At 39.4% G+C, this 141,878-nt stretch overlaps 2 protein-coding genes across 2 annotated transcripts; one reads left to right on the top strand and one right to left on the bottom strand.

Annotated features, from left to right (window-relative positions):
- The first annotated feature begins 20,476 nt into the window (after positions 1 to 20,476).
- Positions 20,477 to 92,114, top strand: KIAA1549L (KIAA1549 like). Its single transcript, XM_074148764.1, has 22 exons — positions 20,477 to 20,510; positions 24,012 to 24,359; positions 27,219 to 27,833; positions 29,278 to 29,390; positions 30,908 to 31,127; positions 32,174 to 32,307; positions 34,558 to 34,720; positions 37,894 to 37,953; positions 39,557 to 39,708; positions 41,188 to 41,359; positions 45,046 to 45,209; positions 51,018 to 51,208; positions 55,075 to 55,202; positions 57,359 to 57,382; positions 67,098 to 67,276; positions 68,892 to 69,109; positions 73,847 to 73,976; positions 77,130 to 77,477; positions 84,050 to 84,147; positions 85,344 to 85,489; positions 88,443 to 88,594; positions 91,833 to 92,114. Exons 1-22 carry the CDS (start codon positions 20,477 to 20,479, stop codon positions 92,112 to 92,114), a joined length of 4,071 nt encoding a protein of 1,356 aa, XP_074004865.1.
- A 13,509-nt stretch (positions 92,115 to 105,623) lies between these two features.
- On the bottom strand, positions 105,624 to 107,148 carry C6H11orf91 (chromosome 6 C11orf91 homolog). Its single transcript, XM_074150043.1, has 2 exons — positions 106,797 to 107,148; positions 105,624 to 105,694 (listed from the first exon to the last, which is right to left on the bottom strand). Exons 1-2 carry the CDS (start codon positions 107,146 to 107,148, stop codon positions 105,624 to 105,626), a joined length of 423 nt encoding a protein of 140 aa, XP_074006144.1.
- Between the last annotated feature and the right edge of the window lie 34,730 nt (positions 107,149 to 141,878).

Here is a 141,878-nt window from a genome sequence, read left to right as displayed (position 1 = left end):
AACGGGGAATCACTGAGCTCTTCATCGAGGGCTAATTGCAGAAAAGATGAAGAGCAGGGCTGGAACCCATGGAGAGACAGAAATCTTAGCCCAGCATCAGCTCCAACAAGCACACCCAAATCCAGCAGTGGGTTGCAAGCCTGAGAAGACGCTGGGGGCATGATGGGGCTTTTCCCCAGCATTACTGTGAGGAGTCTGGTCCATCACTGTGGCCACAGTGATGTTCCTTGGTGCTCTGCAGCGTGCCTGGGCATGCTTGTCTCGGTGCCCGAGGGGGTGAGTGAGTGAAATCGGTTTTGCTTTTAAAATAAAACCATCTTAAAATCACCCCACCCTGAAGCCTCAGGTTGAGCTATGTTAAACTGTGGCTGCAGCATGGCAAATGTATTTGCTGTGCTGTGACCTTGCAGTGTCCCTATGGGGACAGCGTAGCACGGCCGATAAAGCACAGCATTTTTCACATTTGGGACTGTGCCCTGTAGAAGTAGCTGTCTGAAAAGAATTAATGGGAGTGGGTCAGATATGTGAGGGGAGAGGGAGTACTTAAAACCTTCTTGGCAGGAGACCAGGGGTGGGCATGAGTCACATTTCCGGCATGGAATGTATTTTTAGCATTTACTCCTTATGCTATATATTTTCTCATTTTATGAAAAATAAATACGAACCCTGTGTGTACCTTGGTAGCACTGGTCTTTAAGCTGTTGTGGAGAGTTGGTGGTCTTGGGGATGGGACCTGCCTGGTCTCTGTATGGTGGAGAAGGGCAGTGACCATTTATTAGCCCCACAGATCTTCAGTTTCTTTGTCCTGCTCAGAAAGCCCTTAATGATAGTTCCCTTCTTTCTCCAACCATTAAATGGAAACATGAGGTGCGACTGCTGAGAGATGAAGCTCTGGTTTCTCCAGGCTCCTGAGAGTCAGGCTGGAAGAGCAGGCTGCAGTTTTTATATATTTATTTTTTATGTATAGGTATGACTACTAATTGAAAAGGTAAAGAAATAATATTAAAAATAAATATATTTTTTTATTATTATTTAGTCACTTAAGCATTAAATTACCATCTCTGCACCAAGGTGTGTTTAATGCCATGGCTGAGGGCTTCAGGTTGTCTGCCTGAAAGGTGAGTGATACCACTATGATTTGAACTAATGACATTTGAGCATCTCTCGGTCATTCATCTAAGGATAGAAAAGATTCGTATTTCCCATTATTTGTTTGAATTAGTAGTGTTGTTTATAGTGAAAACTCTACCCAGCATTGAAAAAAGTGAAGTGTCCCACTGCAGAGTTGCACTGATGAGATGATATCAGAGGCAAAAGGCGGAGGGGATGGTCTTATGATGCTGACAGTTCAGATTTGTATAACCACTTCACCTCAGAGTTTTGTGGATTAGTTTCTTCTTAAGTTTCTGCAGATTTTAAGAAAGAAAAAAATGTAAAATGTCGTCAACATGTATTTGTGCTTCACAGAGGAATGTGTTCAGGCCTTTGTGTATGCACAATAGTCCATCAGTGTGTCCAAAATGAAAATACTTCTCTCTAGAAAAACATTTTCTAAATTATTTGCTACTTTCTTATATTGTTTTGCCAATACAAGTGGTGGGTAATTTTTTTAAATTACCTTTAATTTGCTAAGGAATCATGCAGACATATTAATGATAATGGGAAAACAAGCTTACTTCTGCCTAATGAATAGGCATGCATTATGCCTAGTAAACTGAAAAGGAAGAACAAAATTTTAATAATTTTTGTTTTTCATTTGTTGTATTCTTTACTCATTCTTCTTCCACATTGTATTTTCTATTTTTTTAGAGGAATTTGAGATGTTTTCTCAGAGCCTATTAATCCACTGTTGACTGTGGATTCATAGTAACAATACATGCAAGAAATGTGGGCATTACATATTGTTTTGAAGTAAGTTACAAAAAGATGTACTGTCATTTAGAAGAAAATATGCTAAGCATGTCTTTTATCACTTTGCTTTTGGACCAATAAAGCAACACCTAGCTTTCAGTGAGTAAACAGGGGATAGGAGGTGATAAATAGAAATGCACTTGACCTTCTAAGTGCTTAGAGGTTTGAGCTGTAAATTTTCTCATCTTGAATCAGAGCAACATTAGGCTTCTGTCTCCTAAAGTTCCCTTTCGTTTCATTTTGGTGTACTCATTCTGTAGGACTCTGCTGTGGGATGTTCAGTAGAAGCAGGTGTGTGAGCATAAATGAATTTTTTAATGCATATTTTTATCATCCTGTGGCTACTTATGCAGTTTGAAAAATAAAATGATGGTTATTAACTAATTGGAAAAGTGTGGGTTCTGTGTGTCCTGGGACTGTGGATTATAAAGAAAATCCCTCACATAGGCTATTATTAAAAATATTTTCTATGAAACCTATTAGTAGGTTTCATCAAGGCCTTCATCAAGGCAAGGTCAGTTGCCCCCTGAGGATGATTTGCCTCCTCTTTCACCACTCCCATAATTAGCTTCCTTGTTGTAAATGTTTGCCACTGAGCAGTTGAGGGCAGGGCTATTAATCAGGAGAAGCAGGTGGTGTGGTCTGTAAATGCTCCTTTCAAGGTTACAGCAGCACTGCCTGTGGCTGCCCGGTCTCTGGGACCGTTGTAGTGATGGTCTGAAAAGAAACCCCCTTTCTATGTAGTTGCCTGGTATCACACTTTCCACTTCTACCCCTGAAGGAAATGACCTGTTTTTAGTAAAGGCTGAATTTTCTGCTAGACTGGAGGCCGGGTTGTATAGACCAGATCTGAAATACAGGTAAGTATAGGTTTTATTGGTGTGACCTGATTTTCCTCCCTTTTGTCACTTCAGGCTCGTGGCTGATTTATGCCTGCTGGGGGGTGTTGGACCCATAGATTTTAGCCAAGCTGACAGCTTGCTAAAGGGCTTATGTTGGTACTTTGGGAACATATGTAGCATTTCAGGCTGGAAAAGTATCTGTCCTAGAGGAGAAATTTGTTTTGCAGCATGAACTAGCAGGAGAAAAATGGTCATCACAGCGTGAAGTGGATGCTGTGAGGAGGCTAGATTGCCTAGCTAGGGACAGAGGAAAAGAATACCAAAACGTTCCTCTCCTGAGCCATGCAAATCATCTGGCTATGATTTCACTCATGGCACAGTACTGGCTCTAACACTAATGAAAATATGCTCGGGAGAGCAGGTGGATGACAGCACGCTGCAGAAAACCAGCATTAGCTCCGTTGAACCCTGTGAAGAATTCATGGAGCTGACTGCTAGAGGGATGTGGCGCTGTGTGAAAAGGTGTATGTGTTTGGTCTCGCCTGGGTCTTTCACAGGAACACTTTGGAGGACTGGGCACGCATGCAAGCCTCCTTTCTTTCTCATGTAAAGAAGATACTATTTTTTCTCCTCGTGGTTCTGGGTAAAATAATTATCTAGTTAAGTTAGAAAAAAGATGTGCTGGAATAGACAAGCAGGGAAATTGTCCTCTTTCCCCTGCTGCATGGTCCACAGGCTTGTCTGTGACTGCTTAAATCCAGCTCAGGACTTGGTGCAGACACCAAAATCAAACTAGAGAGTGAGGCTGATGCAAGCTTGTATGGGCTCAGCAATTTGAAGAAACCCAAGCCTGTTTGTCTTCTAGTTGTAACTCTCTTGAGTGAGATCCTGAGAGGCATTTCTTCATCTGCTGGCATTTGAAGAACTTAAAAAAAGTGTATTTTATGCCTTGTCTTTTAATGCTGTGATATTTCAATGAGCAGCCACTGGGAATTAGTGCTGTGGCATTAGTTCTGGGTGAATGCTTTGTAAAATCTTGCCCCTTTGCGTGCAGGAAAGGTCGGTCTCGGTCTCATTGGAAATGCCGTGACTTTGTTCCATTACTGTCAGAAGAAAATATTTGTTTTCTCTCAGCATAACCCTTTCCAGAGAATGATCTGCTTTTGTTTCTGTTGTACAAACACATCTGTTTTGATAGTTTGTGGGTTTTTAATAAATTGTATCCGAAATGGGCATCCAAGTCGGAGAGATTATGTATAGAAATATGTAATTGACCTCCTGTGAGTCTATTTAGGTGTCAACAAGCTGACTATAAACTCCATTTACAACCATTAGGTGGTTTGCACACTGTTTGCCAGAAGCTGTCGCTGTGAGAGGATCAAAGGTTGGGTTTGTTTGTGTTGCTGTTAACAGGCACGGACAAGCCTAGCAAGTACCTTCTTCAATGGAGGGGGTCGGAGAGCACTTCTGTTCCCCCCCAGGCTGGGGGGGGGGGTCACCGGTGGCTGCTGGAGAGTGCTTGGCCATGGGCACCCAACGCTGCTGGTAGTATGTCACGTCTTTGGGTATCTGAGGTTTATGGCCCCAGTAGTGGGGCTATTAATTCATTTAACTTGGGCTGATGCATTTTGGTGTGTTTGAAAAGATTACGTTCAAAACCTTCATATTTAATGGGGAGTTAAACTAATGGTCTATTAACTGCATATCTTGCCCCATTAACGATATTTAGTACTCTTTTTTTGTATTGCTGTTCAAAATTCAGTACTGTGTTTAGCATCTGGCACTGCAGTTTAAGTTTACTTAGGAAAGGGTCTGGTTTCTTCTAACTGTGTTGGGTCTGTGGGCTGACTTGAGACACCAGTCACAAGCCCTTATCTTCCCTTGCTGTGCCAGACAAATATTCTGGAAAAACAGAACTATTTTGTAAGGCGTAGGACAGAGAGTGCTTTAAGGGCCTCTTTCAGAAGAGCTGTGTGTCTCCTCGGCTGAGGACAGGGTGAGAAGTCTTCCAGGAGATGTTGCTGTGCAGGTCCCTTTGGTCCACAGGGAAGGTACTGGGGTCTAAACCAACGGCAGAACAAGGCTTTGGTTATGAATGCTGAACTTTTTTAAGCTAGGACACTTTGAAAGTCTGGCCGCAGGTGTGACTGGTGCATATGGCCTTTTATTCCCTGCCTGGTTACTTCTTTTCCATATTCCTGATGCCGTAGATGAGAGCCTACAGTAAAAACAGTCCAACATTCGACCTTTTCAATAAATACTGTTTACACCAAAATCTGCTTCTTCACTCAGAGATTGATTATTTTAATTGTCTTTACTGAATGAGAAATATATAGAACATCTTGTAAGACAGCGAACTATCTAATCAAACTGCCTTAGAAGAGTAATGGGTCTTTTTCTTTTTACTCCAGTCAAACCAGAAAAAGGTATTTTGCTTACCATTAACTTCCTCAAGGTCTCTGTTTTGAGTCGATCAGCCCTCTCACAAGTGTTTCAGGATGACATGCAACAAAATATTTGACTAAATCTTCATATTATTTACCCTCAGAGTATTTACTTTCTAAGCATGTATAAAAAAAAAAAGTTTCATTTAAAAATGAAAATTTGAAATACTTAATTTTTCTGAACTATTTCCTTGTGGTTTTTTTTTTTTTTGTGTCAAAATGCTTCAATAGATTAAATAATTTAAAAGACAGTTTTAAATTGAACTATTAAAAAAACCCCAATTTCCCCATTGTCTTCAGCTGGTTTGGAATCACACCCTTCTTCCCTCCCTCCCCCCCTGCCCCTTCTTATTGTAGCACCGTTTAGACCAGCATGTGCTTGGAAATCAAGTGTATTTATTTCCACAATCTGGAATTACTTCAGGGTTAAATTTCACCTTTCTCAGAAATACTGAAATTATCTACTCAAAGTAGCAAAGTACTTAGAACTTTGTTTTAGGGTGAAAAAAAAATTAAACCTTGAAAAGAATAAGACAATGTATGATCTTTTAATATATTTTTTTAAAAAATTCTTTTTAATATTATTATTTTTGAAAGGGCAGATCACAGAGGGCAGATGTCTATGCTCTGCATGAGAATGTTGATCAGTGTGTGCCTGGCAGCTTGTAAATGCCAAGCACTTATTAGATGTTTATAGAATTATTTTCAGGCACTTCACCTGATGAATGGGTTGCAAATTGAGCCTCTCTTTCGACGAATATATGATGTATATGCACATAACTGCTATTCTTGCACTTTCAAAATCAGTGAGCTAGGCTTTAAGACACCAAGATTGACTTGAGGTAGTCTAAAACAATTAGCAAAGCTTTCTAGTTTTATGCATGTTTTATGCCGCCATAAGCCCCCCTGGGCACTTCGCCCTTTCTTTGGGTGATGAGCCTGTGTTGCCCGATGTGCTCCATCCCCTGCCCGTGCTGCTGGGCGCTCCCTTTCCCACACCGTCACCTTGTTCCTCATCACCTTCCAACTGTCTTTTCCCTAACCCTCTTGCGCAGAATCTGTATTTCAGTATTTCTCACCTGTCCTTTAATCGTGGTGTGGTGGTGTTTTCCTCGGGAGTTTTGGTTGCTTGCTCTCTGAAGTACCAGAGGGCTTCAGTCCCCTTGATAGTAACTGGGATTTGGAGCTCTTCAACTGGGCTTTGCGAAGCTGGTGGGAGGGGAAAAAAACCAAAACCACTTTCAAAGCCCCCGGAACTATTATAAATCTCTGAGAATCCTTCATACTGTGTTAATGTATTTATGTATTTCAGAAGCTGGAGACCAAGCTACCATATAAATCTTTAATGCTATGTACATGCATAAAATTTTAAATTACTGTTTAGTGACCTCATTGTAGAGGGATGGTAAGAAGAAATCCCACAGGAATGCAATATTCTTAATTCTGGGTCTCTCTGTTTATATTTTTATTTTCTTAAAAATTAATGTGTCTGTTTTCAGCAACAATTATGCTCTAGGTGAAATAGCTGAAACACGTATTTTGGGTCTTAATTTTGGGACAGGAATTACACATCTAGCTATATTTGTAGAAATGGCTTATCTTTTAAGCACTGAGCATCCCCAGGTCACTGAGTAATCATTGGATGTTGCTAGGGGTAAGCAGCTTGGGAAATCAGGTTGCTCTGTTTCGGTGATTGAGTCTGGAATTTAGTCCACCAAGTTTGTAGATATTACTGTAAATAAATATTGCTGATTAGGCAAGCTTTGGGAAGTTTTACTTTGACGTGTCACTCTGTTTTGCAGGCTGGTCTCTACATGCATTGGAAATCTGGAAGGAAGGCTGGTTAAGCACAGAATTCGGTCATGTTTTTGTATAACCACCTTCTTCCTACAGAGAGGATACATGTCTTCATGGAAAATACTGCGCAGATCTGCATGTCTGTGCTCAGCATGTCCTTTCTAAGCGAACTTGTTCATAAATCAGTAATTCTGGATGAGCACAGAGATGAGATTTGCCCCAGAAGGGAAAGGATTCCCAGCAAAAGTGATTGGGTAATGGTGGGCTGCCCACAGGGTCCAAACCACCACTGCAAATTGGTGCCTCTGGGAGGGCTGTGGTTAATGGTGGTTTGCCGAGGGTGTCTGGCACACAAGACTGGGTCTGAAACCCTCCTAGAGACAGCAGAGGTCAAGACAGGAAATTGTCATGCCACAAGAAAGCAGAGTTTGGGTAACTGACTTGTTTCTTATTAAACAAAAATATTAATTAGTGCTCAATTAAAGTAGATACTCAATATTTTAGATAGAAACTTTCTTCATGATGCTTTATGACTCACCTGGTTTTTGAAGTAGATGTTGTATTTCAGTTTACCTAAGCAATTATATATATAATTCAATATATAATAAAATCTAGAAAGAAACATTGTCAGTTTTCTACCTGAAAATGCAGTGGTGGGGTTTATTTATTTACTTATTCTTTTAAGGAAATGGTTTGTCTGCAGGCAAGACTGTTGAATTGTTACTAGCCAGTAGCCGAGCAGCAGGTCATTTACCAGAGGTCATTGATCACCAAACACCAATTGCTCCTCTGCCTGTTCTTCTAAGGGAATGGTATTATCTGCAGGATATTTGTCTAAATGGTGTTTTATTTTGCTCTTTTTTTTTTTTTTTTTCCATTATATCTTGTAAGTAGGGAGCAATGTTATTCTCAGCATCGGTGCAAACCTTACCCCCAGCATTTATTTGTCTTTGTTTGAAGAGATCACATTTTCCTGAAGAAACTGTGGGCCAGCAAGGTCTATTTTTGCTGGAATCTGAGGAAAGTTGGAGTTAAATCAGTGGTGACTGTTCCTCTAAATCCCCACAGCAAACATGTCTTGGCTGCAGGTCAGCTCAGAGGGGGAATCTGCACAGCACAGAATCATAGAATGCCTGGACTCTTATGGAAGACTGAATATACTAATTCATTTTTAATCTTGAAGCCCTTTGCCACACTGAGGGGACCCGCTGAATGATATTTGTTGCCTCCCAAATGTTGTTTTCACTTAGCTCACTATGGTGTTTCTCGGGTAATCGAAATGCGTACCTCTAGGCATTTTGTGTGGTACCCGGCGCAGTGTGACAGCATGAGTAATGTGCATCTACAATTAAATAAAGTTTCTGAAGATTTCTTTTTTCATGTGATAGTGCCAAGAGATTTCAGAGACTTTGATGTTGACAGTTACAGTAATTACACTGCATCCATTATGTTGTTCTTGGTAAATTAGATTTCCTGAGTTGGCCTGAGCAGAGGTGCGATGTCTCCCATTTTAAACCTACTGTCTCTAATCTACTCAATACTTTTTCTACGTACTGTATTTTGATCTACTGAGTATTACATTTCAACTGGGGATTTTTTTCCACCTAGATTACTTGCATATATATAGTACACTTTGTTACTGATCCTTAATGTATCTCTTTCCAGATGATGGTGATACATGGAGAATTAAGGTGATTAACACAATAGCTTACAGGGAATATTATTTATTATTAATAAATAAAATTTAATTAAATTAATTTAAAAAGTATTTTTCTTCGGAATCCAGAATGTATAACTTGCCTTTAGTAGTATCTCTGTATAACTTTCTTTTGCTTTTACACCTGGCCTGACTGGATGTACTGCTGGGTGATTTCTCTGATTTCTCATTTAGACTTTCTGTTTCTCATTAGCCTCAAGTCCCTGGGAAAACTGGTGACCAAAATTAAAAAAAAAAAAAAAAAAAAAAAAAAAAAAAAGAGTAAAAACAGTTGATGATTTCTGGGGTATTTTTATGGGGCTTTAAAAAATACCACAAATTTTCAAGTTCACATCCTGCCACTCACTCTCTGGGTTTGAGATGCAGAGAGCTGTTTAAGCACATACACTTGCAGCAGCCCTGGTTCATTCCTGCCCTGCTGCTCTTGCAGCCGCTTGCAGCTGTGCAAAGCAAGTTCAAAATACTGTTGGGCCAAAAGATAAGTATTCGTTCTTATTTGCATTAAGGCAGATTTATAGGACTGTTTTAGAAAGGATGGGCTTTAAAAGAGGAGTCAAGATATAATCTAGCACTTTCAGTCCCCTCCTGTGATGAGGTGGTATTAAGTGACCTGAGTTTAAGTGAGCTTTATGCTTACTTTACACAAATGCAAGTGATAACAGTAGGTTCACAATAGTGGGGATTAGATTTACTGTGCTTACAACAGGTTGGAATGTATTTATGGAATTAATTAAAAAAAAAGAAGTTGGGTAAGAAGAAAGCAGGCCATGTTTTGATTGAAATAGTTCTCATAAACAAATTGAATTGACAGCTTGGATCAACTCATGGGGTTTTCTTTTTTTTGTTTTGTTTTTTCTCTCCTGGTGTGCAAAGCTTACTCAGATCATAAGAAAATTGTGCTTTCATGATAGAACACAACTAGTCACACACAGGGAGACAGAGCTTAAACACATCCTGGCTCACCCTGTAGTACAGGCTCCCTTTTTAATCCACTGCTATGCTATAGTGTTGTTTCTTTATCATGGGGATAAATGTGTAGTATTAATTTTTTAGCTTCAAGCTAAATTTTGCACTGTCAACAAACCATATTATTTCGTAGCACTGCAGCCTCATTGTGGTAGTTGCAAACTGAGATCCTGTGATTGATGCTGTTAAGTCATGTAATATACTGCATTCTGGTGTCAAATTTTGTTATTGTCAACATTTTAATATGTCTAGACAGAGTTTTAAATAATTGCTGCAATAAAAGAAGCTTATGATCGAGAAATGTGGTGCCTGGTGGTTTGCAGAAAGGGAATGTCAGTGAACCATATTTATCACTGAAATTACAAATTTTGAGGTGACAAATATTTTGATTCATGCAGAAAATTGTTATGATTTAGTTTCTTAATTGGAATTCTGGATACATCCCTTGTACTATTTTAAGTATCACCTGTTAATGAAAAAAGCAGTAGTCAGTGAAGAATGAAATGAATTATTAGTCTTTATTTAAGATTCCAATCAGTTTTAGTAAAACCATGAGAGAAATTAATGTGAAAGTCAACAAGACAAAGCTTTAGACTGTGACCAGAATTTACAATCTCATTTCTGCCCTCTCATGCAAATAAAGCATTTGCCTTCAGTTTACAGTCTTTGAAAATAGCACCTGACTTTCAGCCCAGAGACTGAGGTAAGGGGGTCTCACTTGTCCCTCTCCTTCTAGGGACAGAGGACCTTCATCAGGTTGAGGGACTGCCTTGAGGCTGGTGTTCACCTTGTCATGCTCTTGTTAGTCAGGTGCAAAGGAGCATTCTGGGCATTCCTTGGGGATGCATTGCAGCTGCTTGGTCTGAAACGGCATTGGGAATATTATGAAGCCAGAACTTGTCTTGATTTTTGTGTGGTGTTTTTTTTTTTTTTTAAGTGTGTCGTCATCACGTTCCTTCCCCCTCCCCCCCCAGCTGCTTTTCTTTGCACTTTCAAGGTAGCCTATTTGGCATTGTGCAAAAAAAAAGACTTTCTCCTTGGCTAATTTTCAGCTAATGAAGCTCTAATTCTGTATTAACTGTCCATGCTGGCTCCCCTTAGCTCTGCAGGTGATCCAAGCTTCTACCTGAGACTCTTAGAGCATTACAAAGGGGCAGGAAAACACAGAACTGCAGCAGATGTAGTGTGGGAGGTGTTGTGGGGAGCAGGGTAGGTCCCACAACTCAGGCTAGCATTCCTCTTGGCACTTCCAGGGAAGGACAGACCCTGGAGGAGAAGGTGGCAAAGCAGCACCATTCATTGAGAGGGTTTTAAAAATCACAAGGTAGATGTGTCTGAGCCAAAGGGATATTTGAAATTATAATTTAAAGACTTTTTTCAGCTTGTGCAAGTGTCATGAGCCTCTCCTGTTTTTTTTTTCATATGTTCAACATCCACACTTTAACTATTTACTGTACTCACAATTTTAGTTCTACTTAATGGTGGTTCATCCATGAAGTCACCAGTTTACTGTAAGAGTGTCCTGATCAATGAAAGAAGAGCAGCAGTCTGTGAATGAAAATTACTTCTCACAAGTGTGTCACCTCTGTTGCTAAGTTTGTGCACATGGTTCACTGTTTTCCTGGCATCCAGGCCAGTAAATCTTGACAGTGAGGAAGAGTATGTGTTGAAAAAGTACCTGGAAGTGGCATAAATCTGACTTAAGGAATTTGCTTAAGTGCTGCCCTGATCTGTGCAATAAGTCAACTGTCAGGAAGGTTATGGGAAGAAACTTTCACCTTCTGGAGCAAAGCCTTGGATGGTTAGGATTTCCTTTTGTTAGCATCAGGGACTCAGATCTTAATGCTGGTATTATGACACCTCATTTCAATAGCAACATAGAGCAGTCTAATGGTAAACCTTCTTAAACGCTATGTAGTGCATATGTTTGACAGTGTAGTAGTAATGCTCCTAAAATCCTGGTTAGCCTGAGAGCTTTAAAATCCAGATATTCAGTTATACTTACATAAATGCAAAATGTTTGCATAGTGTACGGACAAAGGCAAAGCCTGTCTGAATAGGGCATCATCTTTCTCTTTTTGTTAAAAGTGACCATGTATGTCTCTAAAGATTAACTGAGTGGCTGGAAAGAAATTAAGGTCTGGTTTGGTTAGAGGCTGTTTTTGGAAATAGCTTCCAGAAATTTTTAGAGAACAAAATCTCATGAAACTTTAGCAAAAAGAGCAGCAATCAAGTGACAAGAAGTATTGTGGCGGTACTCAAAGTGGGTCACAGAGCCAGGATTTAGTTCTGAGTTAAATTAGAAGTTAGAAAGACACATTTCAGTTGGGGATTCAAGGGGATGTATTTTCAATTGCTTTCCTACCAGAGCCATTTTTACCATTCTGTAAGGTGCAATGTGACGGAGCATGTGAGTCCTGTGAACTAAAGCACAGCAGAAGAGAGCCAAGCAAACCATACTGCTATGAAGGAGAATGTACAACTTATTTGACTTTTTTTAAACTTTGCAGAGGGAATATTTTAATCATTTTCTATCATGAGCCTTTCTATAGGACTTTGGAGATTTAAATTAGGAGGTCTACCAACTTGTGCAGTGCTATTCAGGAACCATCTGGAAATAGCATCTTTTCTTTCTGATAAGTCTAATGCCTTTGTTCCAGGCAGTGCATCTTATTTTTGAGAAACCAGCTGCTCACTTTAGTAACTGTTAACTATTTACTGGTTTTACAATTTAAAGTGACTTCAGCTGTTACTTAAAAAAATGATTGTGCTTATAGCAGTGATCCTGCTTTTTTTGTATGATGCTTTTTTTAGGACTCCTGTCATTTCACAGGGGAGATGTTATTGTCTGATTACTTGACAGAAAATACCAATACTTTTACCTTAGGGAAAAGAATCAACTTGTTAATACCACATCACTGATTAGGATGGACATTTTTTTGTGTTTAGGCAGCCAATGCAAGAGCAGAACTACAGTTTAAGGACATCTACCTGCTTTATCCCTGTGTATGGGTCTTTGAGCTTAGGGTTTGCTACATGTGATGCCTGTACTCATATGCTGATGCCTGTAAGCTGAATACCAAACCACTGCAGAAGATAAAATTTGTATCTGAATGTGTTGGAGAACTGCAGGGGTACAGCCTGTATAGGATCAATATTTGCATTTGTATAACGTTTCTTCTGGATTTTAATTCATGACTAAAAAAGTTAGATTTGACAGGGCAGTTATTTAACCTTTTTATCATCAGGGACTGGACTCCCTGTTTGTGCTCTTAGCCTCTTTACTCTGTCAGTGGGGGTAGCTGATTTTTTTTTTTTATTACTGACAGTAATGCTGTCCTGTCAGACAAGTATTTGCAGCGATTTCCAAGAGGTGAGAAAGTGAAATGAGGCGACATATTGCTATAAACTTGAGCTATTGCCACTTTTATGCAGTGAAGAAAAGATCCTGAAAATAAAGGCTAATGAGCTGTGCAAAGCACAGTGAAAGTCATAGAAAATGGAAATAATTTTTAAACATTTGCATGATAGTTTCTAGCCTGAGCCAAGTCCTCATCTACTGTAGAGCAGACAAGGAGCTTAAGAATTAATTAACTTGTTGATATGCATAGTTCATTAAAATGTAATTTTAAATTGTAATGTGTATTGCACTTCATGTTGAATATCCACTGCAGGTCATAGCAAAGTTGCAGGTTGATTTGTTGTTCAGAAGAATTTAGTTGCTGCTCCATCATCCTGACTTGACCTCAGGAAGCTCTCTGACAGCTCCCTGGAAGCTGAAAGTTTCATTTATAGGAAAGTGATTTCCCTCCTTTTGAGAGAGGGCCCTTGCTACGTTCCTAAAAGGTAGGAATCAAAGGACAATATTGAATAACAATAAAACCAGATTTTTTTTATTATTATTATTATTTTTTTTTTTACAAAATGATTGCATTTAAATTGATAATTTCTGAAAAGTCAATGCATAAGAAAAAACAAGTTAAGATGATGTGTGTTGGGGCTTAACCCCACCTGGCAACTAGGACCATGCAGCTGCGTGCTTACAATTCCTATAACATGCAGCTCAAATCATGGGTTACAACTATTTGAAGATACTTCCTTTGGGCCAGGTTATAGGATTTAACATTGCAATGTACTACTCCCCTTGCTTCTAGCCTGGCTAGAAACAAGGGGTTCCTGCTATTGTAATTCCCATAACATGCAACTCAAATCCCCGGTTTAACTTTACTCCTGATCTCTCTACCAACACTCTTCTCATCCCAAATCTAAAACACAGCACTACACCAGCTGCCAGCAAGAAAGTCAACCCCATCTGAGCCCAAACCATGATGATGTGTACAGGGCTTTCTTCCTGGTTTCTGTCCTTTAAGTGGAGAGACAGAAGAAAAAACCCAAAGCCTTAAAAAGCAGCTCTCTGTGCTGGCACTTACCTTCAATGCTGTCAAGCCTGCTCAGGAAAAGAAATTTTCTAATCTAAGAAAAAAAATCCATTTTACGTGTACTCTTTCTCAACAAGAGCTTGTTTGTAGTCTCGTTCACTGACATAAAGAGGCGTTCCCTCCAAAGAAGGATGTGCCCCATTTCAGCTCAATATTTGTCTGTTAGCTCATTCATCGTAGTGGATCTTATGCATTCACTGATTTAACCTTTGTGTCTTTTGGGGCCGAGTAATAGACTTTGCTTTTTTGGATTCAGAAATTGCATTGTATACCATGATGGATAAACTCTGGTTATTTGGTGCAAATATTGAAGAAAGAACAGAATTTGGACTTGATTATTATTTTGTTACATTTTTTTAAAAAAAGGTGTTATTTACTCCAAATGTTGAGTGCTCTTTTCAGATGCTCTCTTCAGTGTGACCAGAAATTTTTCTAATCTAAAAATTGATAAGATGTTGATTTTTTTTTTTTTTTTTTTAAGAGTAGTGACTTTCATACTTTGAAAGCATTATCTGTGCAGACAGAGAAAGCAGGATGCTTCTGTGTGTGACCTACATTTCTTTCCTGGTCTTCACCTCTTTATCCTTCTTTACAGTCGGAAGCCACAGGCAGTGGAAAGAGCTTGAGAGCAGCAAAAAGCATTATGAAAACCCCTGTCCTTGTATTGATCCTGTATAGGCAGCGCCTCTGAGACCATAACTCTCCTTGGAGAGGATAAACCTCTCTCCTGGGTATCATGCTGGGATAGAGGTCAAAGAAGGTCTGCCTCTGTGTCCTCCTGGGCAAGCACAGGGGTGCCCAGGGTGCAGCCTCCCTGTCTGCCCTTCATGTCTTGGCCTAAAATGGCCACTGGAAAGCAGAGGGAGCTTGTTCTCCCCTGGCCTTGGTGCTTGCATATGTGTTCCGTGTAGTAACTGTAACTTCAAAGCTCTGAAATGGATGAAATAAGTCGAAATTAAGTGGTTTTAGGGTTGTAAGGACATGCCAGGCATTTGGGTTGCACAATGCTTAGCTACAGCCATGTAACACCCTTTCACAGCTGATGCTTCTAGCATATATATGTACGAGGTAGAGCTGGCGCTGTGATAATCAGCAATTCTTGGATTTAATTTTCTTCTCTGAAACTGTTTTGGTCTGTAACGTGGAGTAATCCCCGTTCTGTCTGCTCCTGTAAAATGAGCAGCACTCAGAGTTAAAAGTACTTGGTTAACAGTAGCAGTGGCTAAAGATGCTCGTGCCACCAGCCTCTGCTGGAGGCTCTCACACCTGCAGCACCAGAGGAATATCCACCTGCACACCAGTGTTTTGGTGCCTTAGGCTTCTGCTGAAGCCCTGATGGGAGTGCCTCCCCTCCGTCGGGGGAGCAAAGTTTCAGGGAGGGTAGCAGAAGTTGCCACCACTGTGCTGGACTGAGTGAGTCACCATCCTAGTGCAGGTAGTGCTTAGTCCAGAGGGTCTTCTCCACTCATGGGTTATGGCCCCAAGTCTTACGTGCAAAAAAGATTCCCTTGAAGATGCGCTTCGTTTGGTGAGCAGAAAGCTTTTTGCCTCAGGGGAACATTTGCGATTACCCAACCAGCATGTCAAAATATACTGTATTATGTAATTTGGTGCACAGTTCAACCTTTTGAAAGCACTGTTGTTTCTTTTAAAAAGTTCTGGAGACAATTTTATTTTAGTTTATTTTGCTTTGTAGAATAACCCTACACGGCTTTTAGCAGGGATTCTCTTCAGTCTCCTCTTGTATTTGATTTTGCAGGGGGAATTTAAACTCTCAAAGCTTTATTAAAGGAGTAGCTTGTAATTAAGAAAATACATTTTCATTGCATATAATAAGAAAGCTGTACTATTGTTGACTTGTAAATACTGATGGAAAAATGACACAGAGTCCACATTTTCTGTACTTTCCTTCCAAACTGCCAAAGAGTCTAAGCAGATCCAAGTTTAATCTCAAAGCTCTTCTCATGCTCATTCAGAATTTGGTACCACACTTTCGTGGGATGAATACTAATACAGTCTGTTTTACTTAAGGGGTGTTCTTTTGTTTAGTTGGGATTTTTTTGTTTTTTGCTTTTCTCTTTTCCCCATTAAAACATCCCTCAAATATTGTAACACTCAAGGCAAAATTATGAGAACTGGCAGCTTTGGTGTTGCACGTTCCCAAATGACCTTGAATTTTTCTGCTACATTGTTCATTATATCATTTATGCTGATGCTAGCAGTGTCTATAGAAACTTCCCTGAATAAACACAATTCCTTTACAAAAGTCTGTATAAATGTGTGTTTACAAAGAAATAGATAAGCAGTGTGCTAAAGAAGGCTGTCAGGCTCACAAAAGCATTGATCCTAAAAGTGTTGCTGAATAAGCAATAAAAAAAAATAAAAAATAAAAATGTCATTCATTCCCTTAAATTCTGTGAATAATCTGATAAACTTAAACAGGAATGGTAGCAGGTATGTTCAACGGGAGCAAGGACAATAGCCCCTATAGCACATTTTGCTTTCTATATGATTATGTGCAATTAACCCGCAGCACTGTGTGGCGATGAAATCCTCCTCTGCCACGCTTTTCTTTCCTGCCTTTCCTAATGATCTGGCTGAACATCTGCTCTGTGAATACAGCATGCAGATGATGCAGCTGGAATTGCCAGTGGCAGAATAGTTTCCTCGACGACAGGAGAGTGTTATTTTACCCTGGCTAATCTATTGTCTCTTATACTCCTCTTCACCTCCATCCCCACTTGCTGGGTACGATTAAAGCATCCCGGCAGAGATGCCCATGTGGCCAAGGAGACACGTTTCACCCCCAGGCAAGGCTGGCGCTTGGTACAAGTCCCACCAGTCTGTCAGTTCCTGCAGCAATATTGATGACAGCCGTGAAGCATTTGCAGGCTGGGCTCTGCTCTCCAGAATCCCAGCCAGCTTACATTTGGGCTGGGTAAGCAACTAAGGCAGGACATGATGAAAGCAACAGAGAAGTACATTTTCATTGCAGCCCTATATTTTTATTTCATAGCTAAAAGGTTGCCTTTGATTCAAAGCTTTGCTGTTGGTGCGTTTCCCTTGGTACCCAGAGGGAAATGGGTCTGTGGGAGAGGGGAAGGTGCACAAACATTCCGAACACAACACATTGCTGCTTTGATTTTCACATGAGCAAAAATATAGCTCTGCAATTGAGATGACTGAATATTGTGTCCAAACAGTTTTCTATTGTTTATTATGAAGTTCAAACTTTTTTTTTTTGTTGTTGAGAAGAAAACTTTGTGCAATATGGTACCGCCCCATACATTTTTTCTCACTGAAAAACTGTTTTGGTTAAACAGAATTCTGGTGGTATGGGGACAAAATATTTTTCCTGGTTGTCAAAAATAAATTAATAATATTTTTCAGTTGTTCTTTTCTGAGATCACTGGGAAGAAGGCTTTTTTTTTGTCAGGAGATGGTGCTTGTTTTTAATGACTGGCTCCTGTAGCTGTTGACTATTACAGGTAAATAGAGGCTAGGATGCAAACAACCTCAGATGCTGGTATGAAGATCTCTGTTTTAATCTTGTGGGTCAGAATTTTGGGCTTGGAAGGTCAATATCTAATTTGGAAAAATTTACAACCAAAACAAATGTGAGACTCAGTCTACTGAATTACTGTAAACTTTTCCTAGAATCTGCCCAAAGAAATTGATATTAAGGAGGTGACAGAACAGGATTTATTTTGTTGATTTATTTACCTTCGCTCTTTTGAGAAAGTTTGTGCAATCCCAAGGAAGATGTTTTCTCCCACCATCCATTCCTGCCATAGTAGTTGTGGGTTGGCAGCTGCCAAAAAATGTGTGTATTTGCATGCTCTCCCTTCTAGTGCATTGATCCCTCTGGGCGGGTTCCTCTGGGAGCGAACCCAAACCACGCCGGCCACAGAAACCGGCACAGCTCAGGCTGTGTGAACCGGAGCTCGGTACAGGTGTTTGTAGGTAGACTTCTTGACATGGCATTTAACAGGTTAAATATTATGCAAAAGATGTGAAATTAAGCTGCAAATGCCTTTGTGGAATGGTGCCAAAAGTGAGATGTATGCAAAAGCTGTGATGTAATAATTTCATCAAAGTACAGCTGGAATAACAGAGATTATGAAGGCATAATTAAGTTTTGCCATTCTGCACAGTGAGTAAGAGTAAAATTTTGATCTGCAACATAGCTACTTTTATACATGCTTTGCTGAGTATCTGTCTCTTGTTGGTAGCATATTTCATGTCCTTTAACCTGTAAAATCTGCATTCCTTGTGCCATTTTTCCGATTGTAAACACAGAATAAAAAAAAAAAATTCATTTTAGGAAACTCTGAAGTGGCTCAGATAACACGCATGTTGATGCTAACATCAAACTGTGTAGGCTTAATATTCTTCAAGAGAAGAAAATAGCATAACCCTGGGAGTAGGGTGGTGCCTTTTTCCATTGGTGTAACAGATTCTTTTTCTGTTTATTTCCATAACGTATCCCATATCAGTCACATCTGACCTTTGATCACTCAGTCTCTCATGGTAAAACAATCATAAGTGGGAAACTTATACTTGTGAGAAGGAAAAAAATATTCATTTTTTGGTATAATAGTGGCATTGTTTTTAAGAGGTGATGCAGCCCTAGGATAGTGCTATCCGTTACTGGGTGGACTGGGGTAAAGCGGTAAATGGTCACTCTCAGCAGTACTTATCTTGTAAGTAGATTGTTATTTTTATGTATGTTTGTAAGTAATGTGTAAGTAATATGTTTGCAAGTAGTGTGTTTCTCACAAACTGATGTTTTTGAGTTATCTTTGGAATCACTTTGCCTTAGGGCTGATTGCTTTAGACCTATATAAAACCCAAATTGTTTATGTAATTTAATGTTTGGATTTCCACTGTGCTTTAGATGGCTACAGTTACTCTTATATAGATACTATTGTATTATTAAAATTTAGCCTTTACAATAGTTAATAGCAGTTGGGAATTTTGTCATTTTTTTTGTCTCAGAAATTAATAATTAAATTAATTTGAAAATTGAAATCCTGTCTTCAGTATGCTGAAGGTTATGAAAAGATATATACCTGATGTATAGTGGGAAGATGTTTTGGTCAGTCATACTATAAAATCTTCATGTGTCCTTTCTATGAGCTTCACTCGTAGAAGTTATTAATCCAGATGATCTGTGAGTAACGAAATGGAAGTCAAGACAATGAAAATGTTCTGTCATTGAAGCTACCTTTTGAGTTGATATTTCGTAATGGCTCAGAAGCGGCAAAACAGTATTACTCTGCTGCCACAACAATGAGGGGAAACTCTGAGTAGTCGTGTTTCCTTCGGTAGAGTTGTAGGCTGTGATTCAGCTAAGGTTTTCAACCCTTTTTTTTTAGCCTTTTTGTGGAGGGAAATATTTGAATCTTGACTGTTTTTTCTTAATTCAGTTGGAGATGAGTTCATTTTGCGAACATGTTAACAATCAGATACTCATCTGTTCTGAGAGCAGCTCTGCTGTTGTGGTCCTACAGGATTCTCTGCGGCTGCTCCTCTTGCTGATTGCCTGCGGATGGGCAGGCTGGGCAGATGAGAGAGTACGTGCTGTGGTATCCTCAGAATGCTCATGTTGCTTTTTGTAGATCTTTGCCTTATTATGGCATAAAGCAAACAGGACCGTGGTTCAGCAACATAGATAAGCAATTTGATGTCTTCATATACTGCACTGGTGCACCCTCACCTTGAGTACTATTGCAGTTTTGGACACCTCAATATAAGGACGTCAAACTGATAGGGTGTATCTAGAGAAGAGCAACTGAGATGGTGAAAAGCCTTGGGGCAAGACTTATGCGGAACAGCTGAGATCACTTGTTTTGCTCAGTTTGGAGAAGAGAAGGCTGAGGGGTGCCCTCATCACAGTCTACAACTTAATCATGGGGGGCAGAAGGGGGGGAGGTGCTGATCTCCTCTCTCTGGTGATCAGCAGTAGCATATGAGGAAATTAGAATGAAGCTGCACCAGAGGAAGTTCAGATTGGATGTTAGGAAAAGGTTCTTCACTGAGAGAGTGGACAGTCACTGGAACAGGCTCCCCAGGGAAGTGGTCAGGGCACCAAGCCTGTCAGACTTCCAGGAGCATCTGGACAATGCTCTTGGTCTATGGTTTAGTTTTAGGTATTCCTGCAAGGACCAGGGTGTTGGACTTGATGATCCTTATGGATCCCTTCCAACTTGAGATTTTCTGTGATTCTATGAAATATAGATCTTATGGGCAAAACAGACAGGCATTCTCATTAGCCACTAATTTTTCCATGGAAGATTTGCTTATCAACTAGTTGTCTCATTGAAATAACCAAACCTGTGTGAAGAATAAAATGCAACTATGGTGTCTCAGGAGCAAGGGCAGAAGTTGGACAGTAAGTGAGACTTCTTGCTCCAGAGGTCATTATCCTTTTTTTTACTGTCACACATTAATTAGACATATGCATCACCTTCAACCTTCAAACAGGCACAGGGTACCTATGCTAATGCTGTCCCTTTTACTTTATTAGAGGCAGGGGTGAGGGGAGATATTGGTCTTCCTCTTTGTCCCCTCTGTGCTCTTCTTTGGTCCCTGTATATCCTTTAGGTGTGCACAAAACAGCTCAGAAATTATAAACCCATGATTTTTCTCTAAACTGTATGGATTTTTAACTTCCTGCTGTAGCATATTGATGTTTCTCATTAGCGATCTTTCCATTTGCAATAATCAATGATGGTGGTTATAATGAGGTTACTGCTAAATGGGTTTTAGGATTGTTGGAGGTGGCAGTTAGTCAATAGCATGAAGTATGAAAGAATAACAGGTAGTCCTAAGACATGAGAAAATGCTATTGGTACCTACAAGCAATGGATCAGTGCACATTGCATGTGGGGTGGAATTCTCATTGCAACTTTCATGTTAATTTGAATTGGTTGTCTTTCATCCAGTGTTTTCAGCTATTGATAGAGGTAGAAGTGAAATATTTACCCTTGTCCACCCTTTCTCCATACAGTCTTGATTTGCACAGTATTTGATATGACTCTCTAGTTGTTGATATCATCCTACCAATTCTTAAGTAAAGAGTGTATACTTCAATTTAAACTCCATGTGTTGGGAAGTTAATTTTACCTTTTGCATGCTGTGTCTAGTTACGACCAGGATGTTGGATTTATGGCAGAAGTTTGAAATAGATACTGATAGTCAGTATCTTTCTGTAGAGGCAGAATAAAAAAAAAATAAATTGCTGCAGTGGAATACTAACATCGTATATCAGTTGCAGAATATTGTATAATTTTTTTAAACCTTCAGTAGTTCAAGAGCTTTACTTCATTAATGGACATAAACAGAAAAATTTCCAGTTGTTAAGGAGTGGAAGAAATAAGAACTGAAGGACTTAAGAATTAAGCAGTGGTTAGAGGACATTTTTATTCAGTGTTTTATCTTCTTTGCATTATTTCAGCTTTTCTTTACTTGTCAAAATGTAGTAACATCAATTCAACACTTTTTTCAGGTTTATATTGTCTCTCTGCTCGTAATGGTTCTCATTAAACCAAAATGTGAAGAAATATATGAGGACTGGTGCAGACTGTGTGTGGATTGATGTTGACAGATTTTGCTATTTTAGAAAGCAAGAAAACATTGTCTTATTTAATTTCCCTTTAGGACTCTTTTTTGCTAAGTGCCAGATGAAATCCCATGCGAAGGCTTTGCATTCACTGTTCAGTATGGCCTTTCAGTTCAGAGGTGAAGCAAAGCAGTTTGAGGTGTAACAGATCGGGTAATAGTGACTTCATCAACTGAGATGACCTCACAGAAATTTAATCTGCAGGTTGCCCAAGGCCTGATTTTGCAAAGCACGTCATCTAGCTCTTTATTTCAACCATATGTTTGAATCCATTCTAGTTGAGCAAAATACGTGTCGTCTTCTTTCCTACCTTCTGTTAAAAACCTGCCTGACTGTAACAGGAAAGGAAAAGCCACCAAAGCACAGTATAAATCACAACGTGCCTCCCAAAATATGGTGGAGCACGTAGAATATCAGAAATCAGGCCATACCAGTCATTTAGGTCCCTGATCCCCCAGTGACATATCAGCTGCCATGGCACAAATAAAAAAGCATTTTTGTGCTGCAAACCTCTCTTGGTGGGTCAGGTTCCCTGGTGGACTCTGTAGCCTCCTCTTTCGAGCCTACTGATTGTCTGATGGAGCTTCATAAAGGCTGATTTGCTTTCCCCTTAGCGTGCTTATCTCTCGTTGCTGTAGGTAGCACTGTGTCTGCCTACGTTTGCTTTCTCCAAAATGCCAGTGTGCAAGTTAGCTCTTGTTAAAAGAAAGGTCTGAGGACTTTTACAGTTGCTAGAAGGGCAGAGCTCTGTTTGGTTACCCATCCTGGAGCTGCTCCGCTAAAACAACTCGTTTCTGGATTCTGTATTCATTCTTGCATTTCAGTGGAAGAAAGATTCTTCATCATGGCTTAATAAAACTTGTAAATACAGGTATAAAAAGGACGGTCTGTGGTTTTTTGTTTATTGGTTTGGTTTTTTGGATTCTTTTTGTTTATAGAGTGAAAATGCCACAATGAACATAATTCCAGCACGTTCCTGTTGAATGCACACAGGAGCCTGAAGGAGCTAGTCTAATCATTTACTTCGGCCTGTGCATATGGATGATGGGCGGCGTAGCACAAGGGCATCACAAGAAAGAAACTTAGCTTTAAATAGGTGCAGCATGACCCATTTTCCTCTCTTGCTCTGTGTGGTGTTCTGCTGCTGGCTCCTGTTTGTGCGGGCTGATCCCCTTCTGTTGCCAGTCAACTGTTGCTTCTGACTCCTGGGTTTGTTGGTGGCTGGAACTAATGTCCAGCCTGTTTTATAACCGTGTATCTCAAGGTGTGCCCCTTTTTACTCTTCCATGCCATTAAGGATATGGAGGAGGGTGGCATCCTCTGTCTCTGATCCAGATGCGCTGGAGTTGCAGGGCAGGGACTGGCTCCCTGTTGTGCCTCTGTTTAGCTATGAGAGGGGCCCAGCTTGGCATGGTAGCAAGTGCCAATACTGAATTTTGATCTATTATCTTGGTGGTGGGGGAGGGGAAAAAACCTCTTAAATTTTACTCTGGTGAATCTTAATCTTTAAATTAGTAGGAACGTGAGATTTCCCATGCTATGATTTTTAGAATAACTGTAATCATTTAAAGAAAACAAAGCCTAGGAACATGATGGTGTTGAATGTAAACCGGTGTTTGAAATGCTGCGTTGTACATCTGCACATATCAAAAAAGGAGTTTAATTTCCTAATTTGTTTTGGATCTTACCCCCCCTTTCCTCATGTTCATCCCTGTTTTATTTTCTTCCTTTTGTGTCTATAATTGCATGCGTTATTAGAACTGGCAAGATGAGCACCTCCAGATGCATCCTACAGGAGCCCAGCCAATGCTGCCTCTATTCCCATGTCAGACTGCATGCCAAGTCAGTGAAGCTTGGTTGTCAAAATCTATTTCTTTTATACATTGCTTCTAAACCTATCTTCTCACATAATATTTTGACACAAAGTGGCTGACCTCAAGAATTGTCCCAAGCTGAAGAAGGTGTCTTTTAATATGTTGAACCATCCTAGTCAAAAATCGTATTTTAAAATAGTACAGTCTAGGAAGCTTTCCTTTTTCCTTTGTTAGATGAAAAGATTTGAGGGGTTTATAATCTGTCACGTACCTTTTACTGGTTTTTGTAGTGGTGGGTTTTTTTAACTTTTTCTGAATTTTTATGCCCTTTGAATACCAAAAAAAAGAGTTGACTAATTTTACTAAACATAATGCATTTTGTGTTGTGATTTTTTGCAAAAGACAACAACTCTTCCTTTTGGGGAAGAATATACTCATTTTACTTATTATTTTACAGGTATTGGTCAACAGCATATCAACCTTGCTGCTTCTACAGGATCTTTTCCTAATTGGAGATCTATACTATCACCAACACGGCCTTCCACAGAAACTAAGACTTCCTCAGTAGGTGATATTTCTATGGGACAGACTTTGGAGAATGCGAACTTGCTTCAGATGATAAAAACAACACTGACTGGCACACGTACTAGAACTTCGGATCAAACTCATCTGTCGCCCACCCTTTATCAAGGCAGTGGAAACAGTGCATCCCAGGAACCCGCTGAAGTTTCAGCTGAGTCGCCTCTGAGGTCATCATCTCAAGATGCAGATGAAACAGCTGCTGTATCAGGTTTGCCTCAACTTGGTAGGTTTGCCACACTGTCCACTACACCATCAGTGACACATTTGAGCACAGTTGTGCCTTTTCAGCCAATACCATTAGAAACACCCTCCATTTCAAAAGAAAGCACATCAGGATCAGACATGCTTGCTGCTGTTCCATCACCATCATTCTCCTCATTGGTAATTCAGTCACCTCATACCATTAACTTTTCTAAACCAGCTATACTGCCCATCAAAGTGCCTTTGTCTGCAGATCCTGAAGGTTTCTTCAGCACAGATTCAGCCAGCTTGCAGGTTAGTGAAAGCGGAAATAGTCCTCTAAGCACAGGCACTGTAGTACGTTCCAGTATGGTGAATCACAGAAAGAGTCCTGAGTTGTTTACTGGTGCTATGCCTTTCAGTCTCTTTGGATTGACAACAGTGCAGCACTTTACAGAAAAAGTGGGAAACGGGTCTCTTTCAGAAAGGACCTCTTTTTTGCCTGTATACAGTGATATTCCTGTGTCAAAAACATATCAGTCTTCCCAGTCAGTAACTTCCAGAAGCCTCTCACAGTTTCCTAATGAGAGCATGTATAATGTCTCTTCTACTGGAGTAAAACAAAACAGTCAGCCATCTAAGGCAGCACTGACTGACCGAAACAGTGATATCACTCCTCTGTCATCACCAGTTCTTCAGGATAAAGCAGAGGTTCCTACATCAGTCTTCCATCCGGTGGGAACTTCACATCTAATACCCCAAATGAGTCATCCTCAGTCCTCCACTGCACTGACTAATTGCACTACAGGCTCTACCAGTGCACCTTTCATGTCATCAGCTTCTGAGAGCCTGGCTGAGATGTTCAGCTCAACAGAGAGCACGTCTTCCCTCTCATTGCCAAAATCACTTATTCCAGATGCAAAGCACGATCACAATGCAGTGCTGCCAGTACGAGCATTTAGAAGTGAAACAGATTTTCTCTTTAGAAATGCAACACACTCCACAACAAGCGCAAAGTCTCCCTTGCTAACTGAGACAAATGACACCTTTACTATGAGAGCACGCACAGACAGTCCCAGTGCAACAGCAGCCAATGAGGATACTTCGCAAATCCCTTTGACTGTTTCCTCACAGTACTCGGTGGTTACTCTGAATCAGACTTTTGCAGAAGATCTGACTGATGGAGCTTATCAGGCAAATGGCATGCGATTGCCAACTGCTTCTGCACGTACTCTCCCAACTTCTGATGGCTTTCCCATGGCAAGAACAGCACAACAGCCTTTTATAAGAGGGGTGACAGCAAAGATGTCCATGAACTTCAATGCCAGTAGTGTTCTGTCTTATGGATCTCAGCTTTCCAAAGTTTCTCCAGATACCCCAAGTGATACAAGTGAACGCCCCAAAGGATCAAAGATATTAAGCACTGTTTTGGCAACAGGCATGACTAGTCCTGATCCAGCTGCAGTGCTGGTAATTACTTCCACTGCAGGCCTTTCAAAACTGGAACCTGCTATTGCAAATACTTCTACTAGTACCTTTCTGACTGCACATGTCCCACCTGGTGCTGCAGAAAGTCCAGATGTAACTGCAAATAGAGACAGAAATATGAGAGTACCCACTGTTGTGACCCCACACACAGAATATTCACCTCCAAGATCTTTAAGTCATTTTCCCTCTGGTCAGACTTCTCGTTCAGGTGATAGAAAGCATCTCGCCTCTGTTGTGCCTCCAGCCTGGGCTACGCAGCAGTCGCTGGTTTCCTTGACAACGGTGATGGACAACCACAGCTCCAGCTTTTCTGGGATTTTGAGTGCGGGCTCTGAAAGCAATTTAGATCCTGTCAGCTCTCCTGAAGTCGTGACTTCAGTTTCTATGTGGACCAATACAGCGTTGCTGTCCTCAGCTGGCATTAGTATTCCTTCGGTTAAAACTTCAGTTGAAATGACAGTAAGAGAAGTTCCTCCAAGTACTTCTCAGTTGGAAACTGAATACCATGCACCATATTCAGTAGTTTCAGGTCTGGAAAAGACAATGAATACAAATAAGCAGCCACTCTTCTCCAACCCTTCAGCAAACTATATGTATGCAAACACTAGTCAAAAGGTTTCAGATTCACCCTTTGCTGGAGTGAAATCAAATAGTTTTCCAGAATTTGATGTAGATACATTTGCACTGAAAACATCTCCTGTTCAGTATTCATCCCTTGCTACCACCTTGACAGTGCCTGATCCCCTGCAAAAAAAGCATGGAAGCACAGCTGAAAATATTGCTAATTTCTTTACTGTTGGAGACATTGATACCAGTATACACTATGAAGCACCTCTCCATTTACATGTGCCTCCTGTTAATGATACAGGTGCTTTCCCTAGCTCTCTAGAATCACAAACAACAAATGCTAGAAAGATTGCTTTACTGACAAAAACCTTAGGCACAACACCGATGTTGGCTTTTCAGCTCACTGACAACTTGACTGTTTCGACCAGCAACGCAAACAGTGCCATCCACGAAAACGGTGCCATCCACAGCACACTGTCAACCGAGTTCCCCTCTCCCGTAGCCAAGCTTTCTAGCTCAACTCTCTTGCTTAGTTTTATTACAGAAGAAGACATTGGGTCTGGAAACTTGCCAGAATTTGCAGATAACCAGTTAGAGTCCTCTGGTTATTTGGCTATGGATGATAAAAATCCAGCTACATTTAGTGTGGAGGAGTGGGACAAAAGTGCTGTAAGACATAGTCTAGTTCCCAGTAATATATCTACTAAAGCTACTAAGGGCATCCCATTGCAAACCCCTACCACCAGTGCTCTGCAGTCAGTCATCATAACTTCTGTCCATGCATCACCAACACCACTAACTTCGCCTTTTTTGTCAACAACCAACTTTACCCATTCTGTCATTACAGTGTTATCTGGAGTATCTTCTGGTGCAATACCTACAGTAGGAACTTCAGAAGCAAAACCACTAACAAGAAAATCATCTCCAGCTTCACCAGTGCCAGCTTCTTCCTTCTTTTCTCTAGGCACTGAAAACACACCTTTGCCATCTGTGATGGCTTTAAGCACACCAGTACTGACACTAACAAAAAATAACACTGCCACAAAATTGACATCAGATCTAAGCTTAGTAGGAACACATACAGATTTTCCTTTTGCAACAAGAAACACAACTGCATTACCTGCGGACGTGACAGCTATGTTTATAACCCCTAAAAGCAGCACGGTCACAGCTTTCACGCTTGCACCCTCAGCACATGTACCAAGGCAGATAGAAACAACAGTAACAGACACCCAGAAGTTCCCAAGCTCAGAAATCACCAAAACATCAACCCCATATCCACTGACAATTACAGCAGCTTTGACATCTATTACAGCATCAGCGAAAACAACTAGGCTTCCCCCTACTCCAGTGGAAAACATCTCTGCTCCTCCTGAAACCACGGCAGCAGCCGCTTTCGCTAACATGACAGCAGCTCCTCCCCTGGATTGCCGGCTCTCCAGGAACCTTATGGTTAAAACAGGTATGTGGGGCCACTGGACTTGCTGAAAGGACCTCTCTTGTCTATGAGGGGTAACTGGTGATGAGTGGGAAATACACTCAAGTGTCGAAGAACATTTGAGTTGGGGGCATTAGTGATTAATCTGGGTGTGAGGCTGCTGCATTGACAAACTAGACAGATAAAAGCAGAGTTGCTAGATAGGAATGGCATTGGCTTTATTGGTAGCTTGGATTTTACAAGGAATGTGTCAAATGAAGTAGTGATATCGGGTGTTCTTAAGTTCAGTGGGTCACTGCAGGGATCTAGCAGAACCACCTTTGCGGAGCGACAACCCGGTATGACATGATGGTTTGGTCTCTGCTTTGTAGGAAGGGGTCTGTGTCACTGAAGAAGACAGTGCAGTAACCTGCCTCGGTCCTGGCCCTGTTTACATATGAATACCTAATTCTGTTTTTACATGAATACCTAATTCTATCATTAAAGATTTGTGTGAAAAGAATGTTCAGTATTTAGAGTTGTATGCTTCAAAATGGTAGAATTTTGAGCTGAGTGGACAGTACCACTTCTGGCTCTTGCTGTTTTATTTTGTGGGGGTTGTTTTTGTTTTTTGGGGTGGGTTTTTTTTTTTTTATTGGCAGCTTTTCCTTATCTGTAAGAACTCTGGACTAAAGGGGTCTGGAGACATGTCTTGCCCAGGCTTCATATGGACTCCTTATGGTAGCACAGTGCAGCATCAGATGTGTGTATCTTAGAGATCTCATCAAAGAAGAATATTTACGTAAGAGGTTTTATGACCTTGTATAGGTCTGAATGATACTGGGGGACAATGAAATAAGCAGCTTTTGAACCGAATATGTGTTTAGTAACTACTAAATATCTACATCAGTAGTATGAGTACAACTATTTCTAAAGGTAGAGGTAGCCTGTAACGGTATATCATTGAAAGTACTTAAGTGCAGCTATAAAAATCTTTCTGCAAATTATAAGAGAAAAAGAAAAAACTAGTGATAATGTTAACAAAGAAAGTGTACAGACACTTCCCAAATGGAAAAATAATTGCAGCAGTGAAGTAACACATCTATTTGTTTATTTAACTCTGGGGGTGAAGGTATGAAGCACACATCCTGTGCAGCACCAGCTCAGTCCCCTGGGAATGCTGCACCAGTCTGTCTGCAGGCAATCGAATGGCATCATACCTCCCTCAGAAAGGCAGCATGGGAAAGACTTGTTGTTGCTAAAGAACTTGCATTTGTTAGACCTCACTCTGGAAACAACGGACTATTGCCATGGGATGAATAGGGAACTCAGGGACGCTGCTGAGCCTCTGCAGTTCTTGCTCCCATTGGAGCTGCTGCAAATCCTAGCTGCTTTGATGACCTCCACCCAGCTAGCACAACATGAAATAATTTAAAAAATCAAACAGTAGCATGTCTCAAACCAACATGTGGCTTTTGTTGTTCCACAGTTCTGTTTCTGAACACAAGGAGGATGCAGATCAGTAATGCTTTCAAGGAGAGCGTGAGAAAAGGACTCAACCAAGTGCTGAGACAAGCTTTCAACCACAATGTCAGTGCTCAGGTAAGCATGCTTGGCTTGCCTGCATGATCTCACCAAAACAGCTCTCCAGCCAAGAGAATCTCAGCAGACTGCAGCTCCAGCGGTGTTTCCAGATGCAGGAAGCCTCTTGCAGGGGAGCACCGAGCTTTTCCTATGGAAAGCAGGTATAGGTGGTACCCACTCTCGGCTCTGAAAATATAAGGACCACTCCAAAGCTTTTGCCATTTTGTCTGATTAAGTAGAAGGGTGAAACACAACTTTTTTTTTGGTATGTTCTGGGAAATGACTACTGACAGCAGTTTCCTCCTCCCCCTGCAGCTCAGGAGTGATGCTGGTTCATGGTCAGCCGAGTGTGGCTGTGCTCAACCTGGATCGATTGCAAGAGCAGGGCTGGTAAATGGGGTGTCACTGCTGTCAGTCTGCTCCCTGGTTTGAAAATCCAGTACCTGACAAGTGCAATTCCACGGGGACAAAAATCCTGAGCAGAGAAAAAGCACGTTTTATTGAAAATAAATGAGGGAGACGTGTTCATCGCTTTGCAGCTAAATTGCATGAACCTCTGCATTGCTGCGTGTAAGAGCAGACTTAGGTGGATCGCTGGGGTGCTCTTCTCCACAACACAGGTTTCTGTGCACTTAGATAGGGGTTTGTGCTGGGTTCCGAGGCTGTTATGAGTGATATTCACCAAGCCACTGGGAAGGTAAAAAATTTTTGCTTGAAATAGAGGGCATCAGGTTGACTTTTGTCCCCATGCTCTATTGCTGCAAGTTCAGATGATGTTAGTCAGTTTGGGAATTGTGTATTCCTGAGTCTCAGAAGCAGCAATTAAAACTGTCAGTCTCCCACCTTCTTGTAAACCTGAGAGAAGCTGCCTTTTTCTAGCCGAGGAAACCAGCTAAAACTTTGTGTGGAGGACCAGTTTCAGGGCTTAAACTTTTTGCAAAATACAGACTTTTGACATAACACTCAACTCATGCTTTGGCTCACGGTGTGTTTGTTCTTGTGGTTTGTCATTTCTACTTACATAGGTGATAGCTTAACTATCTGGGACAGTATAGGAAAATTAGTATAGAATAGAGTTGTGGTTGAAGAATCAAATATTGCAAACTCTTGTCTTTCAAAAATCTGTCTCCAAACCTGCAATGACAGGCACGTGCAAAGTCAAGGAACTTCAGGTATGAAGCAGGAGCTGAATGTTCTCTGGATTCTCTATATTTTTACATTCATAGGTAAAACATCCCAGTATCTAGACACGAATGAAGCCTCAGTCTGAATTAGAGATACATGAGCTGTGGTAGCAATACTGCACTGCTTCGATTTGGAGCACATGCTGCATGGGCTGGGTCTAAAGCTCTCCGAGCAGTTCTGCTAATACCATGTCTGATGTGACACTAACTGATCCTGTAGGGCTTATAGGGGATTACAGGGTAAAAACTCCACAGGGGAGCCATACTCAGGATGAGAAGTCCCATCAGATAGTGGTTGAACTGCAAATGAAATAAAAAAAAAAAAAAAAAAAATTTCCCTGTGTGTTTTAGGTTGAAATCCTGGAGCAATCAAATAACATAACAGTTGGTTACTACGTTACACGGGGCAGGCTGGTTTTTATACCAGCGGCTGTAATTGAAAGGCTTCTTGCCTACGGCATTAGCAACGCCACAGCGGACATAAAGCAGCACGTCCCACATCTCCAGTCTGTGGCAGCCCTGGCCTTGCCATGGAAGCCCCTTCCCGCCTACCACTTCCAGCTGAAAACAGGTGAGCAAGGTCCTGCCCGCCTGCGGCCGGTGTTGTGTCTGTGTTAATGGCTCAGTGCACGGGGATGATGCTCCTCGTCCCCTTTGCTGTCCTGCCTGAGCCCCAGCTGTCCGGCGCAGCAGCTGGACAAGCTCTGCTTTGGTTTCATGTGTTGATGTTCTGGGTGCAAGCAGGACAGCTGGTGTGTGCATCCCTGTCCTGTGTGGTGCTCTGCTGTCGCCTCTGGTGGCACTGCTGTGAAATGAAGTGGCATCACATTAGGGATGAGTCACGCCAATGCCCTCAACTAAGACTTGGCGCTTGATTAAAATGGGCTTTAATTGATGGGTTGTGCCGCAACCTGTGTGTTTCTTTTGAGGACAATCAGCTGAGAAACATGACTATATGAGAGATATACATTGTTGTGGCTGGGCCCATTGGATTTGAGTTAGTCCCTAGCAGTTTAACCCAGGGTCGTTGCTTAACTGCTCTGTACTGTGGCAAGCATCGATGCAGAGCAGTTGCAGTGCAGCAGAACAGTATAAGCTACGAGAGGGAAGAGAATGCTGTAAAATAATGGATTCAATTGTAAAAAGATTTCCTGTGTGTGTGCTTACATGTTTATATGCACATACTTAATGAAATTACCCAGTTAAGTATATTTTTCCTAGCATGAACAGAATGAGAATCAGTATTATGACTGATTATGTCTTGTAAAAGCCAACGACCTGCAAGATTTAAGAGTATAACTTGCGTTTCAGAATGATTTCACTTATTGCCTGGCTCTGAGTAAGTACAATGAACTGGCCTTATCATCTTATATATCATTGCAGAAACAATATCCATTTGTTTGTGGAAAGTATCAGCTCTAATAATACAATTTAATTCTTACATTATGTCTTAATTAAGGCTAGTTTAGTGCAGTGGTTGAATGACATAAACTGATCCTATGTGGCATTATTTTCACCTGCTTAATTTTTAAATTGGTCATCTTGCTGTCAGGCATGACAGAAGTTATGCAACCAAGAATGTTTTATCCACATACAAATACTTTGTTCCTTTTCCAGAGCTGCAGTTTGTGGGTCAAACGGACAATATACAGTCATGCAAATTTGTTCAGACCATGGAGCAGCGGTTACAGAGAGCTTTTCAGGATGCTGAAAGAAAGGTCTTAAACACCAGCAACAACTTAACCGTTCAGGTACACCATTGTGTGCTTTGCCAGTGACTGTTGCCAAATTCTCTGGGTTATTCTTTCCTATGTGTATGCTTGCATTTCAACACGATGTCTTTGATAGCCACTATGGAAGTAAGTTTATGCGTTCATCTGAAATAAGATTGTTTATTTATTGCAGGAACTTATAAATGCATGATTTATAGAAGACGGTTACTGTTATTTTCATGAATTAGAATTTTAATGTTTGCAGTCAAATAATTTAAGTGAAATTCAAATAAAAACAATTATATAAAAATATTATTCCAAATTTTATTTTTACTGCATGTGTTATTCTGACACGTTAGTTGCTCTTAGTGAGGCTATTCAGGCATAAAGATAATGTTTGTAGCTGTTTGTAAGACCTAAGCTGATGGAATATATTTCTTTCTTTTTTATGTGTGTTCCAGTTCCATACTCACAGGCCCAAATTTGCTATTAAGGCCTGATTTTTGCAGACCTTTATATGTATAGTGGGCCAACACCACTCTTCTCTGTGCCCTACATCAGGAATAAAGAAATTATCCTCTGGGTGATATCATGATATGTATTTGACTTATGATAAAACTCTGTGTATGGATTTGTACTTTTCAGAATAGTTTGCATGTAGCTTACCAGAAGGAGAAAATTGGTCATCAGAGCTCTGCTTAGCTACTTTGGTACTGTCTCTTGTGAGCTTGTGTTCAAACTGAAGGAGCTCAGAGAGGCAGAAAAGTGCATGGCAAGAGCTGAACTACTGCAGTAGGTAAAGGGATTATCAAGCTTTTCAATAGCTGGGCCTGTGATGCTGAGGGGAGCTTCATGTTGGCTAATTTGATTGCTTCAGAAGTGGTAGATCTCAAAAGCACCCCGGCAATTTTATAAAGAGCCCTAGAAGAAGATAGTAGTTGTGGGTTTTGTGGGTATTGCCAGCTTAGGAAGCAATAGGATGGAGATTTCAGAAAAGGCCTTACTGCATTACGAGAGTAGAGGGAAGGGCAGCGAAGGTGGGTAAAAGGCATGAAAAAAATTCCATGCAAGGAGAAATGAAATTGGCCGTGGTTCTCCAACCATGAATCAAGACTGGTCATTTGGAGTTTCTCACAGCAGAACTACTCAGGTTTAAATAAAAAGAAGAATCCTTTCACAAAGCAGGTAATAAGATCTTGAGGATGGCCGAATGTAACTGGAAAAAAGTGTGGAAGTTACAAAAAGCGATTGGCCAAACGTGTAGAATAAAAAGTCATCAACTGTTTTTTAAAACCAAGCATATGATTTATGGCTCAGACCGTAGCTGTGGGCTAACCTTACACAGTGGAAAAGAGTCCTCTCCTCTTACCCTCTGCTATTCTCTAACCATCCGCTCCCAGCCATTTGATAGAGGACGTCGGCTAGGCACACCTTTGCCTTGACCTCAAACTATTCTTCTGATACCTTTATTATACTGTTTTTTATGTTTTCACTTAGTGGCCCAAATCATAAAAATGGGGTATTTAAACACTATTCATGGATGCTGAATGCTGTTGGCCCTACCTTACAGTATCAGTAGACAAAAAACATCCCTCTTGTCCTAGGCCATGGGTGTTCTGAGAAAACATGGGTTTTTTTGAGTCTTGCCTTGCCTTCACCCCTCTGCTTCCTGCATAAAGTTGATGTTTGAGGATCTGATCCAGTACTCACTAAATAGAATTGGTCCTTAAATGTAGCCATCTGTTTTGGGCTTAGGAAAAGACTGGCATAGAGCTAAAGTGGGGAGCAGTGCTGGTAATTGTATGATGCTGGGAACAGAAGAGACATGGTGTCCCTTTATTTCATATGGAGAAGGTATAGGTATAGATAGCTGCACTAGCAAGGCAGCAAAGAGAGCAAAACATACAGGTCTAATTCCTCTGCATAAAATAATTAACAATTTTTTTCTGGTAAGCATACTTTGCCTCATCTTGCATTTCCTGGTAAAAAACAGGGAAAAATATTTTCAGTCCTCACTGTACCTTTTCTGCCTGCTGCTGTCCTCCAGTAACTCTGCCTGTGCTAAAGTAGGAATTTAAGTATCGCAAACTGGCTTACACAATCATTTTCAGTGAGCTGCATCTAGTGCATTGTTCAAGTTAACTTCTTCCCAGTTTGTTTGCGCTGGTTTGTTTTTTTTTTTTTTGTTGTTGTTGTTTTTTGGTTGTGTGGTTGGTTTTTTTGGGTGTGGTTTTTTTTTCCAACTAAGCTGAAACACAGCTACACATTATTTCTTTATCTCTGTTTCAGATTTTGAACACCTCCAATGTCTCCCAAGCTGTCACTCTGTTTTATGTAGTGAACAATCAAAGCACAACTCTAAATGGCACTATTTCCAGCAACCTTCTCAATCAGCTGTCAGCTGAGCTGGTGGGTTTCTATCTAACCTACCCGCCTCTCACCATTGCAGAATGTAAGTATGTGCTTCCCAACACACAGCTCCTATTAGAGATTAGCCAGTGTTGGGCTTTTGCTTTGCAAGCACCATAAGCTTTGTCGCCAAGCTCACCAATTGTAGATGTTTTTAATGATTGCTTTTTAAACTTTTGGTTCTTTGAAAAAAAAAAAAAAAAGAGTGGGGAATCAGGTATGGGTTTTTTCTGGGTTCAGTGTTTACACTGGTAGAAACACTGGCAGATAATTAAGAAAAAACACATATATGTTGACACTAATAAAAATTGCCTGTGCCAGGTTCCAAACAAAATAAAATTGTAGTTTTATATAAAAACAAACCACAGAATTTCCCCAGATCTCCATTTCAGGAAAACTTAGCGCAGCACATGAAGTTCATCTTCAGCATAGGCCTTGACTGCAGTGAAGACTGAGCCCAGGTGCTTGTTCCTGTGGCAGGGCTCGGTAGCACACTTTCGGTGGGTGTTTGGGTAGGGGGTGAGCTCTCTCTATCCTTCCACGGTTAAAAAGTTGGTGGTGTATTTGCTGAACTTCATCCTCAGTTTAGAATGTGGTCTAAGCACTTTAGCATCAATAATTTGCTGGCTTTTCAATTGTTGTGAAGAGTCAGAGGTACAGAGAGCAGGAGACAGTTGTGTGTCTGGGTAGCCTGCGTGGCTGATAGGCTCTCTGACTCTGCATGCTAATTTCTCTAAAATGAATAAAGGGATGAGACATTTGATTATGTGGATTTCTGTTTAATCTGCTTGTTAAACTTGGCCTGTGAAATTAAGGTCACTGTAGAGCTGGGTTATCCGTTCACTGGAGGAGATGTGTGTTCACTGGAAGCGCGAGGAGACAGGGACACGCTGGGTATGTCAGTGCATGGTGATTGACTCTGGATAAGGAAGGGCAGGTTTCAGCTGATCTCACTGTCTGTATATCTTCCCAAGATGCTTGTTAAATTTGAAATACTATGCTCAAATACCAGTAAAAATCCAGTTAAGCTTCTGGTTGCTATCAAACTCACCACTAAGGCTAAACCAGAGATGGAGTAGTTCGCAATTTCTCATTTCACAAGTATTGAAATAATCAGGCACATAAGAATAGAGCCAAATATGTCCTTATGATCAGAACATTGAACTGACTGGATTCATAGCTTTGGGTAAAATTATTAAGGTGCCTGTTCATTTTCTGATTCTAAGAAAAAGCAGAACCAGGCTGGTGGAAAGACCACTGGGGAAAACGCAAATTACCTTATTTGTCAGTCCATTTTATTTGCAAACAGCCCAACAGCAGAGTAATTATCTTGTGCAATTCTTCATCGGTTACTTGCACAATATGCTGTCTGGGTAAGTGGTTGCTCACTGGTGCAAGGCAGTTGGGAATCACAACTAACTCTGGTGACTGTGCAAATCCTAGAAAAAGGAGGATATATTTTTCTTGAGGCATTACCCAATACCTAAATTGGGTATTTGCAAACAAATAGGTTAAACCGCCCAAAGATGAGTTCTTGCATTGTGTTGGTGCACTTTTGAATCAAACTTTCCATCACAGGATGAGAGATGTCTCAGGACAGACTGGCGTTTTCATCAGGTCTTTCCGCAGGCAAGGGGAGGTAGAGGGAAGGCTGTTGACACAGGGTGTGCTTGAGGATCTAGAAAAGGATGTAGACCATTCATGAGACAGGCTCCTTCCTTTTCGTGGCTGGTGGGTGAGCTTGTCACAAGGACTTGTCTTCACAGGGCATCCAGCAGCACAAGAAGAAAGCCCAAGAAAGTGTTTTTTTAATAACGGCTGTGTTCGGTTCAAGCTTTTGGCCTCCAAAACAAGCCTGTTGCATAGGAAGAGGATTATGGCACTTCTTGCAAAGGCAATACAGGTGTATACTTGGTAGTCAGGAGCTGTGGAAGACATTTGTCACACAGTAAGAGTCTTCTGTGGTATTGCAGTTCTCTGCTGATCCCTGCACATGATGAACTGACCCGATAAAGTCTTTAGCTAGTGCTCCTTTAAAAACTAATAGCTTATATTTCATGTTGAAGTTCTTGGTTTTATTCCCAGCACAGCAGGTATACTGCAAACTCATGAACTTAATGCACGTGTAGTATTTATGGCTTCAGACGGGTAGTGTGTCTTGTGAAAATGTTTACTTTGAAAAGTGTTTGATGCTTATTCATGTGGCAGTGCATTTGTTTCAAATACTGCTGCTGTTTTCAGAGCACATTATTTCCCAGTAGACTCCTGTGGCTCCTCCAGAGCCTTTGCAGTCTGTCATGGAAATGCACAACTCGGGATACACCATGAAATCCCTCCTCAAAAGCAGTTACTGTCTGTAATCAGATGCTTTACAGTGTTTACTATTTCAAGACACTTTGGAGTTTAAGAATCAAGGTAACTCAATAGCAGTGTATCAACATGCAAGGCATGGGTATTTTCTGAATTAAGTTCCAAGTATTAATGCTTTCCACATTGCATAAATCTATTGGAAAAAATGCTGAGCTGTATAATGAATTAGCAGCACATTGAACTTTACAGCATAATGCACTTTGGAGATGGAAAAGCTAACAAAAGGCATCAAAACAGCAAACATCAGTGTCTCTCAGGTGTAAACACATATGGTAGTAATACCTTAAATGGTGCTCAGTGAGACAGTGAGTACCATAGTCTAAGGTGTGTTCACAGTTTTGTTAGTCTCATTTGTAATTCATGTGGAACTGCACTCTGTGATTGGTGAAATCTACTCCTGGTGTATTTTAATATTATTTTAGGTCAAAATGGTGGTCTGGGTAAAGTAAGGATTAAATCACAGAATCACCATAGAATGTCATCTTGTTTCCCCAAGGATTATTCACAGAGTGAAAGCAGCAGAAGTGTATGTAACATAGACACATGCATATTACATGTCATTTTTAGTAATGGGCAATCCTTGGCTTTGCCCCAGATGATGTATCAGCCAGTATTTTGGCAACAGAAGATATATGTTCCACTTTGTACAGCACTGCCTGCACTGTTTACACTTGATGTCCTTTTTCAGACAGAAGAGAAATTGTCATCCTGAAAACTGCCTCTAGATTTCCTCCTGGGCCATAGTTCAATTTTATTTATCAGTGTCTGGTTAACCAAATAGTTTTGGGACAAATAAAGTGTAGGACGTTGGAATATTATGACATAATTTCAACTTTTGTTTTAAAGCTTTGGAGTATCCAAACCTTGATGTCTCAGAGTCAACTAGAGACTACTGGGTGATAACAGGTACTTTTTAACTTCCTTCCCTCCTCCATGGACTTCAGATAATAATTTTTAGTGCTCGATTATATAAACACATTGGTGCAATAGTTTTATGCAAAAATAAGTGGCTGCCCGCTGAACCTTCCTGGTTCAAACCTTTGCATTCGACTGGGCAAATGTATTTAAAGTTACTCTGGGGCATAACTGTGATTTGTCCTCTTAAACAGAGACATCTCCTGCTTCTAACACTTACCTCAGAATTTATGCCACTTTGGTTTAAGCACTTCAGAGAGCAGCATTATCTTCTCAGTTTTAAAATACAAATAGGTTTGCTCCCCCCCCCCCCCCCCCCCCGCCACCCCCCCCCCCACCCCGGGACTTTGATTTAAATCTGAAATCCAAAGAGGCTTGTAGACATAACCCAGGAAGAAAAGCGATCTGTTAAACCAAGGAAGTTTGTTATGATTTGCTGACTCTGGCTGGGTCCAGGAATTTTTACATCTTTCACCTGAAGCATTAAGCACATAACTTTCTGTTGGTGGAAGAAGGTGGAGAGAATGCTATTAGGCTTCAAAATACTTGTTTTATCGTAGTCATTTCACTGGTATCACATTCTCATTCACAATCGTTTTGACGTTATAAGTGATAACTGGGCAAGAAAGAGACCCTTTTCCCCAGACATCTTTGAGTGAGCAGACGCCAAAGCCTTTCTAATTGGTGTGTCTGTACCTGGAATTGTTTAATGCTCAGGAGAGCAAAAGAAAAGGAGCCTGACATAAAACAGATTAAATTCTGCACTTGGCTTTCAAAAGCTGGTGTGATTTGGTACCTGAGAGAGATATTTTGAGAGTAAAAATAAGTTTATGCAAAGATTATGATCTTCTGAAGGGAGTGGTATGGCTCCTCCCCATTTGGACCCCATGAATCCGATATTCCATTTCTTGCCTTTGTGCATTTGCTGTAGTGGAGTATTATTGACATTACAATGGAAAAAGTTTTCAAAGAACTCATGGTAGTCCCAAAAGATTTTTAAAAATAATATTGAAAAACTATACATTTGTATGAATTGTTAGCATGCAATATCACTTATTTGAACTTTATATAAATTCAGTTTCTTTTAATTTTGCATTAATTTTTATTTAAAAAATGTTTATTCAGTTTTCAGTGCTCTCAAGCATATAGTGTTTTGTTACAAACCAAATTGTACAAAATTCTAACCTCAGATTTCAAAACTGCTGGGCAAAAAACTGTCGTTTAATTAACAGGAGCATCTGATGACAAGCATAAAACCAGGCAGCTCTCAAATAAGTTTTCACTTACTTTTTACATTAAAGATCATAGATTAGGTGCTTCCTGGAGCCATTTTGGTAAACCGAAGGCCTAAGGAAGTTTTGGAAGGATTTTATTCTCTGATACATCATTGACGTTGTCTGAGAAGAACAGTGCAACGGCTGAAACAGAAGCACATTATATCCCCGTTGGGAATTACTCAGGGGGTGTAACTGTGCAGTTATTTTTCTTCTCAGCTAGTTAGCACATCCCTGTCCCAAACTGCCCTGCAGACCACCCGTTACTTTATCTGTCCATCTAAAATGTGCTGATACGTGATTTTTCTCCATTCCCGCAGTTATTCAAGGGGTTGATATTGCGTTACTGGGACTGAACAATCAGAGCTTTGCAAGATTAATGGAGCAGCGTTTGGCCCCACTGTTTATGATGTCCCATCAGCAAGGAAGAAGATTCAAACGTGCCACTACTGTGGGCAGCTACACTGTGCAGGTGGTCAATGCAAGATTGGTTGCGCCTGGCTATGTGTTGAGGAAAAAAGGGCTTTGTTTGCATGTGTCCTGTCACAATTTGTGTGAAAAAAAACCCACCAAAGCCCTGTTTAACCGTGTTGAGATTTCCTGTCTTTTTTCATGAAAATACCAAAGCATCGAGTGCAAAATGCATGGCATTACTAATGGGTTTCTTTTTCTGCAGTCAGCCATGTTTGCATGCCTCTCATCTTCTAGAAATCATCATTAGTTAATCAGTGTTAAGAAATATTTTCTCTTTGGTTGCTATGAGGGTTGGTACAAAGTACCTACTTTAGCATAAAGTCTCATATTCAGCATAACGAAGAGTACCAGGCTCTTGTTCTTAAATTAAAAAAAAAGTTTCCTAGGGCTTCCTTTCCTAGGTAACTCAATAAAGCTAGAACTTATTTTTTTTCTTTTTGTTGAAAAAAAAAAAAAAAAAAGAAAGTACAACGCAGTCTTTATACAGGGATAGTCATCAAATCATGTGGCCACAGATAACGTTAGTACAGATTTCAGTCCTGAGTAATTTATTGATCATCTTTCTCTTATTTAGCAACATATTCCATTCAGTTTTTTGAAACGATTGTATTTTGTTTTCTCACTAATTTAGCAAACTTATGCTTGTTGTGGGGGATTCAAAGAGGATCTATCTTCAAAAATTGCATGAAAAGTTATTGTTTTTTTTTAATTACACGATGCTTTTTAAAAATTGTTTTCCTGTGAGATATAAAAACAAGTTACTACTTTTCTTGTTTCCCCACAATTCTGTATGTTTTCCCACTGAAACAATTTAAAAGAAGGAACACGCTTTTACTTGCCAAAAGTGTGAACCTTTGTAAAATTTTCCATGAAAACATGACATATTTTAGTCAATAACATAACAGAGAAGAATCTCAAAACTGCTTTCTCCTCTCGTCATTAGAGGTGCTTGACACTTTTTCTACTCGCAGGAAAGATAGAGGAACAATGTAAAAATTCTGCCAGCATTCTGCCAAATAAAATGGAAAAAGCATGGTTCTCTTTATTGTCAGCCTGGGATCAAAAATGATGACTATAGCAGTAAAATATGAGGGAAATGTCAGTATGTCAGTAAAGTATAATTTTCAATATTAGGACAGATTTTAAGAATTCCGGCTTTACAGAGGACTGTAACGTTTAAATATTTGATCCTTTCCTCCTTTTTACAACATGCATTTCTTAGGATAGGGTTTTACCTTAGGATTATGTTTAAAAATTTTAAAGAAGGCAGTCAGTCCTCACTAATCTTAATAGCCTTGGCCATGAAGGGGAGAAGCTCTGATCCTGTGAGAATATTTGCATGGAGCTTATGCTTATATGGGGTCTTGAAGGAGTTCCCTCTGTGTATTGACTTCGAGTACCTCCTGGCAGGTTTTGCAATGGTATAATGCAAACACAATTTATCTTGTTTTCTTTATTTTTTTTTTTTTCCTGAAAGATGGTAAAAATTCAACGTATTCCAGGACCCAAGGAGCCGGCTGAACTGACATACTATACTTTATACAATGGGAAACCTTTGCTGGGCACTGCAGCTGCCAAAATTTTGAGTACCGTTGACTCCCAGCGGATGGCCTTGACACTAGGTTATGTTATTCAAGTTCAAGCTGATCGTAAGAGTTCTTATAAAAATTCTCTAGTTTAGTCTGTGTTTTCTTCTTTTTATTTTTTCTTTTCTTTTTTCTTTCTTTGTGAAAACACCAGTGTACGTATGGGGAGAGAGAAATTTCAGCTGCACCCATCCGAGCAGCTCCTTAAGTCAGAGGGCTCTTTTCTTATGGAAGGCAGGCTAATCTTCTATGGTAGTTAATCAAAGCTATATACCAACTGTTATTTAGCCAATCACTGTAAACTCTACTGTACAACTAATTTTACACATTTACAGATATATGAACGGAACAACTTTATGGAACTGTAAAGTCAGAATTCATTCTGATGCTAACAAAACCATGACACCACAGGATAATGACTGCTGGGGCTAAACTGCTATTGAAGTAATTTGACCTGAAGTAAAATGAAATTGTATGTGGGGGCTATCAAGATGTCCCTTATTTTTTACTTGTTCAGAATAATGTAGATGATTTCTATCTGAAAGGGATTTTTTTAAAAAAAAATAATTATTTTCACCAAGAACTTTGTAAAGTGCACCACGTGATTGCTAAAGACATTGTTTAGACACAAATCAGAAAAGTGAAGTTGAACAGAGCTACTTGTGTAGAACAGAGCTACATAGGAGGTTCCACTCAAATATGAGGAAGAACTTCTTTACGGTGAGGGTGACAGAGCACTGGAACAGGCTGCCCAGGGAGTTTGTGGAGTCCCTTTCTCCGGAGATTTTCAAGACCCACCTGGATGCAGTCCTGAGTAATGTGCTCTGGGCAATCCTGCTTTGGCAGGGGAGTTGGACTAGATGATCTCTAGAAGGTCCCTTCCAACTCAACAATTCCATGATTCCGTGTATACAGGAGATTTTCAGATTTGAGATACGGTAGCGTTATTCAGAATAATGTGGCCAAAAAAGTAATCCATTCTTGAAAAATAAAGTGGTTTTGAATTTCTTTTTTAAGACTTGCATCAGTTACTGAGTGATTGTGGGCACAGGTGTCTTCTTCAAATAATTTTTTTGAATATTCCTGTATAGTTGACCCACAGTCATAAACCTGTGGTGGAGCTTGGAGTGTTTCTTGTGCAATAACAGATTAATGAATCAATCATGCCTTTAACTAACTGAATCTCCTCACTTTGCCAAAATGCAAAATTTATGCAGATGGAATTAAAATTATATAGTGGACTTCTGTATTGGATCTCCTTACTGGCTAAACAGCACATAAAATAGGTTATTATTTCTGGTGACATTATTTCTGCCTGAAGGAGCAGAGATATTGAAATAACTACATGTAATGGTGATAGGAAAAGAAGGAACCACTGTAACAAATAATTGACATATCATCCATAAACATATGATTGAGTTAGCAGACTGAAGTATGATATAATTCCAGAGACTGACTACATACCACATCTGATTCTTGATTTGATCATGGTCTCTTACTGACTTTAGTTGGACTGAAACCGGGGATCTCCATTCCTGCTTCCATACAGTCTAGTATTTAAATTCTGAATTACTTTGTTTTCCATGAGGATATTTCTATAATGTAATTTTTACTAGAGCAGCTATAGATAATACATAGCAATTTCCTAGCTCTTTGTGCAGTTTTGTGCTTTATATGGGTATTTAGGTAATTATATGACATCTGCTGTTCATGATTTAACTTTGTACTTTCATGATCTGATAAGGCAGCCTCATGCAACCGTAGATTTTTCATACAAGTAAGTTAAATATGCACAGAATATTGTAAGAAAAGAATATACAGAAATTGAAATTATGACCCTGGGTAGCAAAGAAGCAAGACCCTCTGAAGCAAGAGCATTTGAAATGTAGGAGAGACTTCTATCTTTATAATTTATTGTAAAAAATAATAATCCATTTCTCTCATTTTGGACATGGTATTTGTAGACTGTCTTTGTATTCCCAAAGAAAATACTTGTGTGCTCTTCATTTTCACTCATTATAATTTGTTATAGCAGAATGAAAAGTTCTGTACCAAAATGCAGTAAGAAAAGACATCTACCCCCAGGAGCTCATAGTCTGCTTAGACAAAACAGATGAATAATAGCAAAAAATATGGATGTTCCTGTTTTATAAGCGAACAGAGTTATAGCAAAATGAAAGGCTTGCTTCAAAATCCATTGCAGTCTTATTGAGTTGAATGAACTGTGGATTGACTTACTCAAGGTCATATTGGAGGCTGGTAACTAAATTAAAGATTTAAACCTGGATTCCCAAATGTTTGTCCTATTAGCCGTAGGGTCATAATTTCCTCTGTGTTCCCTAGAAAGAATAATTACAATTTTTCACCACTTGTTTGCTGCAACAACAGCCGTCTATAATTAAAATTGCTGTTATCTGATACAATTCAGATTCACTTTCCACAGCACTTTGACTCCCACGCTTAAGAGTTCAAAGTCAATAATTTAGAATTATGCAAGTCCATTGAAAAGTGGACCTTGAAGGGCAGCTTAATCTCAGGCTTCAACCTGGCTTTTTGGACAGTCTTTAAGCATGTGGTTACTGTTACAGTACCTAATGGTGCTATTCCTACATCACCCAACTACATTGGCTTTGTAAAAAGTGGTAAATCTACGAAGAGAAGAGGCTCGAGTTTCAGACAGACTTTCAGCTGGCTTTCATAATGGCTGCTGAACAAGATGGTTTGCATTTGAAGTCTGATCCTGAAAGATGCTGAGTGCCTCTGACAGCTAATAAGCTCAATGACATTTGAAAGCGCTAGTCCCCACAGAAATGGGAAAGGCTGCTTTATGCTGGTATTCTTGCAGTTGCCTGTCCATGCCAGTAACCAGTGGCAGAGGAAAATAAATAGAGATAGCATGAAGTCCACAAAATATTTCACTACACCAAAATTCACCATCATAGGGAGATTATCTGGTATTTTTCCAGAAAGAAATGAAATAAGAGAATGGGGGATGTGTCACAAGAGGATCTCTTATGTGTATACAAGTTCAAGGCTCATACTAAGATGCTTTATTCTGATAAAATGGAATTAAAATGTTTTAGCATCACTGTGTTTCTGAAATGTACCCCTTTCCTAGTGCCATTATTAATATATCTGCAAGTAGCTCTTTCCAACCTCATAATTTTCCCTCCTTCAGAAATCATGGATTCATTTTGACCTTAACTATGATAAAGTATTCCTAGAGCACAAGAGAAGCATTTTCTTATTACCATATTGATATCAATAATAACTCCTAGTGTGCTTAGCCTCATTGTTTTTGAAAAAACTCTCCCAGTTTACTATTGCTGAGCCAGTAAGTCTTTGACACCAAACATAGACCCTGTGTATATTTTTGACACACGTTACCTTTCTATAAACTGGTTTGGTTTGAAAAATAATTAAGGATGTATTAGTCTCACTTCTTTTTTTTTTTAATCTGTAAATGAACTATTGAAGTGATATCTAACATGGTATCTAATTTGACTTGGGAGTTGATGTCTGCTTTTGCAGCTGGCTATAACTAAGAGAAGAGAGCCCAGGGATTTGTGAATTGAACAGTGTTGCTGATTCATTTTTTTAACTTAAGGAATACAAAGGTATAGCTAGATTCCTAATAAACCTTTTATACTAGTTGTTATATGGAGACAGTTGAAGACTGTGTTGAAAGCAATTTAAATCTTGCATTTGCTCGGTAAAACTTACTAATGTTGGTTTGCAATTTTCTGTAGCTGTGGTGAAGAACCCCCCAAACAACCTGTGGATCATTGCAGCGGTGCTGGCTCCCATCGCTGTGGTTACAGTGATCATCATCATCATCACGGCGGTTCTGTGCAGAAAGAACAAGAATGACTTCAAACCAGACACCGTGATGAACCTGCCTCAGAGAGCTAAAGTGAGTGACCGATCTTCAGATCCAAGACGTCCATTTGCTTTCTGAAGTGTTAACTGTGTTTCTCTGGTAGATGTAGTTGAAGGACGTTTGCAATTGAAATGGTCCTTACTCATAGGTTGGATCTTTGTGTTTCTGTGTCCTTGATACTGCTGGTAACAGCAATTACCCTTCTGTTTTACTTGGGACTCATCAACTTCCTTTGCAGCTTGTCCACTGCCGCATAGGTAGTAGAACACAATAACTGTTACTCAGTGATGTAAGGCACTCTGCCATTAAGGTTGAGCAGGCTTTACTCAGGGCAGTTGCTTCCCTCATAAAGTTGAGGAAATGATCAATCACCCCTAGGCCTCATTAGCAGCATGTCTCCTGTAGGACCTCATTCTCAAAGCTGTGGCCTGAGCTGCTGTTACCTCCTGTGAGTGGCTGTGGCTGAAGCTCTGGGCTTTGGCAGATCATGATGGAGAAGTTCTCCATCCAACTGCTAATCCAGAAAAGGCAGTTGATGAATATTTTTTTGAGAAAATTTCTCCCACTGCTTTTTTTTTCTTTTAGATGTTTTGAACTTTCTAATTTATTTATGGATATTGTTGATTGGGTTCAAATGAAAATATTTTCCTTAAATTTACTAACCCATATCAATTACAAGCTTTTTTTCCAAATTGAATGCCTTTCCAGTTTGATTTTCTGTTTTTGAGAGAAAAATGTCACAGAATATTGATTTGTCTCTGTAGTGAAAAAAGTTTGCCTTCTCAATGCTGCTATTAGATGGTTCTTAAACGGGGGCACCCAAGTTAGGAGCTTTTAGCCTACAAAGCGTGTGTTAAATCATGCTGTTCCTTCATCCTTCTAGCTGGCTTTGTTCTTCTCCATTGGCACGGGATTGAAATGATAATTTTTTTTCTTTGGTTTCTTCATGCTACAGACAGCAGGATTATTGTGATTTCAGCTCTGTTGCTTCTGCTGAAAAATGTATATTGGAGAGAGAGTTGAAGGAAGGCACCATGCAAATGACAGCTCCTTTCTCCTCATTTTAGGCTGGTTGCAGATGGGTGCAGCTGGAGCCAGATGGAAAAAAAGACATTTGTATCAAAAATGATACAAAAAAGACATTTCCGTTTCAGTTCCAGTATGCTCATCTGTTTATCTGGTGTTAGCAAACTAGTATTAAGACTAGATTGGCAAAAGTGAAACAAGCAGTATCACAAACACAAACAAAAATTAATACCACTGCAGTGATATCATACCATGTCCCATTGAAACCTCTAAAATGCAAATCACGCTATATCAGGGGCTGTTGCAAACACTATGCACCACTTGATTCTTCTTATATTCAATCTTAGGCCCAGCTGAAAGACAAAGTGAGACTAAATTTGTACATTGTTTTGAGCTGGCCATCATTATGGGATGCTTTGCGGCTGAAGAAAGTTGCTATTTAAAAAAAAAAAAAGACTGCTGTTTGAAGCTACAGCACAGAAAAATCTTGAAAGTATTTTAATATTCCATAGTTGTCATTCCAAAAAGTTAGAGGAAGTTGAAGTTTTACTTTTCCTGAGAAATCAGATTTAATCAGGCTCGAAGATACACGGTGAGGTTAAAACCTCTTCAGTCAGGTTGCATTTGTATCAGCAGCCAATGTGGTCAGACAAGACTTGGGTCTGCAGAACAAAACAAGTGGTGCTGAGCTCCCAGCATCCACGCTACACTTGTCTTGAGATTTTTCCTGCAGGCTTGCTCATGTTTGCAACTGGAGTGCAGTATTCCTCTTCTAGAGTGCATATCCCCTTTTTGGGTATATTTTGAGGCTTCATAAAATTTAATTTAATTCATTATATAAAAAGTGATGCATTTCAAATGAAAGCTAAATTGGTTTCTGCTTTGTTTCACCATGATGGCTCCATCAAAAAGGTTCAGCCAGGTCTAGTTTAGAGTATACGCTGGTATATGGACCATGGAAGATAAATTCTTCAGCAGGATTGGGAATGGACTGGTTTTGTCATTCCTGATTTCAGCATCTTTACTTAAAATAAGGCTTAAAAACTTAGTCTGAGAAGATAACGAAATAAAGTCATTTTGAAAAGGACAGTTTTATTTTTATTTTTAATTCCAGCATTAGGGGTATCAGGAACAGTGGCAATTACCTGAACTGTACTTGCTACGTTTCATGCAAATTGACAATACAAGTAGCTGATGAGCACATATCTATATCACATTTAAAATGAATATATGATATTTCATGGCTTAGAAAAGTGCCTGAGACTGCTTGATTAATGCTGAATCTGTTCTGTAAGTGGAGTCACAGCAGAGTGATTCTTAGTTTAAAAAAGCAGCTTTAATATTTTGTTTCTGTGTGTCTGAGATTTGCTGTTGAATCACTGGAGCAATTTTTGGATGCCTTTTGAATATCCAGCAAGCAGCATAGAGAGGAAAAGACAATATTATGGGATACCCCAAACCCTTGGATTCCAGCAGGTTTTGTTTTCAGTGGTGCCATTTTCTGTGTTTGGATTCCAAAAGTCCTGTACCAAGGGGACTGGCAGAGCGGAGCTGCTTGTTCATCGCTGCAGTCCTACTGCTGCTGGGAGCAGCGGGAGGCTGCCGGTACTCGCAGAGCAGAGCTGCCTGACACCTCCCTCCAGAGACCCCATCCAGCCGGGTGGGAGATAGGATGCACCAACACAGCTCAGAGGGGTAATGAAACATTTAGTGTTAAATATCCTTCTGTAGCCGGGGTGTGTGTGATGTGACCTAACAGCAGGATTGCTGCCTGTGCCTGGTAATTTAGGAATGACTCTTTTTGTTCTAACAGTCTGAGGGCTGAATAAATGAAGTTTAAAAAACGACCTCTCATATGCAGTGTAGTTTATAGTATCTTTCTCAGGATTTGTGTTGCTGTTCTGAATTGCCTTAGCAGTCAGGGACATTCGGATTAAGTTGCAGGGAAAAGGGACTGTTACCATTATTTTAAATTGGCTCTCCAGTTGTAAAATTAAAAGTAATATAAATTCAAATTGGTGAAATTCTGATTGGAATTTCTTTTACTGTTCTTTCAATGCTGTTTTTATTTTGAGCAGCTGTTTTTACTTTGAGGTTTTCAATAGATGTTAGTTTTTTACCTCCCTTGCTAATTCACAGCATGCTTTTGTAAAGTCTGTAATCTGATTTGTCACCTTTCCTTTCTTTCAAAGCATGAAAGAATAAGCTTGCAGGTAAACAGAGATAAGATCTGCAGTCTAAGACCTGAAAGCAAAAGCAAATACTGCAGGCCATGAGAAAACAACCACTATCAATTTGATAAAGGGCATGGAAAAAAAAAGATTAGAGAAACTGACAGTGTACATGGGTATATATGTGGAGGGGAGGGGCTGATTGTTCTTTTTTTTTCCTTTCCTTTTTTTTTTTTTTTTTTTTAATATCAGTGTCTTTTTCATGACCATTACATGGAAAAAAGTCCCAGAAACAACTTCCTATATTCAATCTGCCCTTTGTCAGACAATGTAATTTAGTGGTCTCATCATTCATTTATTATTTCAAAAGCAAAAATAAAATCCTGGTCCTTTGGTCTTTCTCAGTATTGTGGCTGCATTGGACATCTCTGCTTGCAGTGCTTCAGCAGTGCCTGATTGTGATTTAGTCTTGCCAGTTCCCTTCAGGGGTGGTAAAGCCATCTGCTCCTGTGGGCTTTTACAGAGCAGGGTTCCAAGATCAAGTTTTATTTAACGCAATATGTCTGCTGATGAGGATGGCTTTTTCAGCTCTTCCTTTATTTCAGTTTGTTACTAGACATGGTGGTAAGTAGAACTCAGATTAAAATAATCCTTCATTTTCTTTCTTTGGCAGATCCGAGCTTGGACTCTTGCAGAGTTCTGTAGAAATTCTCATGTTCTGCTGCTTCTGGTTTGGTTTTGTTTGTTTTTGTTAATTATTTTTTTTGAAATAAGATATGAAGTATAAGTTGTAACTTCTACTCTTTCAAAGGCATGGAGGGAGAAATAAGTGATTTAATCAGCTTTTCTCTTTTGTTACCTTTTTTGCAGAATATCTAGGAGGGTCTTGACTAACAATATAGATAATAAGGTTGGAAAACAATATTTTTAACCAAAATAATACTATCTAGGATGTTGTGCAGTGGTTCTTCCTAGCTGTCCTTCACACAGCTTCTGCTTCCCCTTTTTTCATTTCCTCCCTTCCTAGTTAATTTGGTGTCTGCTTTTGTGGTATCCTGCCTTCAGAGGAGGGCAAGCAGAAGGCTCCATCAGGGATGGCAGCATCACGACTTGCCATGGGCTGGTGATGGTGAATTGGCATTTTTCTGATACGTTGCAGGTTCCATGGTGGTATTGTGTGGAGACATCTGATCTCCCAATTCAGCATTAGCCCAGTGAGTGTCTCCTTAATGCACTGGAGCTACTTACCAGAGGAATAGTGGAATATGTACGCACATTAGAAATCATCAGCCTTGGTTCAAACAGGAGATTGGGAATGTGATGTAGATCCCTATAAATAAAAAGCATATTTTGTTTTAAAAAATAGAAGACAGCCTGTTTTTCTTTCAGACTGAGGTCGCCTATGAAATTTATTTGTATTTATAGCTATAGCCCAGGTTTACTAAGGGACAGAACAAGAGAAAATGTTTTCTCAGAGCTCATCCTTTTTTCTGTGCCATCAGCAATTTTTTTTATCCAGCTGATTCTCTTCTGGAACTGAAATATTCAATGACAATATGACAGGAACCTGAGAGAGACTATTCAGTTATTAATTTTATAATTCTGATGTGTTTCTCAAAGTATGTTTGAGGGTTAAAATCACCATTGCTCACCTTTGAAGTGTTTTATGGTGCTTTTTTAGCATTCTGTCAATAGTCTTTGTACTTCAGGAAGCGCATCTTCAAGTTTTTGGTAAATTAATTCAATTTAATGTAGCAAGAACATTTTATGTGTTACATATTTTTTCTGGAGAGGTCAGGAACGTAATGGCTTTTTTCCTTCTCTCTTTTTTTTTTTTTTTTTTTTTTTTTTTTTTTTTCCCCAATAGAAAATGTAGTTTGGAAAGTTAAGTCTTGCTTAAATGCTTTAATTTTTCCGTTTAGAGAATCCACCTTTGCTTTGCCCAGAGGGCACATGTCAGTTCTGTTCATTCTTTGCAGAGGCAGCAGGGAAAGCCTGGCTGGGCTTTGGGGCAGGAGAGGCTGGGGACACGGCCCTTGGCTGCCCTGCTGCAAGGCTCTTGCCAATGCTGCTTCCTGAGAGAAACAAGTGAAGTCAATAACAACCTTCCCAGTAGGCAACTGGCAAGCCAGGGGAAATATAATTTCCCTGATCTGAAAAAGATCCTTTCCTGGGAAATATTGCCCATGAAACTTTTATGTGTGCCTTTTTTCCTATGTCTTGATTTGGAATAAATTACTCCCACCCTCTTAGGAAACAGAAGATTTTTTTTTCATAGAGAGAGATTTCCATTTTCTTTATGTCTTATTTTTCTCTCTCCTAATTTTTTCTTCCGTATGTTCATTCTTTCATTGTCTGTTAAAGGAATTTCTGGGGGTGTTACAGCAGGGTAAGAAAGGTTACCCAAGATTGATTTTATACTAACTGATCATGTTTAAAATATGTGGAATGGAGATCTAGTCAGGCAACTGCTTTGTTGTTGGGCATTCATATGGCAATTTACATGTTTTTGTCACTTATGTGATTAAAGAAGTTAAGGGTTAGTGAAAAATTTTATATTTGATTTTATATATATGAAGTGGAAATTTTATATTAACATATGACTCATGCTTGAAATTTCTTTTTTCTCCTGCTTTTTTTGCAGCCAGTACAAGGCTTTGACTATGCCAAGCAACACTTAGGTCAACAGGGAGCTGAAGATGAGGTTTTACCTGTAACTCAGGAGACTGTTGTACTCCCACTTCCAGTTAGAGATGCTCCTGCCTCCCAGGAGAGAGAAATTACTCAGGATGGGAGCACCATCAAAACTGCCAAATCCAATGAAACAAGGAAAAGGTATGGACTGGCATGTTCCAGCAGAGGGGTGGAATGGGGTATATGCTGCTGGTTGCTTAGGAAAAAACCTGTAAGGTTTGGCACCCAGGCTCTGCATGTGGCAGATGGTTCCTCCATGATATATTCTTGGCATAATGCTGGTGTGCACTGGATGTGTAAGATTGCTGCAAAATACAACATAAAATAAAGTGAAGTCTTCACAGATCGTACGTGCATAGGTGAGGTAAAGGGGAAGTGACTCTCGTATGCATGCTGGTGTAGTACAAGAGATGAACGCAAATGAAACATGGGATCTGGAGCATGAACACCGATCATTTCTCAAATGAAGCAAAAGACAGGACCTCAGCCACTGTAAGTTGCTGTAGCTCCACTGAGACTGAGACAGAGTCACTGAGTGACTCTCTTACTCCAGAATTGGACCCAATGTCTTCATTAGCAGAAGGGCAAACCCTAAACATCCACTAAATTATAGAAGACTTCTAGATCCAAAGTGTCTACAGCAGGACAAAACTTCTGAGAGCATAAGAATAGACTAGATAATGTCACTGCCTATGGTAAACTGTCCCAGGTTTGCAGGAGGTCTACAGGGTTGTAGGATTGCATCTTAGAAGGTCTCCAGGAAACTGTCTGGCTCTTCTTCTCCACTGCAGGGTCAAATACACCCCTAACTCAACTTCAGCTTCCTTTTTTTAAAGTCTTTGAGTGGTGGGAAGATCGCAGCCTCCTCAAACAATCTGTTCTTCACTACCTTCCCTGTTAGGAAGTTTAACCTTGTGTCTAACCTCAATCATAATCAGAATAGCTGAAGGTCATTATTTCTTGTCTTGGTCGTCTCGGGCAAGGAAAGCAGATTATCCCTTCCTGCTGGCTGTTTTGCATGCTTCAAGACCATTTTTCCTTTACACTCTCTCCTTGAAATTAATTTAGAGTGGAGGATCATTAACTTTTTATTGCTGAGAATGATACTGAAGGGAACAGGGGAAAATAAAGCTGTTAGGTAAACAGCCTGCATAGAGGTAACAGTTGTCTAGCTCACTGGCATTACACTGCACGGTCCTCGCTGCTTGATGGGACTTGATAACATAAGAGTACCTGGCTAGTGCAGAGAAATTCTATAGAAAATCACATCTTCATACCCGAGTCAACCTCATCTCATACTTGTCAATGCACAATGATATTTACCCTTTGGAATAACAGAAAAGTGTGGAAAACTCAACACAGTTGTTGTATGCTGTGACAGGGACACACTGGAGCCATCTGCAGTCGCAGGAAATGCTGTGCTGGAAGGTGTCAGCCTGCACAGTGTGGCGCTGGAGGACCCATCACTGCTGTTCTTCGTGGCGGGTAGACCTCCCCATTGGTCATGAGTTCAGGTTTTCCTTACAGAAAAATAGAAACAAAAGGTGGTGTCTGGTTTGGCATACTTCTCTCTGGCTGTGTAGTGCATCACCTGGAATACCGAGAGAGCTGTCTGTAGGGAGTACTGATAGAGAAGAGCAAGCCAGCTGAGAACCCCCCCTGGTTCCTGCAGTTGCTTCACTGGGATTGAGTGTAAACTGTTATTCTGCCCTTTAATGTGTTTTTCACACCATAACTCACTTAAACCATAAGGGTCAGATTATATAGTCCATATGAAACAAACAGCACTTGTCCCTCCTGAGGTCTTCCGCCCTCTGATGAAATGACAAATGGAAGATGACCACGACACTGGCTGTGGTTGCTGATTCTGGGCCACCACAGGTCAAGTCTTCGCAGGAACTGTTTTTTAAAATGTTTTGAAGCCTCTCCAAAGCTGTGTATAAATACACAGAAAAAATGTAAACCAGCCCTATCAATTAATCCTCTAACAAAAGTGATTAAGCATTTCTCTCAGTCCTTTGAATGAGTGCAGAAATCCCCCTCTACTTAATCCACACAATTTTAAATAAAAGTTGATAAGCAAATTGATCCAGGAATTAATGGGAAAGTTATTCTCATTATAAAAAGTTTTGAACCTTTGTGCCTTTCTAAGCAAATAGCTAAGAGTTAGTTTTGCCTTCTTCAGGGCGATTACTTGAGTAAGTGAGAACATACAGAATTTTAGTCTTTCTTCATTCCCAGGAGCTGTCTCTGGGGATGAAATTTAATGGTTTCTGAAGATGAAGAAATATTTCGTGACCTTTACGTATTTGCTCTTTCATCCAGGCTACTTTGCAGCCTGGAAAGGTCAATTTAAATCAGACTGCCATGAAGTGGCAGGTAACTGATCAGAATACCTTCTCTGATATTACCACTGAAGCTTCACAGTTAATAATATGACGGCCACTTAAAAAGGATGAATATTTAGATTAGTGGCAGCAGCAATCGTTGTGCAAGCTATCCATGCTCGCTTTTTCAAGTGGAGCAGATTTTCTTCAGGTGCTAGTCTGTCCCTGGATGAATTTTTTTACTGGGCTGGGATTATTCATTAGCGGTGACAAACAGGTTTATAGGGGAGGAATGCTACTTTTCAAGAATATTTATTCTCAATAGAATTTCACAAGAAAATCCTCAGGCTAGGCTGAGCTGAGCTGGGTTGCATGCTGAGTTCTCCTAAAGCCCTGCAGCTGGAAACAGCCTGTCTCAAATTATATATATTTCCACCTAGCCTTCGAAAGAGAGTCCCTAAGAATTACTTTTCTCATACTTGTCCCTTCCTGTTCTGATCACAGTAAATGCTCTCTGCTTACACCAGCCAGGGCAGTCAGAACTGGAGGTAAAAGAATGTTTCAAGCTGTCAGTATAGTATTGCCAATAATTTACAGGATGATTTTTACAGTTGTTTTGCTTTAGTACCATTTTCTGCATATAAAGCCATTGTGACAGCAATAGAACTTGATTTGATTTTTTTTCTTTGTAAAAGAAGGTCCTTGTAACTAAGTCCATTTTTTTTCTTCAATGCAACCTCTTTACATTATCCTGTCATTTGTGATGCAAATTCGGAGTGATTAATTGCAGATAGGTGCATGAGGAACTGTACAGGTCCTGTGGATTATTTTCATTCCTGTTGTGGCAAGTTGCATGTGTAGAAACAATGTGACGCTGTGTTTGGATGTGGAATAGCAGCAAATTTAATATTTTCTACTTTGGCCTGCTTTTCCCAACTTGTGCGTTAGGATTTGAGTAATTTGCCCATCCCAAAGAGAAGTGGTAGCTCCCCGTGCATCCCAGAGTTATGCTGCTCATTTCTGTTCTTGCTCTTGCTTGGGACTGAATGGTCACAGTGGTTCTGCGCTGCCCTCCCTCCTCACCCTGTAGAGGGACCAGTTTCAAGGCAAGGGTATGCAATAGCTGAGTAAAACAAGTTTTATCTTAGGAGTTTCAGTAAATAATGGTGCTGGCTAAACCATGTTATGTGGAAAAAAGGAGAATTTTCTGATCACATTGCGTGTGTGTACATGTAAAGTGAGGGAGTGGATTTTGCATTGTGGCTGACAAAACAGCTGAGTGTAAATGCAGGCTAAATAATAAAGGATTTAGTTTAGTCATATATATAAAAACAAAGGTCTAGTTTATTTTAGCTGTATAAATGAGACTGAATTGATAACAGGATTTTTTGTCCTCTGCAGTGCTGCTTCTGTCATTGTGGGGGTTGTGCATGAGAAGTGTTTGCTTTTGATGCCACTAAGATGCCTATCAGCCCTGAGCTAATTGAGAAGTCACATTCTCCTACCGTTGCTCTGTTCCTGCCTTTACTGTGTTTCTGCGTGCAGTTTATATTCTATCTCCTTTTGGTATAAAATCAGACTTGAAAACTCAGTGATGCAAACTATGCGAATGAAATAACCTTGAAACGATGTTTATAAGGAAGAAATTACAGCCTCCCTTGTTGCTATGGTTACTTGCAGCCGGTCCCCGAGTCAGAATGGCTCCATCATCAGCAACGGGTCGGGAAAGCCCAGCTCCGGCCGGAGCTCCCTCCAGAAAGTAATGGCACCGCAAAAAGTGACAAAAGACGAAGGAAGGAAAAGAAACGGTGAGAAGTGTTTCTTGATGAAAGCTGCTCGCAGTTGCCCCTGTTAACGGTACCCACACAGGCACGAGTGATATTAAAAGCATCTCCCCATACCTTTGGCAGTACTTGGGCATTTTCTCTTTATAGCTGGTTTGTTTGTCCTTTTTTTTTTTCCCTTTATTGCTATAACTGTTTCTCAACCTCACATGAAACAGTATGGTGTTTACTCTTTATGTGTGTGCCTTTGCAAATTTTCTTTTCTTTTCCTTTTTTTTAATTTTTTTTTTATTTTATTTTGAAATACCGGTGAACTAATGAACACAAGGTGCTCCTTAGTAGGTGGACGGTGTTTACAGGTCTTTTTTTTTTTTTTTTTTTTTCTTCTGTGTAGAGCCCTAAGGTATTAATTTCCATTACTTGCTCTTCCTGAGCTGGCCCAGATCTGATGAAGATGATTTAATTAGGTGAAAATTAATTTGAGAAAGTGTGAGACATCCAAAGCTTTAACTTTCTATCTCCTATCATTCTCATCATACCTTTTTGTTATTAACACTTGCTGACAGCTTTTCCTGATGCACCTAGGATGTTATGCTGGATGTTTTTTACAAGGCCTTGGTTGATGGTGGTGACCTTGTGACTTGAGATGTATCAGGAGCGCCTAATGACAGTAGAATTCAATCCTCTTTCTTCCTTGCATTTCTTTTGTCTCTGTCTCTGCTTATTTCGCCCAAGTTATAGCTTTGCTTCGATAGCTATATTTTCCATATGAATAGAAAACACTGTGGCAGAACCAACTGATCATTTCATATAGGGATAGGGAACTACTGGAAAGAGTCCAGCGAAGGGCAACAAGGATGATTCAAGGATTGGAGCATCTCCCTTATGAGGAAAGGCTGAGAGAGCTGGGACTCTTTAGCCTGGAGAAGAGAAGGCTGAGGGGAGACCTTATCAATGCTTATAAGTATCTAAAGGGTGGGTTGAAGGAGGAGGGAGCCAGACTCTTTTCAGTGGTTGCCAGTGAGAGGACGAGGGGCAACGGGCACAAGCTGGAACATAGGAGGTTCCACTCAAATATGAGAAGAAACTTCTTTACGGTGAGGGTGACAGAGCCCTGGAACAGGCTGCCCAGGGAGGTTGTGGAGTCCCCTTCTTTGGAGATTTTCAAGACCCACCTGGATGCAGTCCTGAGTAACATGCTCTAACATGCTCTGGGCAATCCTGCTTCGGCAGGGGAGTTGGACTAGATGATCTTTATGGTCCCTTCCAACTCTAAAAAAATTCAGTGAAATTCAGTGAAATTCCCCTCCGATGGGAAGGAATTAAACTGGATATGGTCTCATCAGATTCTGTCATGAACACAAGCCCATAATTCTTCTTTGTTCAAACTGTAAGTGTGGAAAGGAGGACCTGGATAAAGAAGAAATCTTAGTGTAGATGTCTATTCCTTTATCCAATAAATCACCTGAGTAACCTCTGTGGAGCATTCTGATGGCAATCCTGGTATCACATCATATCATCCCTTGATGATCATTATACTTAATACTAAAGTATCACATAAAGGCTTTGCTGCTTTAGCAAGAATACAGTGTGATATAGAGGCAGATACAAAGCACCAGAGATGGCCTTTGTTCTGTACAGCAAAATCATACTGCGCTTTTTAAGTGTCCTCTGTTCTTTCCATTCATGTACCATAGAGCATTGCATCTTGTGTGGACCCTATAATTGATATAACTGTTGTACGCTGTTTTTAAATCACCTTCACTGAGATTTATGCACATCTACACATTCACACAGAGAAGTGAAGTTGTTAATTTCCTTTTGTTATGTGTTTGTCACCTGTACTGCTTTCTTCTGACAGACGTGTGACTTTACTGATTACTCCAGACCTGTAATAATATGTATTCTGACTGGTTTTTCTCAGAGGTCTGTTTTTCCATAGACAGCATAACAATATTTCATGGTTCAAAGTTTCGAGGCTTGTAATTATTTTTTCACTGTTTCAAATGTAGCTCTTTTTATGAGACAATAACATTTAAGGTTTCCAGTGTTACAAGCTGTAATTTATGCTGCTTTTTAATTCCCTACCCAGCAACCCAATATTCAAAGACAGTGTCAGCTGATGTTTACACATGTAGGCAAAATAACTTAGTGAAGGTTTTTTTTTTTTGTTTTGTTAGGTTTTAAATCTTCAAAGAAAATTGGTAAGAACTTCCAGTTTCTTTGGTAAAGAATTGACTAACACCTAACATCCTCTCTTCTGATCTGCGCTGTAGAGCTGCATTTTTAGAACATACACACACTACTTAAAGAAACCTTTCAAAGTAGTATAAGGGAATTCTGACCCTTTATTTTAAGTCTTAATTTCATTATAACTCTGGCTTTAACTTTATTTGGTAACAATAACTAGGCACTTTTAAAATTATGTGGAAAACTAATAACTGCTTTATTAATGTGTTTATTTTACCTTCTCTCTTCTGTCTTCTGAAAGAAAGCCTGAATAATGTTGTTATTAAATAAGGTTAAGGTGCTCCTTGTTAGGAGCAGCAAAGGAGCTAAATGATTTCTAGGAAAACATCTTTAGTTTCAATCCATTCATAGCATGGTTACTTGTTGTTTGTTCCTACCACATGCTGGCAGCAAGATCTTGAGCTCCTGTGGCAGAAAGAAAAAGCTGGGCTGCCTGTTTAAAAAGTAATAGTATAGCATATATACAAAATATGAAATAAGCTGTTTCCATCTGACTATTCTGGCTTTGAAGGATCCTGTGCATGAAACACCTTTTCTGCAGAGTCCTACTTCTGGTAGAGACTTCAGCAACTTCTTGAGGAACTTCCTTCACTCCACTGACATGGCCTTATAAAGGGTCGCCTGGTAATTTCCAGGCACAGATATGAAATGGGATAAGTACATTGTTCCCCAGTAAAGAGACGGGGACTTATTAGCTGCAGAGAGTTTTAGCTGTAAGAGACACAACTCTTTCAGAACAACTTCTGAGAAGGAAGGTGTGGCTGTGGGAAATGAAATGGCCTCTCTCTTACCAGAATTACGGAGCTCGCCCCACATTTATATGCATGTGCAGATGTGTTTTTGACTTCGAAGATCCCAAATGCCTATTGAAGTTGAAATTAAAAACCAAAAATCAAGGCATCTTTTACTTTTCATCACAGAGCTTACGCTTTGTTCCCCAGTGTGATGATTACAAACACTGTTGTCATCTCGAATATTTCATTCTTTTTGCAGGGTTTTATCCAGTATGATTAGCATCAACAGAATGTGTTGGCTGTTTTTCCTTCTAGTTCAAGAAAGAAGCTGCTTTTCACCTAGTTGTTTGTCTGAACCTGCTCCAGCTCTCTAGCCTAGTTGTAGGCTGACGCCTCTACTGTGCATGTCAGCAATAGCAGCAGCATATTTTCTTCTCTGAAAAGCAGCATCTTAAAACTGGAATGCATCCCTTGATGGTCACATGTTTGAATTGGGGACTCCAAGTTAGAATGGCTCATTAGTTGCCATAGTTACAGACCAATTTTAGATTCTATTTCTTGCTGACATTTAGTTACATGGAAAAATGACAGCACTGGATGTTACTTCAGTACATAAACTCTGTATGGCTTGTATCAAAATTGACTCCAAATGGAGTGTGTCAAGGCTGAGAGTGAACAATGTGAAACCACCACAGACTGACAGGCTTGACTTAAGGACCTGATGCATTGGAGGATCAGGAGAACTCTTTAGCTGAGCCTTATTTCTACAGAAAACATTAATAAAATATCTATTTGTATTACAATAGTGGTAAATTTTGGTAAGGTAACAGCATATTTTTCCTTTTGTTTTTCTTGGAAAACATTTATTATTATTTTAATAGGAAGTTTCCTTTCTAAAAGTTGATGAGTTGGGCTTTCATGCGCTTTGAGCACTTAAAAAGAAAAATAAAAAGGAAGAATTAAAACCTTGTTTTAAAAGTTCCCAATTGCACATGTTAGAGGACTGTAAGATGAATGAATCAGCCGATCAGTACTGGCAATTTCCGAAATGGGTTTGTAAGAGACAGTGGAAAAGAACAACAGGATATCAGCACTTCTGCCTATCATTTTATCAGGCCAAACATCATTCAGGGAGAAGCAAATGGCTGAACCCACATGTACGTAAAGAATTATAGCAGCCTACAGTAAAAATCTTTCCTTTCATCAGCTCCTCACAAAGTGAAGCCAGTGAAAGTTATACAGGTTGTATTTCCAGCCTTTAAGTGCTTGATCTTGCAACATTGCCATTGGCATCCTTGAGAGGGCACGATTGCTTGTTTGTTTTGAGAAAAACAGAAGCTTTAGTTTGCTAGAAGTTCTTAATGAAGCATATGACTTCATAGCTTTTGGGGTGAGAACTTGTATAGTTAAGCCCAGTTTTGTACATGAACCTCATCATCATGAAAGGACACACATCACAGGTGGAGATGCACAAGCGGCATTCCCATAGAGTCTAACTTCCTTGTGTAAGAAATATTCCTTTCCTTCTCCTAGGAATCCCAGCTGAAACACTGCTTCTCATCTTCCAAGCATTTGGATGTTGTCTTTAAAAATAAATGTAACTTTTCAGAAGTCATTCAGTCAAGAGCCTGACTCCTTTTTAAAATATCAGTCTCTAAGAGGATAATTTTCTCTGTCCAGGAAGAAGCTGTAATATATGTTTTTAATTTTCTTTTCCTTCTGTTCTTTGTAGGGATATCTGAAAATCAGGTGTCTGCAGGAACAAAGTATTGAGGAGGAAAGCTTGGCTGTATTATTGGCTTAGCTAAAACCTACGGGATTTTTGGATGTAACTCAGCCAAGCTAACACTGCCTCCTTCCTTCTACAGAAGTGTGGGCCACCAGCTTTCACACTGCCTGATGTAGCAGCTCAGCGTCAGAGCTGTTTTTTCTGAATTTCTGAGCAGTTGTCTGTAGTGACTCAAATTAAAATGAAATATGGCAATAGCAATTGAATCCAGTAGCAGCGATGTAGCAGTCTGCTTTGACTGAGAGTTAGCAGAGGATCTGGTGTATCCCTGCAAACACCCAGCACCCTTCATCTGCCTGTTCTGGACTGAGTGGGGTGAAATGCAAGTTAGAGTGGAAAGGGCTTCATCTTGCCAAATTTTGGTCTGTTACAGTTGGCTTCCTAATCTAAGCTAACCAGGTAGGCTCTCTAGTGACTCCAGAGGGTCGCAGCTAATTGGGACAGGTCTCTGGGAGCGGGTCTAGAGGAGGGCCATGAAAATGATCAGGGGGTTGGAACACCTCTGCTATGAGGACAGTCTGAGGGAGCTGGGGTTGTTCAGCCTGGAGAAGGGGAGGCTCCGTGGACACCTTATAGCAGCCTTCCAGTACCTGAAAGGGGCCTACAGGAAGGCTGGGGAGAGTCTGTTTACAAAGGCCTGCAGTGACAGGATGAGGGGCAATGTCTTTAAGCTGGAGAAGAGCAGATTTAGATTGGTTATTAGGAACAATGTCTTTACTATGAGGGTGGTGGAACACCAGAACAGGTTGCCCAGGGAGGTGGTTGAGGCCCCTTCCCTTGAGATATTCAAGGTGAGGCTCAACGAGGCCCTGGGCAACCTGGTCTAGTTGGGGGTGTCCCTGCTGACCGTGGGGAGGTCAGACCAGATGACCTTTGGAGGTCCCTTCCGTCCCAGACCATTCTATGATTCTCTGCTCTGGAGGTACTCTTGTATTTCCAGTAAGAAAGGAGCCCAGACAACTGCATTGGAGCATATGTGCCGATATGAAGCGAGATGATTCCCTTTCATGATGCCTGTGTCTCTGAAAGGCTGAAAAATCAGAGTGCTAGGAAGCATTTATGGTGGAAAGAGAAAAGTCTATTCTTTTCATCATTCATTCCCTCGTCCTGAAGCATTAGCTTCGTTTCCCATAGGAAGAGTGCTAGTGGGGATCTTTATCTAACTCTTCACTCCCTCACAGTGAACTCCTAGGATTTTCTGGAGTTGTTTCCTGACATTTAACCATAGGGAGATAAAAAAAAACAACACCAGAATGAACAAACCCCACTTGTTCAGCTGAAATCCCTTGTATTGGCACCAGTTACTGTTCTCCTTGAGCCTCCCAGAAGCTTTGCACATTGATTCTTTTTTATTTTTCCTCCAAAGATTTCAGCTTGTGTGACATAGCCTAATATTTCTCCATACTGTTTCCATTTCTTCCACTGTCTTTTTTGTGCATGTGTTTGTTTTAAATATAGAAAGTGCTGTGACCCTGCTAGCATCCTCCTGGTGACAGCGAACCCTTTGTTTCTTCAGATGTAGCCAATACCATTTCCTGCTGCTTTCTCCACTTGGATTTGGTTTGCAAGAGGCAACCAAGTGTTACAACCTCTTTTGTGAACTTCTGAGCCATGTTTCTGAGCCTCTTCACACTCGTACAAAAGCAAAAGGTTCCACTGCACCACTGCCTCCTTCCCCTGAGAGGGAGTGGGAGAACAAACAATACCTTGAGTTGTCTGTACTCCGTGACTGGGGCCACCAAGGTGCAGTATGCACAGGCATGGTAGAACGTATATAAATAAGTGGAAAATACCTTCTGTTTGACCTCTTTTAGGTCAGCATGACTAACCCAGCTTGTCTTTTTTTCTTTCTGAGCCAGTCTTTTTGATTGCTTTTCTAATGGCAAGGAAATACCTTAGGATAAGTTGCTAAGGTGCCTGTTGCAGCAGACCTCTGAAGCAACTGGGATCTACAGGTGGTCATACAATTAAGTATTTCTTAATTCACATCTGCCTTCCCCTCTGAGCTTTACTCTGCCACTAATTCAGTCTGACAGCAGTTCTCATCCAAGAAACAGTGTGAAGAGTGTGTAGATGTTCATGCCATCAGATCCAGTGGCGGTCTGGATGGTTGGGATATTTCACTAATATGTCAGCATTGAAGAAGACAAATGTATGGTTTTATTGTGCAAACAGAAAACTATTTCTGCAAAGCTTTTTAAAACTCATAGAGCACTATTTTCTAAAAGAAATGGCTTCTGTTGTAGGTTCTCATTCCTTCCCTACCTTCTTTGTCATCATCATTGTCAGTTAAATAATTTTTTTAAATTATTGAACATGCCTAGGACATATTACAGAAGTGCCAGCCAAGAAAAGGGGCTGATGGATTCTCTACAAACATGATGAAATATATGGTTTCTTTTTGAAAGACTTTGATATTTAAATAGATGAGGCAGATGTGGTTTGAGGAGAAGACGTAACCACAGAGAGAAATTTCCTTGCTTCTGCTTGTGAGGACAAGAAACCTTCATAGAAAGTGAACAAAACAAGCTTTTATGAAATACCCAGGTATTTCATAAAAATCCTGCAAATGTCAGTTTAGAGATCTCGAACGACCTGCTTGGGTAATCCCTGTTTCAGGCTCTCAGGCAAATCCAGGACTGCAACACCTCGGACATGTGGCCTGGCATTTAGCAGACTTTGCATATGAGAAAATAATATCCAGGAGGAATCATAAGCTGATTCTATTAGTCTGTAAGCTGTCTGCTTCTCTGAAAATATAATATTTTTAATGTTCATGAAAAGCTTAAAATCACACTGTCTCACAGTTGGGTATATTTTGGAAAGAGTGTATGTCTGTACACAAGTATGATTTCTATTACACTGCAGTGTCCTGTAGAGAGGTATTTCAGTCCTGAATAGGTTCAGATGCTGATGCTATGAAACTTGCATTTTACTTAGAGGCTTACAAACTCCTTCAGAAGCATACAGTTCTTTATTGCTAAGAGCTCTTGTTCATACCTTTTTGGAGATAGTCAGCTGAAAAATTGATTGATTTAGATAATGTAGAAATTTTAAATTTTTTTTCCATATACAGAGATTTTCCTTTAAAATGAAAATTATTTCTCAATTATTAATTTACATTCACGAGTCAGAATTGTTGTTTGAAATACTCATACACAGGATTTTTCCTAAGGAGACAGTCTTTTAGATCTGTGGCATAGTTTACTCTTTGTCAAACTTATTATTTTCATTTAATATAATCTATTTGCTTTCTTCTTATTATAAGCCCTTCCATTACTCAGAGACTTCATTGCACACTATAGATATAGTTATAATATTTGCATTACCTTTGTACAAAATAAATATTTTAAAATTTTTAATGCTTCGTTGAATGACCTAGTGAAGGCAGAGCATGTCTATCTGCTTGCGAGTGTTTCCATGTTTTGGCTTCACATGTTTTTTTCCATCTATGTCATTCTTTTCTTGAGAACTTCCAAAATCAGTCAGATAGTTTCTTCTGAGCAGGACAGCACAATCTCTCAAGTATTTTGCTGTAAGGTTACCTAACCTGCAGGTAATTTAGATTTCCTTACTCTTTTTTTATTTTTATTTTTTTACAGGTAAGTATTTCAGTCCTTTTCTTCCTTCCAACATATTTTGATTTGGGAGAGGGGAGGAAAGACAAGGCGGAGAGAGAGAAGAAATCTTGTATGACCTTCATATAGAAATCTTAGGCTGACAAAAGTATAACTATTTTCTAATATAAATTAATAACTAGATAAAAGTAGAATATTCTGCCTATTCATTCCTTAACAATTCAGAGCTACAGGTCGACAGCCCCTTTTCCACTGGCTGGAGGACCGGTGGCACGAGTGGGTAGCACCACCTGCTGGCATCGCCAGCTGGAGATAGAGCAGAGCTGCACCCACGTTGGAGGCTAGCATCCCTGAAACAGCTTTAATCTAGCAAATCTTATATACTAATAGCTGCAGTGATGTGGAGACAAAGCTTCAGCGATGGTCATGCTCATCAAAAACCCAATGCTTCACTGCAATTGACACTCAACCTGAAAAAATGATTGCTTTGGATATATCTTCATGTACTTCAGTCACAGGAAGATTAGGAGGAGTAATTCAATCTCAGTGGATCATGTGGCATGAGATATCTAGCACAAGATGTTTCAGAGATGTGAAGTTATTGTTAAGTAGGAGATTAAGTAGTTTTTTTGCCCTTTTCTGCCACTTCTGAGACATCCAAGTCTTGCTATGTGTGCATGCAGACAGTACAAGTAAGCGTAGAACAACAACGAATCCATAAGAATGTTGGTATGCATCTGTGTAAAAACAGAAATTAAAACCATCTTTTTAAATCTGTGTTGCTAATTATAATGAGCAAGTGTGTTTATTGTGAGTGACTACAGAGAACAGCTGGGCAGTTTTCTGAAGTTTCCCGTGCCCATTAGTCCCTTGCCCAGCTGAGGTGTTTGAATGGGTGGGCTGGCCCAGGACAGGGACACACAGCAGAAACAAACACTCCAGGACTCCTGCTTCTCTCTGAACTCCCTTTGGTTTGTTTTTCAAAATTTAGAGCTTGCTGTGGTTCAGTTGCGTTACAAACGCTTGCTGTAAATTATCTCAAAAAGCAATGAATAGGAGCAAATATTAAAATTCCCCTAGTAATTGCTTATGGTTCACTGCCAATAGAAACTATAGCAGCATGCCAGTAACTGCAGATCAGACTCTCTTTATCACTCGTTGGTGAAAAAAGGGCAATGGGAAAAACTACTTTTATAATATAAATACCAATTAATGAGCAAATGCTAAGTTAAGGTGGAATAGACTTCCAATTTCTAGTCCCATTTGGCTATTATTTCCATGCCAATAGCACTGCAGTAGATGCAGGAGATGTGCTCACAAATGAGGGCTGATATAGTGAGGGTGCTCTGGTGTTAACATACCACATCGGAAGTAGCTGTCATCAATGATGTCTGATTCTCTTTACCCTTAATTTTTCTCTTCTTTAATGAGTCTTTGAACCAGAGGAATTCTGTCTAATTAAGCAAAACTCTCGGTTTCTGAGCCTGAAATGAGGACTGAGGAGATAAGGCACGCATCTGTAGCTAGTCATGCTCTCTGTGGGTGCCTGGAGATCACTGCCAAGGTCTCAGCAAGTGTAGTTCTTCTGAAACACTGGGGTGGAAACGCAGCTGCACTTCTCAGTGCTTTCTGCTTGAAGGAGGGTACACAGAGGATGTTTGGAAGGAATCATGTTTTGCACGTTGATGCTTAGCCAGAGTTTTTGGGTGTGCCTGGCTCAGGCAAATGCTGAGACATGCAGCCAAGGGAAGGGATTCCACAGCTTCTTGGTACTTGGACCACTGACGAGGTACTATCCAGGCTCACCTGCACTGTAATCATCATGACAGACCATCTTTGTTGGTGAAGAATACAATTCAGGCAACTTTTTCTCTCTTGGAGATAGTCACATCACAATGGAGGTACCTTGTTAGGGTAGTGTGGAAGTTTTGGTGGTGAATTACAGACAATGCCCATCTTCCAGAACTGCATCTGGTTACTTACATGAGAACTGAACTGATTCAAAATGCCATGAGGGAAGACCATCCATGCTTCACTTTTATGCCTATTGTAAAGTGAACGCTCTCCTGTTAAAGTGCAATCTGTGACAGGCAAGTATCTCTTGGTTCATCTGATTTTGTGGTGTGGTGTCCTGGCGGCGTGGTCGTCAGTGGGAGTCCGGCAGGTAATTTCAGTGAGCCAGGCTTGTGATCCGCTCGCTCTGGTGAGCATACAAATTCAGACTGTTTGAACAACCCCAGGAGGGACCAGGGAATTTCAGACCCACTAAAGACTTGTCTGTCATATTTGGACAGTTCTGTGGAGCCAGAGGGACAATGTTTAATGACAGAGTGATTTAACCCATCTATTTCTCGAAAGCTCAAGTAGTGTCAACTCCAGTCCACACTGAGTACAGACAGAAAGATAATAAGCTTACTCAGTGGGTTCATATTTTATGTTACCACTGTCAAATATTTTCTTACCAAAATTACTGGCTGTTTAAGCTGCTGAGCTTATACAAGTCCATTGTAATTTGTGCAGTGATTAAATATTAAAACAGAGTGTATTTTCAGAGGAAATAAATTTAGAGCAGACCACTTTGTTCTTGAGCAGAGGATCTCTGCTCCTGTCAGTTAGGTGATCGAGCAAACATTCTTCCCTCTAATAGCATAATTATTCAAAAATGTTTGCAACAGTCTCTTTGTAGAATTTCTGCTCATGCTTTAGAGTCATTCTTTTATTCCAAAATGAGGAAAAAAGGTTTAAGATTCAACAGCTGACAAGATGGTGCAAGTTTACAAACAAAATTTGGAGGAGAAAGGGCCCAATTATATGTGAGTTTTCCGTTTATATAGAAATCTAAAACTAAAGGTGCTTCCCCATGCCATTTAATTTTAAAGATTTTTCAGAAGCCTTCTCCTGTCTCTCCAGAAATTTTAGTGGTTTAACTTTACAGCCACCTGAGGTGGTGCTTTGCAAAGCAAAAAAAATAACATGTTATTTTTATAAGTATAAACAAACATCAGTTTCTTAAGCATGTTTTAACACACAACAATAATGCTTTTGTTTTAACAGGTGGCATTTTTAGCATTACTAACTTTTGCTAAAATCAGTAGGTTTATTTTTCAGATTTTGAGAATGCCTATGCTCTTGCAGTATAAGACAAAAAAAAGCTGCACTCTTGGCTTAGATCAGGTGTAACTACTGATGCCTTGGCATGCGGGGACCTGTGTGTGTGCATGCACACATATTGTGTCCATGTGAAACCTAGGAAAAGATGTACTTTGAATTTCATGGTCATTTTCATACAATTTTCTGTGTCATTCTTTTTTTCTTTTTTTTTTTTTTTTCCATCTTACTAGTGCAGATTGGAAATCAGCCTTCTTTGGGGGAGTGCCAGATAATCTTTTGAATACATAATGTTGTCTGTAATCTACTGGGATTATTTTCCAGTGTAAGGTCTCCCAGGTCTGCTCCTCGAGTGTACTGAGCACATCATTAATCTAAAGCATGTGCTTGCTGAATTTCACCTTGAACATGCAGTAAAAATGCCTGTGTCTTTACGCTGAACAAGTTTGATGTGCTCTAGTGCCCATAAGTGATGAAGAGGAAGGAGGCATTCTCTTTGATAACATTGCCAAATCTGCCATTGACCCCTTCGACACCTCTTCTGGATCAGTACAGCTGATAGCTATCAAACCTGTGGCACTACCTGCTGTTCACGCTGCATCAGATAGGAGCCAGGAATCTGCCATCATTAACGGAGAGGTAAGGACTGTCTCATAATGTCTCCAGTTGTTTCCTTGGCTACATCCACAGGTGGAACAATTGTAAGCCTGTTAGAGCTGAGGAGTGGTAGGAGCTTTTCACCCTGATGCTATACAAAATCCCATTAGCATTGTGGGCTCAGAGGTCTGAGTATTTAAGATCTGCTCTTTTGCAATGCACCTGTGAACGCATGTGACCTTGGAAGATGCAACTGTCTATATTCCTACCTTCTCAATATCCTTCTCTCCTATCATATTACTTTTAACAACGTGACTAATAAAGGCAGAGAGCAGAATAGGATCTTTGTCTACATGAATTCTGTGGCTGAACACATCACCTGAGCCCCAGGCTGATATTTCTATACTGAGCAATACATCTCATTCAGAGCAAGAAGGGGTGGAACGGGACCATGGCTTTGCTCGGTCTGCATCCCAGTCTGTGCACAGTTGTTTCCTGGGAACAGTGGGATGACACAAGTGTCCGATCCAGGCGCTGGCCAGAAATCACGCTTTGCCTTCAACACTTGTATGATTATTCACGGTTTTATGTAGATTTAATCAAGACTGGTCCATTTACAAAGGACTGAGGCTTTTATATAGTTGTTCAACATGATGAGGACAAGCCAGAGAGGTGTCTTGTTTGCAGACTCACACTGCAACAGTCATTTAAAGATCAGGCAGAATCTCTCTGATGCTATTTAAAAGCAACAGGGAGGGCTGCTGCCAGAGACACAGTAAAAGACAGTGTCATCAGGCTTCCCATGTGGGCCTGGATTAAAGCAGTCTGCCGTGCCCCATTTCATACTTGTATTTTAAGCCCTGACATACCATGTAGTTTCCAAACCCAGAGAAAGACTTATTTAGATTTCGGCATCTATTTTCTGTAAGTCAACAGGATGGCAGTCCTGGTGCTGGGTGCTCTCTTGTTACATACACTTCTTGAGATTTGTGAGAAGATGGTAGAATTTGACTCTGGAAGCACAAAGCCCAAGTAAATTGCTCATTTCCATGTAACTGATGATTTGAAGCAGGAGGGAAATAATCTCAATGTTTAGGAGCATCCATGGGACCTGACCTGTACCAGGTCAGATCGAACACCCATTTATTTAAGGATTCTGTATCTGGCACAGGTCTGTAACAGATTTGTAAGGAAGCATATAAATAAGAGGAACATAAGATGATATTTCACTAGAATTCTTCCTCAGCCACCAGTGGTGACTTATTTAAGGTTTTGTGTAGCGAGGGGCAATGTCTCTGTAGTAACTGGACCCTAGAAGAGTTTTCAGCAGTGAGTTCTCCCCGTGATGCCCAAAAGCAAGCATGGTGTTGGGTCACGACAATTGGCTAACATCATCGGTGTTTTTCTTCAGTGGGTGTATCTGAGTCACTGTTGTGATGGTACATAGTTTTTAGGCTAAAATTATTTAACCATCTGGCAAGCCATAAAAATGCAGCAACTCTGTTCACTTGCAGTTCCTTGCTGCTTACAGATGGCACAGTGTGGTACAAAAAGTGCTCTGTAAAATGACACAAGCAGTACATCAAACACACTCCAACAATACCGTTTGGAAGTAGCCAGCCCAGTATCATCCTTTCAACATCTTTTTGCCTTTTAGGTGAACAAGGCTTTGAAGCAGAAGTCTGATATAGAACATTACCGCAACAAGCTGCGCTTGAAAGCCAAGAGGAAGGGGTACTATGATTTCCCACAGGTTGATAACAACAAGGGTCTGACAGAGAGAAAAAGGATGTACGAAAAAAACCAGAAAGAATTTGACCACATTTTGGATCCAGATGCAGATGTCTCATCTCCGTTTGCTGAGCCTAAGAACAGGTGAGACTTTTTATATGCAGTTCTTCATCTGGGAGGAAAGTTGATGTCCAGGGGTTGTAGGGAATCAAAGAGCTGTTCTTGATGAGCCAACTGTTTGCTGTATGGTCAGCTGGTCTCTCCTACTTCAATCAGAAAATTCATATAACCCATGATTATTTATGAAAGTATGTTATCTGTTAAAACTGCAATGTGGTTAAAAAGAAAGTAAGGGAAAGACAGAAAAATAAGGGAAAGGACTATTGCAAGTTCTTGTGAGTCATGTTCCAAGTAGGATAAATAGAAAAAGTGGTAGTAATTTTTTTGGTAATACTGAAGGTGGACTTAAGGCTGGAAGTTAGCATCTAAATTCATTCTTTTTCAAAGCTCAGTGATATTGTTATTTTGTCATTATTTTTATCTGAATATAACTATTGCAGTAGGCATAAGATAACACAACCAGTACATTGTCCATGTATTTCAGTAAGTCCTGCAGGAATGGTGTCTGTATGGATGTGTGTGTACCTGTTATTGGTGAACTTCCTGTGCCTTTAACAGAGAAAGTAAAAAATTTTATCATCTGTGATGTGAAGCTGGTGTATTGTATAACAGCACTACTCTTTGATTAACACTTCACTGTCTCTTGAAGATGGCACACCAGTAATATTCATCTTCCCATTTTAGAAATGAGGGGGGAGTGTACATGCTGGTTCTGCCCAAGCCTACTGTGGGTGGGTGGACCTGCTCTGCTGCTGGTGCTCTCTGAAGCACAAGTTGAGACATTGAAAAGAGGAGATTACACCAGTCCTATCCCAGGAATGGCACAGTATGTAGATTCCTCTTCCTTAGGGGTGGTGAAGGTGTGAAGGATTATAAGAGAGTGTGTTTGCCGTTGCACCTCACACCACAAGGGCTCTGGTTCTTATTGCAATGAGGGACCAGCAGCAGATGATCCATGAGAGAAAAAGGGATACTGAAGTACAGTTCCTCTGGAAATGGTCTCATGCCTGGAGGGGAAATCTTGCGTCCCATCTCCTGGAAAGTTCAAGACCAAAGTTTTCTTATGAGCATAAATCATGACTGCAATCAAAGCATTGGTGATGACACAGTCTTTGCACTCAGTGCAACTTTAGCAATTACCCTTGAGGCACAGAGATGAAAAAGACTGTAATGGGAATTATAAAAACCGTGTTGACTTAAAACCTGGGCAAAAACTATGATCAAATGAACTTCTGTAGGTCTAGAGTTAAATGACTGAGGGATACTGCCCTTGATATGGGCCACTTCCCATGGTTGCAGTGGTCAATGAAGAAAAAAGATGCTGACTTAACTGTATATTATGTCCTTGCTGGAGGGTCTGGGGCATCATTTCCTTGTGCGGTTTTCCAGTAAAGGAGGAATAAATTGTTCCAAATGCACTGAAAAGGTAAGATACTGAACCCTCAGTACACAGGAGTCCCGCTCTGTCTGCACAGCCTGTCCAGAAGACATAAATGAAACAGTAGAAACATTGATATGACTGTGTGTTGTACATATAGTCATGGACTGAAGCATTACTTCGGATATTTATTATGTGTCACATGCCATGTAGGAAATGTTTAAAAAAGATTACACATGAAGCTTTAATGCTAACCATCTGCTTTTTGTTAAATATACTGATGTTTGTTTGTTCATGTGCCAATGTGCTGAAAAGTCCTGGAATACATTTTTTTTCTGTGTGCTTTCTAATTTGTTGTGTAAAGCTGTCATAGTCTATTTGAGATAGTGATCACTGGCATGATGTAAACTGCTTGGAGGCAGGTATACTGCTGTAGAGGAATGATTTCATTCTGTAGCTGAACCACAAAAGGCTGTCTACTGGATTTACTTGTTAAATATATAGTCTATATCCCTACATAGGAAGAGGGAAGAACCATTTCTGATGTACTTTCTGTAAAGACACAAAGCATTTAGAGAACTTCACAGGTGTTGCAGATGTTTGCAAACAAACCAATTCCAAAGTCTATGCTAAAATTTCCAAACTAAGACCTGGAACTGAACTTGATATGCTGCAGTGCACATGACAGCATTACTGTCTTCATTTTTCTAATTAAAAATAATATGGCTAGAAAGGCATATTGCTGGAGGAAAATCTTGAATAATACTGCAAGGTAATATGTGTTTCGGTTATTGATAAAAGAATCAATACAATTGTATTTCTGTAATGAAATAAAATTACTTTTAAATCAGTCTAGGTTAACATAAAATTGAAAAGATTTGATTTTTAACTTTTTCTGGTTTGTACCATCGTTTCTATTATTGTATTTCCAGCAATTAAAAGCTGAAAAATTGAATTTTTTTTTTTTTTTAGCAATATCACTTAGGAGTAAGTCAAAGATTTCAAAGTTTCTAGGGAAAAGATCTGTTACACTCTTTTCTGTTTCGTGTATATTCTACTAACTTAAATCACATTATTATAGCATTTCCAAAATATACCAGAAAATAAATATTCAGTTGATGACGTTATTCAAGATCACCTTTACATTTTGGATTTGTTTTAAATTGCATTTAAAAGTGATTTACAAACATCGCCACTAAATAATTTGATTTGTTCATGAACAAACAGCTTTTTGCTCTTAGTACCCCAGTCTTCTGCTGTACCATAAAATTCATGTTTTAAAATGTTCCAGTTGTGTTCCCAGAAGGCACTTGCTAACCCATTTGAATGCCAGTTGTTAGTGGTGATACCTCCTTTCTCATTAGTAAAACTTTCTTAAATGAGCTAATTGGCAATCTCAAGGCAATTTTTAAGAGCCTAATGGTGATATGCACTATTCTGGGGTTTTCTTTAATAGTTTGTAATCAGGTCAAGAATCTGCATGTATTAGAGAGCTGTATATTTGAATCCCTTAGAAAATATATCACAACTGCATCAACTAAGTATTTATGGACCTATTGTAAAACATGTATGAAATTTTAGAGACCTTTAATATAGAAACATAAAGATTGTCAGATCTGATTAGCTTTAGCATAACCTAGTTCCCCATGTTTTCTGCAAGTACCGACAGTATAGTTTTGGAAGAAACAAGATAAGGCACTTTAATTTATTCAATATTATATTTATATGGGAAATTAATTCCAAAACCTCTGCTTGCCTTCTGCTTTGGAAGTGCATTTGGGAATTTCAAACATGCGCATGGAGATTTGTGATTAAAAGTCACATGGAAGTTTTTGAACGTTGCCTTAAAATCAAGTACACGCTTGAGTACTTAGTTTAATCACAAGTGTGAAATTGATACTTTTTTTTTTCCCCTACCTTTTATCCTATCTGATCGTGTAAATGTCTGCCTTTCTGGATTTCTGCAAAACAGTTTCTGCTGCTCTAGTCTGTCATGGTAAAAAGTTCTGTTAACCAAATCTGTAATATCTGAAAAATTATTTCTTCTTATCAGCGAGTTCATTTGAACTGTGTTGTCTTCATTACCTTGATGGTTCTTGAGAGTTTAAACCATAAAGTCTTTGTAATTGTTGAATGGAACAGGGGCTACGTAACATGGTTTCGTCTTATGTCATGGTCCTAGGCTTTTCAATTTCTCAAATATTGTAGTAAATTTCTTTGTAATCAGTTCAGGCAGTTCCAAACACTTAAAACTCTGGAGTCCTTATTTTTACCCGGCTTATTAACTGAAATGGAGCTCCCAGCCACAGGCTCACTTTAATGCAAGCATTTTTTGCCCTTCAATCAAGTATTAGCACAGGATTGCGTTTTCTCTCACCTTACCTGGCAAGCATAGGAGAATGATGGAAAAGTCACCAAAGCCTTCTCGCTTCAATGGTCCCCTTTCAACTTTCTGCTTTTTAGCTCTTCAAGAAAATGACTAACTGCCAGACACATTATGAGAACAGCATTTCCTAAACTTTTTTGGGTTGGATGTAGCCTCCTTAAAAGGTGCAGCTTGATGAAGCATGAAGTTCCTGTACCACCATTTGGCAACCACTCCTGAAGAGTTTAAGTACAGCTATGTTTTGTATCTTACAGAGAAATGCTATGTTTGGGTTTGTATAACCAATAACAAGGAAAGAAATGGTTGTGTTGGAAAGATTACAGTATATTTTGGGTATGGAGTTATATGCTGTTCCCTTGCTTCTGAGCACTCAGTGGTGAAAGCTCAATGCCTAGGGATGCCCCAGCGCTGCTCAGAGCTATGCTGGAAGTGATTTAATCCCAAAGAGAGCAGCTCTCTGATAAAATTGTGGCCAGTTACCAACTGGCTATTTAAAAACAGCCTCTTGCAGGCAGTTCCTCCCACTCCTGCCACTCTTCCCATTCACTTTGCTGGGTGTTTGTTTCAGTGGAGAGTTATTCCTCTTTTCTCTCGTTGCTCAGTACCAGCAGCCAAAATATCTGCTCCCAATCTCAATGTATATTATTTTTTTTATACTAGCACCTATTTATTTTTTATGAATTTGAATCATATCAGCTGAGGTTAAAAGGGTTCTGGTATCTTCTTGGGACGTGCTTCATCTAATAAGCTCCCACATATGACGTCCATGTCTTTTGCATAGCTTTATTTTCTTTAACAGTAAACAAAATTAATGATATCTTAATAACATTATTGATTTCTAGCACTTCCGTATACATAGAAAGAATAGCCTATAATAAAGTGGCTTTTTTGTGACCCTCATCATTATAGAATAAAGGTAAGTATTGAAAACTGCTGCCTGTCTTTTTTTTTTTTTGTTGCTTTTTATTTTACTGTTTTCTCGTTTTGTGTTTTCCAGGCAACCAATGAAGAACTCGGTATACAGAAGTAGGCAGTCTTTGAACAGTCCTAGCCCAGGAGAAACTGAGATGGACCTTCTTGTGACTCGAGAAAGACCTAGACGTGGAATCCGTAACAGTGGATATGACGTAAGTTTATCAGATATATGCAGTAAAATTTGCTCAGCAAAGTCTTAATTTACTCCTAAACCCAGGAAACTATTGATAAGCTACAAGCCAGAGTGCCATTGGGTATTTAATGTTACAGAATTTTATGTTCTGTACAAGGCTCAGGATACTCCGAGCACAGACTCTTCCAAATACTTTATAGCTGTACATCATTTTACAGTCTGAAAAGCAAACAAAACATTTGCCCTGAAACTCATTATTTGCCAAAGTATTCCATTTTGAAATTAGGTCGTTCTTCTAAGTATGCAGCCACTTAAATGATACTGAGCTTATTTTCATTGCAATTAAAATCCTCTGTTCTTTACCTCTGATGCTGCTCTCTTGATTCAGAAGAATGGACATTTCTGGGAATTTCACTTAAATCCATATGTCAGTGTTTGTGGAAATCCTGTAGGAGCAGATATTGTCCTCTTACTACATCAGAACTGGGAGAGATTTGAATAGGTAAATGTCAAAATCAGCCAGAGGAGATGCTGGTTTATGGTCCAAGGAACTCATGTGGCCAACACAAGGTGACGTTAGTTGTCCTGTGCAGTCTGAACATACACTGGGTGCAAGTTGACACTGTGTGCATGCAGAATGAGGATAAAACTACTCACACTGGGGTAATGTAGAAATTTTCAATCCTTTGCCAGCTATCCCTGAAGATTAGTCCCTGGAAAAGGTCTAATCCATTCTGGGAAATAAGGAAGTTCAGCCGGTGGTTGTTCATCCTCTAAACTGTAGATGACATACATTTTGTGTGGGGCTTAATTGTCAACTCTCTCAACTGCCAGGGATGTGTTTTTAGCAAGGTGAAGCAACGTACCAAGGTCAGGGGATGTTTTCAGAGAAGCTTAAATCTTTTCCAGAATTCTTCAGGGTATGTTGTAGGTGTCAGATTTCTTAAATGATTTCCTGCATTTGGACACTTCCCATCAGATTGCATGAGTCATGTTGCACCATGTAAGTGGGATGACTGCTTCACTGCTTTCTGAAGCATTAGAATACATCGCTGTAGCCTAGAAAAATAACGGTATAAGCTGTTAAAATAGATTTTACATTTTGCAAAAAGATATATTTTTAATTTTTTTTAACCCCACTTAAATGTTTCCTTTATTATTGGAGCTTTCTTAGATCATAAAAACATTGTCAAGCCAGGCTCCCTCAGTATTCTAAATAGCAAGCAAGAGGGTTTTTTAATATGCTAATATAAGGTAGTTTTCCATAGGTGGTATCTTCCTGAAATGAATGTTGAAAATATTCTGGGAACAGGCATGGTCTCTTGCTATTACTTCAAAATTAATATGCCATAAGTAGTTAGCAGAAGATTTTTAAAATGTATTTTCATGTATTGTGTAAAGTATATATAAAATATATTTTAAAGAAAATTTATTATAAACCTTGTAAGTAGGTTAACGAGCTTATGCAGATTCTGAAATGATCTATAAGTAATGATGAACTCTGAGATCTGTGCACATCACACACAAGTTTGCTTTCACCTTTCTTTTAAGGTTGTGGTTGAGCGAGCTGTCCGTGGCAGTCTTTTTTCTACTGATAAGTTACATAAAATTCCTTTTGCCCGATGTGCTGCAGACTCACTGCAGTGCACCTCTTCTAACTCTGAATGTATTTCCTGTCTGAAAGCAGAAAAATGCCGGGGAAAATGGGACAGGATATTGAAATTTAGTTTCCAAGCCTCAGCGTGCAGCGTGGGCTGTTTTCCCTCACTCCAGTTTGAGGTTCCTCAGAGCTGTGTTGAGCGTCTGACAGGCTTGGTCTCCCAGGATACCTACAGGCAGGCACTTATATCTGTATTTGCCTGGAATTCATATGGATTTCACCAGTGGTGCAACTAAACACCTCTGTAAATCTGACCTCTGAAAATGGGTGAAAAAGGGCTGGTCTGTATGCTGAATCTCGTGTCCTTTCTTTTTTATTGACTTACATCTTGTACCATTTTTTGACATCTGCTTTGCTGTTCTAAATGTTACAGCTTTCTCAGACTCCTGCTAACCTCTTCCTCACAGATTATTTAGCAAAAAGTCCCATGGATGAATCGTGAAATTTGTCTTTCATAAGCAATTCCAAATGATCAAATGAATGAAGCAAATAGTCAATGTTTGCTTCAAGTCACGAGATTTTTTTTTTTTACAGATTAACAAGTTGCTTTCTTATTTTTTTTTAGCTGTTACCCTTATGCCCACTTATTTGTTGAGTTTATCTTCTATATGATATTTAAAGAATTAGAAATTGATTGCTTTTTCAGATTGCCAGTGTAACATATTTTTTAAAAACCTTAGCCTGAAAAACTAATCTTGCAGAAGATAAATGAAGTTAGGTATTTCACTGTCAATTTCTTATAATATGATGGTTTTTTCTGTTTTGGAGTTACAGGTGAAAAAATTGGGGAGTGATATCTGTTTGTACTTAAATGTACAGAAAGAATTACCCCAGCAGTTAACTCTTCAAGTTAAGATGCACAAGTACTATCTGCTCATTAGAGGATGTGTTTTGTTCACTTTTCCCACATTAGTTTTGGATAAATTTCTGTGTAATTACTATTTGGCTGCTAGGTAAGATGACCGAGCTGGGTCAGGATATTTTCTGCAAAAGACAAGACGTAGTTTGTAGTGTTGTTTTAACATTCCTAACTGGGTAAGAAAGTTCAGGAAAACTCCTAAACTTTACTTCTGAAATCTTAACGTGTGAGAATGGACAAAAGAATTTCAGTCCCTGTTGCTGTAACAAGAGGTCCCTTGTAAGGGGTCCTTCATAGTGATGGTACTATTTAGGGAACCATACTCCTCCTGGCACAGTTGTACTCCCATTGATACTAACAACTAAGAAAAGAATTTAAACATTAATTCTAATTGTTTTTAAGTGAATCATTGTCAATTTAATCTGCTACAGAGTGTCCCTGCTAGTTTTCACAGCAAACAATGTAGGATATGAAAGGCTATTATACTCGCCTGCATCATATCACTCCTTTCCAATATTTGTCATGCGTCTATATTGTCACAATTGCTGACTTTGTATATGCTACATCTGTGTTTGAGAATGTTTTGTGTGAAGCAGCACATATACTGTCTTGTAAAGCTTTTTACATATACGTGCTTTTATTCCATCCAACAGACTGAGCCTGAAATTATAGAAGAAACAAATGTTGACCGTGTCAACGAGCCTCGGAATTACACCAGGTCCCGTCAGGCCAAAGGCCACTCGGAGACCTCAACTTTAAGTTCTCAGCCCTCCATTGATGAGGTTCGACAGCAGATGCATATGCTCTTGGAAGAGGCTTTCAGCCTGGCCTCTGCAGGCCACGGAGGACAGAGCAGGCAGGAGGCATACAGCTCAGCACCACACTTGCCCTACTCGGAGGTTGTGACCAGTGCTCCTGGTACCATGACCCGTCCTAGAGGGGGGGTACAGTGGGTACCCACATACAGACCAGAAATGTATCAGTACAGTTTACCAAGACCAGTAAGTGAAACTTCTCTTTAGTAATAACATAAAGATATTTCTACTCTGAGACACATTTTTTTAAAGATGGGAGCCCCATTTACATGCTTAACACCAGATGTAAAGCCATGCTTACAGTAAATAAGTACGGCTAGTGGGGTCTATGTATGTATGCTTACCCATATCCTGCTCTTGCATGAAGACTCTTAGTATCTATTTTAACAGCAAGGCTGTCTTGTCTAAATTGTGCTTGAAAGAATGGGCTGCACTAAGCTCCAGGCTGTTCAACAGATCAAGAACTTGCTTGCATGTCTCCTCCTGTTCACTGAACGCACATTAGGAAGCAGTCTGGTTTTGTAGAAGAGCTACATAGGCAGCTGGGTATGAAGCAGTCAAAACTTCTGCACGAGATCCATCACTGAAAAGCATCATTGCAAGAGAGGGAACCAAGTGTAATAATCACAGTGACCTGAAATGTGGGCTGTTATTGACAATCTTGCAGTTATAGCGATTGACTTGGGACTTTAGAGATGGTTTAATTCCACAGGTTGACCTTATTTGAGTCTCTCTTTATGCCTTGTTTTCTAGACTCAAGCTGTGGCTAGCATGTCCTTACTTCAGAAAATTAATAAATAAATTAAGAAATGAAATCCATGGATGGAAATTGTTAATGGAATTTTGTAGGTATCTAGACAGCAGTTGCAGTAATACTGTGTGCACCTTTCGTGTGTTAAACTACCCCTGAATTCCCACATACGCTATTCTGAAACTCAACAAATTACTTTCCTTCTCATATGTCAGGTACAAATCTAAACCAGAGATGATTGCTTGCAGATAAGAAATAGCTCATGCTTATCTATCAATATCAGTGTGAAAAGCTGTTCATTTTAAGTTTTTTTTTGGTCAGAAATGAATATTTTTTTGAAAGAATACATTTCAAATGGAGTCCCTTACTCTGGCTAGAATAAGAGAATAATGCAGCAAACCGTCCTCAGTTCAAAATAACTATTGCTATGACTTCCCTCCATGGTAATAAAAAAAATACATTAAGGGATGCTGCTTCTGAACTATTCTGAACATATTTGAAAGCCAATGGCACTGCCTGCAAAGGTTCAGGCTGGTGCTATTTAAATCATGCTAAAGGTTATTTCTGGCACTTTGAAATTGGTCCGATGAACTTCATACAGCATATAATCATATTTTATGGTTAGAATTCGATTACAAGCTTAAGAGACAGCTAATGGGTAGTCAAATTACTTCAACACTTGAGAGAGTCTTTCTAAAATGAAATTAAAAATACTATATAGCGACAGATTTTTAAAAAATGTAATAGCTACACTTTTTTGGTGAATGCTTCACTGTTTTCTTTCTAAGACTCGTGACTCTTCTAAATCATCTGCATGTTTAGGACCATTAAGCATCTGCTTATCTTTCTGGCATTTTGAAGGCAGTGTTAAAAAGTCCTCTGAAGTTAATTGATCACCACAGATTAGGATAGTCATAGACTACTGGAGTTTGGATAAGGGCTGTTAATTCATAGTTTTCTGCATATCAATTTCATGAATATGAGCAGTACTGTAACTAAGCCATTTACTGGATTGTTTTTAAATGGGAACAGAGGATTGGAACTGAAAAATATCCAGCTGAGATGTGTGTGGCAAGTGACCTGTGGGTATGAAAAACATGGAAGAATTACTGCTCTCAGCATCTTAGCACCTATTGGCCTGTGCAGGATAACTCTGCTCAGCATCTCTGGCGGAGATGCTGCAATGGGGAGTGCTCGGGAGTGGGTTGGCTGACACACAGGGAAGGAGGTGAGGGGCAAGCGAGCAGCCTCAGCAGCTTTGGGGGTGAGAGGTACCTGAGCACTGGGATGTTTGTTATATAGGGAGGATGTTACCTCTGCAAACCACGGATTATATATTTTTGCCCTTTCTTAAAATTCAGTTCTTAGTGGCAATTAAAAGTCAACATTAACAATGCGATTATAATTTGAAATCTGTATTCAAGAGCATTTTGCTCACTTAGATGGAACTAATGCAGACCTTGGCTTTACCGTTGGGTCTCTAGATACAATGAAAGTATAAAGATCTTCAGCCCATCACTCTCTTCCGAGATCTGGCCCTTCACAGTCCAGTTACACTAGACTCTAAACTTTTTATAAGATCCCACAAACTTTCCAGTAACTTGAGTGCACCTTTAAGTTTTATTATTGCAAAGGTATCTCAGAGGTGATACATGTGCTGCATAAGATTTCTAGTACAGATATTCTCTAACTTTATAAAGCACAAATTGAAGTGGATTGAGGCAAAACAGCGAAAATCTGCATGCAGTTCTCCATCTCAGTGTTTCCCTCTCTGCCATACGCTCTCTGGGGACCAGAACCACTCTTCAGGCCTATATTTCTTCAGGTCTCCTCCTGGTTATGGATCTTTGATTTTTTGCAGTCAACTTCTTGGCTAGTCCCACCATTAAACAGTTGTATATGTCTCCAGGGCATTCATCTTTCTTTTTCCTTTTTCCTTTCCATTTTGAGACCACCTGTGGGTTGTGGTTTTTTTATTTTTTTATTTTTTTACATGGTAGCATTAATACCTACATTATCTGTAGCTCTTGTGAGGGAAAGTCTGTCTATCAAACTGCTCATGGATGATCTGTGATAACAGTATTCCTTCATCTGGGGCTCTCTCCTGGCAGAGAAAAGCTAGGAAAATGCAAGCTCTTAGTGTTGTTATGGATCCTTCAAAAATGGGATGAGCAACACTTGGCTGGGTCTTTGTCATCCAGCTGGTATACTATGGACTGGAGGATGGAGTTGTAGCATCGAGTGTATTAACACAAGTGTTACTGCCAGCATTGTGCCTCAGCAGATCATGTTACTGCTTTGGGAATTCACACAGCTTAGTTGAGCAGAGAGCTACGGCCAGGGATACAACTCCTCTTTGTTGCAGGGATGGAGCAGTTCCTCTCTCTCCTCCTTAGAGAAGTGAGAGTAACAGAGCTCTGGGTCCCGAGGTGAGACCTAGCACCGTACAGCAGGCACTGATGGACAGACTTGCAGGCTGAGAGACTAGTAATGTATCCAAGTCCTCAGAGCTTCTCTTGGTTTCACCAGAGGTAAAGTGAGAGTATTTTACCAAAGTTCAGCCACTTTCAGTAACAGTTACTAAACTAAGTATAAAGCAGGACAGCTAGCAAAGCAAAACCAAATCCAGCTGAAATCAATGTTTGCAGTATTCCTGGATTGCAATTTGATACTCCAATTAGCTAAATAATTCAATGAATAAATAAAGACACTGCCCTTTTAATTCCTATGGTGAGATGTAATGAGATGGATATTTCTGTAATTAGGAGGCAACATTGAATAATTTCACCCAAGACAAATATATCTGTAAGTTGAAGGTGGTAAAAATATTTTAATACTGCAACCAGGGAAATGTAGATTAAAGCTAACTGCAAAATTTCTCCTTTAAACTTTAGTTATTGTGTGCCAATTTAGCTTTTTTCCCCTGCATCCTGACAGGTGCTACCTACCTTAGACTTCTATGGGTTGTAGGCGACACTGGTGCCAGTGTCTGCTGGTGGCTGGACTCTACCTTCCAGAGGGTTGTGTTGTATGTCTCCTGGGCCCAAAGCCTGAAGTTTCTCTGCTAAACTGCACTCGCTACTTCTTAAAATTCTTCACTGGTTTGCTTTTTAAATTGTCTGTTTTAGCCACAGCAGATTCCTTCACTGGCATTTCTTCCTGAAAAGGTGATGTGGGGTCTGCAGTCTGGTACCTGTGCAGTCTGTCCTGAAATCTCAAATTTGATTACTGGATTACTACCAGTTATTGCTATAGCCTTTTTGTTTTTTTACAGTCCTCATTTTTCAATAGAGTTTGGAAACCATGCAGAATGTTTCTGTTTTTAAGTTGTTTTGTTTTTTGTTTTTTGGGTTTTCTTGGTGAAAAACAAAAGTGATGCAACACTTTTTTTTGAAGGATAAACTAATTTTGAAGAATATAACTAGGCAAATTTTCTGTGAAAACAGCTGTTGGTTTTGTTCTTTTTTTTTTTTTTTTTTCTGATTGCATTTGCAGCAGTGTATGAATTTCAGTGAAGTGACTTTATTTCTACAATCATTCATGTTAGCCTAGAACCTAAGGACTCATCTAAATCTACAACAGATAGGCCTCTTTAGTAAAACTTTGGTTTAATTTAGCCTCTGAATGTGTTTTTTTTCCATTTATGTGTTGCGTGTAGGAAAACATTAATGCCCCAACCCATTGGAGAAATTCTATAAATTTATTGGAGTTCCTCTCGTAATGGTTTTGGTGTCTGTGGAAGCTCGGCACAAAGACGACTGACTGCCATTCCCCAGGACAGACTGTTCCTCGGCGTGGCAGAGCAGATCTTGTAACAGGATTTTTCACTTTAATAGGATTCACTTTACCCAGCCATTAGAAAAATACTGCCACTCACTCAAAATTGTTTATCTCCTATGTAAGCAGTAAAATAAGTGCTTTGATTTTCTATTTTACTTTTTTTTTTTTTCCCAAAAAATGTTCAGTGCAAGTCACAGCACGTTAGTGAAATGTTCTTTGTGATCCCTTAAAATGCCTCCTTTCATATCAGTATGCCAAAGCACATCCACTAACACACAAGAGAAACACCAAATCTACCTGTGTGTCTCTGTCTATCCTGTTATACTCAAATGATATCCGGAGTCACCAACCACTCTGAAACATTAGTTCATGTACTGTGTCTTTAAAATAGGGGGAAAAAAAAGAATTTCATACTCGGTAGAAATGCATGCTGAGAGCAAGATGTGGGATGAAAGGCTTGTGGAGCCAGAAGGAAGTGTTTGGTTCAGCCTGTGAGAGCACTGCCAGCTTTTTGGATGCAGAAGAGACATTGCAGACCATTTCAAGTCCAGGTCTATTAGGAGAAATCTAATTGAGGTTTTCTTTGATGCGAATACCATTTGTTTTTCTATACAGTTCTTTCATTAAAAATCAGTATTTTCAACCCCTGGCTAGGAAATGTACCATTGCCTTTTTAAATTTTTTTTCTACCTAAATATAGAAATACTTTAAATACCATTGTAGCATGGTGAAAGTAAATATTAGGAGACTTTGTAGGTGGCATGAAAGGAAAAATTATTTTCATAGATATGCCTTTGAGGGACTCTACCCTGCTTCAAAAGGGGTGGCAGTGAGAGGTGGGAGAAAGATGCTTGGTCTGTATTGCTTTTCCCTTAGAGACACTGACATCAAAAGTAAGTATTTGATAAGTTACCTTTCCTTTGTGTTAACCCAGTTTTACAGCTATTTGAGAAAGATGGTATTGGAACATTGTCTAAATGTATAATCTTTAAAGAAGGTTACTGAAAGATAGTGTTTTTTGATATTTAGTGTGGGATTTATATTGCCAAATTCAAACCTAAATGTAGGTGTTAAGTCTGAGCTAATCATGTAAATCCTGTAGGTTCTTTCTACGTGCAGGAGATAAGAGAATGACTCATCCCGTGGTAATGTGTTTTTAGCTTTTTCTACTGTTTGTGGAGGGAACCTCTCTGGCTAAACCAGATATCTCTCTTTTAGAGGGCCAAAGTCCTATGATTGAAATTTGGACTCTAGTTTTTGTCAAAATGCCCATATCTTGATACTGGACAGCCTCCCCATAATTTGTCATTTGCTATTGCTCTGACCTTATCTTTAATCATGTGCATTGCTCTGAAGCATCGTCAACAAAAGTGTAATTAAAAAAAATCCCCAAATCTCAACGTGTTGAAGAAAAGTGTCAATGAAACGCTAGAGAGATATCATCCTTGTGTCTTGAAGTATATTTAGCAAAATTATGACCTCTAATCTATAGCAGTACAAAGAATTTAGAAGAGAAATTTTGTCCTGCATGTCATTTTTTGCGTGCCATGGGTTTCATGCGCACGATTAGTTGTTCTTCACATGTATTAGTGATGAAATCCAGAATTACTATGGGGGCAAAATGCTTAATTTTGTGATTTAGTGGGTTGGTCCCATGTTCTGAATTACTCTGCTTTTTCAGAACTGTTTGAGACTCTTGTTATTGCTTTAGAAAGTTACAGAGCTTGGGGTTTTTGTGAAGAATTTTCTTTTCATTTCTTCAAGGCTGAAAGGAAGAGGTTGGAATATGCATTGCTCACAGGCAGCTTCACTTCACTAGATGCTGCTCTGAGGGTGCTTTATAAATCTTTAAAATACTTTGTTTCTGGAGGAAGTGAAAATAGTGAGATCTTTTTCCTGTGGGTCCAAAGCAGCTGTTGAGTCTCACATAATCGTAACAGATCTGCTTTGCCAGCAAGGTTAGAAATGTCACAACGATAGTGTTTAATGTGTTTTATTTTAATTAGACTTCATCTTGGCTCTGAGCTCGTTTGTGTTTTCTTCTACATCCTAAAATCACCCAAGCACTGTAAATTCTCAAATAGCAATTGCTATTAATGCCACAAAAAGTTAACTTCCTGTTGGCAGGCACGCAAAAGCAGGTATTTAATTTCTGAGGTCTTTTGGTTTTTAATTTGACTTGAGATCTATGGGTGTTTCAGAAAATACTTATTTTTCTCCTTTACAGGCTTACAGATTTTCTCAGCTTCCTGAGATGGTGATGGGTTCTCCTCCTCCTCCGGTCCCTCCCAGAACAGGTCCTGTGGCTGTTGCCTCTCTCAGGAGGTATTTATCTGTTGTTTTATTTTAGGTATGATCTCTAAAACCCACTGTTGTTATAAGAACTGGGGCAAACTCTGAAGGGGAACTTACAAGGCACTTATGAAGACACATTCTTGAAGTTAGAAACATGTTGATTTTATTTCATTTTAACATGGAGAGGAAAGGAATAACAATGAATTTTCTTTTCTATTAGGTAATCAGTTTCAATAAAATTAGGAAATCCAGTTCTCTGATTTCTTTTAAAACATGCTTTGCCTCAACTCGCATAATGGTGTATTGTATTGCAGATGGGTGGTAGATAATTCCCTCTGTCATTCTCCCTGCTTTTCTCTATTGTAAGGACTTGCAACAGGATATGGATGAATTGTAAGATGTTTCTCAGTACCCTGCATCTGGGAATTTCTGCCTAGCTTTCAGATATCTCATACCTGCGTTTCTGAAGCTAAATATGTGCAAAAGCCTGACTGCCTTATCTCAGTCCATTTTGCCTCTCCTTGCAGTATGGGACTCTACAACTGCATTTCAAGGAATTTTTACACTTCTGTGGTGGATGAACTCATTCAGTGCTGTGCTGTTGGGTACTGCTGGGTGCCAACTGCAGTTGGAGGCGCCGCAGACCTGCCCACAGCCGCTGAGGAGCACCCAGGCCAAAGGAAACTTATCTGAGGGGCTGCTAAAGATATCATAACGGTGTCCAAACATTCAGGATACAGATACTTTTTGTTGACATATGCTTGTTCATCCAGTATATTTTAGCTCTAAAGCATCTGGGACACGCCTTTTCAAAAGATGTTAGTACTTCCCAAGTGCAGTTAACGTTACTTACCGTAGTAGTCTCCTACTATACGATACCATGTCATATACGCTGCAGTAATATGTTATTGTCTGCAGTCTTGTGTTAATGAACAATGGTAAAGCTCTGGTTTTTGTGTTGCATGTCACAGGAATTTGTTTGAAGCAGCAAGAAAAGGCTCTATGGAATGGTCATAACATGCTTTGGCGAAGTAGCGGCCAGGCTAAAGAAGTTGTTCTCAGACTTCTGGTTCTCCAGTTGTTCTCCAAACTTCTGTCATGCCAGAGCAAAATCAGATAGCTCATGTCTAGTAGGCTTGTCATACTGTAGCTGATAAGCATGTATGTCGCTATGTATGTCAGTCAGAATGACAAAAGTTTCTATTTTTTGGTTTCTTAACGCACAGGTCTACATCAGATATTGGCAGCAAAGTGAGAATACCTGAGTCCAGTGGGGCAGATCAGGCCCAGCATCATGATCAGGCGTCTTTTGCACCTGGTTCGAGAGCTCCGATGTCTGTTGGTCCACTCGATCAATCAGCTTTTCACTCAGGTGAAAAAATAGTGCAGACCCAACTTGCAGCTTTGAGAGCCTCACAATTTATTTTGCATATAAATGAATGCATGGGATATAGCAAATACAGATGATTATTTGGGGAAGGACCGTATTATGTTTTTTTTATTGGTGCAACTGAAGGAGTTTACAAAGGATTGCTCCTTTGTAAATGCAGCATTAGTGGCACTGTAAAACACTACTCATCCCGCAGAAGCACCAGGAAATAGTAGTTTCTGAAGGTAAGATCCAGCAGTAATATACCAGATGGTCATTGTTCAAGTATGGCATTCTGCTGGCTCACTGATCAAGAATCTGAATTATTAAAGCTCAGCAAAACAGTTCATTTGTACCACAAAATTCAGTGGAATTTATCTTGCATCTTGGGTTGCACCACGTACAGAAACAAAAAAAGCAGGAGAGATGGGTAACAGGGTTCTGAGGGGCATGGAGAAATGAGGTGGATCCTTCCATTGTTTTATCAGTCAAGAATATCAGTCCAAGTGCTTGAAAGCAGAATATGTACAATGGAGCTGTAAGTAGTACTGCAGAAGGAGGCATAATGGCATTCAGCTCTACTTGGTTTGTAAGGAGAAGGAGGAAAAACAAGGGGACATGAAGAATAGCGTGTGCGAGACTGGGATTTTCCAGCCTGACTGTGGGATGAGTTTTATGACTCCCTATTTCCTCTTGAGAAACTTAACTCCTAGTCTTGTCACAACAGTGGGCTGCTGAGGAGTGCAAGTTGAAGGTACGTGCCCCTTTCCTTTCAAAACACACGGCAGCAGTGCTTTTTTGCATAGTCGGAGGTAATCTGTTAGCTCATCTCCCCTCTTGTTTTTGAGAAGGTAGTTCCTGCTCAAGTGCAGAACTTGTTTTGGGTCTAAATGTCCCAGTTTTAAAGGCCTAGTGAGTTCCTGGTCCTTTTGATATGAATTTTGTTTACAAGTGAATTGATTTAATTATGAGATTAAGCTGATATATTGTTTTGATGGTATCTGGAGAACATTTAGCTAGAAAAATATTTGAAATAGCTTCTTATTGGCAAAAAAAATGTTTTCTTGAAGAGCTATAGAAAAGAGCTTACAAGATTAAAAACATATTACATTGTCAGGTCAAAGTACCTGAAATTGGTAGGTTTATTAGACATTGCTCTGTGAATCTGCCAGAAAAATTTCTTTCTTAGCTTCCTCAGAAGTAACAGAGCATTATCTCCATTGTATTCAACATATTCTACTGAGAATAATAATGTGGATATGCAAATCTGTTGTCAATTAATTAAATATAGTAGGTTTGAAGGACCCATTCTACTCTTACTTCTTGTCATACCTTTTGCAAATTGTGCATGTGAATCTGAAAAGAGCAGATGCTCACCCTTTCATTTTAAAGCATTTCAAGATATAAAATATGCCACACTACCAAGAGCTCACTCTTAGTCTCTACAGTAACGTGTTCTCTGATACACTTCTTTATCATTTCCAGTGATGTTAAAAACAGGTATGTTGTTGACAATATTCAAATGATGTGCAAGTGGAAGGGAAAGGAATTGTGTGTTCTTTGCATTGACTCCAGTACAGAGCCAGTGCCCATCTATGCAACATTACAGTGCATCCATTCCTCACAGAAGATGCTTGAGCTGTACTTCGTTGTGTTCTTATGGGGTTTACTGGCTCTTCTGCTTTCACATAAATGGTGTTATTTTTGCTATATTCAGTGAATCTGAAAAGTAAAATACATGTCCACGTATTATAACTGAGTACTCAAAGCACACCATCCATGTTCTTTGTTTACTACCTGATAAAGATGATACAGAGCTTTCCTACCCAGGATTTAGGAATGGGGTTTTTGTGACATTAGTGTAGCAGTAGTACACTGCTGGTGTCTGTCTTCACACGTAAATAGACACTAGAGGAAGGAAGTATTACTGGACAAGCAAGTTGTTTCTATTTTACTCTAGATGTGGCAAATACATGGAGTTATGATGGCTTCTCTCAAGGGAAATAGCGGGAGTGTGTGAGAAGATGCTGGTCTTTCAGACAGCCTAGTTATATCCTGTGGGTAATCTGAGTAATTGCAGCAAGAACCACGTTCTCTGCATCTCTGTGAGCCCCGGTTATAAACCCTACCTGAAAGAGCAGATATAACCATATCCAGAGATTTGGCTGAACCTCATACTAGGGAGGCTGGTTTCTCCCACCCAACTTGGAGTATGGTAGTGGAATTTCAGTTGAAGGCTTCCTTGATGTCCCCGTACATACATCTTGATGAAGATGTGATAAAACAGATTTGGTGTCAACAAGTTTCCTTGGAAATATTTATTTAAGCGTCAGCTGCATAATTTATTGCAGTCATAGACTCTGCCTGGGAAACGAATTGAGCAGGTAGAGCCTTGATATTTTTTATCGGAAGCATTGAAGTTTTATGATGGGGTTGTTGAGATTACAGCCTTTTAAATGTATTGCTCACTCATTTTTGTAGGTTTTGTGCCTACAGATATTAAGACAGTTTTACTGTGTAAACTGAACACTCTGTAACCTGCTGTTGAAAAGAAAGGTGCACTACTCTGAAACCCATGGTAACAAAATCTAAAAATTGAATACAAGGAAGCAAATGCAAGAGGAAAAGAAGCCTTTTTCCTAATGATTCCACGTTTTGATGAAGATCAGTTGTTACAAGGTCCAAGTCCTAATGACTAAGGCCTTATGTCTTTATCTGCAGGCTGTGAATGATTATAGACAACTGCAAAATTATCTTCTCCAGTATTTCCCAGCATTATAGAGATGTTCTATTCAGATGGTGGGAGCCGTACATCCAACTGATGATGATCACATTCTCACAAAAAAAAAGAAAAAAAAATTCAAAAAACCGACTGAGGCCAGTTACTTCATAAGTGTAATCTAATTTATAACTGAAAATATCAGCTATTAATTATATCTACTCTCTTTCTTAATAGGAAATACTGTACCAGCAGTGTTTGCCATACCAGCAGCAAACCGACCTGGCTTCACAGGCTATTTTATCCCAACACCACCCACCGCATACAGGAACCAAGCCTGGATGCCTTATGCTGGAGAGAACGAATTACCAGGGCAGTGGGCAGACTCAGTAAGCTTCCTTGCTTTTCTAACTACATACATTGTCTGTGATTTGCACAGGAGGGGTTTAAAGTAATGCTAAGAAATCAACAAAGAATCTGAGCAAGATAATTCTTCCTTGAATGGAAATAGTCTATAGCAGTGAAAAGTTATGAGAGGGGGGATAGATTTTTAGCTGGCTATCCCATGAACTGTAAGTAAGGTCTTCTAGAGAGTTAAATCATTCATTAGGTTAGGGGCTGGCACCTATTTAAAGTTGGTGGGTTAGCTACCATTTTTCTTTCCCAGGACAGAGTTTAAATATTTAGATAGGCATGTGGGAGGAGCAGATGATGCTGCCTCTCAAGATGGCCTTGTGCTATTTGGAAGTTGGGAGCATCTTTCCCTCCTGGAGGCTTCTCTCAAGGCAGCCTGGCTCCCACCTCTGCTGCAGCCCTGCTGTGCAGTGTTTCAAGTCTTCCTGCAGGCTGTGGTGACAGATCATAAATTAAATAATTAATTGCACAATCCTAGTCTAGGGCCGATGCAATTTTTAGCCCAAACTATACCTATATTTCAAAGAAATAAAGTTGAGACATCCTGAAATGAATTGCAATAGTTTCTTATGTTTGAAACAATTTCTAAAATTTAGGGCTTTTTTTCCACTAGGAAAAAAAAAAGATCAATTCTGCTGCTTGAACTCACATCTGGTATTTATGCAGAACCAATTCAGCTAAACAAACTGGGAGTTAGATTCTATTTCCATGTGCATATCATCAACAGAATATTTTAGTGAATTGCAGTTGGAGTCTAATAGTTGTCTTTGAGCAGCTAAGCAAAAGATAACACGGTCATATAAATGTTCCTGGGGGCGGCTATTTCTTGCCAAATCTTTATTACTGCTCCTGATGCCTGGAAGGAAAAGAATTCGGTTTGACTGGCAGATGCAAGTCTGAGTTTGTGGGCTGAACTGTCAAGAAAAAACAAGTATGTTCAGCTGTAAGCTGAGCACATCTGCTGATGTGCCCCTGACACCTGGAGGCTTTTGATGCAGTTGTACATATTCCCTTCCCAGAGCTGCCATTTAAAGCATAGAAACCCTTTTCCTTTTCTTTGTTTTATTTATTTGTGATTTTCATTGCTTTTTTTTTGTTAGGAACTAGTAATAGCGTTAGCAACATAAGATATCAGAAACCACGAATGATGCTGAAAAAAATAAAGATCTAAAGTAATACTCAGGGTTTCAGTTTCTGGATGTTTTCTGTTTTCTGAGCCTCTAGATTATAGCTCAATTATGCTTCCAAGATTTTATTGAAAATTATTAAGAGCAGAGGCGCAATATTTATAAGGTGAAAATTGAAATTCTTTGCTATTCATGCATTTCCACTAGTTGGACTGTAAACCAGGTAACAGAGGAAACAGATTTGACAACAAATAATTATCTTATAAGCTTAATTTACTGTAGAGTACTCTTAGATAAATGGTAAGTATTGAAGCACTAAGTTTTGTGGCAGAAGGGAACTGTATCCAAGAAAGCATTTATTTTCCAAATTGCTAGATGCTGATTAGTGAAAGTAGTAACCTGGTGGCCCCTAGTGGCTTTTTCACTTGTACTACTAAAATGTTTGTCTTTTTAGTTTACAATAGATTATTCAATAGAGTCAACTGCATTTAATGATCACTTTCATATCATGCCAGATTCCTATGTTTGTCTCACCACACTACACTGAACGTGTTTGACATTCTCTTTATGGCTTGTTGGATATCCAAGATTGTATAGAGCATGTGTAAACCCTAGTGGTCAGATTTTCATACGTTCTTAAGATGCCTGAAGTGGTAAGTTTTTCAAAAGCACCCAAGGGTTGTTCGAGTCTCTCAGGGCCAGAGCCAAAACGAGATTCAAGTGAAACTCCAAAACTGTCATTCTGAAGTCCATGCTGAGGCCCCATGTTCACCAGAAGGTATATAAAATTGGCAGATGTTTCACAGCTTGACATTTCAGTCTGCTTGCAGACACCTGAAATTCTGAAATTTTGCTTCTGGCATACCCACCAAAGCCTTTGCCCTGGTGGGTGACACACCTTACACCTCAGCCTGACTGAAACCCCCAAATTAGCTGAGATATCTGCCTGGTTGCCTGTATTATATGCTTATATAACACCTTAATATATTTGGAAAGTAAAACCCATATGTTTTTCACATTTAAAGCAAAAATAATCACAGAGTTAACTTTTTAGTGCTTAAACATTGTGGAAACTTATCAGTTAACTTATAAGTGTAGTATTCAGAGTATTGTGTAGATAAGTGTAGTTTTCGGAGTCAGTTCATAAAAGAGCATCACTGAACTTTCCTTATGTACTTGTCATTGGCATGGAGTAGAATGATCAGCTAGTAAGTTTTTTCTCAAGGAGAAATTATCTTGTCCTAGTAATAGGTTATAGGTTGCCTTCTGTAATAACATAAAAAGTTGCCTTCTGTAACAACTTCAAAATGAAGCGCTGCAGATTTATAGAGTTTTGCAAAACATTATTTAATACTGTTTTTATTTGATGCATTAAAAACTTCTGAGGACTATAAAGACTGGTATGTTTCATGGATTTGTGAAGGAAATTTAATATCTCCCAGTGACTAAAGGGCCTACGTTATTATTTTAGTTTTAGCCAGTGTTAGTAAAATTGTGAATCCCCCATGTAATTCTGTCAAACGTGGCCAGAAATCCTGACTGAGAAGTCAGTGTTGAGTTTCTAGGTTGGCATACCTGAGCTTATGTCTGTTGTCCGGATCTAGTGAGTTTTTGTTAGGAACAGTAAGTCCAGAGACTTGGCTGACTTGGATTAGGCAGTGGCTGCAAATCAGCAAACTCTACTTTTCCCTTCTAGGCTTTTTGGTGTTCTGAAATGCAGTGGTGCTATCCGTTTAAAACTGAAAAGTTTAGGAGGACTAGTAAGCAGAGGACACTTTCAGAAAAGACTTCTCCCTTTGACTTTTTGAAGTCATGATAAATTAAGACATGCAATATTTCCCCTGCAAGGTGTTTTTTCTGCCGCAGTCTGGGGAGTTGAGTACCAGTACATTGACATATGTGCATAAATGACACATGCCAAGATAGACATTTGTAAACGGATGCTTAGGAGTATAAGGTTTATGTTCTCTTCATGTGGTCTTATCTTTTACTTCTTATTCTGCCCCAAGGAGGTTTGTGTTACGTGGTAGGTGGCACTACAGATCCATTGTTCTGTATAATTTTCTATAATTACAATGCTCTACAGGTGCCACTACCTGGATACATCGAGGCTTATCCGAGGCCCCGCTACCAACATAATTCTCCTTCGCGACTTCCTCGCCAATACAGCCAGCAGGCGAGCATGCATCCCAGCCTGGAACAAGCTCCTTTGCCATCCACTGCAGCTTCTCAGCAGAGCCTGACAGAAAATGACCCGTCTGACACTCCTCTCACCAACATTTCTACAGCTGCCCTTGTAAAGGCAATAAGAGAAGAAGTTGCTAAACTGGCCAAGAAGCAAACAGATATGTTTGAGTTCCAGGTCTAATATCTTTTGGGCACAGCACTTGTGCAACCTGGGGTAGTCAAGAAAGTGACTCCTTTAATTTTCAGTTACAAACTTGCTGTGAATTGTGCCTAAGTGATGGCATTTTTCTCTGTCTGAAAAGTCAACCCTATGAAATGACAAAGTAGAGCAACAGGGCTCTGAAGATACATAATTCTGTTTGCCAGCTAAGGAAATGCTGCCAGGTAACTGTTTAATATGGATAAGATTGATCATACGCAACTGTTTGTCACTTAGCTCTCGTACTGTGACCCATCATCACTAGAGATACTGCTGAACGTGTCTGCGCCACACGATGTTTCATTTGCAGGCCCGAAGGTAGAGCTGCTGAAAATAACTTCTGCATGTCAAAACTTTGATTAAGGAAGAAAATACAGTAGAACACGGTTAGCTAGAGGCCATGGTAGGTGTGGCAGTGGCCATGTTGATTGTTTGCTGCAGGGCATTGTATAAGGGATGTTGATTTCAGCAATGCAGAGTCATTCAGCCTTTTCATTCTAGAGACCGTATTCAAAGCAAAAGAATTCGAGATGAGTAAGTAATACAAATAAATGTCCTGTAAATAGTCCCGATTCTCCTCATCCTATTAACCAGTACAAAAAGTGAAAGACGAGAAGACTGTGAAGCAGGTTAATGATATTTTGATAATTGGTGGCTACCTTGTCCCTGAATGCCACTGATGAGTTATGGAGGAGATTTTTTTCAGCGTGAGAGAATATAATGCACGAAAAGCCAACAAAGGATATTGGTGCTAGAAGCTTCCAGGAGAAATGAGAAAAGGTTATTCACGTTTGCTCTATATTCAGGCTTTTCATTCTGAATGCATGTGAAGCTGGTAAACCTGAGACCTTTGAGCAAGTCTTTCCAGCCTGGAATAATGAATACACCTGCTTGGACAAGAAAACCTCTGTTTAATACAGTGCTTTTTTCTCTTTCTTAAACAATGATATCTACGAAAGTGATGTAAGAAAGTGCTACCTGAAGCTGCAGTTGATTTTGATTACACTGAAACAGTGAATGCACACCCAGAAAGTTTTGAATGTAGAGGACCTGATTATTATATTAACATGTAAATAAGTAAACTATTACATGAATTAACAAAAATACTAATGTTCTGTGAAAAAGAGAGCGTTTCCAGAAATTATGCTGACTTTATATTGTGCAAGATAAAGGTGACTAATTGTTAAACTGCATTGTTGTATGAATCCAATCCCAAAACAAAACCAAACCATTTGAATGGGACAATAATTCATCTTTTGCAGTTGTACAAAACAGTTGGAGATCATGAACAATTGTTTTCAGTACCTTTGGCAATTAGCTTTGGGAACCGAAGTTGTTGCAAAATTTATTGTTGGGCATGTTTGGTGTCAACTGGAGTTAAAGGTAATGTCCTTCATGTCAGTAAGTTATTTAGTTATCCTCAATTGCTTATGCTATTTTGTCTGATCATTTCATTTCTCTGAGTTCTTTGGTCTTTACTGAGGTGAGAAAGGGAACTTGGTTTAGCTTTTTGGCCATCAGTAAAATGAGAGGAGAAGGAGAGAGGAGACTAGAATAGGGGATAGAAGAAATTGATGAAGCACAAACTTTTAAAGCAGAGCTATTTTTTCCCAAAATAATTATATTATAAACCCTGACTGAGATTGTGAAACGTAGTTATCCTAGAATATACAGATATCTTCTGCTCCAATACCTTAAAAATTGCAGAAGCTTTTGGAATGCTAACTAATCTTTAAACAAATGTGAAATTTCATTTTTATTATTTAAAAATCAAATATAAATAAAATGTATTTTTGTAATTTCTATGTATATATATGCTGTATATTTATATGCGACTAGTCTGCTATACTCAGAAAATTTCCATAAACCAAGTGCAAAAAAAAAAAAAAAAAAAAAAGAAAAAGAAAAAAACCCCCAACCTAGTAATTTTAATGATCAATATAAACTTGCTATGTCTGGAGTACACAAATATACATTTGGGTGACTTGGATACTAAACAACCAAAGAAACTCAATCTTTCATATAAATATAAGTCTAGCAAGGACAGACTGCTGTGTTGGTTACCTGTCAGCTAATTAATACTGATCTTATCAGTGTAATACAATACATCCAGATGTCTTTTGTGTTGAATTAATAGCTGCCTAAGAATATCCCACTTAAAAATAACAACTTAAAAATACTGGGCCAAACTCAGCACGCCATAAAAAGACTAGTTCTGGTTGGCTTCAGTGGGAACTCTACTTGCTGACAGCAAGGCTGAGTTTCTTTTCTATTAAGTTTCATCTATACCTGCAAGTTTCGCTAGAATCACTAGAACAATATTCTGCTTATTCTTCAACCATTTAAACCACTCTAACATAAGTGCAGACGTAATGTAAGAGCGGTTTATTTTTTTTTCAGTCCAAGCTGGTTCATAACTGGCTTAAGCTAATTTGGTAAGTGAAATCCACACTAAATTGTGTCAGCCACATTTTGCATCGGCTTTATTACCTCAGTTTAAAAATTATTCTTCTATTTAAGCCCAGTAAAATTTTGGAAATACATAGGCCCTTCTATGCAATGGGAGTGAAATGTGCTGTGAAATAAAGTTCTGTGTCTTAGACTCCAGTTTTGCAGAGTTATCCAAAAGCTGCAAGTATGGAAGCAGCAGCAATCATGTGGATGGGAATGCTGAAGCCAGACAGCTGGGAAAGGTCATGTTATGATATACTCCTGAAAGAGTCAGAGGTGGTAGGATGTACCATATTTCAACAGCATCTTTGGGACACTTAGCTCTGTTTGTTAACCTGTACCCATTCATAATTTTAAGCAATTCAGTAGTTCTGTCAAAAATATGTGAGGATAAAGCCTCATGTATCTTCTATGATGAAGCATATATCTTGCCATTCTGGAAATTAAGAAGTTTGGAAGTTATGTAGATGTACAGGGTTTGAATGCCTACATGCAAACAAAATGAACAAAGAAATGTTTTTATTTGGCGTTTTTCTAAATAGCCTTCTAGAAAGAAAACCCATTTCTGTCAAGTTAAACGAAGTACTCTTCATACTACTGAGGAAGACCTGTTAGACTTTCAAAATTAATTTTGTTTGGTATTGTATTGACAATGTGCAGTCTTCTGAATATTCCTTAAACCATCATTCTGAAACCATTGTGGTGCACTTTTTTCACAAAGACATTTTACATTCTTCCTTCATAATGGCTTTTTATCTTGTTTGTTATATGTTTCTGTATTTTTTTTTCAAGTACAAAGTAAGATTATATCAAGACAGTAAGGACATTCCTGGGAAAGAAAAACCATGCTGTAATATTTATACTGTCTGAGCACAAAGCAATGATAAAGTGAAAATATAGTGTACAAAGAATTTGTAATATAATAAACATTTTGTATGGCTACAATTACAATATAGTTTTTCAATATTGATTTCAAAGAAGAAAGTATACCTGTTTAAGTTTATAACCTAATCAAAATATATTCATGCCATTTTTACTGATAAAAAGTTGGTCATTAAGATTTTTCTACTAAATGCCCCAATTTTCTTTAAAATGATGTTAAATTTTTAGGTGAGAATATTGTTTTCTGTGTACAAAAATGTTGATGTTCTGACCACTATTTGTCTTCAGATTTATAAATCATCAGTAGAAACATCTGCAAATGAAACACATGTAAAAATTACTTCTCAGTCTGTGTGTAATGACCACTGTCAGTAGGAATAGTATGTGTGATATTTATTAACATGAGTAGAACAGTGGCTTTAAGAGGATAAGAGGATACTCTGACAGTCGTTTTTTTGAGAAAAACATATTATCTGCATTTGAGACAAGCTCTAGCACTCAGTGTAGAAATATGAATAATATTTGTATCTAATAATATCATGGATAGAACTTGATAGAAGTCCATGTAAATCGTCTATATAGAAATGGCGAAAATTATCATAAGTAATGATAATTTCTTTTTCAGACTAACTTTGAAAAGGTGAGACATGGAGGAAAGAAAATGTAAAATAGAAATGCAAAGCAGGTAGAAAAAGCAGCATTGAACTGAGCAGCAGAACTGAAGTGAGGCCCCTGTCTTGTTTAAGGGATGACACATACAAAACTAACTACAGGTTTTGTTATATTTCAAGATGTCTGGCTGTAAAGAATGAATTACATTTTAATGCACATTTTCAGTCCCACACCACAAATAGCTGGCAGTTAGCCCTTGTAAAAGTCTAGGGAGCTTGAATGCAGAAAGTTTTCTGAGGTAGCAGAAGTCACTTCAGTTTGCTGACCTTGTTCATCCTGTATATACGTCTGAGCAACTCAGAGTACTGTGTCCAAGGATGCTGTAAATCAGTTACATTCCTGACCTTGCATTTCTTGCACATAAACAAATCTCAGTGGCTTCCCATAGCTCATTGATATGAAATGGGACAGGAAGAGAACAAGTGTAAGATAATGTGAAGGATATTAACAGGTCAGGGGAACCTCAAAAGGCTGGAAGCCATGGATCTTGAGTTGCATGTTAATTCATACCCACTAGAAAATGGTTGTGTTTGGCAGCTTTCCTTGGCAAGGTGCATTCCTTTCATTGTCAATGACCAAAATGTATAAATTAAGACGCAGTCCATCACAGCAGAGTGTATCGATTCATGCTTCCACTTCTTTCTGTAAGCCATATGCATTCTCTGTGTAGGCTCCACATGAGAGCGGTATAATTAACGAGTGGTTTCCAGTTACTCAGAGTAGTCTCTTGTAATGAAACACCAAGTTGTATGGCACCTTATATATGTTTTACTACATCACTGTGAGGGGGAAAAAAAGACATGATCATACAGTATGTTAGTATATTAATACCATTAGCCATTTGTTTTTGTTTTTTTTTTAAAAAAAGGCTTTTTGAAAAAGGGAAATTTTGGAATGCAAAGATCAGGACCACTCACTAGTCAGTGTGCAGGGTAACTGCTCAGTGTGCTGCTGTGGCTGATGGAGCAGATCTCTGCTCTCGCCACTTACTGCCCCTCCATAAAAGGGTACAAGGACACAGGTTTTTTGAGTAAGACAGACATTAATTAATAATAAGTTATATGGGGTAATAAGTATATGGGGCAAATAACATCTACTGAGTTCTCTGTGAACGATTCCAGATGCATGTTTTTGAAGCAGTGTTTGTTCAAAGAGAAATGAATCAGCTCAAGCTTGTTTACTATAATCCTATTTAGACACAGCACTGTAGACTTTGTAACAGTGCTATATGGAATAAGTATATCGAGTGGTAACTTGCACTTTCTGTGCTAGACTTTCTTTTCATGGGTTAATTTTTGGCCATAACTCCAGGACTGAGTAAGATTTTATTTTTTTTTTTGCTTATCAAAATATTTCAAAGTTCTATTTTTCCATTTTAAAATGTAGGCATGCAAAATGAGCATAAGAGTATACTCATTTAGAATGCTTTTTTTTGAACTCTTGCCTTTCTCTTGTAAATAAATAATGCAAAACTTGGTTCGTGGAAATGAGATTTATATAGGTCAGTAAATTAATTGGGTACTGACATGCTCTTTAAAAGAAAGTTTCAAGATGGCCACGTCAGAAAGGCAAACCTGTTTAATACTGCAGAATCTCTACTGAGACTAACTGCATCATGCACCCATCATCAAAAAAGTTTTGGTGTGCCCAGTGAGTGAAAAGCAAAGAGAAAGCTGTGCATCGGGAGATTCCTATTATCCAGGAACAGGCTGTACACCAGACATAGGAGATGGGACAGGGATTTCGGTGGGTCTCTGAGGTGGGTAGACTACCCTATGTAACACATTTGCCCTCTGGGTTGCCCTTAATTCCAACAGACATAAAAACTACAGCCACCAAAGTAATGTGGCAGAAAGGTGGTTTTTAGGTCCTGATTTTTAAAACTATTGAGAAGCCCCAAAATCATATAGTACTTCATGTTTTTAAAATCACCTTGATACCATTGTAAATCCTTAGGGATTTTCAATAGAAGTCTGGTATCATACTCCTATATATATGTAAAAAAATATTTTTTGAAAACTAGTTCTTTGATCCACTTATTTGTCCCTATCCATTTCAGGTTCCTTAAGGTGCACAGAAGCAATAATGAGGAGTTAGTTCCCAGGGTTTTTCTTTTATGAAGCTCATGAAAGATGAGAAATGTGTTTTAAATAGTTAAATGGTCCAATTTATAGCAGATGTCTGGAAAATAATTAGAAATACTATGAAGAAATGTTTTTTTTTTTTTGCATTTGTTAAAAATAATCCTTGCTTTAAGAAGTGCCTGACTTTTCATGAAATTTCCATGCTCAATTCATTCCCAATGAGCAGCTTGAAACTATATTACATTCTGTAAATAATTTTGTAACTTTATAAATACATATTTACATAGTAGGCAATAGTAGTCCAAAGGACTGTAAATTATACAGGAAGTTGATTCCACTGAGTACAATATTTAGAGAGGAGGTGAATTTTTCATCCAAAGTATATCCCTCTTCCCTGCAGCTCAATGCGTTTCTATGCTTTGTAAGCCAGTGTTTGAACACCGTAACATACACTGGCATCAGTTAAAATGTCATATATCTGGCAAAGAGCACTGACTTTTGCAGCCTCCAGTGGGACCTTGTAAAGACTGCCTGGGTATAGGATTCACTTTTTAAACTATTAAACTAGCTTTTTGTAAGGAATCAGTGGCTTTTAGGTTCTGCGTCACCAGCAAACTTAACCAATAGATACTCTGAGATGTGATACAGCAGCCTATGCCAGGGATTCACCAGGATCTAAAAAGCAAGTGACTGTAGTAGAAGAATAGGTGGTAAACCTTTTATTTCAGCAGTGTATGGACACTAAGTAATTATGAATTGATTACTATGGCAAGTCAAAGAGTCTTGAAGCTAACTGCTTGGAATCAATTTCATGTATTTGGTTAGCTTTTGATTTCTTCATTTGTTAAAACAATGCAGAAATAGCAACATTAACAGTGGATTCTATTTCAGAGTTATAAACACGGGATATCCGAATGTAAGTAAACTTGAGGTTTATTCTTTGTCCTTGCCTTTATCTACTATTTTCAACACTGCAAGTAGGAAAAAAACCACTTTACCTCCCACCAAATTAATTTTAATATTTCTTTGTATGAAAGAGACTGGGAAGGCTTTTTTCATTTCATGTTGGTGTTGGGTTCTTCAAACTGTATTCAAGGTCATATTTGATAGAAAAAATGATAGTGAAGCCAAACACTTTGGAAAATTAAGAACCCATCTTACTGAGGCTAGAATTTTGGTTTAGAATTTAGCAACCCAGCAGAAACAGCTCAGACCCAACAAATGGTCTGTTCTGGGCAGTTCTTTGGGTCTTGTTAGAAAGGACATGTGTACAGTGCAGGTATTCCTATGTTCTTTGACTTTTTATTTTCATTTAATATCTTTCTTGCCATAACTGTGCATTCTGAATTTGACTTTTAGATTGGTGTTCACAAAGAGGTGCACTCTTTAGCTCACTGATATACTACCGATGTGATAGAAGTAGTAACCAACATATGTGATATAATTTTTAATTAGCTATGGCACTGTGTGGCTTTGGCCTAATTTCTGCTTTGTGATACTTTCAGATGTCACACTAGTGTTAAGGTGACATGAATACAGATAACGTCTTCCATTGAAGTTATTGGCAAAACACCTGCTCACTTTAAGGGAGAGCAGGGGTCATCCAGTCTTCTCTCAGTGAATTAACTATCACAATTATCTTTAAATTGCGCGAAAATAGGAAGGATGCTACCTAGTTATGGGTAGCTGGAAATTAGGAGATAAGAGGCCGGTTGTTCCTTCTTTGCAATTTTGGATTGGTCCTGAGCAAGGCGCTTAATGTGATTATGGCTCAGTGTCATGTCCGTAAAGCAGGACTAAGGGGCTGCCTCTCCTTGCACCCCTGGTGAGTGGTTGAACTAATTGCTAATGTTAGAAAAACTGAAACCCTTTAGTACAAAGCACTATTTATTATTTCATGGAGCTTGGTTCAAGACTGTAAATTGCCCATTGCTCTGGTAGCATTTGAACATACATAAATTTACAAGAAAAAAAACCCCAGACCAAACCTCTTGATGCTATTTCAGTATGTTCTAGGAAGCCTTTCCAATAACAGCTTCTACACTTTTTTAGAGAGATGTTATATCAATAAATTGTCTCACTTCCCATGCAACAGATCTCACTTTCTGATGAAATTAACTTTTCTTACGTCTTTGAATTATGGAAAGGACTAGCTCTGCATGATTACAAATATCCATGTATCTTTGTTGTTCACAGCTTGATTCAACTAAACTGTAATGGCTGTGTCTGTGAAAATTGCTCAAAATTTATAAGTGTTTCAGCTGTAAATGGGAAAATTAATTTTCTGAACCCTGTAAGAGCTGCAAAATTGAGAGTGATTTGTAAAGCCACGTTTAGGGATTATACTGAAAGAGGAAGAAAATAATTAAAATTTTATACTATGCAATCAGAAGGGAAATCTCCAAGAACTGGTTCCTTTTGCAATTACAAACATGAAACTATACCAATGGTAGAATTTTACATATCACTGAAAAGAAGGCATTTAAAATGTTCTGGGTCATTACCAAATGGCTGTGTTTTTACTCTGGACCATAGGGTGATTCTAGAATGAAGCTTACGAGTACATAGAATAGTTTCTTTCATGTTAGTGGCTGTAGCTTAGTTGAAGTTGTACGTGTTTTTTCTTGGCAATTTTGCACATTAAATAAAATATGTCTTAAAATCTATGTTGCTACTTATTGGTTGTTCCTGCCGTGTCCTTTTCTGTAGACCAGCTGCTTTAAAGCATGAGCATGCCTTTCCCTTGGACCTGCAGGGCTGTTTAGGGGTCCCGCTGCTCATGCTCTTGAGGAAGAACCTGGCAAAGGACAGGAAAGGAGTTTTAAGAACTCCAGAAGTTAAACCCATATAATTCAGCGGTGGCGTTCCCTCTGAAGAAAGGTGTTTGCCTGCCTTACAGAGATAAGCAGGACAGTAACCACCAAGCCTGTGAGTTTTGAGGACACCTTGTGATCCTGTGTTGCCTTTGTGAATTTTTCTTCTCAGCTTTATGTCCTCTATGCCTTCCCCTATTGAAGTCAGTTACTGTGGTTTTTATTGGTATTTACTCAGGCCTAAGTTTCCTGCTGTCAGTCTGAAGTGAAATGGAAAGAAAAAGGAAAATGCAGGTATGTGCTTTTGACAGTACAATTTTATGTAATTTGTGGTGCAAGAAATTTGGAATAAAAAATTCATATTACTACAAGGAACATATCTAACCCTTCCTCCCTCTGTTTGCAGTTTCAGAGAAAAAAAAGAGGCAGGAAAGGATCTTCCCAAAATAGAGGATAAATGAGCTTCCTAGTGTACGTATCACTACTAAAGTTCTGGACAGATGGTATAGTTAAGATACAATTATATATATGTAAATTGTGACTGTGAGTGCTTAAATTGCTTCAAGGGGTTGTTCTGGCTTTTCTCAGGATATACCAAAATCTCAGCCTATTTCGCAAATGTATGTTTTTAGTGTGTAACATTAAACAACTGACTCATGTTATTAATATCATATGTTTCCTTCGAAAGGCCAAATCATAGAATCATTTAGGCTGGAAAAGACTTTTAAGATCATTGAGTCCAACTGCAGAAAACTTTGTGACCAAAAACCACTTGTGAACTGCTTCCTGATTGGCACCTCTAGATGTCAGTGATCTTAAGAAACACTACCTCCCAAACAAACAAAAGAGGACAAGTTTCCTAGAGTTAAGTGCTGCTCCTGATTTCCCTGCTTTATGTTGAGACATTAGCTCCTGAATTTTCAGAATTTTCAGGTGAATCTATCATGTAGCATTCACCGCTGAAAACAAAATGATAGCGTAGTGCTTTTGGATCTCCTCTGTAATCTGTCCCTGAGCTAATTAAGGCAGCTTTACTTCAAGACTAATTTACATTCTAATGATCCATTGTAATAAGGCTGAGTATCTGTTGGGAGAATTTTAATGTAGCAAACTCTAAAATAAAGCAGTCTGAAATGTGATGGACCCAACTGTTTGGCATAAAATACTTTAAAGCTTAAATGCATTCTTGTTTTCAAATGGCTTTGGATCTAATTTTCCCATCATAAAGCAGCCAAGGCCGCTTCAGATTTCAGACATGAAAGACCCGAGTGCAATCCCTGGGGAGCACATGAGTATCACTGTAGGTGCAGATGCGGCTTTCAGCGAGACAGCTGTCATTGCTCAGCCCTCAGGTTGGCTGACACGACATGACACTCCGCTTTTTGAGAAGCCTTCTTTGTTAAGAGTTGGAAATGGGAGCAACCTACTGATGTTTTGAGATCTCTGCCCATGAATCAAATTTGTAGCTAAATGTTTCTTTCTTGGATGATAGATTTGTTGAGTCACAAGAGAGGTATATGAAAGAGGTCGGAGCTGTGCCAGCATCTAAATGTCAGGTTTAGCCTTCCCTAAACAGTCTAAAGGAGCAGAAAAAAATTGAAAAATGGATGATGTATGCTTTGTGATAAAAAAAATGCAGTAAGAATGGCCAATCTATTTTAACATATGTTTAATTTTTAAGAAGGAAACAATAAACAAAACAGTTTTGAGATGCACTGATTTGAAAGGAAAAAACCTATAAGCCTAGAGATGAGAGCAAATTACTGGAGGTAAAAGGTCATGTGGAAGCAGAGAAGAAAAATAAAGTAAAAAAAATGTTCATGGGCAAAGGAGAACCAACATATGTGCCATTATGTTTAACTAGTTGTTTGTCCAGGCTATTAATATAAGCTTATTACTTTCTTGCCAAATTCATGCGCACGAATGTGTTAATATTTCCAACTGAAAGAACAAACAGTGATTCTTTCCAGGAAGATATATTTCATTGTATGTTCCATGTTCCCCCTGCAGTCTCTGAGTTACTTTTGTAGGTGCTACTTCACACACAGAAGGCCAAATTGGCTTTCCAGTGAAGATAGCCACCATCGTTTAATGATCTTTTTGGAACACTGAGATGCTTCAGTGAAAGGACTTTGACCAAGATAGCAGAGTGCTGTGGCTGACGCTGGCCAAGGGAAACCATTCTGCCTTGTTTTGGCCTGTGAATCAAACCAATTTTTTTCAAGTAGATGTGTGTCCCTAGGTAACTTTAATTGAGATTACATATTAACTAATGTTATTCCTTCCGTTATTGCCTGATAATTGTACATGAAGTGTTGTTTAAGCATAAAGGCCATATGACAAAAACTGAACAACAGATGGAAAAAGATTTAAACTGTGTGCTGGGAAAAGTAGCTCTGTTTAAGCAAAGAAAACTTGAGTGAACAATGTCTGATAAGAGCTGGATACAAAGTGAAAGAGTTGGTAAAACGTGAGGGGAAGTAAGTTAGGAAGTGGTAATCATATGCAATGGAAATCCGTGTAGGCCCTTCTATTAACCGAGGGAAACTTAAGAGTGGTTTATCAGTGAAATTATTCTGGAGATTTGAGAAAATGAATCATAGAATCATCTAGGTTGAAAGGGGACCTTTTAGATCACCTAGTCCAACCATCAACCTAACTCTGATAAAAAAACAAGAGAAGACCATACAAAAACACACACACACACACACACACACACACACCCCATTACTAAACTATGTCTCTAAGCACCATGTCAACCATTCTTTTGAAAACCTCCAGGGATGGTTCCCCTGCTACCTAACTTGATTTAAAAGCTCCTACTTCTGCATAAAGCCTTTGAAGGCCCCTGTACGTTGGCCCCTTTTGTCCTGTCCAAGTTTGTCTTGTGATACTTAGTTTAAGCACTAATACATTTCCCACCTTCATAGTAATGAACCATTACAGTATCTCTTCATAGGTTTAGCCTCAAAACTCTTTGCAAGAGACTTTTAAACCTCATTCTGTAGAGGGAGCTTTAAAACACCAAAGCCCAGATTTCCAACTTATTTTGGTAAAAATTTGGCTCTTTAGCCACCTAGATCTACCTTTTGTATATTCACTGCCTCAGCCTCCAAGACGTGATTGGAAAGAGACATAAATCATTGGTGGTTGTGTGATAATTTCCCCAGCAGGTGTAAAAGATATCTCGTTTAAGAAGCCCACTTTGGAAGTTCCTTGTGATGTGCTGTCTGGAGTAAAACAGCTTAAAATATGCCAATTAGTGAAAACAACTGTTTAGCCAGAACCACAGTGTTGTTAATTAGGCTGGAAAGAGCTAATCAGCAATGAAATGGTGCCAAGGTGGGTCTAAAGAGTAGATTTAAGAAAGGTCAAGGGGGAGGATATTTATATTGGAGTGAATAATGCATTTGACAGGGCTGAGGCCTGGTCCTAGGCCTTGCCCTGCCTGAGGCACACTGGCCAAAACCTGGCCTTACCGAGCTTCCCTCAGCCCTGCTCAGGCTTTGTTTCATTAAAAAACAACATTTATTAGCAGATGAAACCATGAATTGCCATACTGGTGGAGACACCTGGCTGACAACAGCAGTTGCGGATGGTAAGATCCCGTTTAAGATCTGCTAGCTGCTCTGATAAAATGTCTATTATTATAGTTTGCTGATTGACAAATGGGAGTTATAAACTCAATATTTTTTTTATATAAACGCTGTGTAGGATTGAATGAAATCTGGCTGGAAAGATTAAGATAGTAAAAGAGTGAATGCTGTAATAAACAGTAATAGGAAATAGAATTTTGATATCATATTGTGTTAAAATACTTCACAGTTAAGCAACTCACATGCAGTTTTTAAAAAAAAAAACAGATTAAAACATTTCTCTCTTTTTTTTTTTAAAAAAAAAGAAAAGCTGCTTGCCAACATATGACAGCTTCAGGGTTGGTAACTATTATTTCATGCTGCCACCTACTGCTCTTGAATTAGAACAGGAAAAAGTACTTGGTATCTTTTTATCAGTCTGATGAGTCCATTTACTACTTTGTTAGGTTATTCTTGATGCTTTTTATGGTGTTACTTTTTTAATGGCAGATATTCTCCAGATCTTCAATCTGTCATCGCTGCCTCTGTCCCTTTTTTTTCTCATGAAAGGACATGCCTTCCAAATATAAAGATGTTGTCACTCCAAAGACTGCCATGAGTTTTAGACTAAGCACTAGTAGTCCTAAAATAATAGTAAAATGTTAGTTGAAAGTCAATGTTAGGTGACTATTCTATTAAAAACTAACTTAAACAATAACTTGTGTAGTTTTGTGGTACACTAAAGACAATAAAAGAATACACTGTGATTGCTTGTAACAAAGGTTTTTATGCTAACGTGAAAGTAGTTTTCTAAAGCTTGCTTAGAGGCATAAGGCTTTTGACCATATCTATTTACTCTCAGCTGCACTTAATGTACTTAGAATTAAAACAAAAAAACCCCCTGTATTTTGTATTGGAATTACTGTGTTTCCCTGCTACATGTATCTTGACCATCATCAATGGACTGCTAGGAATCCTGACATCAGCAGTGTTAATTTCTTAATGTTTTGGTGGCTATTTCTTCAGCTTCTGCCTTGCTTTCATGGCTCGTATCTTTTCTTCTTTCAGTGCCTTCAGAAGTTTATCTAAATAGAACGAAACATAATTTGTCATTAATTTTGTCATTAATGCTTTTACGAAAATGTAATGTGTTAAGCAAACTAGTAATATTCCTTACAATTTCTTGTCTAGCAAATATCTGAAAACTAAAGTTTCTCACATGTAATGAAAATAATAGGTATTGAAATGGAGAAAAGGTATGCATTGCTATCACAAAGGAAAAAACTTTTTAATTTCCTGTTCTGAAAAGTAAATGTATGCAAACTACCTATCACAATTTCTTTGAGATTTTCCTTTGAATGTGTATACCTGATGGACATTTTTTCTGTGTTCTTGTAACCTCTGCACTCCTCAAAGCTTCCTGACTGGCAGCCTGTGGCCTTGAAAGAAATGATGAGCATCCCATCCTTAAGGTTGTTGGCCTCCCCGTGGGAGCTCTCAGTAATCACTATGTCCTGAACTATTTTATTTCCTGTATTTCTTTCATAGCCAGTAGGTTTTAAAATTAAAATGCCAGACTAATTTAACTCTTTTTTTTTACGCCTCCAACTATCTGCGGCCATCAGTGACCTTTATGTTACATCAATGCTGATTTACAACTGCAGGATTTCATTAGCGGTGGATACATTTTGCATGTACGAACGCCTTCTGATTTGAGCAGCATCTGAATTGGGTTTTTTTGCTAGCGCTTAATGACTTTAGGGGCTTTATGACTTTTGGGGGTTTTGTTCCTTTGTGCAAAAGTAACCACATCCCTAATTCTTGTGCCTCCTTTAATTTGTGCCACCAGCTGGTTGCCTGTGACTAGTGACCGGGGTAGATGACAGGGGACAAGGGACTCCACGCACCCCATGTGCTCCTGGGGCACCTGCTGCAGGGCACAGTTAGGTGCTGGCTACCAAGCCCGGGGAGCCCCACGCCAGGCCCTGCAGGAGGGTTGCCGTGTCCCCTTAGGCTGGCTTATGGTGCTGTGGGTACAGAGACCCACCGGCCTGCCTCTGCAGATCGCCTTTCAGGGCGTTATTGATGGAGCAACCTGCTGCCTTTGAGGCCGGGCTGTGCTGGGAGGTGGCTGAGGGGGCCACCGCCTCCCTGGCCCGGCGGCCTCGGAGCGGGGGAGACACGCACACTGCTGGGCGTCGAAGCCGTCGCCGATGAGCGCCAGCAGCTCCAGCTCCTTAAGGCGGATGCTTAACTCGCAGATCTCGCCCTCCAGCTGCTCCTCGGGACGCCGCGCCGCGCCCCCCGCCTCCTCCGCAGCCGCCGCCGGGCAGAAGAAGCGCAGCGGCTCGTAGGCGACGGCCGCCAGCCCCGCTGCCCAGCGGGGCGCCCCGGCGGCGTCCGGCGGGGGCTGCCGCGGCCCGCACACGGCTGCGAAGGGCGTTCGCAGGCCGCCACCCTCGGCCGGGGGCGGGAGGGGCTCGGCGCGATCGTGGAAGTGGGGAAAGTAGAGCGGCCGCGGCGGGCGCTGCTCGGTCATGGCGCCGCCCGCCAGCCCCCCCGGGCCAACGGCGGTTGTCCTGGAGACGGGCCGGGCGCGGGGCCCTCCATGCCGGGCGTTGCGGGCTCGCTCCCAGCGCCGGGGCAGCCCGGGCGCAGGCCTGCCCTTTCCCTTCCTCCCCTTCTCCCCCCGTACGGCCGGGCAGCCACCTCCCCTTGACGGGCCGGGGGCGGGCCTCCCTGCGGGGCGGGGTAGGTGGTAAATACTGTCACTGCCAACGTCCGGTACGAGCGGTATCAAGCCAAAATGTGGGTGATGCTTCCAGTATAGCCGAGTTTAACTGCGAGACTGGGTCTTTCACCCAGCGGCTGGGAACACGGTGTTCCAGGGGCACGTTAGGCTCTGAAGTAGCATTTGTTAAAGAAGTGAGGAAGATATTGTCCAAAAATTGGTTTTTAGCAGTTTGTCCTCAGGCTACACATGAAATAAGGGAACGAGTTATTGTGGATGAAAGTGTGCTGGTGACAGGGAAAATTCCATTTTCGTGGAGCTTGCTCATAGATAGGTACTGCTCGGTGTATCTGACGCTCAAGATTATAGGGTGGGGCTTTTTTGTTGGGCTCCCCCCCATAACCCTTTGTCCTTTATTTGCGTTTGGGGATGAGACCTGTCACTAACATCGTCTGGTTGCTATTTCATGTGAAAGCATTCTGTTAGCCTTAACTATGTTTCCATTAAACATGACAAACACTGTTCAGCCCTAGGCAGCTATCAGGGGCATTGCTGATTACTTTTGTGGAGGCCAAAACAGGCCAAAAAAGACCCTCTTGGGCTTCCGGCAGGACTTCTGGGCTGCATTTGAGGTGATTTGAAGTGTTCTGAGCAGCCCTAGAGTGGTGCTGTACTGGTGGTGTTGGTAGAGGTTTGATGACTGCAGGGGCTGTGGAGGTTAGTTATGATCAGTAAATTCACTTAAAATGAGGTGAAAAGTACACTGCAGTACTGATGGAGGCTTGAGCAGACTTCAACAATATCCAGGCCCTAAGGAACTGCTATGTGCTCTGGAGTAAATTCCATTTTTAAAGCTTTCCCTTGAACAAAATGAAAGGTTTGGTATTACCTATTTCTAGGAGTGGACTTCTTTGTGCTCAGGTGTAGTGCTCTGTGCTGGGAGCCAATACTGATGTGAATGTGTTTGGTTTTTTTAAGTTTAGCAGATCTACAGACATTCGTTGTTGCAAGAGTGACAGTGCCCTGAAAAGTGGTGGGAGCAGAGAGATCGTGGCAGGAGTCCTTCAGTATTTTATTATCCTGTGTGCTGTTTAGGGAATGCGCTCTGACTTACACTGCAATCGATTTTGACTCTATGTAGTGTGCTTATGTTATTAAAATGCCAGTACCAGTATAAGACCAGTATAAGTTGCGTATTTTGTGAGTGGAACATGTGTATTTGAAATGGTCACTGATCAGATGAGAACTCTGATAATAAGATTTTTTCCCCCGCGGTTCTTAGTGGTTTAGACAAAACCACCATCATATTTGATTCTACGTGACAATGTGAAGCGAGAGTCCAAGCATTAGGTGAACACAGCACCTGCAAGTGTGTCTCTTCCCCGCTCCCACCCCCCCAATAATTTGTGAATATTTACTATATTAAAAGTCAATAACCCTTACCTGGGTCTTTGTGTGTTGCTTTTGAAAGCAGAACAGTGCTACACAGTGCTTGTGCAGAATTTGCAGGGAGCTCTACTTTGAAACCAGCAGGAGGCCCAGTGTTTCCACTTATCTTTCCTAAAATAAGTTTCTGTTTATCTGTGAAGATGCAAAAAACCCAGACTATTTTATTTGAATCTGATTCAGTCTGTCTTCATGCTCTAATCTATCTTCCCTTTTATTGATACAATTCACTTTGTCATTTGGGTAATATTGACGTACTTTTAATTAGTAATACTTTGAATAACTGGCTTTGGACTTTTTCTCTGAGCCTTTTCTATCTCCACAGCAGAGTAACTACTGTCTTGCCATTGCATTGCCAAGCACACCCTTGCTTTCCCACCTCTTAACTATTAAAGCAGATTGGATAAAATATTATTAGTTAGTATTCAGTAGGGAAAATAAAAATGTAAGTATATCAAGATGCGTAAGTGTACATACAGGTAGAAGAGAAGGGGTACTAGAAAACCAGTAAGATTCTCATGACTTTAAAGCCCAATCTTAAATTTGTATAATGTATTCCTTATATAGGGTATGATAAGGAAAAGCATCTGCTTTTAGAAGTATTAAGGAAAAAATTATTTCAAAAGAATTGAGAAATAGGAAAATATTAGGTCTTTACTGGAAGCGTCTGTTTTATGAACTTATGACTGACATATTTTTAGTGAAGTGGTGTTAACAGTCCTAGTCATAATTTGTTCATTGGCAGTGGCATGCTTCATACTACCCTAAAGTGTCCTAGAAATACTCTAAATAATGTTTTGGTATATAGGTGATGCACAAAGATTTCTGCTATATAAATGTTACAGTTTTAAGGATATTTGTATGGGAAGCAAGGATAGCCTATTGATAAACATTTTGATAGGGTTATTAATGCCATTATTCAGGGTTAAAGCCAGTACATGTACTTAATTTGGGAGAGATGAAACGTGGATATTCATTAACACACGTATATATTATGAAATTTTATTCATTTATTATAACTAGCAGGGATGAGATGCTAAGAAAGATGAAGCTTCTGAATACAGCTCTTAGTGAAAAGAGAAAGATAACTCTTTTAGAAAACAGAGGATGGAGATTTTCAGCTGAAGGGGGCAAAATGGGAAAAAATGTGCTGAAAAGTAAGTGGAGTGTACCTGCATTCACTAAAGAGGAAAATTTTTGGAGGAGAGAGCATAATACAAGTGTTGTAATGTCACACTTTTTCTAGCCCTTTTTCTTTCATCATTTGGTATCAGTCAAATATACAATTTATAAACACTTCTATTTTCCTAAAATGTGGACTAGTGAATCACAGTTTTATATGCTAGATGCTAAAATTGTGAACCTTGAAAGTTCCTTTTTTTTTATCCTTACAGCAAAAAAAGTGTGCCATACTAATGCTGAAGTAGTGGATCATGTTGTCTTTAGGTGCCATCTGGTGGAGTTTTTACAGCATGTTAAAAGTGCTGCTTTTTCTTTCTGATTGCATTGGTCATGCAGATAAGTATGTGCTGAGCACAGAAAGGTTGCTTCAAGAAATTAGAGATACAGAGATTAAATAACAATGATGACCGGGAGTGCAAAGGCTGCAGCAGGGAGTTTTAGTCAGATTATAATGCACATCTTTATAGTACGGGTTTCAGAGATTTCCAGTTCTCATAACTTGAAATTTTCTCCTTTGTTTAATGTGTAATTACTGATAGCCTCTCTACTGTGAAGCAAATAAACTTCTTGGTAATGAGATTTTGAAATTAAGATGATGATGTTCTGGAGTTACAGTCTAACCTTTTTTGAGGGGAATGCTGACAAGGTATTTTTGAGTTTATTTTTATAATTGTACAGGCATCTTGAGGTGATGCATTACTATTAATATAAGCCCAAAGATTGTATATAGCAAAAGGGTTTATGTAAATTTTATAGTAGGATAGTCACGATATACATTGTTGTTGGATGTCTTCGGGATTTAAGAATCAATTATATGAATTATAGTAGGACTCTTCCCATGGGAGAAAGTACTGTTGTTCTGCTTAACCAAAACGTTTAGAAGTGTATTATTTTCTAGGCCTCAGGAATAAGATCCTTTTCACATGTCCAGACAGGTCATCATAGAATCATAGCATGGTTCGGGTTGGAAGGGACCTTAAAGACCGTCAAGTTCCAACCCCCCAGCCATGGGCAGGGACACCTCCCACTAGACCAGGTTGCACAAAGCCCCATCCAGCCTCGTCTGGAACACTTCCAGGGATGGGGCACCCACAGCTACTCTGGGCAGCCTGTTCCAATGTCTCACCTGAAGTTCCTAGTGTCCTACCTAAAGCCAGTGTATGATAAAGCAGCATTGCATTTTGGATGTTGCCTCCTGCGAGTAGGTGAGACATCTGGGAAGGGACAGGAAAGACTTCTGTCTATCTGCCAGGAAGGCAGGGATGTCATGCTGTGAGATGTGAGAAAAACTCGACTTTTCTTAAAAGTGTGTTGATTTGCAATATTTATACAGTGTTACACACTGGTCAGACATGCGCCTTCATCTTTGGCGTTCAAAATTTGTTTCCAAAGTTGGGATCCTTTAGTCTAGGGTTATGCAAATGAATACGTCATAGAGATAGAAATTTTGTGTAGCTAAACTGACCATAATTGATATAAAGATCAGCGTTTTGAGATTAAAAAAAAAAGAGTATGTATACTTTGTAGGCCAGCAGTTGCAGTATGGATAATAACTATGCAGATTTCGTCCAATAGAGGGAGTAATGTGCATACACTTGGTAGTGTGTTATAATTTGCTAAATTTAGCACATTCGTCTCTGTGTATTTAAGTGTTGGTATTTGAAGTACTTACGAAAATGTTAATTTTAGAGAAGCAAGTCTTTTACTTATCTAGCCAACAAAGACAGTAGTGACAGTATTCCAGCCACCACTCCTCTACAGTGCTAAAAACTTTTTCAAAGGCTTTTCTGTTGAGACGAGTTAAGGATAGTCAATTAAAATTATGAAGTCTGAGGCAGCTAAAATATTCTTATCTTAGTGACAGCAGGCAATGCAGTCTGCAGTGTCAGTGAGAATATCAACATTTGAAATGGTGGGAACTGCTTTTGTCAATATCTAAGCATTCTTTATGCACATTCATTCGTACGGAGATTCAGTGATACCTAGGAGAGTGTCTTCCATGGGATCGATATTTACAGGTTGAAAAATTACAGCTACTGGCAACATACACAGTTTATATACTGATACTCAGAAATGTTAAATGTGCATGTGTGCGAATTTATGTTTTCACAGAATTACAGATTGCTGCAAGAATTAGTAAAAGCCACAAAAGCTACAGTTCTTCCACTTTTACAATGGATTTTTTATGGCATTTAAAAAAACCCCAGATTTTCATCACTAAGATACCCTTGAAAGTTATGCCAAAAAGTTGCATTTAACGCATTATATTGCGTTGATTTAATTATAATAATAATTAATATAATTAATATAATCAAAATTATAATCAATTATAATCATTTAATTATAATGCATTATAATGCATTTATTTAATGCATTAATAAAAGATGCATTTAACATCTAAAGTGTTATTTAAGACATACTGATAAATCACATTTTTTCCACTTGGTTTAGAGTTGTGTTGGTCTTCCAGCATGGATGTTCTGCCATCTCTTCTTTTTAGTTTAGTTTTTTAGTTTAGTTGTCTTTTCTTCAGCCCTTTTTAGTCGATCTCATTATATGAATGTTCCTGGCTGTTCCACTAATGTATTTTATATCAACTTCCCACTGTCAGTACCCCAATTCCCAGCCTTTATTGTCCGTCATTCATATTCTTCATCAAAATTCCTAGATTACTCTTGGGAAAAAGCTTCTAAAAAAAGAAATCTGTACAGGAGCTGCCATGCTGTACTTCAGACGCATGGGTTTGCAGGCAGTGAGCTGTGACTCTTCTGCTCCCCTTGTTCGTTTCTGCTCCTTCCTCATGCATGCTGTCTCTCACAATTGTGTGTTTGTCATGCTGTTTCTTAATGAGAAGTAGAAGAGTCCCACTGTGTTTGTGAACTATTGTACTGTATCTAACTTGTCTCTTGTTTCTGTTTCTTTATGTTTGGAGTCCCTTCCAGAAGGCTTCTCTCTATTTGAGAAGACGTTGGTGCTGTTTGACCCAATCCTGATTTAGACATGTGACTACTACCACAGTGTATTATTATAAATTGTAATAATTTGAATAAATGTATTTGGTTTGTGTGGCAAGGTTTTGATAGCAGGGGGGGCTGCAGGGTGCCTTTTGAGAGAAGATGCCCCCATGTCCAGCAGAGCCAATGCCAGCTGGCTCCAAGATGGACCCATTGCTGGCCAAGGCTGAGCCAAACAGTGGCATTGGTAGTGCCTCCATTGAGAAGTGGTAAAAACTGCTGCGCGACAGCAGCTGAGAGAGAGGAGTGAGAATATGTGAGAGAAACAACTCTGCAGACACCAAGATCAGTGAAGAAGTATGGGGAGGAGGTGCTCCAGGCGCTGGAGCAGAGATTCCCCCGCAGCCCCTGGTGAAGACCATGGTGAAGCAAGCTGTCCCCCTGCAACCCATGGAGGTCTACGGTGGAGCAGATATCCACCTGCAGCCTGTGGAGGACCCCATGGTGGAGCAGGTGGATGCACAAGAAGGAAGCTGTGACCCTGTGTGAGGCCCTTGCTGGAGCAGGCTCCTGGCAGGACCTCTCACCCTGTGGAGAGTAGCCCACAATGGAGGAGGTTTGCTGGTGGGACCTGTGACCCCATGGGGGACCCACACTGGAGAAGTCTGTTCCTGAAGGACTGTAACCCATGGAAGAGACCCATGCTGGAGCAGTTAATGAAGAACTGCAGCCTATGGGAAGGACCCACGTTGGAGAAGTTTGTGAAGGACTGTCTCCGACACTGGATCAGGGGAATAGTGTGAGGAGTCCTCCCCCTGAGGAGGAAGGATAGCCAGAGAAAATGAGTGATGAACTGACCACAACCCCCATTCCTTGTCCCCCTGTGCTGCTCTGGGGGGAGGAAGGTAGAGAAATGGGCAGTAAAGTTAAGCCTGGGAAGAAGGGAGGGGTGGGGGGAAGGTGTTTTAAGATTGTTTTTATTTCTCATTATCCTGGTCTGGTTTAGATTGACAATAAATTAACTTCCCCAAGTCAAGTCTGTTTTGCCGAAGATGGTAATTGCTGAGTGATCTTCCTGTCCTTACCTTGACCCACAAGCCTTTCGTTACATTTCTCTCCCTGTCCAGTTGAGGAGGGGGAGTGATAGAGCGGCTTGGTGGGCACCTGCTAGCCAGGCAAGGTCAATCCCCAGCAGTAAATTAGTCTATATCATTTGCTATTAATAAAATATGATTATTTTTACTGAGTTCATACTGGTTTCAGTTTATAATCTGGAGGATTTATTAGTGAAATTGATTTCAGAACTATGCCACTCCCTTCCCTGGTGCGTGTGTCTGGTCTGATAGATTTGTCACATTACAACAATACAAACCAATATGCAGAGGGCTATTTATAAAGTCTCAAAGCACTATGCCAGCAAACTTAAAAAACAGTGAGCAACTAATTAACAATTATACAACTTGAAAGAAGTGCTAATTAAAAAGTTTTTAAGAGATGAGTTTTCAATTGAAATATGAAATTAGCCAGAGACTTAGTGCCTGAAATGGAAACTTGGACTGATTAGCAGAAATGCAAAAAGCACTAGCTGTGTAAGAAATGAATTTTTAATTTTCTCTTCAGGTAAGTCTCTGCCAATCTCTAGGATGAGAAGAAGATAGACTGTCTTGGATAGAAAGTATAGATGAAACAGTGTTAATGTTTCCGTCTTACACATGTTTACGCTGTTCAACCACAGCAAATTGGAGATTTTGGCAAAGAGACTGGGTCTCTCTGCATCTCTCTGATGATTTCTGTGCTAGTGAGTTCAAAATGCCTGCTTTATTCCAAGAACACAAAATGAGGTAAGAAAAAACAAGATAGAAATTGTCTGGAAGACTTAGACTCGCCTGTTTAAAGGCATTCAAGTCTGGTAACTGCAGGAGCTTTCTCTGTTTTGGGGTTTTTCTCTTCTTTGCCGTTATGTCCTGTTCTTCTCTGGAATGTCACAAATGGGAATTCAGTGGCTTCAGAAGTATTTTAGATGCTACATTTTTACAAGACAAAAAGTGGTGAAGGGTGCATAAGTAGAATAAAAGCATTAAATACCAATCTACATGCAGACTCACTGAAAAGATCTTTTGAAGTTGCCTATTTTTATGCATTGTATCTTGTATATGAGTATGTGTAGGGTGAGGAGGGGTGAGCTTATTTTGATAGAGCAATGCCTGGGTGTTAATTCAGCAGATAAGTACTTTGATTACCTGTTTGCACCTCAGTTAATGATGGGTGCTTTTTCTTTAAACATGAATCTTGGTCAAACCCTACTTCTTGCCACCAAATGTATCACTAGGATGACCTAATTTCTGAAATGTTATTTTCTGGAAATCATATTGTCTAAGGAATATACTTGGCAATCTAAAGAAAGTAATGAGACCTCCTGTGGAGTGGGAAAGCGGAATTCCACTGAGCGTTAGGCTAGAGATCTGGGTTCAGTGCTACTTCATGCATACATGAAATGAGTTATCATGGCAGATAAGGTTGCACAAAAAAGGCACAGTTCCCCACATAAAAAATTAAAGAGAGCCCAATCCATGCCAGCTTTGAAATAGAACTCATGAATAATCCTGAAGGCAGTCTTGCACCTTGCTACTGGCTGTTCATGTGCTGTACTCCAAACTCCTTTCAAAATTCCTGTTGCAGAACCATTTCATCTCAGCTCAATAAACACTAATAGGTTTGACAATAATAAAATTTGTTTAATAGCACTGCAATGGGTTGCATATTTTGTTTTTTTCCTGTTCTGAAATGAAAGAGGTTGGAAGAGAATCTACATGTCACTCATATTTTTCCTTGTGTGTTGGGAGTTGACACTGTCGTAAATCTGTGCATTTTCAGATGATGATGTTGTCTATAGAATCTCAAAATTTATTTGAGGGATTTTATGCAAAGCCTCTAAAATTCAAATGGATTTTACTGTGAATATGCTCCTAACTTAATTCAAATAGGCATTAACAGAAAAAGCCTTTGTATGGATCTGTAAGATTTGTTCTTTAGTTTACACTATACTTAGGGGCTATGCACTGTGCTAAAAACCTGTTCTGTCTTTAGGGTTTAGTGTTGTGTAAGATTATATTTTCAGAACTCTGTAAATATTATTGGTGTATAAAATGAGTTTTTATTCATACTTGCCAATAGCTACTGTAAAAGATAGGCTTCAGTTATCCTCGGGATTAGGATTGCCGTGGTTTGGAGCTATAGATAGTTTCTAATTATAGCAACATTGGAATGTGAGTGGTCTCTGACTCGCTAATAATTTTCTTCAGAGCTGCAGCCCATCCTATCAAGGAATATGAAATCATATCACCAAGTACAATCTGCGCTACTTTAACTACTTAGAATAATGGAGACTGCCTCATGCCAAACACAAAAGTACAATGATCGCAGTGAAACTGTGTTATAATGGTACATTGAGTTCATTAAGAGGCATTTTCATCATACAGGGTAGCTGATTCAGAACAGAGATGTCATTCAAGTATTTCAGGCCAAAATGCCTTTGCTCACTGTTACTGGCACCATGCATTGATGAACAGAAATCATGATAAAGTTAGCATTTTCTTTGAAGCTACTTAAGGCTGACTTTTTAAAGTGTACAAACAAGATACATTTTTCATAAACAGGAATAGCAACTGGCGAACGTTGACTGATTATTTAACTTTCCTCTTTTATTTTAAACAGCTTAAATTAGATGAATCTTAAACAGATTTACAGTTAGGCCATTATTTTTCCAGGAAAAATCATGACCTTATGTTTTAGCCATGTCTTAGGTTTTTGGGATGATCATGGTCTGTCATTGAATTTCTTTCTTTTTTTTCTTTGCAAGATCCATCAGTTTAAGTATTTGGATGACTTATGGACTATATTGATAGTATATCATGGTTTAAATGGATTCTGTGCAGTTCCATCTTCAGCTGCTGTGACCTCATTCCCTCTACTGGAAGATAACTTTATGGCTAGCTGGTTGTAGCAGCAGTGTTTTTGGCAGTTCTTTCTGTATATTTCTTTTTGTAGTTTATCATGAAAAACCAAATGATCCAGCAGAGAGGTTAACCCTATGTATAAAGAATCTAAAGGAGAAAACAGAGTACACTAAATCAGTAACAAAATAACTTTTCTTTTTTTAAAGGAGTGCCCATCCATCAAGCCAATTCTGATAATAAACATAAGAGTTTGAAAAAATCTGTCCATAAGTGCAGATGTAAGGTGACCTTAATGATTAACTCCATGAGAACCACCAATATACTTCACTGAAGCTTCAGTCTCTCAGTAGTGGGCTACTATTGTAATCCACGCATTTAAATTTAGTGTATTTCAGACAATACCTGTGCCTTTAGGCATTGACACGCTCAAACATACAGATTATGCAAAATGATGAGTAGCAGGCTCAGAAATACTAATTCTGGTGGATAGTCTGTTGTCGCGTAAGACCTTCACTCTGACAGACAACTTTTAAGTAAGCCTGATGCCTGTAGTTATGATGATGTGGGTCACAGTGGATGGGAAGAACTGGAATAAAGCTATGGAAATCAATAGAGTAGAGCCAATTAGGAGTTAAAGCACCTCCTAACCTGACAGAGGGAGGATGAGAAGTAGGACTGGGCTTTTTAGCATAAGAAGACCGAATTAGAAAGGAAGCCTAGAAGGAATTTAGGCCTAGATTCCTTCTAAGCCTAAATAGGCTTAGAGTGATCTTTTTATTATGTAGCTGAAATTATTAAAAAAATTTGAAAACAGTTTAAAGTTCCTAAAGGAAAATGATCAGGGATTTTTCCCCCCTTGCTTTAACTTTGGCTAAAATACATTTTCCCTGAAGCATTCGTATTCTTTCTAGAGTTTCTTACGTTCAGGCAGGTCTGTTACTGTCCATTTTCTGCTGCCTCTTGGAAAATTGTTTTCCTGTCTCTTCAATTGACTCATTTGAACAATAGTTCAATGCCCTAATGCAATGAAAGGCAAGTTTTCAATTAATTCTGGGACACCTCTGCTGTGTTCTTACTTTAAGGAATAAATTGTAGCAAGAATGCAAAAAATGCATGTTTGGGGGTAGAGAAAGGGCAAATACAGTGAAGACATGCTGGGTATTGCCACCTGGTCACAAAACTATCAAAGGAGGCAATTGTCTGTGAAAATGACCTGGAGGAAGATGGAGAAGTGCACAGAGAGGAGGACCATGTGAATAGGTGTACTGTTAGGAGCAGAAGATACCCTTTCAGAGTGTTGTTTTTTAAAAATAGGGTATTATGTGCAATCTGGTGTATTCCAGAATAGAAAATGGAGAGTCTGGTCACAAGTGTTTTCCTAAGACCCAAGGATAAATCCTGGAGCGGGAACAGCAAGGCTGTTGCTTACAGATACCTTCTCCCATCTTGCAGTGGGGTGGTGGAACAATGGGCTCCTTCCTGAGGAGGGCTGAAAGAAATTGCTTCATAGCTGGGAAAGGAAGGCTGGAAAATTTAAAAAGTAGGTGGAATAAAATTTGAGGCAGCTGCATCAGCAATATTGCACTTGCAATGGCTAATTCTGTGCCTTGCTGTTTCTTTGAAATGTCCTCTGCTGGACAGTCATAAATGTTTTGACACCTGCAGCACCTTTTCCTCCTTGGCTCTTGACAAAGTTTAAAACACGAGTATTAAAACACAAGATAAAACAAACCAAGCTAACAAGGCTGTGGCTAAGCGTCATTTTAAAACACTGGCTAAGGAGTTTTTTTCCTTTATAGCCCACATGAAAGTTGTCTAAAAATAATCTTTGGCGTGATGATAGCGAAATAGCTTCAGCACTGGAAGGCTGGCTGGAGTCTCGTCTCACGGGTGCTGTGATAAGGATGGTGCTTCCTCTGGCCTCAGTGTTATTGCTGTGGATGACATTAGTTATGGTGTCATCAAAGCTTGATAGTTTACTATTAATTGATACATGTTAATTCATTATTGGATGGCTTCCTGCCATTGATTTGTTAAAATTACAAGACTTCTATCTATAAAATACCTTGCACTCAGGGCATGTTTTCAAACTTTATACCAGATGTAGGATCCTTTTAGTAAATAAATGCCTCTTGTCTTAAGCTGCATCCATCCCACTGACATTTGTGAAACAGTGTAATGTAGCAAATCATATCCAACATAAACAGATGAAATGCATCATAAATGGAACAGGATGCACCTGGAAAATGGTGTAATGAAAGAAAATGTATGATTTCAGCAGATTGGGTATTTCTAATTAGCCCTGAATAGTTCATTTTCATGGATAAGTATATATCCGTGTAGTGCTTTCATGATAGTTCATGATCGGTGCTCTTTCCTTTTATTGCCAGCAGATGTCTCTCTTGAATATTGCATAGCATGACAATTGATAATCTTAACTGTGTTTTAAGGTCCATGCGTAGGTCTTACAGCCGCTAAGTACCTCTTTCTAGCTCGCTCCCAATTAACTGAAATTCTCTTTTTCTCTATGCAGCAATGTGGCTTTGCACGTAGATGTCTAGAAATATATTGAATTAATGGTATCCAAGAATGAATATGATAAATGTCATCCAAATGTGCTTCAGTTGCATAAAAAATAGTAATGGAATGATGCACTGCAGGAAAGACAATTTGAAAAATATCTCATTTGATTTTGTTGGCGAAGAATATTACAAAAAAGTGAGGGCTTAGACAAGGTTTGAATAATATAGCAGAAAAAATATCTTACCAATAGCTTAGAGAAAACATCTTTCATATAAGCATGGAATTACTCGCGTGCCATCTTTGGTCTTATTTCCCAATTCATATTCTGAGCTGAAATAAGAAAGTAGTCTAAGCAGGAGTGGCAAATAGATAGTATAACCTTTTATATTTTGCCCTTATTAATACCAAAGTAAGATTTTGAATGAGAAGGTGGAATTTGATGACAAGTTTGAGCAGGGTGAGATTTGAGTAAGTCCAGCATACAGTAATGGGAAAGTCTTACAGGGACAGCTGCTGCTGTCCCTGTAACAAACTCATGGAGTTTTTGGGGCAGGAAACTGGGTGTCGATGAGATGTTGAAAAGTTGAAAGCAAGGCTTAAGTTGTCTTGTTATCAGTATAGGGATGGGTCAAAGATGGGATGTGGTTGAAACACCAGCTGCTCTGTTGGGCGGCAGAAGCTTTGACATGCTGAAAAGGAGTGGGCACATACAATAGAAGTCCACAGAGAGAGAGAGAAGTCACAGTGGAGGTTCTCTTGTTATGGCATAGAATTTGGCAAGTAAATGTGGAAATTAATTAATTGGTATATGTTGCAGAAGAAGTGGTCTGAAAATGAGGATTAAAACAGACATGGATTCACTAGGGATTCTCTCCTTATTAGCACAGCCTGGTGTGTCAGCCTGCTTCTGAGATAAAGGTTCACAAGAACGATAAGAAACTTCAGAAACAGAAGGGGTTATTGAATAGTGAAAACGGGATAATGGAAAGGTTCCAATTTTAACTTGCGGAATGTAAATGGAGGTGGTGTCCAAGCAAGCGTGTGCAGTATTAGCACATGCATAAAAATACATGTCACTGAAAAGCAAATATATTTTACACATAATTCACTTAATGATCGAGATGGAAGGGGGGAAGCTGTGGGGACAGAGATTAATTTGTCTAACAGTCGAGCCAAGTAATTTTTCCCACTGAATACTCTTCAGGTATAACATGCGTGGAGTGCTAGAGTGGAGGGTCTCGTCTGCTATCTCACAGCAATGTTTAGCGTAGCAGGATTTGTTTCTGTTAAAATATACACTTCTGGAAAATCTGTTAGAAATGAAGTCAAATAGGATCCCTGAAGAAACCTTCTGGGTATTTTTAAAGTGTTTTTTAATACAAACCCTTTAGGAAATGGTGACACATCCCCAAAATGATAGATACTTGAGAAATGCACTGCTAGAAATAAATTCTTTTATTGTGTTTTGTATTACTTTTCAAGTTCTTTTAGTTTCTTTTATGAAAAGCTATTTCTCTTTCACTGTGAGAGTGTTTCTGTGGGAAAAATGTATCTGATATCAACAGATTCCATGTGGGGTTGTTTCAGGGATATGTGTAGTTTATGAGGGCACAACTTCCATTATAAGGAAAATGAAAATTCTCCTTTTTTAATGAACCACACAATGTAAGAACAAAGAGGCCCTTGATAACTGCAAGAAAGAAGAGGAAAGAGAGTCTTATTTCCAAGCCTGTAAGCAGCAATTTTATGAGTCTAGAATTTTAGATATGCAGAAGGAAGAAAAATACCTGGATGGCAAATTATCTTTAAAATGAATGCAAAATGGGTGTCCGTTTTCCTAACTGGCTTTGCAAATGTCAGGTGTGGAGTTTTCCTTATGAATCTAACCTTTAAGAGAGGCTGCTTAGGGCTGCTGTCCTGCTGCTCTGCAGACTCCAGGAAAATAGTGGAACATCTCTCTCTAGATTAACACAAATTGATCATAGTATTTCTGCACAGCTGGTCAGACCTTACTCCACTAGTACATATATAGCAAATATTGCACAAAATACCGACTGTGGGTTTTGCTGATAGGAAAGGATAAATAATTGCTGATAAGGAGTTTGGTTAAATTGCTGATCATAATATTCACATTGATTTACTGAATAACCGTGCCTTACTGGAAAGTGCTGCAGGGAGAAACTTCTTGCTTTCACCGTGGACTGTGAAATCCAAGTAATTTGATTTTAAGTAGTAATCTGTCTCTGAAATTAGGGCAAGAGAATAAGGACACTTCAGTCATTACATCCCTGTTGTGTCAACCTTGTCCCAATTTCATATTTTTTTTCCCTCTCTGAATAGAAATAACATAGATCAACACATGTTCATTACTGCTGTGGTTTTTGATATGCAGGAAGTGATATCTGGGCTTTAAAAGATGGATGGTCAATTAGTTTATGACTGTTAACAGCAGTCCAGTTTGTGAAGATGGAGTAACTGTTAATCAAATAACGCTCAGAATCTCTGCTGGTTGCTTCTAATTGGCAAAAGGAATTATTTTGCTTTTATATAGTGCTGCACAACAGGTACCATACATAAATCTTCTGTTTCATCTTCTGATGCATTCAGTATTGGATGGAGGAAAGGTTTGATCTGATGCATGCACTTGTTACTCCCTGCACCCTGCTGTGAGCAGGCAGTTAGGCTATGTGGCCTCTGGTGGTCTCTTCCCACCTAAATTGTTCTGTGAGTATATTCTATGATAAGAAATAACATTCTGTACCATTTCTAGTGATCACAACTATGCAAACAAGTTATGCAACATTGGTGGTCCTTTGCTACTTCATTTGTTAACAAATTAAAATTAAAAAACAACCTAGATAATCAGTCCAAATATTTTATTACATGGACCTTTTGAAGTGAATGAGAGTATTTTTATTGGTGGCAATAAGAGCTAGGTCAGACTTTTCACACATAGATTTTCACTTCCTGTAAACACAGTAAAATTTAAGAAAATTTTTATGTAATTGTACTCTTTAGAAATATATCCTTTTCTAGAGGAAAAAAAAAACACTGCTGGAAAATAGTGTAAAAACTGCATATAATGTGAAATGTCTAATAAAATCAGTTTTAAAAGCTACTTAAGATAGTTTAAGTTATGAATACAGATTGATACTAGAAATCAGTATGTTTTTCACCATATGACTTTTTTCTTTTTCCTTTTATATTTCATTTATGAAGTTGAAGTAAATATGCATCTGGGTATAGACACTTTTTTTTAATTATTTTTAAGACCACAATATATTTCTTGGTTTTAGCATTGCAGAAAAATATCTGCCTAATTTTAAAAGCTTTGTACTTATACAAATAAGCCTAATTTTAAAAGCTTTGTACTATTTTTTATATAAATGATGTCATTAGAAAGATAGAAATAATTTTTGTAATGTTTTGTCAAACCTATAATGTAGTATCTAAAATTTTCCTTTGAATTATTTGGTAATCGGCTTCCTAAATGATACTAGAAGCATGATACAAAGCAACAGGAGTCAAGAAATTCCAAACTAAGGATGCCGTTATTCAAGGTTTCTTTCACATTAAGATGAATCAAAGTGAGCATTATTTCTTTGACCTTCATCGTTCTGTATTCTATTGCTAATACATTATTTTAATATGATTTTTGTTGGTATGTATGAACTTCATGTGACACTGTATTGCAGTAACTGTTGCCTCAATCCTTCTGCAAAATTTAATAGGTATATACTGCAGTCACAGTTTATTCTGGTTCATAATTATTCATCTGAACTTTCTTTGTCATTTTAGGCTAAAATACCCAAAGCTCCTTGTTAGATTAATTTTTTTAAGGTGACTATGAAAATTGATTTGGTAATTGAAAAATGATTGAAATAAACACAATTGCTCATGGTGCTTGAATATGCAATTAATGCAATACTTAGAATTTACAGCTATTACAAAGATCAAAGAAAACAGGCTGGTTATTTTTGTAGTTATAATTAGATATTCTACAGGGAGACATTTTAAGCTTGTTGCTTCTCATATGAAAGAACATAGTGGATATAACGAAGTCTTTCCAGGAAAAAAGAAATCTTTGTAGTTACATGTGTTTTCCTTTCTGGAAATATCCAGTCCACAGCAAAAGCCATGTACATGTTTGAAAACGTTAATGGAAAGCTGAAGAAGCAGTGGGAGCTGTGTGTTTTGAAGGTATGTGGATGGGCGACAGCCCTGTCTGCTTGCTTGATCTGTTCCTTCAGGCAGAGGCTGGATGAGAAAGAGCTACCCAGGGTAAGAAAGAAGTAATCTTGCATTTTCAATACAGCAGTAAGACATGATAGGAATAGCCTTGCAATATAGGAATTTTTATTCAGATTTGGAGGTCATTGTTCTGCTTTATTGCAAGATGCTCCTGAACATCTAGAGATGAGCAGGGGCTCTGCTTTCTCTTATGCCAGTGTTGGGCTGTTACAGGCTTCTTGGGCTGGTTTTGCTGTAGTTACCCTTTGTCACAGCAAAATTTTACTTCTGTTGTGCTTGGGAATACTACACTTAGAGATGACTTTAAATCTTCAGTTATGACCAATATGAGTTTCTGTCTGTTGCTTCATATACGTTGCAGGTGGTTTGTAGCACTTATGCTGACTCTCAGGTTGTTGCTAGATGCAATTTAAGCTGTTACCTTTTTTGAGTATTATTAATGTGAGGAGCCATTTGTCTTTTTTTTAATTTTTTTTACTGCAATTAGGATCAAATGAGGCAATTTAATTCAGCAGCACAAAAAGCGGAGGAAACCTAATACTACTCTGTTTTGATGTGACATAAGCGTATTTCATTTAAAAATCAATTGTTAAAATGTGTTAAATTTTCAAGAGCAGAGCCAAGGCCCGTCCCTCTCACAATGCAGTTACCTTGGCTTCTTGCCTGGCTAGAGCTGGAATCTATAGTCATTTCACAGTACGTCAAGTTACTAAATCAGAATTTAGCCTAATAGGATTTTACAAGAATCAAAAGCAAAGGATGGGACAGCATCAGCTCCTGCTTCCTGTCTGAAAAATACTACATGTAAATCTGTAGAAAAAGATGAAAAAAATCGGAGAATAAATTCCTGCCCTGTGCTACATATTCTCCCCTTCACTCTATTGCAGCCTTTGCACACGCTGTTGTTTCAGCTGAATGGAAATAATATACGTCAAAATACAGAATACAGCCATTGTCATCAAAGATCCTCCTTTCCTTTAAGCATGGCTCATTTCTTCCTGTGGAGAACTGAGCTCCAATTAACATCCTGAGGAGTATTATTTTCAATGTGCTGTGGACTACAGATGTCTTTTGTGTGCTTTCCTAGGCCATGATCTCCAGGGTCAGAGAGTCCTTGCATGTCTGGTAGTGGGTTCATCTGTATCACTGGAGGGTGAAATGCTGTCCAAGTGTTCGGAATGATCTGCAACCTTTCTTGCTCTGACTTCCTTCCCAAACAGCTTTTCTACAGACTCACTGGGATCTGAGGCCACTCCATTTGCATTTTGTGAGGATCACCTTGGATTTAAGGAGGATGCATGCCTTTATTTACCAACTCATTTTCAGGAGGGGGCTGCTGCTCTGTCACTGTAATGGGAAACCAGTTTTCCGTTTTCAGCCTGCTTTGCAGTAGGATTCACCCCTTGCACAGGGAGTGTCTCTGATTCATGGTGGAAGATTCTGGTAAGCATGGAGAGTAACCCCATCTCATGTCCCTGCAGTTTTTGTTTCTGTCCAGCAGTGCTATCCTGATCTCTTCTTGCCAAAGTTTATCTTTCCCCGGAGGGCTTTCATATGCCAAGGAAGCTCCTGAAAAAAACTCGCTCTGGCTCAGCACAGTAAGGTTTATGAGCTGTGCTGGAACTCATGAAGTTATGCACCTACCTAATTTTCCATTCCAGCTTTCCATGTATGATGTACGATAGTAATGTCAGAATAGTGCGTCACTGCCTTTTAAAAGTCCTTCATGTGTTTTGGAACAAGTAACTGCACAGCCCAGTAGACAAACTGGCTCCCAACTGGGAGGTCCAGTGCCTCTGTCATGCCCCAATTTGCAGTGCAGATGCACCCAGGGTGGTGGAATTGCGTCTCTTCCTAGATGACAAGACATATCCAGAAGACTTCACTGAATTTCACTGAATTTCACTGAATTTTTTTAGAGTTGGAAGGGACCATAAAGATCATCTAGTCCAACTCCCCTGCCGAAGCAGGATTGCCCAGAGCATGTTACTCAGGACTGCATCCAGGCAGGTCTTGAAAATCTCCAGAGAAGGGGACTCCACAACCTCCCTGGGCAGCCTGTTCCAGTGCTCTGTCACCCTCACTGTGAAGAAGTTTTTTCTCATATTTGAGTGGAACCTCCTATGTTCCAGCTTGTGCCCGTTGCCCCTCGTCCTCTCACTGGCAACCACTGAAAAGAGTCTGGCTCCCTCCTCCTTCAACCCACCCTTCAGATACTTATAAGCATTGATAAGGTCTCCCCTCAGCCTTCTCTTCTCCAGGCTAAAGAGTCCCAGCTCTCTCAGCCTTTCCTCATAAGGGAGATGCTCCAATCCTTGAATCATCCTTGTTGCCCTTCGCTGGACTCTTTCCAGTAGTTCCCTGTCCCTCTTGAATTGGGGAGCCCAGAACTGGATGCAGTATTCCAGTTGTGGCCTCACCAGTGCAGAGTAGAGGGGGAGAATGACTTCCCTCGACCTACTAGCCACACTCTTCCCTATGCAGCCCAGAATTCCATTGGCCTTCCTGGCCACAAGAGCACACTGCTTGCTCATTGTCATTTTTCTGTCTACCAGGACCCCCAGATCTTTCTCTTCAGAACTTGACTCCAGCAGGTCCACACCTAACCTTTATTGGTGCCTAACATTCTTAGGACTTAATCCTATGATTTATTTAATGGAATTGGATGAAATTTTCCAACAAAAGCTTGAAAAAAAATTGGAAGATCTAATTCTGTAAACATTAAAGAAGATACTTTCTTCTAGTTCAGTGAAAGGGTTGCAAGCCAACTTAGTTATGTTCTGTCTAGGCTTGAGACTGCAACCAGGGTTTTGCATGATTACAATCTTTTTAACCAGCATTTCTTGTTCTAATGTTTAACTTACTCTCCACTTTTGAGAAATAAATGTGTTTTTTTCCCTGGTCTTCTTTAATCTGGGTTTCCATAAATTATTTCTATAATATACTCTAGGGTATCTTCAATTTTTTGTATTAATTTATAAGACACCTCCCACTGAGGGTGCTTCCTGCAGAATCAGAACTCTTTTCTAATACAAGAGAGGTGAAAAACTTCAAATGAAACTCTGATGAAAGGAGAGGTATAAAATAAGAATTTTTTTTTTTTAAGAGGTGAATTATTTCCTCTGTCTTCTACTATCAAAATGTTCAATGCCTGATTTCTAAAACACAGCGAGTTTGCAATTTCTAGTACTTCATAACAGCTGCAGGTCCCAAAAGATCAATAGTAAACAAACATGTATAGTCAATGCTGACAGTTTCATTTTTAGAAGGGACTCTTTTGAGAGTGGAGAATGAATCTCTGCTGTTTAATTTAATATTTATTGTCTGACTGCCTGTCTCTTTGCTTTGGGGATGCTAAGAACAATGAGGTCTACTGATATTCTTGTCTTTTCCTCTGCTTCTTGATGCTTTTAAAATAACAAAATATGTAAGGTGGACGCTAGGCTATGTTAGAGATGCATTGGTTGCTACTGTCAGGTTTATTTTCATTAGCTGAAATTCAAGTAACGAAGGGTGAAGAAGGGCACGTACCCTCGTATTTTTTTTTTGTTCTAGATAGTGGAAATGCTAATAAATGGTAAATGTGAACCTTTCTGTGTGGAGGTTTACCAAATGGGCATTTTTTCTTACAGTGTTCACAGTAGCTGCCATAACAGAGATATTTACTGCATGGAATTTCTTGCCATTTCAGGTCATAGAACTACTAGCGTACTCTCTATTTGCCTTATGGACTAGTTTAATTACATTGTGGTGATAAAAGTCCAACATGTAATGGTGCCTGGTCTTCTTTAAGAGGCAGTGTGGTCCACTGAATGGAGTCCATGGGTCAAGTCTGCTTCAGGCTTTGCTAAGCACCTTATGCATTTCCTTCTCCATTTGCTAATTTGTCTGTTCAGATTGGCAATTCATGTAGTCTGTGTGTTTGTGCATTGTCTAGCACAATTTGATTTTGAGATCATAGTAGGACCATAGTTTTTGTTATTACTAACTATAACACCGTGTTCAAGAACATAACGTATGAGAATCAACTTCTATTTAAAGATCCTGTTGTATTTCCTCTCAGATATGCAAACATTTCAAGGCACTTAATATTATGTTTTATTAAAAATTCCAGGGCACAGAATTACCATCATCCACTTAATGACTTTAGATTTATGTAAAAATAAGTGAATTCTTTAAAAAAAAGGTAAAGTGGATGTTTGTTGAAACATAAATTTGAGAACAAGTGGACTGTTCCAATACCGATGATATAGCTCTAGATGTACAATTGTTAGGACTGTATCAAAATGTACACTTTATGTGGGTTCTTTCTTTCTAATAGATAGTAAATTACTAATTTTGAAGCAGGTCTCTGCTGAATTAAAAGATGAAGCAACATTTTATTTGGTGCCAAAATTAGTTACTTAAACCAATTATGAATATGTTTCCATGACTTTAGCTGTTCAAAATCATTGCTAGAAAAGTGCTCTTCATTTTAAAGACACAAGAGCTTAATGGTCTTTCTGGGCATGTGCTGCACTCATACATTTTAAGAGCTACATTTGAATATGGAGATTGGAGCCTATATTGTTTGCATACCCTAAAGGATATATGATATATGTTGTCCTGTGTATAAATGACCCAGGGGATTAATGGTTGTCTATGAAGACTTTCAGTTTTAGAATCTAGCCTCTTCACTGATACTATGGTGAATAATGCTTTAGAAATGCTTAAAATAGAATCCAGATGAAAACAATATTTTTTCCCATTGTCTATATGAAATGAATTGTGAGTCATCCTTGCTGTCATGCGATCATAGGCGCTTAGGCCCCAGTAATCAGTAATTATTGCACCTGTTCCAGGAGGTGCCATTTAGAAAACCAAAGGATCATTGGATTTATACTGTTTTATTACCCAGCCTTCTAGCTCATTTCTGAAGCATGCTGATGGAGCTGTACTGAAAAGTGGGATGAAATGCCTCATTCTGCCATTTACTTTGCTGGAGGCAGGATTTGAACCTTGCCTTTTGAGAAAAATATTAAATGTTACTTATGAAAACATTTTTGTTCAGCTCGTGCCATCAGCTCTTTCTACTGCTTCATTTGTGATTCATATCACAAATGTGTTATAGTATTGTGTGTTATAACATTTTGTGTTATATTGTGTAGAATGTGTAAGAGAGATTTCAAAAGGCAACAGCAAAGAACAATCAAACAATTAACAGGCAGTTAGTGGTAGACACAATGCAGAAAGTGGAATAATCATCCCAGATATCTTGGAAAAGATTAAAGAATTCTGTCATCCTTTCAGGGTAATATTTATAGGCTTTGCCTCTGACTTTAGTACACATGACACTATGGGGTTTTTTTTCTTTCTTTTTTCAGTTCATCTGAAAAACTTTTTTTACCAGGAGGGAACAAACTTCAAGTAAAACATGACTTTCTACTTGACCCTTTCACTATAGAGGATTAACAGGTTTGGTGGATTCCTAGTATTCTCCCGGGGAGACGAGCCTAGGTCACAGATACCTGTTTTTTGAGTGAGCTTTTGAAGCTGCTGGACAAGAAGCTCGGTCTATGAAATTTTAGAATAGAAATGACAGAATTGCTAAGGGCAGGACAATACCTTCAAAACCTTTTATTGTCCTAGTCAAATTCACACGGATGTTTGCAATTAGTTTGTGATAAGTGGAGTATAAAAATGGCTTGAACAGTGTGCCAAAGCAAAAAATCCCTTGCATGGAAAACTGAGTTCATTAGTTTTATTGAATATTGATGCAGAAATTTTCATTCCGATTACTCAGTTATTAAATTTTTCAGTCAAGACAATTAAAAAGGAGGAAGTAGGTGTAGCAAACCTTTTCTCCTACTGTATGAATTCTCTCTCCCTCTCTCCTTATTGGAGACAAGGTCTCCATATGTCTCTAGTTTTGTCTTACTGTCGTCTTTTTTTAAAAAAAATTATTTGGACCATTATGGTATTTAGCAGGCCTGGTTTTGGATAGTGTTAAGTAAGTGCTGTACAAACATACATGAAAAAAACAGTTCTTTCCAAAAAAACCGTTGTCTTAGTGGTTATCACTTGTGTGACAATTATTACTTTACTACACATACTCTGCCATGAGTTACTTTTTTCTGTTGTGTTAAAGCTCACTGCTCTGTACTAGAATAATTTTGTATATTCCACATAATTTAATCATACCCCAGCACATTATTAATAATTATCATAATCTGCATTACAGTAATGCCAAGAATTATCAGTCATAGGCCAGAAAGCTGTTTGCTCAGTGCTGTTAAAACACATCATGAAAGCAGTCCCAGGCACGACAAGGTTCTCATGTAAAATCATTATGGTTGAACAGATAATGGGTAGAACTGGGTGCCAGTAATTCTTGTTTTCTAAATCTGCCTCTACTGCTGATTCACTGGATGGTTTTGCCAGCGGAGCTACTGCTGATCCAGACACAAGTTTGCAGATGTCTGTAAGTGTCTGTTTTCCTTGACATAACATGGGATTAATTCTCTGCCACTTTTGGATGAATAAGGGCAAATAACGCATGATATGTATGAGATGGCTTTGCTGTGAGCTGCTGGAAGGCAGAACAATACAAAAATTTAGGCTGAGGGTGTCAGGCGAGAGGTCTTCTGCTCATCTATCAGGACCCTGAGGTTGTTTTCTGCAGAGCTGCCGCCCAGCTAGTCAGTCCCCTCACTGTAGAGATTCACAGAGTTGGTGCACTCAGGGCTTTGCTTCTGTCTTTATTGGACTTCATGAAGTTTTTGACGGTCTTAGCTCCAGTTTGTAGAGTTCCCTCTGAGTGGTAGCCCTGCCCTCCAACTCCCTCGACTTTGGTTTCATTTGCAAGCTGTTAGAGAGCACAGTCCATCCTACAGATGTAGGTGTGTAGCTTTCACACATGTAGGTGTGAAAGCTCATCTCCTCTTTCAGCATGGGTAAGGGTCTTTTCCAGCAGTAATGTAAGCATTATCCCAAACACTTAGAAATAATGAAAAAGAATAAAAAAAACCCTTATGCACATATATGTGTTGTTTTTATTCCAGTACAGTGGAGTTGGCAGGTCTCATTTAAGGACGGGAGACAGCCCCAGCCCACAGGTTTGGGTTGGAGCTGGGCTGCAGCATTTGCATGTGGACATCTAGTCTGTTCAAAGCTGACCATCCTCTGAAAGAACTTAAATGACAAAGTAAACACCTGTTACAGCAGGTAACAAGAGCTTGGGGGGGTACGAAATGGCCCCGCAGGAAGTATTTAATTTAAGAAATACTGCTACCAGCTGTAGCACTGTGGAGTCCGCAGTGATTTGCACTGGCCAGAGACTGGTGCAATTTGTTGCTGTAGGAGGTGAAGGGTGATTTTAGAGAGGGAAGGTAGCTCACTTCACCTTGCTAACAGCCTGGCTACACCAGTCCAAAGGTGATTTACCCGTGGTTACAAAGTGAAGAACGTCACAGCTGTCAGTGGTAACCCTTTGCTCTAACATTTAGCATGCTAAAAAACAAAGTAAAAGCTTGATTTAAACCAATGAAAGCAAAGGAAGTGCATAACTATATATAGCATGCCTGATCCTCTTTCCCTCCCTTGTGCTCTAATGTTGTGGATTTCTTGAGAATGTGTTTGGGAGGAAGAAGGGGAAGAGGGGCACTGTGAGGGTTGCTGCCTGCACACAGTGGGGAGAATTAGAAATCAGGTTGCTGCCTTAACTCTGCCAGTTTAAGCCAAAGCCACAGGGTTATTATTTTTGACATTGCGCACAGTGGATTGTAACTTCAGCTCTCATTAACTCTAATGGGATCTTTGCTTGCAATCTGCCACTGCTACAGCAGTGAAAATCTGTCCCTTAATGCTATTTTACTATTGCAGGTTTTTGTGTTTAATTATATTATATAATAATTTGTTGCAGCATCTACAGGATTCCTTTAGGAGTGCACTTGAAGCGCTTATGAATTTTTATAAACACAAGCTGTGTATCACTTTAAGTTTCTCATTGCTTTTGTAAGCTATTCTGCCTTAATACTGCAACATTCTTAATCCCCTTTCTGAGTGAGCACCATCTTTTACAGCATGGCCATTTTGAAAAGCACAAGGATATTAATGCTGAGAAGCCCAAACCTCTTGTTATTGTATTGATGACTTGTGAGAAAACACTCAGGTGTTACAGCCTGCTCCTACTAGAGGCAAAAGCAGAAAAAACTACCAAGACACTAGTATGTAGAAGGTTTATCTTTAGTGCTGAAATGCATTATAATTTTGCTAAGATTATTGACATGAGAAGATAGATACGTTGCCACATACATTTTTTTCGTGGATGTGCATTCCAACTTTTATGAGAATTGGTTTACCTTTTTCTGCTTTTTTCTCAGGCATGCAACTACTTTTAACTGATCTGCAAAATGAAGTTGCAAGATATATCTAAAAATTACTGGGTCTGAATTATTCACTAAGCTCTGTCCTTGTGCAGGCTGTCATCAGCTCTACAGCCCTATGAAGCTAATTTCTCAGAAATATAAGTGAGTATGATAGCTGTTGCTCTGTTTTCCTTGTGCAACTTTATTTTTTTTGTCTCCTCTCCATACATATACATATATATTTGTGTACATATGTGTAGAGAGAGATTGGTATTTCTGGAGGGAAAGCAAGATTTATTATGCTGCTTTTAATTTGCTTTGGAGGCATTGCTTACTGGGGACACAGTATGTACTGAACAGAGCGTACTAATTAAGTACCAGGAGGCAGACCAACCCATTTACTTGAGACTTTGCCACAGATGTGTTAATTGTTTACGCGACTTTCCCACCAGCTCCCCTTCCTTTTTGAACCATCTACGCCATATATATACTGCCTGCCAGCAAGTTGATCAGCACTATTCTCCCACCTTGTCAAAGGCAAGGGAACATTCCTACTTCTTCTGGCCAAGGAATTATTTTTCCGGCTACTTGTCCTTTTGGCAGAGTCTGTAGTGCTGGGTTGATGGTTTGCTCTATGTGTCAGTTGTGCTGTGGATATGATGTGTGTTCGAGTTGCTTCATGCTGGGGGGTCAGCAAGAAATTTTCTCCATGCTACTACTATTAAGGAAAAATATTCTAATTTGAGCACTGATTAAAGAAGCTCCCATTCAAATGTGTAATTTTACCCAGGGAAGAGTTTAGTCATGGGAATCTTCCTCCAGAACTGTATCCTGTGAGATGGGATGTGCCAGGGTCCTTTTCTGCTTTGGACCTTGAGAGTGCTAGAGAGGACTGCATTAAACTAACACATGCGAGATAAGGGATGCTGGAATTTGTCAACAGTTGTATGTGGAATAACATTGTGACTGTTTTCTGAAACTGGGAGCTGTGTGCAAAACTCATCCTTTCCTCACACTGGTGACACCAGCTAAAGCCTCCTGAAGAAGGGTGTGTGATACACGCAACTGGTTTATCCAGCAAAACATACAGAGGTGTGTGTATGCTAACATGGAAATAACACAGTCCAGTGTATATGATCTGGAGTAAACCAGATTTATGCTTTTTTATGATGCAAATTGCTCGTTTAACTCTCTCAGCTCAACATTGACATTCATGTTTTAAAGAGCTCTTGAAATGAAGGAAAAAAGGTCTCCTAAAAGCAATGCTTCTGACAAGCAGAAGAGCAAATTTCCCATGAAAGAATCTATTTTGGGTATGATTTCTATCCCAGTTTAACAGGTTTGGAGAAGATGGTTCCATCTGATTTCACTTAGTCCATCCTTATGCCTCTCTAATTGCATTGTTTTAACTAGAAGCATTTCTAATCAACAATGGAGCAGTAACTCAACAGGACACTACCTAAAGTGAACTGGGACTTTGACCATTTGGGGGTGTTCTCAAAATAAAGGGCCTAACTCTGCTATCTAGTGCCAACTAAATAATTTCTTCCACAGAAAGAAATAAAATAGTAAACTACCATATTGTGTGAGTAAGCATAGTATGATTTGTTCCTGAATTTTAAAATTTGATAGATTTTTTCATATATCTCCCTTCAAAGAGGAAGGTAATTGTATTTATATAATTGAGGTAGAGGTGGTCACAGCAGGTTTTGGGGGAGGTCAATAAAGAACATGCTTCTTTACTTGCTTTACATTTATTACTTAGGACATAGTAAAAAATATTGTATTTTTCTGTTGTTTATTTTATATATTTGTGTATAGAAAAACCATTATATGTCCACATTTAAACATCTATTTAAAAAATTCTGTAAAATATTATGCTAATACATAATGACAAGTGATTCCAACCACATGAAAAAAGTATCTAATGCTAATTAGATACTTTAGATAATAATAAAAGCATTTAATAATAATTAAATAATTATTAATAATAAAATAATAATAAAAGTATCCAATGCTTATTATTATGCTAATAATTAAAGAGCATTTTCACAGTTTCTGTATATTATTTAAAGGTAATATACTGCTGTTGCACAGGCAGATGTCTGCACGACATCAATACCTCTTTATCTCTGGCTTTGAAAGTTATTTTTTCCTTTTTCAGAAACCTACATTTCTGTGCATTGCTTACATATTTAACTTTAAAGATTTGTTTTAAAATAGGTATGTGTGACATTACTAAATATCTGTCTTTGGGGGGTTAATACTTTTCTTCGTAGCACTCCTTTTCAATAGTTTCTCTTTGTATGTTAACCTTAAATTGCAAATTAAAGATTAAAGATATTTCAGGAATTGGCAAGAATTCTGAATCATAATTTGAGTGTGACATGATTTGACTTGATCGTAGACCCGGATATTTTCGGTCTTCTCAGGCATACATAAATTATTGAAAGAAAACAAAATGTAAGGAAATGCTATCCAGTCAAAATCAGAAAGGTAAGGAAATTCATGAATATCACAGCTCAAGTAAAGTATTTTTAATTCCCTTACAGATGACTGAAGAACTGATTTTCTGATCTTACCTAGTCACTTCGGCTGCAGTAATCACTGTGGCTAAGATGAACTACTGAGGTTGTCTATTAAAACGATGATTTGTAATTCAGCTCTGGAGTTACTGAAGCTTTGGGGAACTAAAAGACAAGATTTTTACTGAGTGAATCCACCAGTTTCTAATTTCACCATTCTCAAGAATTAAAGTAGTTAAATTCAAGCACCATACGAAAATACCATTAATAATTTAGATAGTTGCTGCTTAAAAGTGAAAAAATAGAAGTAAGCACTTTGACAGCAGAATGCAGTTTCTGGACTGCAGGAGGTGAAATGTAGACCACATCTCTTCGTGGTCCTCTTCAGCACTAAGAAAACCCACATTTGAAGATCTGCAAGAAGATGGGTATTTCATTAAATACACAGTATGAGAAGAGCATTATTGAGAAAAATAAAAGAACAGGTAAGGGTGGTATATTTTAATACAACTAAATGTTTCTTGACAATTAATTTAGTAGCTCTTTTCCAACTCGGATGTCCCTGACACTGTAGTTGCACTGTGACTAGTTTAATTTATTAGAACAAAACAACAAATGGATGAATTAATCTAAATTTGATTTTTAGTCTTTAAGATGCTTTCTTTTCTACCATTTTCTCCAACTAAGACAAAGGAAGAAAAAGAAACACAATGCTAGGAATGACCAATTTAATTGAAAGGAACCTGGAACAGTAGTTCGCATAAAATCAGTGTAAAGAAGGACTTTGTGATTTGGTCCATTATCTGTGAGCTTAATACATCTATGCTCTGCATCATAAGGCATTCTACATTGATAACTATAGTTTAATTACTAATTATGGAGAAATATTTTATGTAAGAGCTTTTCAGATGAAATTCAGTCATTCATGATTAATCATTACAGATTAAAGGCTTCTGTACTGAAGACCTATTTTCTATGGTTAGTGGTTTTGATTTTCCTGCCTGTCCATTGTTAAAACAGCCTGAACTTGGGGAATCTAAACAACTGAGATGGATTTAATATTTTCAGATTTTCCTCGCACAGATATTCTTCAAATTTTGTAGTCTGCAATTATTCACCAACCACTTTCTTGGTCTTTAAATTGTGGGCTCTAGATCTCATGTGAGAATTTGGTACACAGAATTAAAATAGGATGGTGTAATTTTCAATACATAAATGGGAGACAGATCATGTTTCCTTTGGGATTTCAGCCCCTGGTGTAGTTTCAATTATGCAAATAACTGATGTAGCTCTGATTGACATTAATGGGAATTACATGAGACTGATGTAGGTTGGCTGGATTTATTCTATCCCGTTGAAGTGCTATAAGTGATACCTGAGTGATGGGATTTGCTGGCTGTCTGTGCTCTGTTGGCTTTGGAGCACACCTAGGAAGGTGTAATGGGTGAGGGATATCGAGAACACCCCACCGGGATGTTGGAGAAAAATTATTTGGACTCATTCTGTTCCTGCTCTTTAGGTTTTTGGGTTGCATGGGTACCTGAGTCTGTTTCTGCCAGTGGCTGCTCGAGGTGACACTATGGTGCACAGTATGGTGCAATGTGGGCTGCACCATCTCCTCTCCTCTGCAGGTCTCCGGTGTCCTATGTGTAGCACCCTCCTTCAAAAATATAGACTGAAGCTGCTCAGCACTGTGTGTAGCTGAGCTGGTTACACAGCAGCAGCAGGATTCCAGCTTGGAGGGGGATGCACTGGAGGCATCTCAAAACAGCTTTGGCTTAGCAGGTACTGTGCAGACCTGGAGCTTGAACCTGGGGTGGCCTCGCCTGCTGAGTGCTAGCACCCAGCTGGACCAGCATGAAGAGATGATGCCCCTGCCCGGAAGCTCTGCTCCTACACCAGGGCCAAGCACAGTGACAGCATGTGCCACATGGACCAAATCTGTCAGAAACCAGGTGCCACTAGTCAGTGCCAGGGTGCTGCATCTGGCCCTTGGCAACCACCATGTACACCGGTGAGTCCTGGTTACTCAGGCAAACCCTCATTCCCTCTACACCAAACAGCTCTTGTACCAACCTTTGTCAGTTCTGGCTGGCTGCTGTCGACAGCTGATGGGCAGCAGCAACACCGGCCACCGCTACTGGCTCTGCAGAAGCTGGAGTTGGTTGGAGCGGGTCATCATGGGGAGATGTATTCACATGGGTTGCCAGCTCCTTGGCACTAACACACAGAGACATGGATCTGGTGACTGGAGAAAAGGGGACAAACAATGAGAATACAGAAGAGGAGACTGGCAGGTTCAGATAAGGACGTCCTGGGTTCTCTGAAAAGTTCAGAGGCAAATCCCTCTGGTTTGGGATTAGTTGTATTCAAAGACTCTGGGGATGGCATTGCCGTTTCTAAATGGAGTTGCTTGGTACACCTGATCTCCTGATATTTAGTGCTCAAGGAATGGTGGAAAGCAGGAATGGGCTTACAGACTGCAGGAAAGGCTCGGCAGTGTTCTTGATTTTGGGTTTCCTCGTTGAAAGACATATTGCTTTCTAGGTTAGGTGCTGCAGGGCTGTGTAGGAGCTCTACCTGACAAACTCCAGCTGAAGTGGCAGTGCAGATGGGGGCAAAAGATATTCCATTTTTCAACAATAGGAATGTGTTTTGGCTTTTGCTATGGAGAGAATGTTGAAAACGCATGACTGTTCTCTATAAATAGGAACTGTGCATGTTTTATCTGTTGAGTGGGAAAAAATAAAGTGTGAGATAGTTCTGTCTCCTGGAGGTACCAGTCCTACCGTGCTCACTTGGCAGCACATGCACATTGTCCTGCTGCAGTGAGGAACAGCTGGAGCTGGCATGCCCCCGGGTCCTTCTTGACTGTTCATCACAAATTGTTTCACAAGTGTTGAGCAAAATAGATTATTTGAGAGGCATATACATTGTGTGACAGAGTAACATATCTGAAATGCTAGAAATTGTTTAAGTTGCTAGTTCTGAGAAGAATAATCAACTTTTTTTTTTTCTAGCACTGAAAATGTGATTAAAACATTTACTATCTATTTAAGAAAACCTCATTAATTGTGAATAAAACCAGGATATGCAAGATTCCCACTTCTGCTTTTTGTTTCATAATGCCATCTTTGCATAATGGCTCCTATAATGAGTGCTGAAAATCTTTTCCTTAACAGTGTTTGTTCACATTGTATGCCCAGGCTTAGTTGATGTTTTTTCTCTCTTCCAAGATTTGCTATATATGTACTTGCATTTGGTGGCACAAAATGAGAATTTAGGGGCTATGTATTATTTCCTTATTTATTCCCTTTCAAAATTTGGACAGCATTAAATGAAAAAGATTTTGTTTCTTTACTGGGCAGAAATGCAGATTTCAGCCAGAGTCTGAAAGTCAATTTGAGTTTTATGCAGTGAATAGCATCACTAATAATAGAGATTGGGCAGGTCAGATTCTGCCCTGATTTACACATCTGTTCAACTCAATTATTATCAGATTTAATGTGATGGCAGCTACAGACAAGTGGGTAGGTTTTTGGTCCTCTAATTGAAACTTGGTTAACAAATTCTGTTTATGAAGTAGAGAGCTTCTCTGCTGTTTCCCAGAGCTGTTTGTGACTCTACAGGGCTAAGAACAGTAAAAATTGTGAAAAATGTTATTTTCTTTACTTGGAGTCCACTAGTTGTATCGTGCTAGGACTGTGGGTGAGGAGTAGCTTGCAGAGAGAAGAATTTTTTTCCTTCTGTTGCTGAGAGGCAGCCTGACTGGCCTTGAACTCCTGAGGAATTTTAAGTATCTGCCTAAAACTTCTAATCCTCTGATCCTCAAGGATGCTGTGGCCCATCTCTGCAAATGTACTGTAGGCATCGTGTCTTTGTACTGTGGGACTGTATTGTATTGTGCGGCAACTACATATTGCCTGTAGTCTGCATCCTGTTGGCATCAAACTGGGAGAATCTAGGAGGTACGAAAGTTATTTTCATTTTTTGGTCTTCTTAAGCATGTCTCAAGGCTCTGGGTTTGTCCCACTGAAGTCTTACAATACGCTCTGTCTATGCCTGTTAAGTCTCCAACAAGAATAAAAGGCATGTAGCTAAAATTCGTGGCACCCAAAATTAGGAAAAATTGATTTGGTGGTACATTGTGACACTTAGATATTTAATATTTGGTATTCTTCATGAACATGTACATAAGCAATTTTTGGCTTATAAAGAAGAGGCAAAGTCATTAGTTTTCAAAAGTAAAGAGGACGGGGAATTTCACTGCTGGCCAGTCTTCCTGTAGGAGACAGGATGCTGTTAAGAACTTTGCATACTGAAATAATTGTCATAGATATGGCACGTGAAAGTCATCTCACCTGATGTTTTGTGTCCAATATTCTTTAAAAATGGAGCTGCAGAGTTTATGCTCCAAGTGGCTCATGAGTTAAGGCTTCATTGGATCCCAGTGTGTATTTTACCTGGTAAATTGACTCAAGAAGTTGTGACCTACCACACCATATTAAGTGTGCCTGCGTTACCTGCTGCTGAGCCCACCCTAATTCCACCAAACAGGGAAGCACTCAGGGCTGCCTGCAGCCCACACCACAAGGCTACAAGTACAGGTGGAGGACAAATTGCACCAAAAAGAACCTTTTCACACAGTAATTTGCTAGTGTAACCACCACTAGAGTCCTTCCTTATTTCTTTTAAAATTCCTCACCTACCTGGATTGTCAGGCTATATGGCTCTGAACAAAGTGAATATGCTGTTTAAGTAACAGATACACTGAAATCTAATAATTTTTGTAGCTTTCTGCATGTGCCATTCTGGTAGCAATAATGACTTGTGCTGTGTAAGTGTATCTTTCTAATATGACAGAAATGAAGTTTAGGTCCATGTGCTATTTTCTGTACTTTAGAATAGATTCAATGTGAAAAAAGTGAAGAATGAGAAAGAAATGCTGCAAAACCATGCAGCTTCTCATGCAAAGATGTCCTATAGAATATTATGGCACAGGAGAATCACCAGTGCTCGATCAAACTCATCGGACTCCCTGAGTGCCAGAACGAGAGAGCAGAGGGGTGGACTAATGCTGTAAGCACAGTTATCCTCTTCTGGTTTGTTACCCCTGTGCTACAGGGCATCTTAGATCAGCTTCTGGGCTCAGAAGTATCAACTTAGCACTGCTGATTGGTCCTTTGTGCTCGGATCTAGTTCTCAGCTAAAACAATATGATCTGAGCAATTTTTAAATTACCTGTTTCTTTCATAGAATAAAGAAATACAAAAAGACCCTCATTAATAAATAAGAAAATGATCACACAGGATCCTAAAAAAGAAATGCATAAAGTAGAAAGTGAGTCTTGGGAAGGAAAAGTGATGGGTTAGTATTTTTCACTGGGTCAGTTTGGAAATTACGTGAAAATCCCAACCTACAAAAAATGCCCAAACAACCCAGCAAGTTCAGGAACCTAAAAAGCAGCAATTGTTCAGGACAACCATCTCCAGCTTTTCAACTGGGTGGAACATCTGAAATCTAATGTTTTTTGTAGCATTCCTGTGGAAGATGCTTTCTCAAAAAACAAAGTTTCATCTTCCATCTTTAGCTGTCTTTTATCAAATCCAGGTTGTGTTAGAAGAGCAGCTGACTGGGAACAAAGGAAGAAGATTAAAAAAGGGTACCAGCAAGGAACTTTTTTCAAGGAAAAAAGGGCTTTATTTTTAGATTTGCTTCCCTGCCTGTGAAAGAGACATAGAAAAAGGAAAAAATACATAAAGGAGAAATGGATGGTAATGTTGACAAGAATGTCTGTCTGTGTTCACCCTCAAGCCGTGTGTGGGATAATCTGTCCATGTGGGAAATTTTTGGTTATTTTTCTGAGAAGGGACATATGTCTGTGCCGTGTGGTTTCCATTGCCATGTCTATACCAATAAATTAAACAGTGCTAGAGAACAGATTTGAGAAGTGTCACGTGATCAGCTTTGATATTTAAATGTTTGTGTGCTCTTTGGCAGGGTTGAGACCCTTGCAACTCCCTGTCAATGCAAAAGGATGATTTGGGGGATTGTGCGAACAATGAGGGATAGGTCACCATAGCAGGATGCATGGACCTGTTTGGGGGATAAAAACAACATAGATGCATGAATGCAAACTATGCTGAGTCATATGCCCTCAGGGACAGAGAGCAGCCTGTTGAATTTAGTACTATAGACATAAGCTTTGCATTTGGGTCTGTGTGGTATGAAACAAGTGAGAAAGGTCGAAGATCCCATTATAGCACAGTCTAACCTGATTCTCCAGGTTATTAGGAAGCAGAGTTGCTAGATTGCCAGGAGTTGTCTGTGGCACAGAAATGGATCTGAGGGACATGATTGTGTCTCGGACTGCAGACTGTCAAGGCGCTTTCCAAAGACATCTGTTAACCTGTCTTCCTCCTGCAAGCCAGAACTGATGGCCACCTCCCTGTCCCCAGCGTTTTGCATAGGCTCCTCAGACCCCTCTGCCCCAGGATTGCACTACAGCTGCCAGGATTTGCATGTACGTTTTGATTCATTAGAGGAAAAATATGAAAGGAAAAAAAAAGTTTACAAATAGATTATATCACTATCTGAATATTCTTGCTTCGTCTTTAAAAGATAAACCAGGATGAATTCAAATAAAGTTGCAAAATACAGCAAATGCTGCTGCCTAGCTGATCTCAGAGGAGGAGCCCACTGCATTAGGATGACCAGCTTTCCTCTTGCCTCATTAAGATTCTTCTTTTCCCTCATCACACTGGCACATTTTCTAGCAGAGGTCAGGTTCATTGAGGAGGTCATGATCATTTTCTGCTACAGTGCTATTTTCTTCTCCATCATGGAAACTTCCAGTGTGGCAAAAGCAGTCTGAAAATAGACCCCCTCTGCCCTGCAAAAGTATGTTCACATTCTTCTGTCCTTGTAGAAAACCTCATGCTTTATCTCATTTTTTGTCAGTTCCTGAGTTGTCCTTCTGCCTCTATAGTTTGCTACTGATAATCCGCCTCTGTCCCAACTGCGTTTTTGGGTCTCTCTTCAAATCACCCTCCTCCTTTTCCAGAAGAGAAAAAGTCTGTGTCCTCCAGTCCCAGCCGCCTCCCGTAGGAATGATTTAAACACTGGAAATGATTATCCTTGGAATGGTCTTTTGTAGGCACTCTTTATTCCAATTTATCGATAAAATTAAGATTTATAAAAAATCTCAGGTGAAATAGCAGCTTGCCTCGATAAATGAGCATTTCAAATGTATAACAAGGTAATACACATTATAATGTACTTAAGATATTATTATACTGTTCCAAGATTATAAAAGGATTAATTCTGCAGAATCTGCTCCTTCCTGTTCTTCTACCT

Source organism: Numenius arquata, chromosome 6 (genome assembly GCF_964106895.1).
Source record: "Numenius arquata chromosome 6, bNumArq3.hap1.1, whole genome shotgun sequence".
Lineage (NCBI taxonomy): Eukaryota > Metazoa > Chordata > Aves > Charadriiformes > Scolopacidae > Numenius > Numenius arquata.
Note: the sequence above shows the minus strand (reverse complement) of the source record. Positions and strands in the feature narration are given on the sequence as shown.

Excerpts from the sequence above, each read along its gene's own strand:
- KIAA1549L (XM_074148764.1), top strand. The coding sequence starts at position 20,477 with ATGGTGTCTCAGGAGCAAGGGCAGAAGTTGGACA. Across the intron at positions 41,360-45,045 it reads TATTCAAGTTCAAGCTGATC|CTGTGGTGAAGAACCCCCCA; the intron begins GTAAGAGTTCTT and ends AATTTTCTGTAG. Across the intron at positions 57,383-67,097 it reads TAAATCTTCAAAGAAAATTG|TGCCCATAAGTGATGAAGAG; the intron begins GTAAGAACTTCC and ends GATGTGCTCTAG.
- C6H11orf91 (XM_074150043.1), bottom strand. The coding sequence starts at position 107,148 with ATGACCGAGCAGCGCCCGCCGCGGCCGCTCTACTTTCCCCACTTCCAC. Across the intron at positions 105,695-106,796 it reads CGGCTTCGACGCCCAGCAGT|ATAAACTTCTGAAGGCACTG; the intron begins GTGCGTGTCTCC and ends CGTTCTATTTAG.